This window comes from Podarcis muralis, chromosome 18 (assembly GCF_964188315.1).
Source record: "Podarcis muralis chromosome 18, rPodMur119.hap1.1, whole genome shotgun sequence".
Taxonomy (NCBI): domain Eukaryota; kingdom Metazoa; phylum Chordata; class Lepidosauria; order Squamata; family Lacertidae; genus Podarcis; species Podarcis muralis.
In genome coordinates, this window is record NC_135672.1 from 7,244,743 (window position 1) to 7,370,502 (window position 125,760).

The 125,760-nt window shown below is 47.5% G+C and overlaps 4 protein-coding genes, 1 long non-coding RNA gene and 2 pseudogenes across 7 annotated transcripts; 4 read left to right on the forward strand and 3 right to left on the reverse strand.

Moving 5' to 3' along the window:
* Nucleotides 1–9,854: 9,854 nt before the first annotated feature.
* LOC144326077 (uncharacterized) lies at nucleotides 9,855–12,203 on the forward strand. Its single transcript, XR_013391227.1, has 3 exons — nucleotides 9,855–9,964; nucleotides 11,538–11,829; nucleotides 12,114–12,203. It is a non-coding gene; the product is annotated as an uncharacterized LOC144326077 (long non-coding RNA).
* A 14,164-nt stretch (nucleotides 12,204–26,367) lies between these two features.
* LOC114588564 (uncharacterized) lies at nucleotides 26,368–40,134 on the forward strand. The gene is made up of 5 exons (XM_077921814.1): nucleotides 26,368–26,519; nucleotides 31,525–31,959; nucleotides 34,866–34,925; nucleotides 37,676–37,818; nucleotides 39,241–40,134. The coding sequence occupies exons 1-4, from the start codon at nucleotides 26,465–26,467 to the stop codon at nucleotides 37,798–37,800; spliced, it is 675 nt and encodes a 224-aa protein (XP_077777940.1). The 5' UTR covers nucleotides 26,368–26,464; the 3' UTR covers nucleotides 37,801–37,818; nucleotides 39,241–40,134.
* Nucleotides 40,135–41,449: 1,315 nt separating this feature from the next.
* Nucleotides 41,450–45,934, forward strand: LOC114588559 (potassium voltage-gated channel subfamily V member 2-like). Its single transcript, XM_028713948.2, has 2 exons — nucleotides 41,450–42,844; nucleotides 45,001–45,934. The coding sequence occupies exons 1-2, from the start codon at nucleotides 41,594–41,596 to the stop codon at nucleotides 45,529–45,531; spliced, it is 1,782 nt and encodes a 593-aa protein (XP_028569781.2). The 5' UTR covers nucleotides 41,450–41,593; the 3' UTR covers nucleotides 45,532–45,934.
* A 7,287-nt stretch (nucleotides 45,935–53,221) lies between these two features.
* Nucleotides 53,222–65,829, reverse strand: LOC114588566 (bone morphogenetic protein 2-like). The gene is made up of 5 exons (XM_077921921.1): nucleotides 64,868–65,829; nucleotides 59,461–59,603; nucleotides 57,334–57,456; nucleotides 55,898–56,073; nucleotides 53,222–53,702 (listed from the first exon to the last, which is right to left on the reverse strand). The coding sequence occupies exons 1-5, from the start codon at nucleotides 65,154–65,156 to the stop codon at nucleotides 53,243–53,245; spliced, it is 1,191 nt and encodes a 396-aa protein (XP_077778047.1). The 5' UTR covers nucleotides 65,157–65,829; the 3' UTR covers nucleotides 53,222–53,242.
* A 3,086-nt stretch (nucleotides 65,830–68,915) lies between these two features.
* Nucleotides 68,916–70,265, reverse strand: LOC144326103 (protein mago nashi homolog pseudogene; annotated as a pseudogene).
* Nucleotides 70,266–70,280: 15 nt separating this feature from the next.
* On the reverse strand, nucleotides 70,281–89,470 carry LOC114588562 (uncharacterized; annotated as a pseudogene). The gene is made up of 7 exons (XR_013391261.1): nucleotides 89,323–89,470; nucleotides 86,596–86,691; nucleotides 80,005–80,141; nucleotides 77,397–77,676; nucleotides 76,058–76,239; nucleotides 73,770–73,829; nucleotides 70,281–70,470 (listed from the first exon to the last, which is right to left on the reverse strand). The product of XR_013391261.1 is annotated as an uncharacterized LOC114588562 (transcript).
* An 11,603-nt stretch (nucleotides 89,471–101,073) lies between these two features.
* On the forward strand, nucleotides 101,074–116,730 carry LOC114588561 (protein-lysine 6-oxidase-like). Of its 2 annotated transcripts, XM_028713953.2 has the most exons (7): nucleotides 101,074–101,906; nucleotides 104,699–104,807; nucleotides 108,812–108,949; nucleotides 110,938–111,094; nucleotides 112,769–112,864; nucleotides 114,012–114,127; nucleotides 115,993–116,730. In XM_028713953.2, exons 1-7 carry the CDS (start codon nucleotides 101,156–101,158, stop codon nucleotides 115,997–115,999), a joined length of 1,374 nt encoding a protein of 457 aa, XP_028569786.2. In that variant the 5' UTR covers nucleotides 101,074–101,155; the 3' UTR covers nucleotides 116,000–116,730. The 2 variants fall into 2 exon arrangements, with proteins under 2 accessions (XP_028569786.2, XP_077778014.1); XM_077921888.1 differs by lacking the exons at nucleotides 101,074–101,906; nucleotides 104,699–104,807; nucleotides 108,812–108,949 and adding an exon at nucleotides 109,709–109,860.
* The last annotated feature ends 9,030 nt before the right edge of the window (nucleotides 116,731–125,760 follow it).

Here is a 125,760-nt window from a genome sequence, read left to right on the forward strand (position 1 = left end):
ACATCCTGGAAGAGAGTTGAAAGGATTGACCATAAGGAAGAAATCTCTAGGATTTCTTCAAAATGTAATCGAGTTCAGATCATCAGGGATGTAAGTGATGTTGCAGCCACTCTTTTTCTCTTCCCCAGATGCAGAACATTGCACCAAATGCTCAGAAGATCACCATTCAAACAAGGACAGAGATCAATGTGTCCCCAAGATTATCACCTTCCTGACTTATGGAGAACATTTAGGAATGTTTTTAGCTTCCGTTGCCCTCTTCTTATCTATAACAGCGGGCACTGTGTTGGGAATCTTCATTAAATACAAGGAAACTCCCATAGTCAAAGCCAACAACCGGGACCTTTCCTACATCCTCCTTGTCTCCCTCCTGATTTCCTTTTTGTCCTCCCTCCTCTTCATCGGGCGCCCAAGGAAAGAGACCTGCCTTCTCCGACAAACGGCCTTCAGCATCATCTTCTCAGGTGCTGTTTCTTCTGTCTTGGCAAAGACCATCACGGTGGTGCTGGCCTTCCTGGCCACAAAGCCCGGGAACGGGGTGAGGAGATGGCTGGGCAAGAGTCTGGCCAACTCCATTGTCATCTCCTGTTCTGGGGGGCAAGTTCTCATCTGCACCATCTGGCTGGGCTCTTCTCCCCCATTCCCAGAGTCTGACATGCGCTCCCAGGTGGAACAGATCATCCTGCAATGCAACGAAGGGTCTGTGACCATGTTTTACGTTGCCCTCGGCTACCTGGGCTTCTTGGCTGCCACCTGCTTCACGGTGGCTTTCCTAGCCAGGAAGCTGCCCGGCTCCTTCAACGAAGCCAAGCTGATCACCTTCAGCATGCTGGTCTTCTGCAGTGTTTGGGTGTCTTTTGTGCCCACCTACCTGAGCACCAAGGGCAAGTACATGGTGGCCGTGCAGATCTTCTCTATGTTGGCCTCCAGTGCTGGGCTTCTGGGCTGCATCTTCCTTCCCAAGTGCTACATGATTGTGCTGAGGCCTGATCTGAACACAAAGGAGCACCTGACAACCAGAAATTAAGGGAACATCTGATTCTTAAAACAGTCCATGTTCCCAATGCACAGAAGTGCCTAAAGGAAACACACCTGCTCATCCATGTTGCTCCTTCTCCACCTCTGAAAGAGATTATGTTCATTCTTAGCCCCGGTTTTATGTAGTCCTGTTCACATGAACCGTAAGATGGGAGGAACATCCTTGGTTCCTTACTTTGCCAAGGATTACAATAAGTCCTGGTGTACTGCCCTTAGTTTGTAAACTATTATCTTTTAATAATTTTAAAAAGATTTAAAAGGTTTTTGAGTCTGTTTGCTTTGTCATGACTACCTATTAAGCATATCAATTCTAATATTCCACAATACTGTTTGGTTATGCCAGTTCTATGTATTCACTTTTCTATGCTCCATTTCTCACATTTATGCGCTATCATTCATAAGCTCACTTCACATCATTTCATTCTCCTAAGCTTTGTAAATCAATAAACTGAGAAATTCATTTAAGACATCTTCCATAGTCTGTTGGTTTAATTTCTGTATTGTGTAAGCTCTGCTCCCTGTTCCAACGAGTAGCAACTGATCTTAGCCAAGCCTTGACTGGGATCCAATGAATTTTATTGCACTGGCCAGGGTTAGGGGCGGGCGAGGCAGCCGGGAAGAGAGGGGAGAGGGGACTGCTCACGAGAGTGGCAGGCCGCCTACGCCAATCTGGGCGAGTCATTGTGAAAGGAGGTGGGGCGAGTAGAGCTGGGGAAGGCAATGGGTCACGAAAGGCAGCAGTGGAAAGCGGGGAGAGGTGGGGCGGGGTGTAGTGGAGAGTGGTCACGCCCACTAGGCAAGGCAAAGCTGGGAGGAGCCTCTGGCTTGACTTATTTCATTATTATTACTAATATTAATTATAATGAAATATTAATTTGGGGGAAGGTATATTATATTATATAAATTATATTATATTATATTATATTATATTATATTATATTATATTATATTATATTATATTATATTATATTATATTATATTAATTATATTATATTATATTATATTATATTATATTATATTATATTATATTATATTATATTATATTATATTATATTATATTACATTATATTATATTATATTACATTGGGACGCGGGTGGCGCTGTGGGTTAAACCACTGAGCCTAGGGCTTGCTGATCAGAAGGTCGGCGGTTTGAATCCCCAAGACGGGGTGAGCTCCCATTGCTCGGTCCCTGCTCCTACCAACCTAGCAGTTCAAAAGCAAGTCAAAGTGCAAGTAGATACATAGGTACCGCTCCAGCGGGAAAGTAAATGGCGTTTCCGTGCGCTGCTCTGGTTCGCCAGAAGCGGCTTAGTCCTGCTGGCCACCAGGGACGCGGACTTATAAAAAATATTGGGGGGGCCCGGGAAAGCTCATGAATAATAAATAAGCTCATGAATATGCAAATAAAGTGGCGCCGCCTCCTCATGAGCGAATAGGGGAGAGCGTGCTGCGCCTATTAATCAGCTCCAAAGGAAATTGGGTGGAGCTTTTGCTCGGGAGGGAGGGCAGGAGGCATGCAGCCCGCCCCTCCCTGTGCATTTTGGGCTGGGGGAGGGGCGGCGATGGCGCTCTGCTGGAGGGGCCCCGGAGATTATTGGGGGGGCGGAGCCCCCCCAAACGAATTTTTGAGGGGGCTCGGGCCCCCTCAAGCCCCATGGAGTCGGCGCCTATGCTGGCCACATGACCCAGAAGCTGTACGCCGGCTCCCTCGGCCAATAAAGCTAGATGAGCGCCGCAACCTCAGAGTTGGCCACAACTGGACCTAATCGTCAGGGGTCCCTTTACCTTTAGCTATCATATTATATTATATTAATTACATATTACTGTATTTTCCCGTGTAGAACATGCCCCCGTGTATAAGACACCCCCTATTTTGGGGGACTCAATATTAAGAAAATGGGGGATCCAATTTTCCCCGTCTTATACACGGAAAAGTACGATGTATGTATGTTATTTATATTACATTACATTACATTACATTACATTACATTACATTACATTACATTATATTATATTATATTATATTATATTATTATACAGCGTGATTCATAATGAAGTACACAGTTTCAACACACTATAAAAAATATATAATATATCTCATGTTACCTGTGACAGGATTGTAGGGGAATGTTTAAAGTAGTTTCGAAACAGTCACAGATGTTCTATGTATGCACCGTTTGTCACACAACACACATCGCAATCTCAAATGCCGTTGCACAACAAACTCCGTTTTGCTCAATTCAAGAACACAAAACGCCTTCTCCACTGCAGACGCAGCCATTTCGCCTGACTAGTCACGTGACACGCGCACTATCACCTCCATCACTTTATGAGTACATCTACCTCACGGTTCGCAGCTGTTTTCCGTGTCGGCGCCGGTCTTACAGGATCTGGAAACTGTATATTTCATTATGAATCACCCTGTATTATATTATTTCGGTGTCCAATCACAGCATTACTAAAGGATTTTTCATTTCAATCAATCAAATCTTTATTACGGTAGTAGACCAGCATCAGTAGGGTGGGGTACAGTCATTTCCAATCTGTAAAACGTAAAGCTAAAAAATATTAAAACACAAAGTATACATAAAAGTCTAAAAGAAGCTAAAAGAGGGGTTTCGGAGCATTAAACGGATGTGGAAGAGCATAAAAGGTTAGTATATAAAAGACTCTGGCCCTCAATTTCCAGGGCACTCTGAGATGAGTGTTCATTAAATCTAGTGTAACAACAACAACAATTTATTTATACCCCACCATCTGGCTTGGTTTCCCCAGCCACTCAGGGTGGCTCCCAATAGAATATTAAAAACACGATAAATACATCAAACATTACAAACTTCCCTGAACAGGGCTACCTTCAGATGTCTTCTAAAAGTCAGGTAGTTGTTTACTTCCTTGACATCTGCTGGGAGGGCGTTCCACAGGGCGGGCGCCACCACCAAGAAGGCCCTCTGCCTGGTTCCCTCTTTGTGGCACAGGTCATCATCCGATGAATTGAGAGCGACATTTATTTCTGTGTTCATAATTAAAGAAAATGTGCATTTTAACAGTATTGCACATTGATTGTAATATTAAGAATGCACTTAAAATTACTACGCACAACAATGAATAAGTGATTGCAATGCACACAGAGCTAATCAGTACAAATATGTGTGAACAATGTTCTTAAAAACATTTGTTAACCAAGTCTAATGTTACTATCTTTCTTATTGTGATTATTGTTACTTTTATTGCTACTAATCCCAGTGGCTTACAAGACTGAGCTCTGTTCTGCCTTGGTCAGTCCCCACCTGGAATACTGTGTCCAGTTCTGGGCACCACAATTTAAGAAGGATGTTGACCCATGGGAAGAAACCCCTCATCCCCCAGAGAGATGCCGGCTCAGAGAGCCCCCTGAGCTTAGACTACGAAGCCTCTGAGGGCGTGCAGAGTGCAAATCCCCCCAGGGGCCCCTCTCTCTCCCGGGCCCACCTGGGGGCCCTGTCCCTGTCAGCCTCTCCGGCCTCTGAGGGCGTGCAGAGTGCAAATCCCCCCAGGGGCCCCTCTTTCTCCCAGGCCCACCTGGGGGCCCTGTCCCTGTCAGCCTCTCTGGCCTCTGAGGGCGTGCAGAGTGCAAATCCCCCCAGGGGCCCCTCACTCTCCTGGGCCCACTTGGGGGCCCTGCCCCTTCCAGCCTCTCTGGCCCTTGGGGGACTCTGGCCAGCTGGACGGGCTGCAGGCGCTGGTGTCCCTGGCGGACGAGGAGGGGCACTTGGCCGGGCCTTTCTCTGCCCTCGGAGGGGAAGGGGCCACCTTCAAAAGGCCCTGCGACTCCCGCCAGCCTCCGCCAGCACGGTCCACACTGGGGGGGGCAGACTTCCCAGCATGCACTGCCAGCTCCGTCAGGCCAATGGTCGATTCCCAGCCTCAATAAATTTGAAATTTGCTGGTTTTTCCAGTGTATAACCAAATAAATCAATCTCAAGGTGTCTTTTGTTCAGTTTCACTTATTAGCTTTATGGATAAATTAACCTCTATTAGGTTTCATTTCCCTCACGTCCTTCTTCCCAGCATGCTTTGCTGCCCCATCTTCTCACAGACAAATACCCTGCGTCCTGTAGTTGAAATTTACTCATTTTCCAATGTATAACTCAATAAATTAATCCCAAATTGTCTTTTGTTTGGTTTCACTTATTAGCTTTATTGGTAAATTACCCTTTATTAGGTTTCATTTCCCTCACATCCTTCTTCCCAGCATGCTTTGCTGCCCCTTCTTCTCACAAACAAGGATCCTGTTTCCTGTAATTGAAATTTACTGTTTTTCCAATGTATAACTAAATAAATAAGCCCCAATATGTCTTCTGTTAGGCTTCACTTATTAGCTTTATTGATAAATTATCCTTTGTTAGGTTTCATTTCATTTCCCTCACGTCCTTCTTCCCAGCATGCTTTGCTGCCCCTTCTTCTCACAAACAAGGATCCTGTTTCTTATCATTTTATTTTTCTCTTATTCTTCCATTTAAACTTGATGGAGGGGCAGAGCGATGGAGAAAGAGAGAAGGCTTTTCCTCACAGCCTTTCCCTCACCCTTCCCAGGCTGCCCTGCGCAGCCTTCCTCCTGGCCTGCTAAAAACTAAAAATAACCAATTATTATACTAATAAACCTGCATAACCAAGGAAGTCGCGAAGAGACCTCGTCCTTTTCCTCATTCCCTTGGAGGCACCTAGAACGGCTTCCATGTTTTCCCGACGTCCAGCGGCTCCTGCGCCCTGGACAACCGTCGCCAAAATGGCGTTGGCCACCCGCCAGTTGTTTTACTTGCAATTTAGAGCTCCCAAAATGCTTTAAATGCATGTTGTGGCTGTGATTTTTATAGTGCTTTTAATATTCTGTTGGGAGCTGCCCAGAGTGGCCAGGGAAACCAATATTTATTATTATTATTATTATTATTATTATTATTATTATTATTATTATTATCATTATTATCATTATTATCATTATTATCATTATTATCATTATTATCATTATTATTATTATTTCACCGCCTTGATTGCAATTAAACCTAAAGCAGACCCACTGAAATGCCATTATTAACTTGGTTTCGGGTTTACACCAACCATTCTTCTTTTCGCAGTTGAGACGTTATTTCTGACCATTCACTTTGTTCTGATTGGTACCTGATTGATAAACTCATTCTTTAACGTCATCTGAAAGTCTTGCTATTGGTTTATATATACAATGGTACCTTGAGTATATATACAGGTTTATATACACAGTGGTACTTTGGGTTAAGAACTTAATTCGTTCTGGAGGTTTGTTCTTAACCTGAAACTGTTCTTAACCTGAAGCACCACTTTAGCTAATGGGGCCTCCCACTGCTGCTGCGCCACCGGAGCATAATTTCTGTTCTCATCCTGAAACAAAGTTCTTAACCTGAACCACTATTTCTGGGTTAGCGGAGTCTGTAACCTGAAGCATCTGTAACCCGAGGTACCACTGTATGTATATAACTTCAGAACATTATTGCAAAGTTACAAGAAAGGAGATTCCAAACCAACATCAGGAAAAACTTTCTGATAACAATGATCCACCCAGATTCTTAGGAAGTTGAGGTAATATGAGTCTGTTTTATTATTTTAACTTTTTGTATGTTCTGAAGAAAGTTTGTAAACTTTTTATGATTGTTACATAAAGCGCTTTGGGAGTTATTGGCCTAACCCTGTGGTACGTGGATTTTATGCAAGAGATGAAATGAGTAAGTAAGAAAGAAGTAAATATTAATAAATAAATGGATAAAGAATAATAAAACTGCTAGAATGCTAGCCTGGTGCAACGGGCTTGGCGCCTCAATGTGCCTGCTCTTTCTTACATATATTGCCCCCACCTCACTGAACCACCCTTAAAACCAATGCTAACTATCCCAGAGTATTCTGTGGGGGACCTAGGTGTGGGGGATAACCAGTGAGCTGGAGTCTCAAGCAGATGTTTTTAAAATATCAATAAAGATTTATTTTAAAACCAGGTAGTATAATACAAGTGGAGAAACTTAGGTTACTTTAATAATAATACGCTACTTCAATTCATTTTCACAGGTTTCAGCTTTTTAGTTTGGTTCCTTTCTAAGGTGGTACTTTCCTTCAGTTAAAGGTAAAGGGACTCCTAACAGTTAAGTCCAGTCGCGGACGACTCTGGGGTTGCGGCACTCATCTCGCTTGGCCGAGGGAGCCAGCGTTTGTCTGCAGGTCACGTGGCCAGCATGTCTGGGTCATGTGGCCAGCATGACTAAGCCGCTTCTGGAAAACCAGAGCAGTGCATGGAAACGCCATTTACCTTCCCACTGGAGCAGTACCTATTTATCTACTTGCACTTTGACATGCTTTCAAACTGCTAGGTGGGCAGGAGCAGGGACCGAGCAACGGGAGCTCACCCCGTCGCGGGGATTTGAACCACCGACCTAGACAAGCCCTAGGCTCTGTGGTTTAGACCACAGCACCACCCGCGTCCCTCTTTTCCTTCAGTTACCCACCCCTTTAACAAATCCAGCTCCTGAGGGACTTTCAGTAACAGTCTTAAGGGTTCACCACACACACCCTTCCTTCACTGGGCTTGGGAAGTCTCTTCTTTCCTCAGAAGAGTCTCTCCCCTCCAGACGAGTTTGAGACCTAAGTAGACCTCAGCTCCTACTTCTGTTTCAGCCTCAGTCTCCCAGCAAGATCTGGTCCTATTACTCCCGCAGGACACTACACTCAGACACTACACTCAGTCCTTCACTGTACAGTGGAGTGGACGCTTTCTCCAGAACCAACTCTGCCTCCTCAACACTCTTTGTATTTCAACCTGACTCCTATCCTATCTCCCTACCTAACTCCCAACCTCCTTCCTCAACCAGCTCAACTCAACCAACCACACCACCCTCAACAGCCCAACTCCCTGTCTCCCTCCAACGCCCCTCTTTTTAAACTCTCCCTCCTGGAACCACAGCCAATCAGAGGCTGCCATTCTTTCACAATTTGATGGCAGCCGATAAAAGTAAAAAAGAAATACTTATGGAACCAACTTTTCCGTCACACCTGGCTTCTACACACACAATTGTTTACAAGTAGAGAAGTTTCTGCTCAAAGTCGAGGAGAAAGTTGGCTCCATGTGCAACAGAAGCTCTCCTCCCCCAGAACATGTTGAAGGGGAAGGGAGAGTCAAAAGTTCAGAGCAACCTTTCTCCCCTCAACCAACCCCAGAGAGCTTCCCTCTGTTGGAAAAGCCTTTCAAAGATGGGGTGGAAATTCACTTGAAGTGGCTTTGAAGCCACCAAGGAGCTACTTCCCTTCCAGGGGAGAACCAGAAGAGAGCGGCAGGAATCAAGCAGCCCAGACCCACCCAAGGTGGCCGGAGGGTGGGCTTGAGAAAACCCTCCCCATCACAGGCTCCACCAGTCTCTGTCTCTAGCAGCCTCAAAGAAACCAGATCCCACCACCATGTATCCCGTTCACAGTAATGAGGATTCTCAGCATTCTCCATTTATTCCTTCATATTTATTTACTTGTTGAATCTATATACCGCCCTATGCCTGGAGGCCTCAGGGCAGTTCAGAGAGCAAAATCAAAACATAAAACCACAATATATATAATCAAAATAAAAAACTACTACCCAATAACAGCCTCTGCCCTCCCCAAAAAACCCTACATTTTAAAAGGGCTTGGATGCTTGGGATAAGACGCTAGGACTTCTTCATCTGGCTGTTGTCCATCCCTGATTGTCCGACCTCTTCTTAAAACCCCCCAATGAATCATAGAATGGGAGACTTGGAAAGGGACCCCAAGGTCCTCTAGTCCAACCCTCTGCAATGCAGGAATCTCAGCTAAAGAATCCCAACAGATGGCCATCCAACCTCTGCTTCAAAACCTCCAAGGAAGGAGAGTCCATGGTCGGATCCAGCTCCTTCTTTGGTCCTTGGGAGCAAAGTTCAGGCCAAACTTCCAACTTCCAAACACACCCCTTGACTTCTGTGCACCATGTTTTTCTCCAGCTCTGCACCTGCTGCTTGAGCCAGTCAAGATTCCATAAAGTTATTGTGATGAAACTTATTCCACTTGGAATAATCAAAATTATAGTGATCTCTTTTCTATTTTCTATTTTCTTTTTGTGTAAAGTGTTTATTTCATTACAGAACAATATGTTTGTTTTGTGTATTTCTTAATGATTAGATAAAGATCGTAAAAAAACAATCCATCATTTTGTCCTCTGAGTTTAGACATTTCATCATATTCCATCAGTTTCATCAGAAGGGATCGGCTAGAATCAAGCCTGTTTTTCTCCAGCTCTGCACCTGCCGCTTGAGCCATTCAGGACTCCAGAAAGTTTGTGTGATGAAACCTATTCCACTTGGAATAATCAAAATTATAGTTATCTCATCTTCTGAAAGCTCAGGAGATATTTCTGGAGATTGCATGAGCCTCGGAAAGCAACATGACAATATTAATTGCGCTGTGTCTGGGAAAGAAAAAGTTGGTGCAGAGAATATTTCCTGTGCTGAAGACAGACTGAGTCAAGATGCAGAGCTGGCGATAGAGGGGTGTGCCTGCCTTGTGCTTCATAGCTCAGAAGATATAGATGAAAACCACCCAGATTGGGAAAGCCCACCCAGTCTGGCCTTGCAAGAGTCTTTGGGTTCTTCTGCTTTGCCTCCTAGGCAGATAAGAGGAGGAGGAGGCAGAGACAGAATGAGATCCCTGCTCCTTCTGTTGCAGCTCCTGCTGCTCATGATGCCCTTTGGAGTCTGCGGGAACCACAAGGCAAAATGCCCCTTGAATCTGGTCAGGGATCAAACGGATGCTCGCAATTACTACCGGCCTGGACACTTTCTCATCAGTGGGATCATATCTCCAACACGCTCATATAAGGAAACTCCATATGTCTTTTCTCAGACACCCTTGGCCAGGAATGAGGGGTATGTAAAATCATATGTGGGTGGGTTTCATGGTCCTCCAGTCCTTGTAATGGTTCCTATTTATCAAGGAAAGAGCCCCTTTCTCAGGGCTGGGGAGCCAAGGCTGTCCTCATGTTGCAGGTCTACCCTGCCCTGACTATTGGTCTTGCTGGCTGGGCTGATGGGAGCTGGGGGTCCACTAAAAGATTCCACCCAAACCTCTCCCATTTCCTTGTTCCCTGGGTCTTCCTTAGTGAAACACTCTCCTACCTTTGATTCTGTGTTGCTTTTAGTAGATTGCAAGGATGCCAATCAATCTGGTCAGGAGTCCAAAGGATGCACTGAATTTCCCCACCTGCAGGATGCCATGAAACTCAGGCAATTCAACCTTTGAGCTCTGGAAATTGCCTGAGTTTCATGGCTTCCTGCAGGTGGGGAAATTCAGTGCAAACTTTTGAATCCTGACCAGATTCATTGGCATTCTTGCATTCTTCTATTATATCCTTATACTGATATAATATTATAAATGACCATCAACAAACTGTCGTTAAAGAATGCTATAGTTTTAAAAATGGATTTTTTAAATCCTACAGATTAACGTTTGGTGGCTGAAGAGCAGGAAATATGTGCTTTAATTAAAATGATAAATAAAATAATATGAGTCAGAAGACTTCCTTGTTAGTGGAGTCTAAAATGTGAAAAGGAATTATTCCTTTTCTTCATACACACACAACTGGTCTCATTTCTAACTACTGCAACAGTTGACACAGTAGGTACCTGTTTCCTAAACCAGAGGGAGGCATGAAACTCAAGCAATTTCCAAGCAACTGAGATTCATTATTTTATGTTTATTCTATTTGGATCACAGTTCTCTTTATACAACACAACAGGACACCTACAGTTCAGAATGAAAAAATCTCTCTTGAAAATGGGTAGATTTTTATGGGAGAAGAGCAGGAATGATATGCTTCAAATAAAATGATTATATAAAATAATACAGACCAGGGGGTGTCCTCATTGGTGGAGTCACTGATGAAAAACATGTACAAAATTATAGGTTTTACCACACACTCAAACCTGAAAGCCACTAGACCTCATTTGTAACTAAAAGGGAACTGAGGTATTTGGTGCTTCCCCTCCTTCAATAAAATTGTCTCTTATCTACCTATAGTCCAGCCCCTTGAAAGAAGCCAAAGACTACTGCAGGAAAAGCAGCCTTTGCAGCAACTTCCCAGTATATCACACATTTTGAGGGGCGCCTTCATTTCTTACTCATAAAACCATAGTAGAATAGAATCATAGAGTTGTAGAGATGGAAGGGACCCGGAGGAATCTCACCTGAAGCATCCATGACACATGGTCACCTTCAGAGGGAGTCTGTTCCACTGTTGAACAGCTCTGTGTGCTGTTTGCATCAAAGCTCCGGTCATGGAGCAGAGATCTCCAAATTTTTGTTCTATGCTAGACAGGAAAAGGTTTGATATTAATGTAAAAGGATAAATAAATACTAATCTTTGTAGATCATATAATGTTTCCTCCCTCACATTAATATGAATATCAGATTCACTCTTTTTAAAGAATTCATTTATTGCAGGGAGGCAACTAGGTACTTCTGGCACGTGTTGTCTTTCCTGCTCACCACCCAAGAGATCAACCAGGATCTCAGGCTCTTACCCAACATCACCCTGGGCTATAACATCTATGAGAACCATTTCGATGCAAGGATGACTTCAGACGCCATGCTAGAGCTGCTTGCAGGCAGTGGATGCAATATTCCCAATTATCACTGTGGAGAACAGAATCACCTGCTGGCTGTTCTTGAAGGAGGCAATACTGTCATCTCAAGAGTGATTTCAGCCTTGTCAGGCATCTACAAAATCCCACAGGTAAGTAGTGGGAGAGCATGGAAGCACAGAGAATTTCAACTGCATGAAATTCTACTTTCCACAAGCAGGGATTTTTTTAAAATGGGAAAATCCTGAGCTACGGATCCAACATCCCTTATTCAAAACTGAGCCTTCACCAACTTGACACCTCCAGATGTTTCCGACTAAAACTCCCATCAGCCTCAGCCAGCAGAGATTTAGATAGATATCAGGCATTTCAGATAAGTAAATATATGTTATGCTGAAAGTAAAATAAATTGCTGATCTTTTGCTTTCCTTGCTAGATCAGTTATGGCTTCACTGCCCAGGTTCTCGAAGGTAAAACCCTGTTCCCTTTTGTCTACCGGATGACTCCCAAAGAGGAAAGTCAGTACCAGGGGATTGTTGAATTGCTCCTGCATTTTGGATGGACGTGGATTGGCCTCTGCACTCCAGACAATGACAGTGGAGAAAGATTTGAGAGCGCTGTGAAACCTCTGCTGCTCAGCAAAGGGATCTGCATTGCTTTATCAAAAAGAGTACCAGAAAATGATCCAGGTCAATTTATCAGGCCTGGGGAACCTTTTTTCCTATGGAGACAAGTTGGGGTCTTTGTTTCCTATATAACCAATGCACTGGTTATCATATTACTCATGGCAATACACGATATCTATGAGAAGGAAATAGGGGCGAAAGTCTGGATCACAACAGCTTTGCTAGAAATCAGAGCTGGCATTTACTTCCCTCCAGATTGCTTCCAGCACCTCCATGGTTCTCTGTCCTTTGCAATTCAGACCAGAATAAGGACCAGCAAAGGTGACAAATCGCAGACCAATCTTCTGGATTATTTGAATCAAGCATTTCAGTGTTCATATTCAACACATCAGTTGTCCGTGAAAGGAAGGATAAGATGCAGAGAGGAGGAGAAACTGCAGCTATTGCCCCAAGAGGAGCGTGAGAAAACCCTGTCTTTTGACAGCTATGGCAATTACATCAATGTTCAGGCTGTGGCTCAGGCCTTGCATGCTTCGCTTTCATCGAGATCCCAGAGGAGGCTGAGGGTGGAGGAAGGAGAGCAATGGGGACCCCAAAGGCTACAACCGTGGCAGGTATTTCCTTCCCCTTTTTGCAAACTGCAGTCCACACAGATGCTTACCTTCACTGGGGATAGACCTGCAAAATATCATAGTTACTATTAGTATTAGTAATAGTAGCATACCGCCCAACATTTCTCTGTTGAAAATAGAGACGGCCCATTCCATAATGATAATCTTACTGCTTATACCCAGGGCTTTTTTTCAGAGGGGAACTCGCTGGAACTCAGTTTTGACACCTCTCAGGTGGGTGCCATTGCCATTCTCAGAGGGAGGTGTTCATGGTGAGTTCTGGCACCTTCTTTTCTAGAATAATAGCACTGTTTATACATCTTCTTCAGTTGCCTCAGCACTCTGGGCAGCTCCCAAAATAAAGAAATTCATACTAAAATATTAAACATTTAAAAATTCCCGATATAGGATTGGACAGCTTGTAGGTTGGATAACTCCACATCCGCCAACATTTCTCAAACGAACATAGGGACATTCTAGGGAAAAGTGGGAAATTCCAGGATCAAATGAAAAACTGTCTCTAATTCAGGGACATCCCTGGAAAATTGGAGCAGTTGCAGGTTCTGTAGTAATAGAAATGGCTGAATAGGAATTCCAGTCTACATGAGATACACGCAGCCCTAAATCAGAAGAGGTTGAAGTGAGTAGGACTGAGATATCCATCTTGGCTTCCAGCTTTCTCAGTGCTGGTGCTTTCCCCTGTCATTCCAGCTTCACCCTTTCTTAAGAGAAATCCGGTGTCTGAATACTTCCAGAGGCAGGTTGTGCTTGGATGAGAACTGGGAGCTGCCAGCGGACTTTGATATTGTGAACTGGGTGATGTTTCCCAATAAGTCTCATGACATTGTGAAAATTGGGAATATAAGGAGAGAGACGTCTGCTGGCATAAAGTTCACCATTAACCCAGAAGCCATTGAGTGGCCCAAGAAATTCAACAAGGTAAGGGGAATCACAGAGAGGGGAGGCTAGGAGATCCTGAATATGTTTTTCCTTGAACAACTGCTGCAAAATGGCTATATCGGGTTGATCAATGATGTCTTGACCGTCCAATAACAGCTGCAACCGCCACTCCTTCTTTCAACAGCAGCTGAGATAGGAGGTAAATTTGGGGTGCTCAAAGAAAGGGTAGGGACCAGAGGTCCTCAGAGAAGACACCATCTATTTCCAAGCCAGACTGAGAATTTAAGAATTCTGGACAGAATCTTTAACCGAATGGACTACGTAGATAAGAAGAAAAGGGAAAACACCTAGGGAAAAGGGAAAATACCTAGTAAAAGTGAACTATTGGGTTTTTATACATGCAAAAGGATGGAAAGTAATTTATTTTAGAAATTATAATTACTAATTTATTGTGGATTTTTTAATTTGTGGAGTAAGCTCACTTGTAGATGTTGCAAATGTTAAACTATTGTACGTGCAGGAATTGAGAAGTGCACAGCTGTTGGTGAAGGATGAGAAGTCTTTTTTTAAAAAAAAACTATTGTAATGTAAGGTTAATGTTAAGGAATGGCATATGAACTAGAAATAACTAGGGAAATAGATCAGGGACAAGAGGAAACCTTGCATGCTTCAAGAACAGAGTGAGGGAAACCAATATTTGGAAAAGTCATATTAAATGTGTCTTAATTAGCGGTTGAGAGATCCTGAAATTTGGGGAAATCACATTTCAGACTCCATTGCCATTTTCTTTGAAGATTTTTTAAGCAGGGAAGCAGGTAAATGGAGAAGAGGAATCAGAGTTCTGTGGTGCAAACCTCAGTTGTCCTGAACGAATTATGAAGAACATGATATTCTGGTCACTCTAATTGTCAGTGGGGAGTTGAAAGGACCCTGATGAGGGGTCAAAGGCTGCAGTCCAGAGATCTGTTTGAACTCACTCTATGAGTGAATTACATACCCACAAATACTCCTAACTGTTCCTCTTTCTTGCACCTTCTTGTCTTTCTGGTTAGGCCGTGCCTCGTTCCAGGTGTACAGAAAGATGTCGACCTGGATATGCCAAGGTGGTTCTAGAAGGAAATCTCGTTTGCTGCTATGCTTGTGCTCGGTGTGCGGAAGGGGCCTTCTCCGCCCAGGAAGGTGGGTGACTCCAAGGGGGAAGCAATTTCTGGAGAGAGTAAACACAGGGCAGTAATCCAGTCTCACCCACTTTTTGTGAGATTTCTGCTGACATTGTGGAATGGAGCTCCTTCCTCAACTTCTTTAGGATTAATCGCCTTCATTACATCCTGGAAGAGAGTTGAAAGGAAAGATCATAAGGAAGAAATCTCTAGGATTTCTTCAAAACATAATAGAGTTCCTCAAAACGTAATAGAGCATAGATCATTAGGGATGTAAGTGATGCTGCAGCTACTCTTCTTCTCTTCCCCAGATGCAGAACATTGCACCAAATGCTCAGAAGATCACCATTCAAACAAGGACAGAGATCATTGTGTCCCCAAGATTATCATCTTCCTGGCTTATGAAGAATATTTGGGAATTGTTTTGGCTTCCATTGCCCTTTTCTTATCTATAACAGCAGGCATTGTGTTGGGAATCTTCATTAAATACAAGGAAACTCCCATAGTCAAAGCCAACAACCGGGACCTCTCCTACATCCTGCTCGTCTCCCTCCTGCTTTCCTTTCTGTCCCCCTTCCTCTTCATCGGGCGCCCAAGGAAAGAGACCTGCCTTCTCCGACAAACGGCCTTCAGCATCATCTTCTCTGTTGCTGTTTCTTCTGTCTTGGCAAAGACCATCACGGTGGTGCTGGCCTTCCTGTCCACAAAGCCCGGGAACAGGGTGAGGAGATGGCTGGGCAAGAGTCTGGCCAACTCCATTGTCATCTCCTGTTCTGGGGGGCAAGTTCTCATCTGCACCATATGGCTGGGCTCTTCTCCCCCATTCCCAGAGCCCGACATGCATTCCCAGGTGGAAGAGATCATCCTGCAATGCAACGAAGGGTCTGTGGCCATGTTTTATGTTGCCCTCGGCTACCTGGGCTTCTTGGCTGCCACCTGCTTCACGGTGGCTTTCCTAGCCAGGAAGCTGCCTGGCTCCTTCAACGAAGCCAAGCTGATCACCTTCAGCATGCTGGTCTTCTGCAGTGTTTGGGTGTCTTTTGTGCCCACCTACCTGAGCACCAAGGGCAAGTACATGGTGGCCGTGCAGATCTTCTCTATGTTGGCCTCCAGTGCTGGGCTTCTGGGCTGCATCTTCCTTCCCAAGTGCTACATTATTGTGCTGAGGCCTGATCTGAACACAAAGGAGCACCTGACAACCAGAAATTAAGGGGACATCTGATTCTTAAAATAGCCCATGTTCATGATGTCTAGAAGTGCATAAAGGAAACACAGCTACTCATCCATGTTGCTCCTTCTCCACCTCTGAAAGAGATTGTGTTCATTCTTAGCCCTGGTTTTGTGTAGTCCTGTTGACATGAACAGTAAGATGGGAGGAAATGTTTTGCTACCTTGCTTTGCCAAGAACTACAATGAGTCCTGGTCTACTGCCCTTAGTTTGTAAACTATTATCTTTTTAAAAAATTGTGTTTTGGGAACTTATATTTATCTCACAACAAGATAGGCTGGAGGGAGAGGAGTTAGGTTTTTGAGTCTGTTTGTTTTGTCATGACTACCTATTAACCATATCAATTGTAATATTCAACAATACTGTTTGGTTATGCCAGTTCTATGTATTCAATTTTCTATGCTCTATTTCCCGCATTTATGCGCTATCATTCATAAGCTCACTTCACATCATTTTGTTTTCCTAAGCTTTGTATATCAATAAATTGAGAAATTCATTTAAGACATCTTCCATAGTCTGTTGGTTTAATTTCTGTATTGTGTAAGCTCTGCTCCCTGTTCCAGAGAGTAGCAACGGACCTTAGCCAAGCCTTGACTGGAGTACAATGAATTTTATTGCGTTGACCAAGGTAAGGAATAGGGTTAGGGGCGGGCGAGGCAGCCGGGAAGAGAGGGGAGAGGGGACTCCGGCGCTCACGAGAGTGGCAGGCCGCCTACGCCAATCTGGGCGAGTCATTGTGAAAGGAGGTGGGGAGAGTAGAGCTGGGGAAGGCAATGGGTCACGAAAGGCAGCAGTGGAAAGCGGGGAGAGGTGGGGCGGGGTGTAGTGGAGAGTGGTCACGCCCACTAGGCAAGGCAAAGCTGGGAGGAGCCTCTGGCTTGACTTATTTCATTATTATTACTAATATTAATCATAATGAAATATTAATTTGTGTTTTTTTTTAATGATATTTATTAAAAGTTTAAGATTACAGGAAAAAAGTAGGGAAAAAAGAAAAGAGAAAAAGTGAACAATACAAATCAATACATTACGGTACATATATGAAAAAAAAAGAAAGAACAGAAAACACAATACATTAAAACAAAAACAAAAGCAAAAACAATTAAAAACACATCCAATTTTTCCATATCTTTATCTTTCATTAACTTGTTTCATCGACCTCCTCACACCTCCCTTTTTTGTATTCTAGTTATTAATTATTTCAGCAAATCCTTTCCATTTTTCACTATTTTCTGTCATTTAATTGTCTTAATTTATTTTAACCTTATCTTACCATAAAAAAACCCTAAAACTTATTTACACTTAACTCCTTATAACATTCCTACTAAAGCCATATAATTTCATTCCAACATTTTTCTAACACTCATTAATTTTACAATATTTCTCTGGATAAATTTTTAAACTTTCTTCCAATCTTCATCCACCGTCTCTTCCCCCTGGTCTCGGATTCTGTCAGTCCTTTCTATCAATTCCATATAGTCCATCAACCTGGTGATCTTCTGTCCGAGGCTCTTAACTCTTTTCCATGTCCCTTCTGCAGATCTTCTTCATATTTATACCTGCAATTTACTTTGTCTTCTGCTGATCTTATTCTTAATTTCCTTCCTTTGGCACTGAGGAGTAGATCTCGGGGAAACTCCAACCTAGCAATGTCTTTATTCCTTCTCCACAGGTCAGCCCATTCTCCATAGTCAGAACTAATATCCCAAAGATATTTCAGAGCATGTTTCAAAATCCCTCCAAAGTTAGAGGCCCCCACAACTCCAATCTCCCCCTGGCCCAAAACCAGGTCCCAAAAGCCAGAACATCCCTGCATAAGGGGATCTATCCAACTTTCCTTCTCCAATCCAAGTGGGACTCCATCTCTCCAAATCTGGCTTTCTCTAGATTCGATCATAAAAGACAACAGCTTATGTTCATCAGATTGCCTCTGCAAGGCTGAGACTCTCTCCACTTGAATTGCTTGAGGTTCAACAACAACCTCCTCCTTTATCTTCTCCACAGCTTGCCATGTCAAAACAGATTCCTGAATCAGTTCCTGAGCAGTTTCTGTATAAGTATTCACTTTTTGTCCCAAATCAGTCAAATTTTGTCCCAAATTGTCAATTTTAGTAATCATCACATTAGCTTCATTGATAAATTAGCCTTTATTAGGTTTCATTTCATTTCCCTCACGTCCTTCTTCCCAGCATGCTTTGCTGCCCCTTCTTCTCACAAACAAGGATCCTGTTTCTTATCATTTTATTTTTCTCTTATTCTTGCATTTAAACTTGATGGAGGGGCAGAGCGATGGAGAAAGAGAGAAGGCTTTTCCTCACAGCCTTTCCCTCACCCTTCCCAGGCTGCCCTGCGCAACCTTCCTCCTGGCCTGCTAATAAACTGATAATAACCAATTATTATACTAATAAACCCACATAACCAAGGAAGTCGCGAAGAGACCTCGTCCTTTTCCTCATTCCCTTGGAGGCACCTAGAACGGCTTCCATGTTTTCCCAACGTCCCACGGCTCCAGCTCCCTGGACAACTGTCGCCAAAATGGCGTTGGCCACCCACCACTTGTTTTACTTGCAATTTAGAGCTCCCAAAATGCTTTAAATGCATGTTGTGGCTGTGATTTTTATAGTGCTTTTAATATTCTGTTAGGAGTCGCCCAGAGTGGCCAGGGAAACCATTATTATTATTATTATTATTATTATTATTATTATTATTATTATCTCTTCACCTTGATTGGAATGAAACCTAAAGCAGACCCACTGAAATGCAATTATTAACTTGGTGTCGGGTTTACACCAACCATTCTTCTTTTCGTAGTTGAGACGTTATTTCTGAGCATTCACTTTGTTCTGATTGGTACCTGATTGATAAACTCATTCTTTAACGTCATCTGAATCTCTTGCTATTGGTTTATATATACAATGGTACCTTACATACGCTTCAGGTTACATACGCTTCAGGTTACAGACTCTGCTAACCCAGAAATAGTGCTTCAGGTTAAGAACTTTGCTTCAGGGTGAGAACAGAAATCGTGCTCCGGCGGCGCGGCGGCAGCAGGAGGTCCCATAGGCTAAAGTGGTGCTTCAGGTTAAGAACAGTTTCAGGTTAAGTATGGACCTCCGGAACGAATTAAATACTTAACCCGAGGTACCACTGTACTTGATTCGTTCTGGGGGTCCGTTCTTAACCTGAAACTGTTCTTAACCTGAAGCACCACTTTAGCTAATGGGGCCTCCCACTGCTGCTGCACAATTTCTGTTCTCATCCTGAAGCAAAGTTCTTAACCCGAGGTCCTATTTCTGGGTTAGAGGAGTCTGTAACCTGAAGCGTCTGTAACCCGAGGTAGCACTGCATGCATATAAATTCAGAACATTATTGTAAAGTTACAAGAAAGGAGATTACAAACCAACATCAAGAAAAACTTTCTGATAACAATGACTCCCGAATAAAACATAGAAGATGCAGAGAGAAGCCCCGATCAAAGGGGGCTCCGCCTTTTTAAAAGTTTCTCCAGGTTACCCCCAACACCTTGTTGGAAGCATCACACACATGCCATGAACATGTCACAGAACAGGTGTGGCATTGGGGTGAAAACTGATGCCGTGTCAATCAAAAATGTAAGACAAAAGGAATTACCTGTCATCTCAGACCCTCCAGACCAGGTCAAGTACCCCACCCTCTTTGTCTTTCTCGGCATTCCAATACAGTGGTACCTCAGGTTAAGTACTTAATTCGTTCCGGAGGTCTGTTCTTAACCTGAGTCTGTTCTTAACCTGAAGCACCACTTTAGCTCATGGGGCCTCCCGCTGCCGCCGCGCCGCCGGAGCCCGATTTCTGTTCTCATCCTGAAGCAAAGTTCTTAACCTGAAGCACTATTTCTGGGTTAGCAGAGTCTCTAACCTGAAGCATATGTAACCTGAGGTACCACTGTGTGTGTGTGTGTGTGTGTGTATACACACACACACATATATATATGAAATTAATAATAATAATAATAATACAGTGGTACCTCGGGTTAAGTACTTAATTCGTTCCAGAGGTCCGTTCTTAATCTGAGTCTGTTCTTAACCTGAAGCACCACTTTAGCTCATGGGGCCTCCTGCTGCCGCCGGAGCCCGATTTCTGTTCTTATCCTAAAGCAAAGTTCTTAACCTGAAGCACTATTTCTGGGTTAGCGGAGTCTGTAACCTGAAGCATCTGTAACCTGAAGCATATGTAACCTGAGGTACCACTGTACACTGAGACCGGGAGGACATGGTTTCCTGGATGGGTTTGTGTCCGACCCTCCAAAGTCAGGGTGGAGGGCTTGACCCTTATGCAATAGGGCAGGTGGGGACGTGACCATAAGCTTCAGAGATTAGGGCAATGCCAGGCCAACATCAAAAAAACGAAGATCATGGCCACTGGTCCCATCACCTCCTGGCAAATAGAAGGGGAAGAAATGGAGGCAGTGAGAGATTTTACTTTCTTGGGCTCCATGATCACTGCAGATGGTGACAGCAGCCACGAAATTAAAAGACGCCTGCTCCTTGGGAGAAAGGCGATGGCAAACCTGGACAGCATCTTAAAAAGCAGAGACATCACCTTGCCAACAAAGGTCCGTCTAGTTAAAGCTATGGTTTTCCCAGTAGTGATGTATGGAAGTGAGAGCTGGACCATAAAGAAGGCTGATCGCCGAAGAATGGATGCTTTTGAATTCTGGTGCTGGAGGAGACTCTTGAGAGTCCCATGGACTGCAAGAAGATCAAATGTATCCATTCTGAAGGAAATCAGCCCTGAGTGCTCACTGGAAGGACAGATCCTGAAGCTGAGGCTCCAAGACTTTGGCCACCTCATGAGAAGAGAAGACTCCCTGGAAAAGACCCTGGTGTTGGGAAAGATGGAGGGCACAAGGAGAAGGGGACGGAAGAGGACGAGATGGTTGGACAGTGTTCTCGAAGCTACCAGCATGAGTTTGACCAAACTGCGGGAGGCAGTGGAGGACAGGAGGGCCTGGCGTGCTCTGGTCCAGGGGGTCACGAAGAGGCGGACACGACTAAACGACTCAACAACAACAGGCTCGGCCCCAAGCCCCTCCTCGGATGGCCACCTTTTCCCTGAATAAAGCAGCCTTGGCAGGATCAAAACCCGTCACTGGAATGATTTATTGTGCATTCCTAAAGATTCCTACTACATCGAGAGTCGCTCAAATGCAGCCCGTTTGTGTCAATGGCTTCTTCGCCCTTCCCTGCTTTGGCAACTGCAGTACCAGCGCAGTCGTCGCTAGAGGGCGATGTTTCGCAACCTCTCCTGATCCCGCGCGTCTGATCGCCAAAGGAAAGAGGGCGCTGTCAGGAAGGGCGCTTGTTGATTGGTCAAGCACTTTATGAATGGGGGAAAGGGGGAAACGAAGGGGATCGCTGCACGCTACGCTGCCCGGCCTTGATCTCCAGACGTGCATGCCTGCAACACGTGCAAAGAGTCGGCGAACAAAACATAGGATCAAAATTCAGGGTCCGTCCTCCGTTCTTTTCTCCGCTTACAACCTCCCTGATTTCAGAATGGGGGGAGGGTCACATTTATAAGCCCCCCAATGGATCAGCAAGGGCATCGGGGCCCCCACCAATTTCAACCCAGAGGGGAGGGGAGGCCAGGAAGCAAGTCGCCCCCTCCCCTCAGCTGGAAGGGGCCTTTAAAATGGGGAGGGGCCAGAGTCACAGACTTTAAGCCCCCTAAGCTATTGGTCTGAAGCTCGAAATCAAAAAAACGAAGATCATGGCCACTGGTCCCATCACCTCCTGGCAAATAGAAGGGGAAGAAATGGAGGCAGTGAGAGATTTTACCTTCTTGGGCTCCATGATCACTGCAGATGGTGACAGCAGTCACGAAATTAAGAGACGCCTGCTTCTTAGCAGAAAAGCAATGACAAACCTAGACAGCATCTTAAAAAGCAGAGACATCACCTTGCCGACAAAGGTCCGTATAGTAAAAGCTATGGCTTTCCCAGTAGTGATGTATGGAAGTGAGAGCTGGACCATAAAGAAGGCAGATGGCCGAAGAATGGATGCTTTTGAATTCTGGTGCTGGAGGAGACTCTTGAGAGTCCCATGGACTGCAAGAAGATCAAACCTCTCCATTCTGAAGGAAATCAGCCCTGAGTGCTCACTGGAAGGACAGATCCTGATACTGAGGCTCCAATACTTTGGCCATCTCATGAGAAGAGAAGACTCCCTGGAAAAGACCCTGATGTTGGGAAAGATGGAGGGCACAAGGAGAAGGAGATGACAGAGGATGAATTTGACCCAACTGTGGGAGGCAGCGGAAGACAGGAGTGCCTGGCGTGCTCTGGTCCAGGGGGTCACGAAGAGTCAGACACAACTAAACGGCTAAACAACAAGAAAAAAATATGACAAAAAGGGGGGGGTGTACCAAGTCTAAGTCTAATTTAAAGGGTTCCTCACATAAAATACATTCTCAAGAGACTACACAATGAATTAAGATGTTGCAACGGAACTGACCTGCCACAAAGAGAATACAAAAGAAAGATTGTGAATACCACCAATTAAGCCATGTTTCACTGGGACCTGCCACTCCTATTTGACATATAAACGTAATCTGAATTTCTTGTAATCATTTACAGGGCTTCAGAGACTGGTTTGTAACCTTCAGCCAAGTATTCTGGGGTGTGTATTTTATTTTTTTACTGCTTTTGTTCCTGTCAGATTGTATTTTTTCCTATGAAATTCACATCATAATACAGCTATTGTGTTGGAAACAATGGTTAACTTAACAGGTAGAGTGATCTTGAGTACAAAAACAGAGGCGGCTTTGATCATAAGATTATTCCATTGTGTTTTTTTTTCACTCAATCAGTCCCGGAGTGGACTAACTGAAACCAGTGGCATTTAAGTCCAGTCATGTCCATTCCTTTCAGTCAGTCTGGTTCTGAGTGGGTCTGAAGTTGAATGCAACACCCAATAAACAAAACAATATTTCCCCCTGGTTCCATTTCGGAATGCCGTGACAGTGATCTACTTCTGTGTCAACACTCCCCACACACGCAAAGAAAAACCGAAAACCTGCCATCCTTCCCTGGTGGGTAAATCTTGTGTCTTCCAATATTTCGCGATGAGTATTCTTGCTGCTGTTGTTGCATACATAAAAAAGTTCTATCCTTCTTTAACACCAATTGGCCGACCAGATGAAGTTGATGGACTACATGGAATTGGCGGAAATGACTGGCAGAATCCGAGACCAGGGAGAAGAGTTGGTGGAAGAAGACTGGAAAAAGTTTAAAGACTATTTACAGAAATACTGTAAAATTAATGAATGTTAGAAAAATGTTGGAATGAAGTTATATGGCTTTAGTAGAAATGTTATAAGGAATTAAGTATAAATAGATTATTAGAGCATTAAAGGGAAAAATAAGTTAGAATGTGTTAAGACAATTATAGGGTAGAAAATAGAGGAAGATGGAAAGGAATTGCTGAAACAATTAATAGAAGCGGAATACAAAAAGGGAGGTGTGAGGAGGTCGTGGAAATTAGGGAAAGAAGGACAAAATATTGAAATTGGACTGTGTTTTAAATGGTTTTTGTTTTGTTTTGTTAGTTGTATCTTTTTTTTCTTTTTGTATTGTATTGCATTATTGTATGTTTTTTCTTTTTTGGTTTTTTTGTAGTGTTGTGTTCAATTTGTTGGAAAACTAATAAATATTATTATAAAAAAAGAAAAAGAAAAACCCAAAACCTGCGGGACGACCATCCGGTTGCACTTTTCCTTCACCTGCTTGCAGATAAACCATCCACGCCAGGCATAAGCAAACCCTGGCCCTCCAGATGTTTCGGACTACAATTCCCATCATCCCTAGCTAACAGGACCAGCAGTCAGGGATGATGGGAATTGTAGTCCCAAACGTCTGGAGGGCTGGAGTCTGCCTATGCCTGATCCAACCCACCGTGAACTCCTTGCAGGAAAAGTAGGGTTATAAATGCAATAATTAGTGAAATAAATTAAATAAATAATAATAATATTTTATTTATACCCCGCCCTCCCCAGCCAAGGCCAGGCTCAGGGCAGCTAACAACCAATAATAAAAACGAGTTGAATGAATACAACTTAAAAACAAGATTAAAATACAACATTACAACATTAAAACCATTAAAATGCAGCCTCATCACAGGAGGAGAAAGGAAAAAGAAAGATGGGGAGGGAATATATATATATATATATATATATATACGCAATAATCGATCAATCAAATCTATACATGCAATAAAATAAAATAAAATAAATCAATCAATAAATGGAATGCTAAAACAAATATCCGACAGCACGTGCAAACGAACCCGGAAGCGGCTCAATTGCCAACTGCCATCTTCCCATCATGGATCACTGTCCCCTTCATGGATCACTGTCCCCTTCATGGATCACTGCCCCTTGATGGATCACTGCCTTGCCGTGGCGAAGAGGGCTTGAAGAACTCAGAGAAGCTCTGAGCTATGCCGAGCAGGGAACCCAAGATGGACAGGTCATAGTGGAGAGTTTTGACCAAACGTGATCCACCTGGAGGAGGAACCGGCAAGCCACTCCAGTTTCCCTGCCAAGAAAACTCCATGGACAAAGGCAACAGGCATATAAAAGTTATGGAAGTGAGAGCTGGACCATCAAGAAGGCTGATCGCCGAAGAATGGATGCTTTTGAATTCTGGTGCTGAAGGAGACTCTTGAGAGTCCCATGGACTGCAAGAAGATCAAACCTCTCCATTCTGAAGGAAATCAGCCCTGAGCAGTGGCGTAGCGTGGGTTGTCAGCACCCGGGGCAAGGCAAGTAATTTGCGCCCCCTAACCCCTAACCAGCCGCCGCTGCCAGCTTCTTCTTGCTGCTGCCTGGGCCGGGGTATTTACGGTAAGGTAGCCACGGCGGCGGCGGCGGGTCCGTGTCAGGTGATCTGAGGCGAGTTGCCGCTGGCGCTGCCACCCAAACGACGCCGCTTGCCCGGAGGAGGGCAGAGAGGCGAGGAAAATGCAATATGGCCCAGCAGCTGCAACAGCAGCTGCAGCGGCGGGGCTGTGAGGAGGGGCTGCCTGGCGCGCCCTCCGCGGCCCTGATGCGCGGGGACCGCGGCGAGCGCTGAGAGCCGCTGCCAGCTCGTCGGTTCCGCGAGACATGGGGCTCTGCTACAGCCTGCACCCGAGGCTCTTCGGCGACTCCGGAGGCGGCGAGCACCCCCCCCCAGGTGTTGCGCCCGGTGCGGCCGGCCCCCCCTGCACCCCCCACGCTACGCCACTGGCCCTGAGTGCTGACTGGAAGGACAGATCCTGAAGCTGAGGCTCCAAGACTTTGGCCACCTCATGAGAAGAGAAGACTCCCTGGAAAAGACCCTGATGTTGGGAAAGATGGAGGGCACAAGGAGAAGGGGATGACAGAGGACGAGATGGTGGGACAGTGTTCTTGAAGCTACCAGCATGAGTTTGGCCAAACTGTGGGAGGCAGTGGAAGACAGGAGTGCCTGGCGTGCTCTGGTCCAGGGGGTCACAAAGAGTCGGACATGACTAAACAACTAAACAACAACAGCAGCTTCTTGGGAGAAAAGCAGTGACAAACCTAGACAGCATCTTAAAAAGCAAAGACATCACCTTGCCAACAAAGGTCCGTATAGTTAAAGCCGTGGTTTTCCCAGTAGTGATGTATGGAAGTGAGAGCTGGACCATAAAGAAGGCTGATCACCGAAGAATTGATGCTTTTGAATTCTGGTGCTGGAGGAGACTCTTGAGAGTCCCATGGACTGCAAGAAGATCAAACGCATCCATTCTGAAGGAAATCAGCCCTGAGTGCTCACTGGAAGGACAGATCCTGAAGCTGAGGCTCCAAGACTTTGGCCACCTCATGAGAAGAGAAGACTCCCTGGAAAAGACCCTGATGTTGGGAAAGATGGAGGGCACAAGGAGAAGGGGACGACGGAGGACGAGATGGTGGGACAGTGTTCTCGAAGCTACCAGCATGAGTTTGACCCAACTGCGGGAGGCAGTGGAAGACAGGAGGGCCTGGCGTGCTCTGGTCCAGGGGGTCACGACTAAACGACTAAACAACAACATCTCCCCATGGCATTGTCCCTGCCCGAAGGGGCTGACGGGAGATGTAGTTTTAGCCGCTCCCTCTGGGTCCGCCGCCCGCGTGCGCATGCGCGAGGAGGCGGAGCGAGCTGACCCGCCTGGGTGACGTCACGCCCCACGCGGTATTTCTCTCCCCCGGCGGACTCCAATGCAGGCGCAGAGGAGACTCTCGGCATGGAGCGGGCGCTGCTCTTCTCGCTGCTCCTCACAGCCGCCGCTATAGACGCAGGTGAGCACCACCCGCGCATGCGCGAGGAGCCCCTTTCTGGGCAGGAATGCCGGCACACGCGGGAGGGGGGGGGGATTCTCCACTCAGGTCCCGCCCACCTTCCACCGCCGGCGCCGATTGGCCAGGCGCGCCTCGGCTGTCGGAAAGGCGCCGATTGGACGCTCGCTTGAGCCCGCCCCTCTCCCTGTGACCTCGCCCTCTTATTGGTTGCGGGGTGGTGGGCGGGGCCTCTTGGGGGTTGCCATGGAGACGGGGCCTTTACCTTCAGGCTGAGGAGAGAAATAAACAAGAATAAAGCGTGTTTGTTATTAATACATTATAATTCTATAATTTTGAGCCACGTGTTATGTGTTTATACCCCGCCCTCCCTCCATGGGTGGGGTAACTTTTCCTGCTTCTGCCCCATTTTCCCCCCTCACAACAACCCTGTGAGGTAGGCCACATAATAATAATAATAATAATAATAATAATAATAATAATAATAATAATATTTTATTGTTGTTAGCCACCCTGAGCCCGGCTTCGGTTGGGGAGGGCAGGATATAAATAAAAAATTATTATTATTCTTATTATTATTATTATTGAGCTAGTAAAGCCCAAAAGGGCCACAATGGATGAATGGAGGACAGAACTCCCACCTTCAGGGGCCTAGCCAACTTAAGTTCTACCAAGAGGAGCACTTAATGGTCACATGCCGGTATTTTCCATTAATTTCAGCGAGAGTAGGAGTGAAGCTAGGTGCATCTCTAAAGCATTAACCATTAAGCTATACAGTGGTATCTCGGGTTACATACGCTTCAGGTTACAGACTCGGCTAACCCAGAAATAGTGCTTCAGGTTAAGAACTTTGCTTCAGAATAAGAACAGAAATTGGGCTCCAGCAGCACGGCAGCAGCGGGAGGCCCCATTAGCTAAAGTGGTGCTTCAGGTTAAGAACAGTTTCAGGTTAAGAACAGACCTCCGGAACGAATTAAGTACTTAACCCAAGGTACCACTGTACACGCAGTAATGGGGGACATATGCATCGTACATCTTATAGCATATGGCTTACCCCCCCCCCAAAAAAAATTACCCTGGGAACTGTAGTTCACCTTTGTTGAGGTACTGGGAATTGTAGTTCACCCATTTTGGAGGTGCTATAGATCCTGGGAGTGTTTGGGTTGAAGCTGCATGCTTCAAATGCTGTTTGAGGAAACTTGCAGCCGGTCTTTTTAATTTGTTGTTCAGTCGTTTAGTCGTGTCCGCCTCTTCGTGACCCCCTGGACCAGAGCACGCCAGGCACTCCTGTCCTCCACTACTTCCCGCAGTTTGGTCAAACTCATGCTGGTAACCTCGAAAACACTATCCAACCATCTCGTCCTCTGTCGCCCCCTTCTCCTTGTGCCCTCCATCTTTCCCAACATCAGGGTCTTTTCCAGGGAGTCTTCTCTTCTCACGAGGTGGCCAAAGTCTTGGAGCCTCAGCTTCAGGATCTGTCCTTCCAGTGAGCACTCGGGGCTGATTTCCTTCCGAATGGAGAGGTTTGATCTTCTTACAGTCCATGGGACTCTCAAGAGTCTCCTCCAGCACCAGAATTCAAAAGCATCCATTCTTTGGCGACCAGCCTTCTTTATGGTCCAGCTCTCACTTCCATACATCACTACTGGGAAAACCAGAGCTTTAACTATGCAGACCTTTGTTGGCAAGGTGGTGTCTCTGCTTTTTAAGATGCTGTCCAGGTTTGTCATTGCTTTTCTCCCAAGAAGCAGGCGTCTCTTAATTTCGTGACTGCTGTCACCATCTGCAGTGATCATGGAGCCCAAGAAAGTAAAATCTCTCACTGCCTCCATTTCTTCCCCTTCTATTTGCCAGGAGGTGATGGGCCCAGTGGCCATGATCTTCGTTTTTTTAATGTTGAGCTTCAGACCATATTATCCTTTGTGGCAAAGGGGCTTGAATAACTCAGAGAAGCTATGAGCCATGCCGTGCAGGGCCACCCAAGATGGACAGGTCATAGTGGAGAGTTTTGTCCAAACGTGATCCACCTGGAGCAGGAACCGGCAAGCCACTCCAGTATCCCTGCCAAGAAAACTCCATGGACAAAGACAACAGGCACACATCGATATTTTCCATTAATTTCAGTGAGAGTAGGACTGAAGCTAGATGCACCCCTAAGGCATTAACCATTAAGCTATACAGGTAGTAATTGGGCACATCAACATTGTACATCTTATAGCACATGGCTCCCCCTCCTCAATTTTTTTTTTACCCAGGGAACTGTAGTTCACCTTTCGAGGTACTGGGAATTATAGTTCACCCTTTTCGGAGGTGCTATAGATCCTGGGAGTCTTTGGGTTGAAGCTGCGTGCTTCAAATGCTGTCTGAGCAAACTTGCAGCCAGTCTTTTGAATTTAATGAATGCAATTATCCCTCATGGGAGAGGTCAAGGCCGAATAAACGATTCTTCTCTGTTCTTTGGCACAACTGATTAGGCTTAGCAAGAGCGACTTGGCTCAAGGTCACTCAGCAAGTTTCATGGCCGAGTGTTGATTTTTAAAAAAAATGTATTTGTATGAAAGATTTTCTTGATTTACAAAGGTATGTGCAATGTCTCTCGTATTTTCCCCCCACGTAACACATTTATTTTTACAAATCGGCTTCATTTGTTGAGACGTTAGGAAGAATAGGGGGAAAGAGGTGGAGGGGGGGAGCCAAGTGTAGATTTGAACCCAGGTCTTACGTCTCCTTAGGCTAGGTCCTATGTTACACCTGCTCAGCGCGGGTCCATTTTAACTGAAATTGTAACATTTGGAAGGGACCCCAAGGGTCATCTAGTCCAACCCCCTGCAGGAATCCATGTTAGTTATGTCTATCAGTGGGTCTACTCTGACTGGGAATTACTGGGTACAGCCCACCTGACAACACCCATCCCCACCCTCGGTGTATTCATACATACATAAGGGTGGGTCACTGCTTGCTTTAGGTCTCCTGACCCTTCCCTGCTCATTGGCCTCATTTACTGATATTTCTTGTCCTGCCCAAAAAAAAAATATTACTTGGCACTTAAACCACAACCTTGCTATTTCTTCATTCTTGTGATATTTCAGAGCTTATTTTTATTTCTGCGCAGCTAAAGCCCTCTATTCAAACCCAGTTCCAATAAAAATCCCACCTAGGGATACTGAATATATAACCTTTATTATGCTCAACCAAAAAACACCCCTGCTGCTCCTATTATGAACGAATGTGCAGCCAAAGTCCTCTGTTAAAATCCTGTTCCGATAAGAAAATTCCAAGAAGGGGTGTTGGAAAAAATAATCCTAATTGTACCCAGAAAAAACAACAACACCCCAACCCCACTGTGGTTGAAACTTTTGTCCAGTTCTAATAACATGTGATATTTTTTCTTTGCCCATAAAAATAAGCTGTGATTAGGAGTTCCAGAGAGTGGCAACATGAGAACAGTTCTACGAGTTCCCTATATGTTAGCCAACTGTCTTTCATATTATTTCTATGCATGGTTGATGACTCTATAGGCGATAGTCACCAGGGAGCTTTGGCTGTTACTATTGTTTTATTTCTTTCCCAAACTTCGAATAGGGACTTTCTCACCAAATGATTAGTAAAACCTCTATGTGCTTTTATTTTATCATGACCCAGGGCCTTTTCAGTGGTGGCTCCCCACTTGTGGAACGCTCTCCCCAGGCAGTCTTCCCTAGTGCCATCATTACATAACTTTAGGTTTTAAGCCAAAACATATCTTTTTTGCCAGGCCGTTGGCTCTTAATTATCTGTCGCCTCGATTAGGTGAAATATTGCCATTCTTTACCTTTTTTATTTTTCTTTGTGTGGGTGTTTCCCCCACTTTTATGCCAGCTTCAAGATACATTCATTTATATGTCATAAGGTAAAGGTACCCCTGCCCGTACGGGCCAGTCTTGCCAGACTCTAGGGTTGTGCGCTCATCTCACTCTATAGGCCGGGAGCCAGCGCTGTCCGCAGACACTTCCGGGTCACGTAGCCAGCGTGACAAGCTGCATCTGGCGAGCCAGAGCCGCACACGGAACGCCGTTTACCTTCCCGCTGGTAAGCGGTCCCTGTTTATCTACTTGCACCCGAAGGTGCTTTCAAACTGCTAGGTTGGCAGGCACTGGGACCGAACGACGGGAGCGCACCCCGCCGCGGGGATCCGAACCGCCGACCTTCTGATCGGCAAGTCCTAAGCTCTGCGGTTTAACCCACAGCGCCACCCGCGTCCCATTTTATATGTCATAAGTCGCCTCAAATTACTTTAGTGTGACCCATTTATTCATTTATTTAATTCATAAAAACTTGCACGACACTTGATAAGTTTTTTTCTTTAAAGGATTGCAAAAAAGGTAAGATCAGGAAGGATTTACAATATATTAAAACATAACAAGAAGCTTAAAATGCTGAAGCAGCTTGAAATGCACACCAGATTTTCTAAGTGGCTGAACTAAACAAGGGCGTTCTTAGCAGGCGCTGAGAAAAATGCAGTGATCTCAAGCAGGCTTTTGAGTGTTTGTAAATCCTGCCTAAGGGACGCGGGTGGCGCTGTAGGTTAAACCACAGAGGCTAGGACTTGCCGATCAGAAGATCGGCGGTTTGAATCCCCGCGACAGGGTGAGCTCCCGTTGCTCGGTCCCTGCTCCTGCCAACCTAGCAGTTCGAAAGCACGTCAAAATGCAAGTAGATAAATAGGTACCACTCCAGTGGGAAGGTAAACGGCGTTTCCGTGCGCTGCTCTGGTTCGCCAGAAGCGGCTTAGTCATGCTGGCCACATGACCCGGAAGCTGTACGCCGGCTCCCTCAGCCAGTAAAGCGAGATGAGAGCCGCAACCCCAGAGTCGGTCACGACTGGACCTAATGGACCTTTACCTTTTTAAATCCTGCCTCTTTCATAGCTGAGCTGCTGGAGTTGCTCCGATGTTCTTGACCATCCTTTTGGGTCTCCCAAATGACGCTCTTGTGTGTTTGTTTGTGTGTCTTTCCCTTCACAATTCAGAACGTTTCCTTTGCACCCTCGGGAGTTTCCGGTGCAAGGACGGCGGGCAGGTTCCGCTGTGCCAGCGGTGCGACGAGAAGCGGGACTGCAGCGACGGCAGCGACGAGAGAGGCTGTCAAGCCGCCAACGTCTCGTGCGGACCCCGCGGGAGGCGTTGCGGCAGCGACGGCCCTTGCCTGCCCTTGGAGAGGATCTGTGACGGCCACGGCGATTGCCCGGACAATTCCGACGAGTCCTTAGAGGCCTGCGGGCATCGGGTCGACATGACTTCGCCAGCCTGCCCGAAGGACGAGTTTCAATGCGAACCAGGGGCAGAGTGCTTCCCGCTGGCGTTTGTGTGCGACGGCCATTCTGATTGTCCGGACGAGAGGGATGAACGAGGCTGCCTTCTGGACTTCCCAACGGTTTCGGTAACGCCACCAGCTACCCAGACAGGTAAGCTGTGCAGTAATCTGATTTAGGGGGCAAACAGGTATCCTGGCAACCATCTCTACCGTAACCCCCTCCTTTAGCTGACTCAGAATGCCTTTGCTTCCTCCCCTTTGTCTCTGCTTGCTTCACGTTAAAAGGGTTTTTTAAAATATAAAGTTGTCCTTGACTCCCCCAACACCACCCCAAATTATTTGGAATGTAGGGGAAATATCGCTGTACAGTGGTACAGTGGTGCCTCGCAAGACGAAAAGAATCCGTTCCGCGATTCTCTTCGTCTAGCGGTTTTTTCATCTTGCAAAGCAAGCCCATTGACAGCTTAGCGGATTAGCGCTACAGCGGTCTAGCGGCTTTCAGCGATCAGCTGTTAAGCGGCTTATCAGCAGAACAGCTGATAAGCGGCTTAGCGCTTTAGGAAAAGGGGGGGGAGCGGAAAAAACACGCGGGGACTCGCAAGATTTTTTCGTCTTGCGAAGCAACCCCATAGGGAAATTCGTTTTGCGAAGCGCCTCCAAAACGGGAAACCCTTTCGTCTAGCGGGGCACCACTGTACCTTGGTTCTCGAACTTAATCCGTTCCTGGAGTCCGTTCAACTCCCGAAACCGTTTGAAAACCAAGGCGCGGCTTCCGATTGGCTGCAGGAGCTTCCTGTGCTTAATCGGAAGCCGCGTCAGACATTCAGCTTCCGAAAAATATTAGTATTGGCACCATAAAAGTGTCCTAAATAAGAAGCACCGTTGTGTTGTGGAGTCATCTTATTAAATATAAAGTTTGGTGAGGGAAGTACACTCTGCACATGGCCGTGCACTGAATTTCTGAGGCTCACAGTTCCTAATGATTATTATCGCTACGCATCATCAGGTTATTTTTAACCCCCAGGGCCTTTATTCCCCACCTGCACAGAAATTTATTTATCCGTGTTATTTATTTCACAAAATCTGTACACTGCTTGATTGTAAAAGAAAACATAAACCTCAAAGCGGTTTGCAGAGAAATAGAACCGTAAATCCAAGGAAAAGGTGCAATGCATTAAAACATAAAAAGGGACCCCTGACCATTAGGTCCAGTCGTGGCCGACTCTGGGATTGCAACGCTCATCTCGCTTTACTGGCCGAGGGAGCCGGCGTACAGCTTCCGGGTCATGTGGTCAGCAGGACTAAGCCGCTTCTGGCAAACCAGAGCAGCGCACAGAAACACCATTTACCTTCCCGCCACAGTGGTACCTATTTATCTACTTGCACTTCATGCTTTCGAACTGCTAGGTTGGCAGGAGCAGGGACCGAGCAACGGGAGCTCACCCCGTCGCGGGGATTTGAACCGCCGACCTTCTGATCGGCAAGTCCTAGGCTCTGTGGTTTAACCCACAGCGCCACCCGCGTCCCATTAAAACAGTTAAAATATGAAAACGGATTTCAATACAAAACCAGCTTTTTTCAAAGCTTGAAATGGAGTTTCCTGGAAGAAGCTGTGGCTGTCCGGCACCCTGAACCTGAATCGCTCCACGATGCAAAATGCTCTTGCACACCCTGCTTAGCCTTGTTTTACAGTTGGGTGCTATAAAACTGCAGCTTTTGTAGGGTCCAGTTATGCCGGTATTGCTGTTGCTGCTGTCGCTGCCAAATTTTGATGAGACCTTTCTTTGTCTGCGGTGCTCCTGGGTTGCCCGGGAGCCCTTTCCATTTATGCCTTGCCTCTGCCAAAAGGGAATGACCTCCGCACCTTCTTTCCTGGCACAATTCTCCCTGGAGTTTCAAGGAAAGTGGTGTGGGCAGCGCTGTCTTTAGCATACGTGCCGCCGGGGTGCAAAGATCCACCCAGCGCACCCAAATTTAGTTTAGCCCCCAAATTAACTTTTATTATGCTTAGGTCAGACACCACGCTTACGCCTTATCTCTTGTTTACGAAAGAAGGGAGGAAGAAGAAACAAACTTTTTTATTTGCTCATTTATTTACAATACAGAGGTACCTCGGGTTAAGTACTTAATTCGTTCCGGAGGTCCGTACTTAACCTGAAACTGTTCTTAACCTGAAGCACCACTTTAGCTAATGGGGCCTCCAGCTGCTGCCGCGCACCGGAGCATGATTTCTGTTCTCATCCTGAAGCAAAGTTCTTAACCCGAGGTACTATTTCTGGGTTAGTGGAGTCTGTAACCTGAAGCGTATGTAACCCGAGGTACCACTGTACACTTATACTTAAGTATACAACACCATTACCCTTAAACTTATAAGTATTGTTTAGGCACCTACTTAGGAGAAAATCACATGTGTCAAAGGGGCCGCTGGCCCGACTGCTACATGAAGTATAGCATAGCAGTTACAATACGTAACATAATATTTTGATGTAAGAGTTAATTTTGCGTGCACGGCGCTGTTGTGAATGACAAGCGCCGTCGTAGAGTCTGACATGCACCACCGTTGTGAATGACAAGCGCCACCACTGGCGCAGCGCGTCTTTGCTAAGTGGGCACACAAAGTCGAAAGTCCTTTAGTGAAACAGTAGGTATACATTTCGGTAATACCTAGGTGTGTATGTATTTTGTTTTTCTAGCTCATTCAAAATTATTTATTATTTCATAACAGGTAGATAGTTAAGGGGACGCGGGTGGTGCTGTGGGTTAAACCACAGAGCCTAGGACTTGCCAATCAGAAGGTCGGCGGTTCGAATCCCAGTGACGGGGTGAGCTCCCGTTGCTCGGTCCCTGCTCCTGCCAACCTAACAGTTCGAAAGCACGTCAAAGTGCAAGTAGATAAATAGGTACCACTGTATTAGAAGCTGGAGGGTCCTATTTGGGGCCTCGAAACCCACGTTTAAACCCTGTCTTGCAACATGAGACTCAAATCTTATTTTTAAAAAATTAACCTGCATATGGTGTGTGTTTTTTTCCCTTCCCCTTCTTGCCTGCCTTTCTAAGATGGCGTGCCTGTCCCTGGAAATGCGATGCCTGCGGATTTGGTGGTTCTTTCCATCATCGGTGAGTCATAATGGCAAAAGCAGTCTTCCATCTGCCTGGTGTTTAATAGTGTGCCATTTCTTTTCTTTTTTTGTTTTTGTTTTTTAAATAAAGTTTTTTATTGATACAACAAGAAAGAAAGAAAAAAAAAACACAAATACCAAATTACACACAAGAATAACCATAGACACATAATTTTCTTAGCAAACAATAAAACATCTGTTGGTCTTAACACTAAAGACCCAACCTCCCGTCTATTCCATATTTCAAATTCATATTACTTATTGCCAATACACACTTTTATCATAATTAAACTTATTAATAAGTCTAATTTCTTATATCTACCTTGCAGCTATTACTATTACTATTACCTCGAATGCTGCAACAGAATTTAAACTACTATATTTATTTTTCAGATATTCTTTTGAAAACCTCCCATTTTGAAACAAATTCCTGTTTTGATTTATTCTTTATTTTTTCTGATAAACCATCTAATTCGGCATATTCTGTCAGCTTTTGGATCCAATCTTGTATAGAGGGGATTTCATTACTCTTCCATTTTGCTGCGATCAAAAGCTGCCGCCGCCGCGTATAACAAGATACCCTTCCAATAGCGAGCCATTTCTTATTGAACCCTAAGCCGACCAGGCCATTTCAACCAAAACTACGCCCACTATCCTCACACCTGCAGGTTCCTGGCTGCTGCCGAAAACATGATTGAACCCTGCAGCCTCACCCTTCTTTCAACTTTCACCAATCCTGATCGATATTTGCCCTGCAGAGCCAAATACCGTATTTTCCCGTGTATAAGACGCCCCCATGTATAAGACTCCCTCCTATTTTGGGGGGGACTCCAAATTAAGAAAACACCCCTCAACGCTCCCCGTGTATAAAACGAGCCCCAATTTTAAACCTAACTTTTTGGTTAAAAAAGCCTAGTCCTATACACGGAAAAATACGGTAGGTTTCCCAGCCCTGCTCTGTGCCAAAGGTGGCTAACCATTTTTGACTTGGCGGGGCTGGTGTCATCTCCATCGTTTTATTTTATTTATTTTTTATTTTTTTAATTATAAATTTTATTAGTATTTTCCACACAACAACAACAACATGAAAAATAACAATACCTGTACACAAAACACAAAAACCGACATTAAAAAAAACCCCAACAAATCCATATCTTACGAGTTAATAATATAAACACTAAAGAGAAAAACAAACATTGACTTCCACCAATTCCACAGCACCTCCTTTACCTCTCATTGTGTCTTCCTGTTTTCCTGATCATCTCTATCCTAGCATCCAGATATAAATCCCTCTTTCTTATCCTTTCACTTCACAAGGTTATTCCAGAATCTGCCAGATTTCTGTCCTCGAACCTTGGCTTTTAAGGTATTCATTTAGGCACTCCCATTCCTTTTTCACTTCGCTTTTTGGTTTTTCTCTTATTATATCTGTCAGTTTGGCTAATTCTAAATGTTCTGTCATCTCCATCATTGACTAATCCTCTCGGGGCCGAATCGCTGGCACCCTGAATCTGCAGACACTCGTTTGCAAACGTACTGGTTGCACACCCACAGAGCGGAAACCGTGTGTCCTGTTTCAGGCAGGGAGAACAGCCATTTGAATATTTTATTTGCAATGATCTTTCCTGCACAGGAAGCCATACCGTGGCAGTGGTGATGCAGCTGCCTTTCTGGGGGCGGGGGGAGCTGTTAAAGGGAGTGGGGTACATCTGGTTGCTTTGCCCCGTCCTTACTGTTGCTGTGCACATCCACACACAGAAAACTGGGGTGGGGTGGGGGACAGTTGGTCCACCGGGGAAAGCTGTTGTTGGCCGCTGCTGCAGTTGCACCTCTACACAGGGCTACCTTTGAAGGTGACCCGGAAACTGCAATTAATCCAGAATGCGGCAGCTAGACTGGTGACTGGGAGTGAGACCACATAACACCGGTCCTGAGAGACCTACATTGACTCCCAGTACATTTCCGAGCACAATTCAAATCGTTGGTGCTGACCTTTAAAGCCCTAAACGGCCTGGGTCCAGTATACCTGAAGGAGCGTCTCCACCCCCATCGTTCTGCCCGGACGCTGAGGTCCAGCTCTGAGGGCCTTCTGGCGGTTCCCTCATTGCGAGAAGTGAGGTTACAGGGAACCAGGCAGAGGGCCTTCTCGGTAGTGGCACCCGCCCTGTGGAACGCCCTCCCACCAGATGTCAAAGAGAAAAACAACTACCAGATTTTTAAAAGACGTCTGAAGGCAGCCCTGTTTAGGGAAGCTTTGAATGTTTAATGGGTTATTGTATTTTAATATTCCATTGGAAGCCGCCCAGAGTGGGCCCAGAGTATAAATTATTATTATTATTACCGTGGTACCTCGGGTTACATACGCTTCAGGTTACAGACTCCGCTAACCCAGAAATAGTACCTTGGGTAAAGAACTTTGCTTCAGGATGGGAACAGAAATCGCGAGGCGGCAGCAGGAGGCCCCATTAGCTAAAGTGGTGCTTCAGGTTAAGAACAGTTTCAGGTTAAGAAAAGACCTCCGGAACGAATTAAGTACTTAACCCGAGGTACCACTGTAGTTCTAGGTTCTGCCAACCTAGCAGTTCGAAAGCACGTCAGAGTGCAAGTAGATAGATAGGTACTGCTCCGGCGGGAAGGTAAACGGCGTTTCCTGAGGTACCACTGTATTATTATTATTATTATTAATATTAATATTATTATTATCATTGTTGTTGTTATTGTTATCCCCCTCTCTTCTTCATTCCGTAGCGTTCCTGGCTGTTGTGGTTGCTGCTGTTTTTGCCTCCGCCTGGAGCCGTGCGAAAGCGAGACACCTGGCAAGCTTCAAGTGGGACCACGGTTCAGAGCAGCTGATCGCAAAACAGCAGCCTTGAGAGACTCCTTCCTTCGAGGTACACCTGAGTTACACATTTGACTCATTTTTTCCCCTTTCTCTTCACCTGCAGGCCTCCTGCTTCTTCCTAGAAGCCTCTTCCCAGCTCAGCCAGAAGAGCATGAGACTCTTAATCTCCGGGTCGTGGGTTGGAGCCCACGTTGGGCAACAGATTTTTGCATTCCTTGTGGCGCCTTCCAACTCTTCCATCCCACTGGCTGTCTTGGCTTCCTCTTTAGCCACGCACAACCTCGCCAGCGGGAGAAGCTGCGCGCGGCTTTGTTTTTAGCCACGGGGCTGGCACCGGGTGGAAGCTCGGGCTTCCCCCGACCCCAGCCCCCAGAATAGGCTGCTATCCGCAAGCCTTCAGAGCCCAGCGGGAACTCTGGCTTTATTGGCCGAGGGAGCCGGCATACAGCTTCTGGGTCATGTGGCCAGCAGGACTAAGCCGCTTCTGGCGAACCAGAGCAGGGCACGGAAACGGCATTTACCTTCCCGCTGGAGTGGTACCTATTTATCTACTTGCACTTTGACATGCTTTCGAACTGCTAGGTTGGCAGGAGCAGGGACCGAGCAACGGGAGCTCACCCCGTTGCGGGGATTCGAACCGCCAACCTTCTGATCAGCAAGTCCTAGGCTCTGTGGTTTAACCCACAGCGCCACCGGCATCCTAAACGTTTCCTACTCTGAACCGGGGAGCTTCACTCCCAAACAAATCCAGCTTCACTGGGCAATATATTGGTCATAATATAGACACAGAAGCGTGGCAACAATTGTGGAATACGGATATAAAATTTACAGCATGTTACAGTTTAAGAGAAAATTACCGTATTTTTCGCCCTATAGGACGCACTTTTTCCCCTCCAAAAATGAAGGGGAAATCTGGGTGCGTCCTATGGGGCGAATGCAGGCTTTCGCTGAAGCCTAGAGAGCGAGAGGGGTTAGTGCGCACCAGGCTTCAGCGAAAGTCTGCATTCCCTCCATAGGACTTACACACATTTCCCCTTCATTTTTGGAGGGGGAAAAGTGCGTCCTATAGAGCGAAAAATACGGTATACACAGATCGTATGCATCTAAACCAGTGGTTTGACTTTATTTGACTGGTCCATCGGTCAATTGATTGCATCTAAAAGGTAAAGGGACCCCTGACCATTAGGTCCAGTCGTGGCCGACTCTGGGGTTGCGGCGCTCATCTCGCTTTCTTGGCTGAGGGAGCCGGCGTACAGCTTCTGGGTCATGTGGCCAGAATGACTAAGCCACTTCTGGTGAACCAGAGCAGCGCATGGAAATGCTGTTGACCTTCCCGCCGGAGCGGTACCTATTTATCTACTTGCACTTTGACGTGCTTTTGAACTGCTATGGTAGATTTTCCCTCAATTAAGAAATGATTGGTGTTTCATGGATTCCGACTCTTACCAATAATTTCATTTATGATCTCCAGAGCTGGCCTGCCTTCGGAAGCGTGGCGTCTGATTCAACACATCCTCTGAGAAGAACGGTCAGCCTTTTAGTCCCTGCCGGGCTCACTTGCTGCTCACCTTTCAACAGGTGCCTTCAGTCGAGAACTTCAGGCGCACATCCGAGTTAGAAGGTCAATCACTTTCTCAAGGGAGACCTCCCTGTCGCTGGTCCTTGTCATCTCAAAACGTATTTATTTCTGCTCTCTGGCTCCTTGATCTTCCATGGCAAAGAGCTGCTGAGTTTAGCCACTGCAGCTATGAACAGAGGCTCAAAAGGGTACTGGAAAATGTGGGGCACGCATTAATAAAAACAGCATTATTATCCAGTAGGCTTTGGTGGAAATTGCATCAAATGCATATTTGAATTGCTGTTTTAGGTTGTTTTTCCTCTACACTGGGCCATTTGCCATTTGGCTAAAACCTTTCCTTACATTTTCCCCAGTACACTCGTCTTCTCTTTTCCCACCAACTGTGGCAAAAAACAGCGGAAGAAAATCGCCATGGCACATTCCTTTGCCATGCTAGTTTTGCACGCAGCAAGCATCCTTGTGTGGCAAAAACGTTTTTTTTTTTAATCATCCCAGGCTCAAGCTGTAATTTTCGGTGCTTTGTTCAGGTCACCTTGCCTCGTGCAAGCCCAGTGTTTTCCCTCGCACAAATCTCCATGGCTGCATCCCTGTCTTGTGAGAATCAGGCCAAAGAGGGGGGAGCCCAGTTTGCTGTCGGGGATAAAACTCCATAGGTTGTCCTAAAATGTCCCAAAAGGATCTTCTGAAATGTCCAGCTGGAACAACTCCGTTGCTTAAGCGTTTGACACAGAATCAACTCTGGAAACTTGTAAAGGATTAAAAAAAAACTTTTTGGAGAAAAAATAACTTGAGAGTTTTGGCTTTTATTCTCTTATTTCTCTATCCCCACCCTGCCAATACATTTTTTGATTTTTTTACACTTTAATACAAGAACTAAACTACATATAACTACAGTAACTTGCCCAGAGATTTATTATTAACTTTCATATGTAGGTACATAGTACACAAGGAAAACAGTGGCTGGGGAAACTCAGCCAGATGGACGGGGTATAAATAATAAATTATTATTATTATTATTTATTATTTCTGGTAGTCTCTCCACAGAGATTCTTTTTTTCCCTTCCATTCATTCGGTTTATTTGTATGCTGCTTTTTCACAATTCATGCCCAATCATGGTTCCCTTCCAACTCTATGGTACTGGAAGTCGCACATAACTATCGTGACTGGTTGGGCAGAACCCTGAAACCTGACAGCTGTCATACTGCTGCCCCTTCCTTGATTGATTGATTGATTGATTGATGGAAGGCAGGCAGCAGAAGCCTCTGTGCTGTTGAAGTACAACTCACATGAGCTCCAGCTAGCATGGCGAATGGCCAGGGAGAAGTTGCATCTAGAGCAGCGGTTCTCAACCTGTGGGTCCCCAGATGTTGTTGGACTACAACTCCCATCATCCCTGAGCTCTGGCCTTGCTAGCTAGGGGTGAGGGGAGTTGTAGTTCAACAACATCTGGGGACCCACAGGTTGAGAAAGGCTGATCTAGAGCATGGGTAGGCAAACTAAGTCCCGGGGGCCGGATCCAACCCAATCGCCTTCTAAATCCGGCCTGCGGACGGTCCGAGAATCAGCGTGTTTTTACGTGAGCAGAATGTGTCCTTTTATTTAAAATGCATCTCTGGGTTATTTCTGGGGCCTGCCTGGTGTTTTTACATGAGCAGAATGTGTCCTCTTATTTAAAATGCATCTCTGGGTTATTTGTGGGGCATAGGAATCTGCTCATATATTTTTTTCAAAATATAGTCCGGCCCCGCACAAGGTCTGTAGGACAGTGGACCGGCCCCCTGCAGAAAAAGTTTGCAGAGAACAAGAGGTTCTCCACACCTGGCTTTAAAGTCCAACAGGTTTGGGTGGGGGGGCGTGTTGTATGTACTGGACTTTTTCAAGGATCAAAAGCACTTAAAGGATAGAGTGCCCATCGTGGGAGATGGGAGCGTCCGATAAATCAAAGGAAGACCCGGCTTCCAAAAATAGCTTCTTAACTTGAAAGGTTAACCCCATAAGCTTATTAACGTTTTAAGAAGCTTGGACATAGCTTCTTCCAGATACACCCAGCATCTCTGTCGCAGAAGCAGCCGGGGGGGGGGGGGAGGAACGCTCAGGGGGTTAAGCCAGACTGTGCACACACCGTAGCTGTTCGGAGGCGTTTGACCCAAGCACTCGTTGAATGGGAGCAGGACCGGGGAGCCCCGGAACTGGGCTTCTCCTAGCAGCTAGGGGACCGCAGCCTGTAAGCACCACTCAACAGCGATGAGGAAGCCCATAAACAGGCGGTCCAGCCTTTCGGCCAACTTGAAAATCGGCGACTACAAGAAATGCTGCCTGACTCCCGAAGAGGAAGAAGTCTACATCCCCTTCGCTCAGGAGAGGCTGGTCAAGCAATGGGGGTCAATGCACAACGTGGCCGACAGGGCCCAGGAACGCCAGAGCATCCCTCCCCGCAGGAACCGCTACTTCCTGAACCTCAACGTGGGCGGGAAATGCTTCCAGATCGCGTGCAAAGTGGCCGCCAGGTACCCCGTCACCAGGATCGGCCAGCTGGCCGTCGCCACCGACCCCATGAAGAAGCTGCAGCTCTGCGACGACTACTCGGTCCCGAGGAACGAATACTTCTTTGACCGGGACCCCCTCATCTTCCACTACGTCTTCCACTTCTACCGCAGCGGCGTCATGTGGATCATGCAGGAACTCTGCCCGGCCAACTTTGTGGAGGAGATCGAGTACTGGGGGGTCCACATGAAGTACGCCCAAAGGTGCTGCCGTATCCTCTTTGAGGAGAAGCAGGACGAGATGGCCGAATACCTGAAGGTCCAACGGGAGCTGGAAGCGGAGCTGGAGCCGCTGGAGAGCGAGGTGAACTTCGAGGGCATGTTCCTGGGCACGTTCCGGAAGGCCATCTGGAACCTGGTGGAGAACCCGTTCTCCTCCATCCCGGCCAAGATCATCGCCATCATGTCCAGCGTCTGCGTGCTGGTCTCCATCGTGGGCATGACACTCAGCACGGTGGAGGAGATGCAGCACAAGACCAGCAAGAAGTGCATGGAGCGCGTGGAGACCGTCTGCGCCATCTTCTTCACCCTGGAGTACCTGATGAGGCTCATCTCCGCCTCCTCTTGCCAGCAGTTCCTGCGGGCGGCCTTCAGCGCCATCGACCTGGTCTCCATCCTCCCTTTCTACATCCAGCTCCTCTTCGAGAACCTGGGCGAGGGGGACACGGAGTACCACGAGGAGTTGCACAAGATGCGCAGCGTCGGGAAGCTGGGAAAGGTCCTCAAGCTCATCAAGCTCATGCGCATCTTCCGCATCCTCAAGCTGGCGCGCCACTCCACCGGCCTGCGGGCTTTCGGCTTCACCATCCGCCAGTGCTACCAGCAGGTCTGCTGCCTCCTCCTCTTCATCGCCATGGGCGTCTTCACGTTCTCGGCGCTGATGCACTCCGTCGAGCACGACGTCCCCGGCACCAACTTCACCAGCATCCCCAGCGCCTGGTGGTGGGCAGCAGTGAGTAGAGTGCCTCTGGTTACCTGCTCCACAGGTGGGGGAACCTCCATTCTTGCGGGGGGTTCCGGTTTGGCCGTTTCCCCCAAACTACGCCCCACTGCCAATCACTGGGTGGCGTCAGCCGATGGTCACGGGGTGTAACCCTGCTGGGTGCTGCTTCAAAGGTAGCCCCACGTAGAGCGCATTGCAGTAGTCCAAGCGGGAGATAACTAGAGCATGCACCACTCTGGCAAGACAGTCCGCAGGCAGGTAGGGTCTTAGCCTGCGTACCAGATGGAGCTGGTAGACAGCCGCCCTGGACACAGAACTGACCTGCGCCTCCCTGGACAGCTGTGAGTCCAAAATCACTCCCAGGCTGCGCACCTGGTCCTTCAGGGGCACAGTTACCCCATTCAGGACCAGGGAGTCCCCCACATCTGCCTGCCCCCTGTCCCCCCAAAATAGTACTTCTGTCTTGTCAGGATTCAACCTCAATCTATTAGCCGCCATCCATCCTCCAACCGCCTCCAGGCACTCACACAGGACCTTCACTGCCTTCACTGCTTCTGATTTAAAGGAGAGGCTAAAGGTCCCCGCCTCCCACCCACCCCCAGCCATCAGTCTCCTCCTCTCCAGGGTTCCCCCCCCCCCAATCAATCAGAGACTGTGCCTGCGTGCCTGTCTTTGCTCCTCTCACTTCATCCCTCTGCTGGTTCTGGGACACAAAGGAGGAGGGAGAGAGACCTGTGTCTTTTCACCAGGTTGACTCATCTCTGCTTCTTGGCCTCCCTCCTCCCCTGCTTTAGCTTCTGCCTCTGATTTTGGACTTATCTCTGTCGCAGACTCTTCCAGCTCACTAAGCCCTGTTGCCTCTTCAGATTCCAAACCTCCTCACAGTCTTCTCTGACCGCTCATTGCTGTCCCACCCCCAATCCCCAGGCTCTGAAACTTCTTCCCTTGTGGGATCCTCCCAGCATTCCTCTGCATCCTACCAATCCCTGACACTCTAAGCCTGTGGGTCACCTTTGACATGGGTCAATCAGGTGATGGATGAGTAGCCCTTGCTCTCCGGTCACAGCTCCCCCTGCTCCTGATTTAATCGTGTGGAATCAGACCATAAGCCCACCCAGCCTTGCCCCGGGCACAGGCAACACACGCTATGCCCCTGCCTCCTGCAGACCACAGCAATCTGCTTGGTGCTTAAGGGATGCTGAGCAAAATGGGTCTAGGGATGCAGGTGGCGCTGTGGTCTAAACCACTGAGCCTGTTGGGCTTGCCAATCAGAAGATCAACAGTTCGAGTCCACAAACAGAGTGAGCTCCCATTGCTCTGCTCCTGCCAACCTAGCAGTTCGAAAGCACGCCAGTGCAAGTAGATAAATAGGTACCACTGCGGCAGGAAGATAAATGGCGTTTCCGTGCGCTCTGGTTTCCGTCACGGTGTTCCATTGCTCCAGAAGTGGTTTAGCCCTGCTTGCCACATGACCAGGAAAGCTGTCTGCAGACAAACGCTGGCTCCCTTGCCCTGAAAGCGAGATGGGCGCCGCAACCCCAGGGGTCCTTTACCTTTACCTAGTGGTTTGGGCATAAAAAGGCTTAGCTCACTGGGTGCTTAGGGCACGAGATGGCAGGGAACAAACCAAGCTAATTTGGGTGCATTGTCTCATAGATTTGCAGGCTTGGAACAGATCCCCAAGGTTAAAGGTAAAGGGACCCCTGACGATTAGGTCCAGTCGTGACCGACTGGGGTTGCTGCGCTCATCTCACTTTACTGGCCGAGGGAGCCGGTGTACAGCTTCCGGATCATGTGGCCAGCATAACTAAGCTGCTTCTGGCGAACCAGAGCAGCGTATGGAAATGCCATTTACCTTCCCGCCACAGTGGTACCTATTTATCTACTTGCACTGGTGTGCTTTCGAACTGCTAGGTTGGCAGGAGCAGGGACTGAACAACGGGAGCTCGCTCTGTCGCAGGGACTCGAACCACCCACCTTCTGATCGGCAAGTCCTAGGCTCTGTGGTTTAACCCACAGCGCCACCCGCGTCCCCAAGGGTACCAGGAATCCGGGGACTTTCTGGCATGCTCTCGATGAGCCGCAAGGCAGGCGTGCATCTTCACTGCTTGCAAACGAGGCCCAATCCTGTTTCGGTTCTGTGTCATTCTCTTCCTCCTCTCTAGGTCAGCCTCTCTACGGTGGGCTACGGGGACACCGTTCCAGACACATTTCTGGGGCGCATGGTGGCTTTTGGCTGCATCTCCTTTGGCATCATCTTGAACGGCATGCCCATCTCCATCCTCTACAACAAGTTCTCCGACTACTACGCCAAGCTGAAGTCCCACGAGAACGAGACCACCCTGTCGCTCAAGCTCTCGCGGAAACTCAACCTCAAGGCCAGAGCCTGGAGGAAGTTCACCGAGTGCTGCTGCGCTGAGTACATCATCCCCGGCCAGCAAGCTTCGCATCAGGCCCATGCCCGCCACGGGTACCATCCCGTCCATCAGGGGCACCCCGTCACCCACCAGCCGGGGCACCCTCACCCCCAAATGCCCCATTCTCCCGTCCACTGCTCACACCACCTCGCTCCCCAACCGCAGGCTCACCATGCCCACCCAGAGGCTCTCAACACCCACCTTGCGCCACCGCCGGGGCGGCCCACCCCTCAGCCGTCACCGCGGCCGCCCTCCAATGCCAGGCGAGGGAGCCAGTAGAAGAAGCAGACAGAGAGAAGAAGAAGAAGAGTTTGGATTTGATATCCCGCTTTATCACTACCCGAAGGAGTCTCAAAGCGGCTCACATTCTCCTTTCCCTTCCTCCCCCACAACAAACACTCTGTGAGGTGAGTGGGGCTGAGAGACTTCAGAGAAGTGTGACTGGCCCAAGGTCACCCAGCAGCTGCAGGTGGAGGAGCGGGGAAGCGAACCCCGTTCACCAGATTACGAGTCTACCACTCTTAACCACTGCACCACACTGGCTTGGTGGGGTTTTGTGGTCTTTTTAGGAGGCTATGCTTCGTTTGCAAAGGGCCACATTTATTTTTTTTTATTAGAGCCAGTTTGGTGTAGTGGTTAAGAGCGGTGGACTCGTATTCTGGTGAACCGGGTTCGATTCCCTGCTCCTCCACCTGCAGCTGCTGGGTGACTTGGGCCAGTCATCCTTCTCTGAAGTCTCTCAGCCCCACTCACCTCACAGAGTGTTTGTTGTGGGGGAGGAAGGGAAAGGAGAATGTTAGCCGCTTTGAGACTCCTCCGGGTAGTGATAAACTGGAATATCAAATCCAAACTCCTCTTCTTCTTCTTATATACTGAGTTTATATACTGTCCTATACCCGGAGGTCTCACAGAATAGATCATAACATATACCATCAGAATAAAAACAACAACCCAATAACACAAATAATTCAAAATTATTGGGAAACGATTTATACCGAACTTTTAAAGTAAAGGTAAAGGGACCCCTGACCATTAGTTCCAGTCATGACCAACTCTGGGGTTGCGGCGCTCATCTCGCTTTATTGGCCGAGGGAGCCGGCGTACAGCTTTCGGGTCATGCGACCAGCATGACTAAGCCGCTTCTGGCGAACCAGAGCAGCGCACGGAAATGCCATTTACCTTCCCGCCGGAGTGGTACCTATTTATCTACTTGCACTTTGACGTGCTTTCAAACTGCTAGGTTGGCAGGAGCAGGGACCGAGCAACGGGAGCTCACCCCGTCACGGGGATTCGAACCGCCGACCTTCTGATCCTAGGGTCTGTGGTTTAACCCACAGTGCCACCCGTGTCGCCACCGAACTTTTAAAAAACATTAAAAAAATTGTTTGCTAAAAACCCAGAAGCTAGGGTTATTAACAACATAAGTTTCCAGCAGAGAAATTTGTTTCTATATGCTACAGCGGCCGGCCGCGTATTATTAGTGCAAAAATGGAAAACAGATAAAGTGCCAGCGAAGGAAGACTGGCATATTAAACAGTTAGAATATGCAGAGTTGGCAGGGGTGCCCTCTAGAAAAAGAAAGCAAAATGATGAAATATATTAAGAGGACTGGATGCTATTTATGGAACATATGGGAAAGTATTATAAGCAAACAATTTACCTAGCAGGATGGTAAAAATTTTCAGCAGAGTAAGAAATAAATAAAGTATATAAAAGCAGTTGCGATAGACGGGGTGAACTAAGAAAACACGAGGGGAAAATGGGGTTCAAAAGAACCATGGAAAGAGAGGACAGGAAGTCAAGGAATGTTTTCTGATTTTTTTTGTGTTAAATCTTTGAAAGGTTTTTCTTTGTTGCATCATTTTTTTGCTTATGCTTTGTTGATGTGGAAGGTTATCAGAAAAGCAAATAAATAAGAAATTTGAAAATAAAAATGTGCAGTGCAGATTAGCCGCTTGCTTGCTTGCCTATGGCCCTGGGTTTGCCTCTGCAATGGAATACGCTCACAGAACCCGAAAATAATTCCTCCAGACTCATAAGGAGGCACCCATACGTCACGCGTGAGTCCATCACAAACACTGAGGGTAAAGTAAAGGTAAAGGGACCCCTGACCATTAGGTCCAGTCTTGGTCGACTCTGGGGTTGCGGCGCTCATCTCGCTTTATTGGCCGAGGGAGCCGGCGTACAGCTTCCAGGTCATGTGGCCAGCAGGACTAAGCCGCTTCTGGCAACAAGAGCAGTGCACGGAAACGCCGTTTACCTTCCCGCTGGAGCGGTACCTATTTATCAACTTGCACTGGTGTGCTTTCAAACTGCTAGGTTGGCAGGAGCAGGGACCGAACAACGGGAGCTCACCCCGTCATTGCGGGGATTCGAACCGCCGACCTTCTGATCGGCAAGTCCTAGGCTCTGTGGTTTAACCCACAGCGCCACCCGCGTCCCATCTAACACTGAGAGAGCAGGTCCTAATTTTGCATGTTACGTTGCCTGGGTTTAAGCCACTCTCACTTTTTTAGGTCCTTGGGGACTAGAAGCTTGGATATAAAGCTGAGAGAGAGCATCGCAACAACTTAAGATGGATATGTAAACGGGTCTGGAGAAGAGAGGTATCTAGGGTGGGGGTTTTAACTTTCTAAAAATAAAATCAAGGATGAAAGACCTTTCACTTTTGTGTGCATGGGGACTCTGCCAACAGGACTTCAAACGGACACAGGGAGCTTACAGACCGCCACCCCAAAAAAGACGCCACAGCACGTTTTGTGCATGGGTCGTCATCCAAAAAATCGCCAGCACCCCTTGTTCCGCTGAGAAAGTCAGCCATGGCGGTTGAACCACAGCAAAGTGGCTGGATGATAAATGGGACTAAGGAGGAATGGATTTTCAGCTGGCAGCCGGACCCAGAGGCCCGTAGTCCAATGAAAAACGAATGGGCTGAGCTCAGGGACGGATTTAGGTTTGATGAGGCCCTAAGCTACCAAAGGTAATGGGGCCCTTTATATGTCCAGCTGTCCTTAGTCAACAACAAATTCTCACTGTTTTTGGTGTTGAATATATGCTATATGGTAATTTGTGGACCTAATAGGTATCTAAAACCATTTGCACATAACAATATACGTATTTTATCAAAGTAATTGTTGAACAGTTAAGAAGTATAAAGGTAAAGGGACCCCTGACTGTTAGGTCCAGTCGCGGACAACTCTGGGGTTGTGGCTCTCATCTCGCTTTACTGGCCAAGGGAGCCAGCGTACAGCTTCCGGGTCATGTGGCCAGCATGACTAAGCCGCTTCTGGCGAACCAGAGCAGTGCACGGAAACACCGTTTACCTTCCCGCTAGGTAAAGGTAAAGGTACCCCTGCCCGTACGGGCCAGTCTTGACAGACTCTAGGGTTGTGCGCCCATCTCACTCTATAGGCCGGGAGCCAGCGCTGTCCGGAGACACTTCTGGGTCACGTGGTACCTTCCCGCTGGAGCGGTACCTATTTATCAACTTGCACTGGTGTGCTTTCAAACTGCTAGGCTGGCAGGAGCAGGGACCGAGCAACGGGAGCTCACCCCGTCATTGCGCGGATTCGAACCGCCGAGCTTCTGATCGGCAAGTCCTAGGCTCTGTGGTTTAACCCACAGCGCCACCCGCGTCCCATGATGGGAATTGTAGTATGCACACAAAAAGCTGGGGACTCAAGTTTGGGAAACCCTGGAGTTAAAATGTAAATAGTGGCATTTCACACCTTTGGCAATTCTCTCTTGCAGGGGTCGTCCAGCCCCAAGACTCACCTCTGACCCCATTTCACCTAGTCACTTAATAGGCACATTGTTAGTTCTGGAAATGGCACTTTTCCAGATACGCACAGTGTGACCTTAGAATTGTCCCTAAATGCAAACCAACAAGGAACTTTTATGCCCTTCTGCATCCCAGAGTGCCACTGAAACAGACTAGAAAACCTGTGGAAAGCAGTGGCGTAGCGTGGGTTGTCAGCACCCGGGGCAAGGCAAGTAACCTTGCACCCGGGGCAAGGCAAATCCCCTAACCCGTGGATTTGCGCCCCCTAACCCGTGGATTTGCCCTAACCCCAGATGTTGCGCCCGGTGCGGCCAGCCCCCCCTGCACCCCCCACGCTACGCCACTGGTGGAAAGTGATTGGTCTCGATAATATCAACATTTTGGAACTTTCGCAGCGGCAAGCTAAAGTCTGCATCGGCTGAAAGAGGGAGCAAGCTGGAGCGAGCATGCTAATCTAGGATTAAATGATTAAATGTCTCGACAGGTCAGGGTTTCTGAGCCGTAGAGCCTGACTACAATGTGGCTGCCAGGATCTTTTAATTCCCAGGTGAAGGAGAAGAATCGGGGGAGTCACATCCTCTGGGTTCAATTCCAGGATCTTTTATGTCTCTCTTAAAATTGTTCATTTTTCCTCCTTTCCCTCCCCCCCCCCCCCGCCTATTAAAACTTTTTTCTGTTGCTGCTCCTGCTGTAAAGATTTCTTCTAAATTAAGCTTGTATTGTTGTGTAAGGTAAAGGTAAAGGGACCCCTGACCATTAGTTCCGGTCGTGACCCACTCTGGGGTTGCGGCGCTCATCTCGCTTTATTGGCTGAGGGAGCCGGCGTACAGCTTCCAGGTCATGTGGCCAGCAGGACTAAGCCGCTTCTGGCGAACCAGAGCAGCGCACAGAAACGCCGTTTACCTTCCCGCCGGAGCGGTACCTATTTATCTACTTGCATTTTGACGTGTTTTCGAACTGCTAGGTTGGCCGGAGCAGGGACCGAGCAACGGCAGCTCACCCTGTCATCGCGGGGATTCGAACCGCTGACCTTCTGATCGGCAAGTCCTAGGCTCTGTGGTTTAACCCACATCGCCACCCGCGTCCCTCTTCTAATATCTAAAGAGCATCTAATATCTAAAGGGCTTTTGCGTGAAAGACGGGGCAAGCTTGTTCTCTGGTGCTGCAGAGGGCCTACCCAAACCAATGGGTTCAAATTGTGAGAAAGGAGATTCTAGAGAACTTTCTGACCCTTCTCAGAAGGTGGCGGTCAGGTTTTCTTGAGCTGTGATCCTGCAATGCAGGGGGCTGGACTAGATGACCTGGGGTGACCCCACCCAACTTTACAATTCTCTGTTTCTAGTATTTTTTGGTTTGTTGCACTGTTTGAATTTATTTAGGTGAGCAAATAGGGCTCACCAAAAGTGCCGGGCAGACCATAAATCAGTCACGGGACACCAGCTGTTGAAATGACAATACACTACCCCTCAGTTTAGGGACGCGGGTGGCGCTGTGGGTTAAACCACAGAGCCTAGGACTTGCCGATCGGAAGGTTGGCGGTTCGAATCCCCGTGACGGGGTGAACTCCCGTTGCTCGGTCCCTGCTCCTGCCAACCTAGCAGTTCGAAAGCACGTCAAAGTGCAAGTAGATAAATAGGTACCAGTCTGGCGGGAAGGTAAACGGCATTTCCATGCGTTGCTCTGGTTCGCCAGAAGCGGCTTAGTCCTGCTGGCCACATGATCCAGAAGCTGTACGCCAGCTCCCTCGGCCAGTAAAGCGAGTTGAGCGGCACAACCCCAGAGTTGGCCACGACTGGACCTAATGGTCAGGGGTCCCTTTACCTTACCCCTCAGTTTGGATTTAGATCTTAATTTACCTTTGCAGTTTCACAAATCTTGGTGAATCACCTTCTCGCCTGTCTCAACCCCCACTTAAGACAAGAATACTATTTAGAGAAGAAGTCTAGTTTGGTCTTTAATAGGAAAACAGTACCACATGAATCAACACGCCAAAATAATAATGAAAGCCATAACAAAATATTTTACAAATATTTACAAGTGTCTCTGTACAGGGAGCATCCTGTATTTGTATCCAACCAAATCCTACTCAGAGTAGGACCTCAGAAAACGATGGGCTCTCTTCCATCGGTTGTCAACAAGCAGAGGTTGGGTGGCCATCTGTCAAGGATTCTTTAGCAGAGATTCCTGCGTGTCGGGGTCAGACTAGATGACCATGGGAACCCCTTCCAGTTCTATGATTCTAGACCCAGACCCATCTGGGTGTGACTCGCTTAATTCCATTGGCTTCAGCTGGTCTACTCTTTTGAGTCTGACGTAGCTGAAAACAACATCATCTGTACATATACACACACACAAACATATTTATATATTAACACTTTGGATATTTACAGTATAGTACATTCTGTATTGATCCTTTGGCCTGAGACCATGTTTTGCAACTAACTTCTTTTTGCTTTACACACACACACTCCTTCCTCACTTTCCCTCACCTCTCCCCAAAAAGGGAATTCCATTCAATGGCAGGTTTATGAATACGCAACACTCAATTTCAGAACGCTGGCTTTCCCTACAAGCCCGGGAGAATGGAGGTTGCATGCAAGGGTTGGCGACGGGGCCAAATCAGGCCTGGAGAACAGGCGTTTCTAATGGGGCCACCAATGGTGAGACACCGCCCATGCTGAGCAACATGAGGGATGTGATACATAAGGAGCAGTCAAGTACGACATTCCTTGTTTTCCTAGAGTGGCCATGCAGGGGAATGTTTGGTCCAGCCAGTCGAAAACTTCCTGTTTCCTCCTGGCTGGGACATACTTCCTTTGCATGTGACTAGAGGTGGGTGTGGCCTTACCTGCCCAGGTAACAAAAGGGCAACGCACACACCCTCTGTTTGATTCCTCCTTTTCCATCTTCCTTTCGTCTCCAGAACTGCAGTGACTGCCAGGATAAAACCCCCATATGGGGTAGATCCACACGTACGTATTTGTAACTAAGTCTGCCTTCAGGGATCCAACTGTGAAGTGAGGATGCGAGTAAACTTCTTTTGTATACTTTACACAAGATTGTGGCGTGTTTATTCTTTTAAGAGGGATATAAGGAAAGTTACCAGGAACCTAATACAGTGGATGCTTGGGTTGTGAACGTGATCCGTATGGGATGCACGTTCGCAACCCAAGTCTACGCATGCGCAGCTTGCGATTCGACACTTCTACGCATGCACAAAGTGCGATTTAGCGCATCTGCGCATGCGTGACCGCCAGAACCCAGAAGTAACTCGTTCCAGTACTTCCGGGTTTCGGCGGTCCATAACCTGAAAAAACGCAACCTGAAGCGTCTGTAACCCGAGGTATGACTGTATTGAGAGGCTTAAACAAGCCTGTAACCAGCTATCCCCTGTGCGTTTAAAAGGGGAATGTAAAACTCTGCTAGAGCGCAAAATATGGTCTGAAGCTCAGCATAAAAAAAAACTAAGATCATGGCCACTGGTCCCATCACCTCCTGGCAAATAGAAGGGGAAGGAATGGAGGCAGTGAGAGATTTTACTTTCTTGGGCTCCATGATCACTGCAGAGGGTGACAGCAGCCACGAAATTAAAAGACGCCTGCTCCTTGGGAGAAAAGCAATGACAAACCTAGACAGCATCTTAAAAAGCAGAGACATCACCTTGCCAACAAAGGTCCATATAGTAAAAGCTATGGTTTTCCCAGTAGTGATGTATGGAAGTGAGATCTGGACCATAAAGAAGGCTGATCACTAAAGAATGGATGCTTTTGAATTCTGGTGCTGGAGGAGACTCTTGAGAGTCCCATGGACTGAAGATCAAACCTCTCCATTCTGAAGGAAATCAGCCCTGAGTGTTCACTGGAAGGACAGATCCTGAAGCTGAGGCTCCAATACTTTGGCCACCTCATGAGAAGAGAAGACTCCCTGGAAAAGACCCTGATGTTGGGAAAGATGGAGGGCACAAGGAGAAGGGGACGACAGAGGACGAGATGGTGGGACAGTGTTCTCAAAGCGACCAGCATGAGTTTGACCAAACTGACAGGCAGTGGAAGACAGGAGTGCCTGACGTGCTCTGGTCCAGGGGGTCACAAAGAGGCGGACATGACTAAGCAACAACAACAACCCAAAAACTCTGCTAGACCAAGTTAAGAAGGATATTAATAAACAACATATCCTCTCCCGCATTCCCACACGATGGAGGCGTGTGGCTCAGTGGCAGCCGCAGCTCCCCGCCACCATATCATCGTACTGCTTAAGCACCACGTTTTCGTCGTCGTCGAAATACAACAGGTTGATGGAGAACAGCTTGTCCGGCACGCAACAGGGGCCACTGACTTCCTGACTCAGCTTCAGGGCGTTGATGATGGAGAGGACGGTGGCGTGGTTCGTGGGCCTCATGTTCTCCCCCAGCGGGAAGGGGCAGGAACCTTTGCAATGGTAGGCATTGTACCCCCGGGGGGAGATGATCCAGCCGGACCACCCGATTTCCTCAAAGTCCACAGAGAGCGGGAGCCTCTGGCAAGGCAGCTGGTTGTCCACTGAGCGAGGAGTCCGCGTGCCGTTGGATTTTGGGCCTGCCAGGTGTCCAGGAAGGGCCACGTTCTGATGCGACAATTCTAAGCAGGAGAGAACGAGATTGGAGTAATCATCATCATCATCATCATCATTTCTTATTCATACCCCGCCCATCTGGCTGGGTTTCCCCAGCCGCTCTGGGCGGCTCCCGACAGAAGATTAAAAGCACAATAGAACATCAAACATCAAAAACTTCCCCAAACAGGACTGCCTTCAGATGTCTTCTAAAAGTCAGGTAGTTGTTTATTTCCTTGACAACTGATGGGAGGGCGTTCCACAGGGATGGCGCCACCACCGAGAAGGCCCTCTGCCTGGTTTCCTGTAACTTCGCTTATCGCAGGGAGGGAACCGCCAGAAGGCCCTCAGAGCTGGACCTGTGTCCGGGCTGAACGATGGGGATGGAGACGCTCCTTCCAGGTATACTGGGCCAAGGCCATTTAGGGCTTTAAAGGTCAGCACCAACACTTTGAATTGTGCTTGGAAACGTACTGGGAGCCAATGCAGATCTCTCAGGACTGGCGTTATGTGGTCCCGGTGGCCAGTCCCAGTCACCAGTCTAGCTGCCGCATTCTGGATTAGTTGTAGTTTCCGGGTCACCTTCAAGGGTAGCCCTACATAGAGCGCATTGCAGTAGTCCAAGCGGGAGCTAACCAGAGCATGCACCACTTTGGCGAGACAGTCTGCGGGCAGGGAGGGACTCATCCTGCGTACCAGATGGAGCTGGTAGACAGCTGCCCTGGACACAGAACTGACCTGCGCCTCCATGGACAGCTGTGAGTAGCGTGAACAGCCAGTTGAGTAGATTAACGTTCGCTTATCTTTCCGAAAACGTTTATAGATGCCGCACTCTCGCAGTCATTTAAAAGTGCCACGTTGCAAAATAAAATTTAAAGTGTTGTCTTGAGAGACAATGGAGTGCACCTCCGAAGGTGAAACATCGAAATGACCTCCCTGGGGCACAAGAGTTTTGGCACCCGTTTGGCTGCAGAAATTGCTGGAAGGAGCTGTACAGTGGTACCTCGGGTTACATACGCTTCAGGTTACAGACTCTGCTAACCCAGAAATAGTGCTTCAGGTTAAGAACTTTGCTTCAGGATGAGAACAGAAATCGTGCTCCAGCGGCGCGGCAGCAGCGGGAGGCCCCATTAGCTAAAGTGGTGCTTCAGGTTAAGAACAGTTTCAGGTTAAGAACGGACCTCTGGAACGAATTAAGTACTTAACCTGAGGTACCACTGTACAACTGTCTTAGGGACTCTGCTCTGGATTTCTGAAGGCCTAGGGTTTACTTCTGAGCCTTTTCTTCTCGCAGCAGAGATTTAGGACCAGACCTTTCCTTCTATAGATCGGCGGTTCTCAACCTGTGGGTCCCCAGATGTTGTTGGACTACAACTCCCATCATCCCTGAGCTCTGGCCTTGCTAGCTAGGGGTGATGGGAGTTGTAGTTCAACCACATCTGGGGACCCACAGGTTGAGAAAGGCTGTTCTGGATTATCTACCTTCCCAGGTGGATGAACCCCACTTTCCCCTCCCTTCTCTCTACAGCACATGCAGAAAACTGCCTTCTTGGCCATCAGAGCCATTCTTGGGTGGTATGATGAAGAATTGCAGTCACAGGAATAAGGTGGATCCTAAAAATGGATATTTCAAGTGCCAAGGAGTGGGGAGGACATGAGGATACGATGGAAATTAGGCGCTGAAAGTTCATTATTCCTTGGACTATATGGAACTTGCTGAACTGACTCCGAGACCAGAGAGAAGAGACGGTGGAAGAAGATTGGAAGAAATTTAAGGAATATTTGGAAAAAAAATGTTAATATTTAAATATTAGAATAGCTTTGGAAGTGGATATAGGCTGTAGGGTTAGAAGTAGAAGATAGTGTATTTTAAAATAGTATTATCTGTAAGTAATAAAATGTGAAGATTTTTATGGTTAAAGCAAGTGCGATAAAAAAAATATGGGTGGAAATTATTATGTATGTAACTGCTAAAGATGAGGTAAAATGAAAATCAGATGGGGGGACGTGGGGAAGCCCACCTAACAATGTTTGGGGGGGGAGGACAAGACAAGAATTTGTTTGTATTGTTGGTTTTTCTGTTTGTGTTGTTTATTTGTGTTATAAAATGAATAAAAAAATTTTTGGAGAAAAAGAAAAAGTGCATTATTCCAAGTTCACTACAGATGCTACAGTCTTGTATGTCCCCTATTACAGCAATGTCCTTGATCCTGCCACACCGATAGACAAAAACATATCTTTCTTTACTCACCTAAGAAGGGGTTGGTGGGCAACAGGGCCCCCCGACGCCCGTCGTCGGTGAACAAAACCAGCATGGGCCTTTTGCTCTCGTGGTGATCTCTGCCCGACGCAAACTGCACGGCTCCATCGTCTAGGGGTGCCCCACCGAGGGACCGAACAGTGACCAACAACCCCTGGTTACTGCTCTCCTCGTCCATCCAGGAGCGGACCTGCAACGTCACATCAGACCGGTTAATGTTTTGCATGCAGAGCCGTGTGGCTCGAGAGAGCGAGCCAAGCCGCGCCCGGTGGCAGAGGTGTGGATAATTTTGGTTGTCCTTTTCTGAACTCTTTTCCAACTCTACACAGTCTCCTCTTTTGAGACCAGAACTGCACACAGTAGTACCCCAAATGTGTTACGCAAACATAAATTCACAGTTCTAGAAATACACATTGTGGGTTGTACCCAATATAGCACTAAGTCAGGCACAGACAAACTCGGCCCTCTAGCTGTTTTGGGACTACAACTCCCATCATCCACAGGACCAGTGGTCAGGGATGATGGGAATTGTAGTCCCAAAAAACATCTGGAGGGTCGAGTTTGCCTATGCCTGCACTAAATGCAAGGATATCTGCTTGTGGTGCTGTAATTTACAGGGGGCAAGGAGCCATGTTACGGATTGGTTACGGATCTGGAGTGGGGGGGGGGGGAGTAAACCGGATGGTATTTTGAATTGATTTTGTTATGTAAGCCTTTTTTTTCAGAAACCATATATATTAATGTTATGTCCCAGATACCTCGATATCTGTCTACCTTATCGGTTGCGTCGCATAGATTCGCTTTTGTTAGAGCCAGATTTAATGTGTTCCCCTCAAATGTGCTGAGCAATAGATTTTCTAACGGTAAAACCTCTGTTTTATGCGCATGTGACAACAAATCAATAGAATCCCTTTATCATATCTTGTTTAATTGTCCTTTATATATTGTTCCCCGATCAAGGATTCTGAGTTCAATCATTTTGGAAACTGTGGCTAAACCACCTGAATTACATCTAGCCTATCTACTCCAGGACATTGACTCTTATAGAACATTACAGGTTGCCAGATTCCTGAATTCAGTTCTTTCATATAAAAGACTTCATGGAATGCTGCATGACTATTAAAAATCTAGTAAACTCTATCCACCATCTTATATTCAAGGCCACAATATGGTACATCTAGAGATTGTATGTAATGTGAAGGAGAGTATGCGTTGAAATATTTTAGTTGATATTTTAGAATGTAAAATTTTATTTATTGATTGGTTTTTACCTTGTGGGCTTATAGCCGAATAAAGTATTATCTATCTATCTAATGTTATGTAGTTAGGCATTGTAGTATGAATGAACTTTGTTTTGTATTCTTTGTTTTATAGAATACATATAATAATGTTGTGTTACTAAGCAAATTTAATAAAACAGTATAAAAAGAAAAGAGACAAACAAACTCACCGCTTGCGTGATGGCGAAGACCTCCCAGCCGGTTCCCTGCAGGGCAAGGAGTTTAGCAGACAGCAGCTTCTTGCCTTCAGGGGTATCCATGCTGTCTTTGTCAAGGACCTGATAAATGCTCACCTGAAAGGATGGAGAGAGAGAGAAAGGTCAGCCAAAGGAACCAGGTCTTGCTCACACCAGCCCCAGAGTGCTCCAGTTTGTAAATGTCCCTTCGAATCGAGCCTGTTTAAGGAATTCACGTGAAATCCCACCCCCGAGGTGCGGCAGTGGGGAAAAGCACTCTGCACATGCTCTCTGGAAACATCATTTGTGACTTCTTTCAAAGCTCTGTGGGGCAGCAGGGGCAGCCCCCAGGGCTTGGAAAGAGAATTCGGATGTCAACAGTTGTTTAATAATAATAATAATAATAATAATAATAATAATAATAATAATAATATTTATACCCCGCCCTCCCCGGCCAGAGCCGGGCTCAGGGTAGCTAACACCAGTAAAATTACAGGGGGGGAAACCAATTTAAAAATACAGGTTAAAATGCAATTTAAAATGCAGCCTCATTTTAAAAGTAGCCCAAGGATCAAAACCGTAAGGGGAGGGAAACAGAAGGGTCAGACTGAGTCCAAACCAAAGGCCAGGCGCAACAGCTCCGTCTTGCAGGCCCTGCGGAAAGATGTCAAGTCCTGCAGGGCCCTGGTCTCTTGTGACAGAGCGTTCCACCAAGTCGGGGCCAGTACTGAAAAGGCCCTGGCCCTAGTTGAGACCAATCTAACCACCTTGCAACCTCCAAAATGTTGTCATTTGTGGACCTTAAGGTCCTCCGCGGGGCATGCCAGGAGAGGCAGTCCCGTAGGTACGAGGGTCCTAGGCCGTGAAGGGCTTTAAAGGTCAAAAGCAGCACCTTAAATCTGACCCTGTACTCCACCGGGAGCCAGTGCAGCTGGAAAAGCACTGGGTGAATATGCTCCCATGGCAAAGACCCCGTGAGGAGCCTCGCTGCTGCATTCTGCACCCGCTGGAGTTTCTGGGACAGCTTCAAGGGCAGCCCCGCATAGAGCGAATTACAGTAGTCAAGTCTGGAGGTGACCGTCGCATGGATCACTGTGGCCAGGTCCGGGCGGGAAAGGTAAGGGACCAAGTGCTTCCAGTTGGAAGCTTCCAGGCTCAAACCAGGTTTTTGGGGGGAGACAGGCAAGCAGTGGAGGACTGTGGGCGATAGTTCATTCAGTAGAGCATGAGGCTCTGTCACAGGGCCATGAGCCCCACATTGGGCAAAAGATTTCTGCATTTTAGCGGGGTCAGACTAGATGACCCGTGTGGTCCCTTCCAACTATGATTCCGTGATACGTTGTGCACAAGGAAGGCTATTTTATTTTATTTTATTTTATTTTATTTTAGAGGGGAGAACGGACTGCCTTCTTCTTATCATAATCAATAAACACGTCTGGAACATTTTTCTGCAAAGCTTTTCGGACCATAGATACCCCACTTCTCTTAGGCTGCCAGACCAATCAGCCTAAAAGAAATTTAAAAATAAATAAATAAAATTTTGGGCTTTCGTCATGTTTTTCAATTAATGTGTCTGCTCACTTGACAGGCGTTGATTATTAAAAGAGCAGACAACCTGACCTTTAATTTCAAGGGCTAAGTGTACCATGTTGAATTCTGCCAGAAAAATCCTTCAACCAAAACGAAACACCAAATAAGAATATCAGCGGTACCGTAGTAGAGGACAAAATTTAAACATGGAAAGTGCTGAAACAGTAAATCAGCAAAACAAAAATAAGTTTCCTGTTTATGCTCGGCTGCCGTGTAACTTCAGCTATTAACAGAAAACGAGACCAGGAGGGAAAATGTATGAAACAACTTTTTAAGCAAGCGCAAAGGTACTGTGAAAAATCATGAATATTGTCCAAGTTCCCTGCCAAAAATTGACAAGAGCACATTTTGAAGGGTTTGGGGTTTTTTTTTTACTAGATACTTGGAAGCTTCTAATGTTCAGCACACGAGGAAGACTTGACCATTATTGACCCAGCTTCTATGGGGAGTGCAATTCCCGGCAACTGGGTCTTCAGAAGTCAAGAGTGCCTCTGGGCATGGAAAGAGCGGAGCTCCCGGGGAAGGCTTTACCTGGCAGAAGTGCTGCCTTCTGGGAAGAGGTCCGTCTGTGGCCCTTGCCCTCAGCTTGAAGAGATGCAGTTCGGCTGTGAGGACCCTCTCGTTCTTTGCCACGCTGGACAGGATGAAGAGGAATCGCATCTGGTCACCGTGAGCTGGAGAAGGAGGAAGGGAAGGTTATTAAAAATGTCCTTTTGTCACTCTCAAGGCTCGTCCACCCTCAATTGCCATTTGTTCAGATTCAGTGCTACACAGTGACTTGCGATCTCGATCACACGCAGTCTGTAGTCCGCTGGCAGTAGGAGTACAATATGGGCATGTCTTTAAGTTAACACCTTACATTAAAAACCTGACAGTACACCAAACTATCGAAGGCTTTTCACCAAAGCCAGACTAAACGTCTTTCCTTCTGCAGTGTTGAGAGGAGTTCCAAACCAGGACAGACTTTGCTCATGTGCTCAAGACATCGATCCCATAAAACATTTTGTTGCACTGTGCGAAATATGAGCAAGCCAGGGCTCAACTGATACTACCCTTTGCTGGTACCTTTCCCGGGAAAATCAGAGGCTCACTATGTCAGGTTCCTATTGGAAGACTGGACAAATGCTAGAAAAGTGGCCAAGTTTTTATCGGTGGTTGCAAGAACCAATGATCCCTATATTCTGAACAAAATGCTTGTTTAACCTGGAGGTAGGCTGTATGATGGACCATAAAGAAGGCTGATCGCCGAAGAATTGATGCTTTTGAATTCTGGTGCTGGAGAAGACTCTTGAGAGTCCCATGGACTGAAAGAAGATCAAACCTCTCCATTCGGAAGGAAATCAGCCCTGAGTGCTCACTGGAATGACAGATCCTGAAGCTGAGGCTCCAATACTTTGGCCACCTCATGAGAAGAGAAGACTCCCTGGAAAAGACCCTGATGTTGGGAAAGATTGAGGGCACAAGGAGAAGGGGACAACAAAGGACGAGATGGTGGGACAGTGTTCTCAAAGCTACAAACATGAGTCTGACCAAACTGCGGGAGGCAGTGGAAGACAGGAGGGCCTGGCGTGCTCTGGTCCATGGGGTCACGAAGAGTCGGACACGACTAAACGACTAAACAACAACAAAAGGCTGTATGAATTGTGTATTGCTTTGTAACGATTTGTTGGGTCTCTGGACCGTAATAAAGATTGTTGTTGATGATGATTCAGTGCTAAAAGAGCAGGGGTAAACAGAGATGTTGGGAAAGTCATTTTTTTTCTGCAGCGCTTTCCGGCAAATAAAATAGCAGCCGCCAGAGGCTTAGCTGAGCAGGAACCGCTAATGTCACCCCGCAAACCTGCTTGTGTTGTGATGATCTGGGTTCGGATCCCGGCTCAGCTGCGAAATCCACCTTTCTCTCGGTGTAGCTCATAGGCAGGATTTCAGGGCTCAAAACCAGAAAAGGGAAGCAGTGGGTGTGTGAGAGAGAGAAACTGAATAAAGGATAGCTGGTAAATGCATCGAGGGCTTGGTCGAGATTCGAACTCGGCTCTCCTGAAGCCCCACCATTCCGAAGCGCAGGTTAACGCTTTGCAGATGGCACGGGAAGAAGGATTGCTCCAATCAGCCCTAGCGAATATCAAGACGGAATGGGTTTTCCCAAAGAAAGTGTATCGAGGGTCCCGATCCCAGGTCAAACAACAAAAGCCTGGTGGGTTCATTGTGCCAGCGCTTCTGTATGTTTGAGGCAGGGACCAAGCCTGCTTTAAGCCTTGAAAATGCCACTTGTGATAAAAGGCGAAAGATTTATACGATCTGAAGAGAAACCAGAGTATATTAAGAATAAAGGTAAAGGTACCCCTGCCCGTACGGGCCAGTCTTGACAGACTCTAGGGTTGTGCGCCCATCTCACTCTAGAGGCCGGGGGCCAGCGCTGTCCGGAGACACTTCCGGGTCACGTGGCCAGCGTGACAAAGCCGCATCTGGCGAGCCAGCGCAGCACACGGAAACGCCGTTTACCTTCCCGCTAGTAAGTGGTCCCTATTTATCTACTTGCACTCGGAGGTGCTTTCGAACTGCTAGGTTGGCAGGTGCTGGGACCGAGCAACGGGAGCGCACCCCGCCGCGGGGATTCGAACCGCCGACCTTTCGATCGGCAAGCCCTAGGCACTGAGGCTTTTACCCACAGCGCCACCCGCGTCCCTTTATATTAAGAATACCATATAGTAAAAGGCCAGAGGCATTCCTTTTAGGAATTTTAAATGACAATATTCCAAAAGACAAAACTAATTTTTTCTTACACGCGACGTCTGCAGCAAGAATCCTGGTGGCTAAGTACTGGAAAGGGAATCCGTTACCCACTAGGGGAGAGTGGCTATGTAAGCTCTCATAATACTTAGAATTAGCCAAATTGACAGATATAATAAGACAAAAACCAAAAAGTGAAGTGAAAAGTGCCTAAACGAATACCTCAAAAGTCAAGGTTCGAGGGCGGAAATCTGGCTGAGTCTGAAATAACCTTGTGAAGTGAAAGGATATGAAAGAAGGATTTATATCTAGATGTTAGGATAGAGATGATAAAGAAAACAGGAAGACAGGAAGACACAATGAGAGATAAAGGAGGTGCTGTGGGACCGGTGGAAGTCAATGTCTTGTTGTTTTAGTGTTTATAATATTAACTTGTAAGATATGGAGTTGGTTTTTTTGTTTGGTTTTTGTTGCTTTTTTTAGTTCTCGAACGTTGATTTGTGTGTGTTGTGTATTATTTTTTTATATCTTTCGTGTTGTTGTCGTTGTGTGGGAAATACTAATAAAATTTATTTTAAAAAAAGAAAAGAGAATGCCACTTGTGGGAAGCTACAGAGAAAACACACACAGCAGGATATGCCCAGATTTCTGCAAGGAAAATTGAGTAGGTTTAAACCAGGACTTGAATGCTGAGAATCTCCTTTCTTCCCAGATGCTATAGAAACATCCATGGCCACCTAACAGAGCCATGTGTCGCCTCCCACATTCCATGCTAAAAGGTGGTTTGCCCATGAGGGAAAAAAATATCCATGTTACGGCAATTCCTAATTTAGTCATTTTTGGTGGGATTGTCCGTTAGTTAATGAATTTTGGAAACAGATTGGTACAGAAATATTGGGAATTGTGGGTAGGAAGGTGGAAATATCTAAATTAATGGTTCTTATTAGCCTGAGGTAGCACCGAGTTAGAAACAAAAGAGGAATGTAAATGGGTAAATTTGATGGTAATTGCAGCCAGACAGGTTATAGCGAGTAATTGGAAAAAATGCAGAAGAGCTAGGGGTGAACCAATGGAGGAAAAAACTGAATAATATTATAATCTTAGAATATCTAACTGAGAAGATACATAAAATGAAAGGGTTTAAGGTCAGTGAGAAAGAGGAGGAATGGTTTGAGAAGATATTGAATTATTTGGGCAGGTTTGAACAATTTGGGGCAACTAAAATGTTAAAAGTTAAATAAACCTTGTGGAGGGAGGAGTGTTAAGGTATATAGAATTGTACATATGGTTGATTTGAATATGTTATTGTTAATTATGTATACCCAATGTATCAGCCGCCTGGGGGGTTTCACTGTTTGTGTTTTGGTTGTTGGTAAAAAATAAATAAATAAATAAATAAAAATTCCTAAATTAGGCTGACAAAAAGGTTACGGGAACAGTGTGCAAGCTTTCACGTTCTCCAGAACTCTTCACCTCACCTGAGGAAGAGCTCTGTGGGACTCAAAAGCTTGCAAGCTGATCATGTAAAATTTTTGGACGACCTGGTAAAGAAATGTCCTAATATGGAATTTTTTTGATGGGGCCAACACAACTACGTTTATTTTTTGTGTCACCTGGACATAACTTGAGTGCAGAAAGTGGACATTTAAAAGAGAGAGAGGTTCAACACTTATTTTGACGTTTACCTCACCCCCACTCCTAAAAATAAAGAGAAAATTGGTTGCATCTGATATTAGCCCTGTCAGAGCTGACCTGCTGAAATTATAACGGATACAAATTACTTCAGTGCATTAATTTTAAAAGGTTGACTCTGAGTAGATACAACCAGATATGTTTAGGGTGCGCGCTAAACGTGAAATATTTTGGAAAGCTAACACGTGCCAGAAGGCTGTTATTTTTGCTGCAACTGACTCGCAGTTCCCCCTCTGCAATCTAAAATGCATGTTCGCAATTGTAAGTGAATCACTGGTTCGCTAGTAAAACTGAATTACTGTGCTGCAAAATGATGCACGTCTAAAAAACTGTGTCCTCAACGTGAAAAGTTTGGAAAGCTCTGATCTGGTCCAAGTCCTTTGCAATGCAGGCATATGTAGCGTTCCCATATGGGCATCAAACCTGCAACCTTGCCATTTATCAGCGCCACACTCTAACCAAATGAGCTATCCTGGCTCCAAGGAATCATTTCCTGATCTGGATAAAATATAAAGATATTTACAGTAAGAAGGAAAGGCAGTTTGTGCATAAGAATACCACCATCTCTGCACAGCTGTGCTGAATTTTTACAAAACAGTGTGCAAGCTTTGGAGTCCTTCAGAAAAACTGAAGGAGAGGTTTGTGTGAAGATCAGATCCCAAAAGCCAACAAGGGACAGAACTACCTAAACTATATGGAAAATTATTCATGTATGCTACTACAGCGGCAAGAACGTTACTCACCCAAAAATGGAAAGAAACAGAGGTTTCAGCAAAAGAAGAATGGATACAAAAACTTATGGAATAAGCAGAAATGGTGAAACTTACTGGAAGAATTAGAAATCAAGACAACAAACTTTTTATAAAAGAATGGAAATGGGTTAGTGAATATTGACAGATAAATTGTAAACCGATAAGGACATTGGCAGGATTATTGTAATAACCTGCAGTTTCATAAGAGTACATATTTAAAAGTAGATGAATAATTGGGCAAATTAAGTTAATTTGGATATGCAGAAAAGATATTAAGAATAAATTTAAGGAACGGCAGAAAGAGGGGGGAGGAAGTTGAGTTTGGAAATGTTAAAGTGGTTGTAAAATTAATGGAATGTATAAACCTGAAAAGCAAAAATAAAATAAAATAACAGGCCAAATGCCTTCATCAAAAGGAAAGGTGTCAGATTTTAGGCCAGCTGTGGGGAACCTTTGCTTTTCCAGATGTTGCTCAGCTCCATCAGCTCCAACAGACCCGGCCAATGGGGCCGTGGGGGGTGATGGGAGTTGTAGTTCATCACGTCAAGAGGGTGCAAGGTTCCCCATGCCTGGGCATTAGATAGCCATCCTGAAGCCACTGCTTTTAGGGGTAGGGTGGGAGGGAAAGTTTGCAGCCCTTGGTGGGGTCCCTAACAACAACCGCCCATCACCTCCCTCCTGTAAACCTAGCCAAGAAAGCCTGCTTCGTGCCTCTGAGACCCTGGCACCCCTCTTGCCAATGCCCCCTCTGCGTCGCCACTTACTTCTGTCCAAAAAGCTGCGCACTGTATTGCCTTCCAAGATGTCCGGGTCCTTGGTGACTCCATCGTCATCGGCCACCGTGTTGTAGAGGTCCACCATGTACTGGGGAGGCCGGATGATGTGCTGGGGAGATTGAGGGGGGTCCCCAATGCCGAAGACCTCCAGCAGCCTCTTGAGGGCCTGGGCTCTTGTGCCCTCGGAGGCCCCTGCCTCCAGATGAGAGGAGGGTCTGCCAGGGAAGGCGGGCATCCATGCCAGGAGAAGTAAAAGCAGTTGCTGGGGATGGAACATGGCTGATTTCTCTCCCTCTAACTTCTCCTTCCATTTGGCTCCCCTACAAGGCTGCACTTATAACCCAGGCTGCTGCCCATCTCTTGGCCCCACAATGAGGTCCATGGATTAGGTCCCCCTGCTAATGGGCCACTCAGGAAGGGCTAATTGCGGTGCTAACAAGGTGCGAAGGAACACACAAGCCTTTTCTGGGGAGGGTTGTGGATTCTCTCCCTTTGACATCCCTTTCCAGATGGACCTGGCTTGGCAGGAAGGAGAAGGGAAGCCAGCTGCCAAAGTTTATTCAGTGGGCAAAGGCTGGGTTTGCTCTCCCTGGGAGGCTAACGAGTGTGTAATGGGGCCATTAAGGTGGGGATTAAGGCAGCCTTTCTGCAAGAAGGCAGGAGAGGAAAGGCTAATACACAAGCAAGAAAAATGAGAAGCCATGCAACCTTATTTCCCCGCAAAACAGAGCGTACATCATGGATTTGGATATAGAGGCACAGAGACACACAGAGGGACAGAGATGAAAACATGCTTGAAACCCAGCTGTCAATCCCATCAAAACACCACACACTATTACGTTATCCTGTAAAGTTGTATGAAAAGCCGAGAGATCAATACTTAAATTGCTTGCCACCCTCAGTAACATCAACAAAATCAGGTATTTGCTGTCTTGCTTGGCCAAACCAGCCATGCCTCAAGGCTGAAACCTTCCAACTCAGGAAAACCTCAGGAGTCCACCCTTACGCTTAGTAATAATAATAATAATAATAATAATAATTTATTTGTACCCCGCCCATCTGGCTGGGTTTCCCCAGCAACTCTGGGCGGCTTCCATAGAGACCAAAAATACACTAAAATATCACACATTAAAAACTTCCCTGAACAGGGCTGCCTTAAGATGACTTCTGAATGTCAGGTAGTCGTTTATCACTTTGACATCTGGTGGGAGGGCGTTCCACAGGGCGGGCGCCACCACCGAGAAGGCCCTCTGCCTGGTTCCCTGTAGCTTTGCTTCTCACAATGAGGGAACCGCCAGAAGGCCCTCGGAGCTGGATCTCAGGCAGAACGATTGGGGTGGAGGCGCTCCCAGAGATAAGAGATAAGAACCACCTGACTTATTATAAGGATTTATTTTTTAAAAAAAATGCTTCTGAGATTGTGCACTCACTGCTTTCCTTTTCTTCCTTTCTTGTTTTTTGGCTATAGAATCATAGAGTTGGAATAGACCACAAGGGCCATTGAGTCCAACCCCCTGCCAAGCAGGAAACACCATCAGAGCACTCCTGACATATGGTTGTCAAGCCTCTGCTTAAAGACCTCCAAAGAAGGAGACTCCACCACACTCCTTGGCAGCAAATTCCACTGTCAAACAGCTCTTACTGTCAGGAAGTTCTTCCTAATGTTTAGGTGGAATCTTCTTTCTTGTAGTTTGGATCCATTGCTCCGTGTCCGCTTCTCTGGAGCAGCAGAAAACAACCTTTCTCCCTCCTCTATGTGACATCCTTTTATAGATTTGAACATGGCTATCATATCACCCCTTAACCTCCTCTTCTCCAGGCTAAACATGCCCAGCTCCCTTAGCCGTTCCTCATAAGGCATCGTTTCCAGGCCTTTGACCATTTTGGTTGCCCTCCTCTGGACACGTTCCAGTTTGTCAGTGTCCTTCTTGAACTGTGGTGCCCGGAACTGGACACAGTACTCCAGGTGAGGTCTGACCAGAGCAGAATACAGTGGCACTATTACTTCCCTTGATCTAGATGCTATACTCCTATTGATGCAGCCCATATATTGATGCTATAACCTGCATTTGGCTGAGCAATACAGTTTTGTATGCGCAAAACATTATTCCCATGATTGTTGCGTTATTATAGGAGCAGAGGAAGCTAGCCTCGCCACACCCAGCTCAGTATCCTTTACTTTCTGCAGATATCCTAGACCTCATGGTCCTGAATCAACGGCTAAAGATTCTGTGTGTCCACCCAGGCCCAAGATTGCCTGTGTGGACTGACAGAGACTCGCCAGCGTTGCAGGCAGAAATTTATCCCAGTCCTGCATCCAAACTGCGCATCTAAAATACATTTGCAGCAGTCCTCTCGTACAAGAGACGGAATGGAATGTTAGCTGATTATTGATAGTTATAAGAATTTTCTATAATGACATCAGATATTGATTTTAGTGTAGTGCCTAAAATTTTTTAATCTTAATCTTAATCTTAAACTTTTCTTATGAATGGCTAATATCTGTCCTTGTGAGTTGAGAACTGTGTTATACTACTTGTGGCTTGTACGAGTCCGCTGTTTTATTTTATTTGATTTGTTGTGTTGTGTTGTGTTTCATGATGGGCGTAAAGCCGAATAAACATTTTGATTTTGACCTCCCCGGGGTGCAAGCCTAGGCAGTGAGCATGGTGGTCTTGGGCTGCTCAGACAACAAGACCCCCCCCCTTTCTCGGCCTCGCTGGTGGGGTCCACAGGAAACCAGAGCAAGATGTTTGGCCCCAGCTTGGCTGCAGGAGTTGCTGGTACAAGGTGCCATACAAACCGCTCCAGATTTGTGTAGGGTTCACTCCTGAGCCTTTTCTTCTCCCAAAAATGTACCACAAGGCAGCGGAGGTTTAGTATCAGAGTTTTTCTTTTCCTAGATGGGCTCCGTATAGTTAAAGCTATGGTTTTCCCCAGTAGGGATGTATGGAAGTGAGAGCTGGACCATAAAGAAGTCTGAAAAAAACAACTGTTGGTTTTTTTTTAACACAATTAGGGTTTTATTTTTAGCACTCCCATGGGTATGTGTTTTGTCCATGTGTCTTCTACCATCATTCCAGGGAGAGCCCTGCCTTGTTTTGCAAATACCAGCCTGCAGAAGTGGCAAATTGTGTTCACACAAGATGAGCCCCCCAAAAAGACCTAGCTTCAGAGAAATTATGTCCACAGCCAGAATCTGTCAGTCAAGGTTATCCTTAGCTGAAAGCACACATGGCCAATGAAATAAGAGAGCAGCTCAAATCTTTAGAAGGTTCTGCTCGTGATTAGACCAACTTGGGAATGGGCTCCTGCTAGGGAAACACACACCAGCTTGTTCACACATAAGGTTCTGGAAGGTAAATTAAGCAAATATGAAAATGTACTTGGGTAAGTTAAAGGTAAAGGGACCCCTGACCATTAGGTCCAGTCGTGACCGACTCTGGGGTTGCGGCGCTCATCTCGCTTTATTGGCCGAGGGAGCCGGCGTACAGCTTCCGGGTCATGTGGCCAGCAGGACTAAGCCGCTTCTGGCGAACCAGAAACCACACGGAAACGCTGTTTACCTTCCCACCGGAGCGGTACCTATTTATCTACTTGCACTTTGAGGTGCTTTTGAACTGCTAGGTTGGCAGGAGCAGGGACCGGGCAATGGGAGCTCACCCCGTCGTGGGGATTCAAACCGCTGACCTTCTGATCGGCAAGTCCTAGGCTCTGTGGTTTAACCCACAGCGCCACTCTTTTATCACTTGAGCTGTTGTGGTTTTTGCAACCAATCGCTCTTCCCAGGGAACTGTAGTTCTAGGAGAGAAAGAGGGATCGTCAAACGACCGTCAGCCCTTGTAACAAACCATAAAGTTCCCAGCATTCTGGTGTGTGTTTGAAGCGGCATTTAACTGCTTTAATTGCATGGTGCAGATGTGACCCTCTCTCTAATAATATGGGACACTTTCGACACTTCTGGGTTAAGCCAGAGTTCAGTCCTGTATCCCGGCTGCGACATTTTCAAATGACCACTCTTTGCAACATTGGCATGTTCTTGTTTTTAAAAGGGGGGAAAAGCTGTTTAGCATTTATTAAATTCTCTCTGTAAAAAGTCTGACACACATAAAACCAATGAGAGATAAGGAATGGAAAGTGACCCCACTGAAAGAAACTTGACAGTACAAATTTAAATCCATGCAATTTAAATTGGCTTAATCCTGAAGTGTAATCCAATGAGACTGAAGACGAGAAACTTGAGGTCCTGACAAGGCGGTAAAACACTCTGAGACCTTCTGGATCCTTGGACTGATTTACATCAATAAGAGAACCAATTTTTGATGCGGTGAAAGAGATGTGTTCACCACCAGTTACAATTCCAAGCTCTTGCCGGCCAACTCTGTCAGGATGCGGCCATAAGACATCATCTTCTTTCGTGATTTCACTGTTATCGATTATCCTCTTCAGTTCTTCCATCACACTTTTGTGTACTTAGGATCCTTTTGCCTGTTGTCTTTGTCCATTGTAGTCATATATAGTCATATTGTAGTTCAAGCTCTGGTTTTCCCAGTAGTGATGTATGGAAGTGAGAGCTGGACCATAAAGAAGGCTGATCACTCTCAAGAATCTGGTGCTGGAGGAGACTCTTGAGAGTCCCATGGACTGCAAGAAGATCAAACCCCTCCATTCTGAAGGAAATCAGCCCTGAGTGCTCACTGGAAGGACAGATCCTCAAGCTGAGGCTCCAGTACTTTGGCCACCTCATAAGAAGAGAAGACTCCCTGGAAAAGACCCTGATGTTGGGAAAGATGGAGGGCACAAGGAGAAGGGGACGACAGAGGACGAGATGGTGGGACAGTGTTCTCGAAGCTACCAGCATGAGTTTGATCAAACTGTGGGAGGCAGTGGAAGACAGGAGTGCCTGGCGTGCTCTGGTCCAGGGGGTCACGAAGAGTCGGACACGACTAAATGACTAAACAACAACAATGGTTAAAGAGTACAAAACATGGACCCAGTTATACCAGAGGAAAGTTATTAAAGTATTAAAATGCCCTGGGTCACTATTTCAGGCATATTTGATCATAGGTTGAGGGGGGGGGGGCGTCCTTTGTCATGTCCCTCCTTGCTTAGAGGGGAAATAAAGTCGACCAAACAGGTCCTAAAACATCCTTTTTCCTTTGGTCCCAGCAGGACAATATCCCAAACAGGAAGCTTGGCCCCGTCTAAACCTCTCCCCAAAATGTGCAATGTTCATTCTAGCTACTTATAAGTAGGTGCACTATCGAGTCTTGAAGGCTGAAATAACTGAAATCCCCCCCCCCCAAAAAAATACCGCCCATTTATTCATGTATTCGCCACCTCTTGACAAACCACATCTGGGGGAGACGTTGGCTAGCGGAATCATCCTCCCTTTGACTTGCTAAATTAAACCTCGTCTTTTGCGCGGCGCCAGACCCTTTAAGACCCCGCATTTGCAAGCTCGGACGGCAAAGACAGTGCGCAGCTCCCCGCTTCGGCTCCGGAAGGTATGTGTCTCGTATTGGTGAGGGTTGCAGGAGCTGGAGATGTCTGCGCGCCAGATAAGGCACTTGCCTCGGTTTTGAGGGTCCCTGTGTTGAGAAACAAAGCAGTTGGACGTGAGAGCCAATTTCAGGCTAGGGCGTCCTATTAAACCAACCTGGCTGCTTCCAGGTGTTGTAAGGCTAAGGTAAAGGTAAAGGTACCCCTGCCCGTACGGGCCAGTCGTGTCCGACTCTAGGGTTGTGCGCTCATCTCACTTAAGAGGCCGGGAGCCAGCGCTGTCCGGAGACACTTCCGGGTCACGTGGCCAGCGTGACGAAGCTGCTCTGGCGAGCCAGCACCAGCGCAGCACACGGAAACGCCGTTTACCTTTCCCGCTATAAAGCGGTACCTATTTATCTACTTGCACTTAGGGGTGCTTTCGAACTGCTAGGTGGGCAGGAGCTGGGACCGAAAGATGGGAGCTCACCCCGCCGCGGGGATTCGAACCGCCGACCATGCGATCGGCAAGTCCTAGGCACTGAGGTTTTACCCACAGCGCCACCCGTGTCCCGATGTAAGGTTGTAAGGCTACCCCTCTACAAATGTAATCTGGTTAAGGAATATTGGCAAAAGATTATAAAGGTAATTTCTGGATTATTTCAAATAAACATAGAAGTTAATAGGGATTTGTTATTTTCGGGAATACTGGGAAATAAAGTAAAAAGTAATAAGCAAGGGTTGTACAAGATTATGATTCTAGCTGGAATGGCAGTTATTGCTTTGGGGTGGAAAGAAAAGGCCAAATGAAATATGGAAAAATGGAAGGATTATGTTTTTGAATACATACAATCAGAAATATTTGCACAGATAGTGGCAGAGGATAGATGGGAAAATAAATGCCAAAGAATCACAAATAAATGGGCATTTTACAGGGACTGGATAGGAAGAGGGGAAGCCAAGCCTAACATACAAGCTCGAATGAACAGACTGTGTACATGGATAAAGATATGAAGAAGGAAGGCCTGACCGGGTGGGTGGGTGGGTTGGAGTGGGGGGGGGGGAGGTAAACCGGATGGTATTTTGAATGGATTTTGTTATGTAAACCCTTTTTCAGAAACCAGATATATTAATGCTATGTAGGTAGGCATTGCGGGACGCGGGTGGCGCTGTGGGTTAAAGCCTCAGCGCCTAGGACTTGTCGATTGAAAGGTCGGCGGTTCAAATCCCCGCGGCAGGGTGTGCTCCTGTCGTTTGGTCCCAGCGCCTGCCAACCTAGCAGTTCGAAAGCACCCCCGGGTGCAAGTAGATAAATAGGGACTGCTTACCAGCGGGAAGGTAAATGGTGTTTCCGTGTGCTGCGCTGGCTCGCCAGATGCAGCTTGTCACGCTGGCCACATGACCCGGAAGTGTCTTCGGACAGCGCTGGCCCCCGGCCTATAGAGTGAGATGAGCGTCTCCACCCCCATCGTTCAGCATAGGGCACATCTGGTGGGAGGGCGTTCCACAGGGAGGGCGCCACTACCTAGAAGGGCCTCTGCCTGGTTCCCTGTAGCTTTGCTTCTCGCAATGAGGGAACCGCCAGAAGGCCCTCGGTGCTGGACCTCAGTGTCCGGGCAGAACGATGGGGGTGGAGACGCTCCTTCAGGTATACTGGACCGAGGCCGTTTAGGGCTTTAAAGGTCAACACCAACACTTTGAATTGTGCTCGGAAACGTACTGGGAGCCAATGTAGGTCTTTCAGGACTGGTGTTATGTGGTCCCGGCAGCCACTCCCCGTCACCAGTCTAGCTGCCGCATTCTGGATTAGTTGTAGTTTCCGGGTCACCTTCAAAGGTAGCCCCACATGGAGCGCATTGCATTAGTCCAAGCAGGAGATAACTAGAGCATGCACCACTCTGGCGAGACAGTCCGCGGGCAGGGAGGGTCTCATCCTGCGTACCAGGTGGAGCCGGTAGACAGCCGCCCTGAACACAGAACTGACCTGCGCCTCCATGGACAGCTGTGAGTCCAAAATGGCTCCCAGGCTGCGCACCTGGTCCTTCAGGGGCACAGTTACCCCATTCAGGACCAGGGAGTCTTCCACCCCCGCCCGCCCCCTGTCTCCCCAAAACAGTACTTCTGTCTTGTCAGGATTCAACCTCAATCCATTAGGGATATGGACACTGCTGCATTTTGGGGGGTGTTAACTACGGACCCTGTGCTTCATGTATCAATTACTTGGCTTACGGAACACTGCAAAAAATAAATAAATATGGGAGTGTGTTTTGCTGCAAAACGGCTGCAAAACTTTGGGACGGGTTTAGAGGGGATCCTAAATGTTAGTTCATAATCCCAGGCAAGCACAGGTGCCCTTTCCACAGCAAAAAGACGGATACTGATGAACTGGAAAAATAAAATACTGGAATAAAAAATACTGGAATAAAAAACCTGGGGGGGGGGAAATGCGGCTCCCTTCTACAATTGGATTGAAGACTTTTTGCCAACTCGCAACATGCATAACAACTTGCATATAACCGCAGAGTTGCCATGGACAAATAATTCTACGATATCTGGAACCCATTCTTACAAATACTGTAATAGGTTAAGATCTGGTGAGGTACAATTAAAACCTTGTAAAGTATATATAGTTTTGGGAGTCCGTCCCCCCTTTATTTTCCTTTCCACACGGGTTCCGTTTCTCTTTTCCTCTCTCTTTTATTTACGACTCACCATGTTTAGTGCGCATATAATTATGATCTCTTTCAGCTTCTGCCTTCTGGAAGAAGGTACAGGGTTATAAAGACTAGGACCAGCCGCCTGAGAAACAGTTTCTATCCAAATGCGATTTTGGTTTTAAACGCAGTGTAAGGTAGCCTCTGTGGGAGTATATTGTATTCAATTATGGGGTATCAGAGTTTTTAGGGGGTTAACCAGGCTGGGATAGCTGGCTTGTTAGTTTTTGAATGTCTGATGTAGATTTTTTCCAGTTTTGTTGTTCTGTATGGGACAACGACAATAAAGATTATCGTATCTGTATAATTACATATAAACCTTTGGCACAGGTTTGGAGGGGTTCCCAATGTTGGGGTCCCTAGTTCATAATCCCCAGCAAGCCCTAGTGTGGATGAGCCCAGCATTTAGGGGGGGCGTGTACTGAATGAATGATGCACTTTACACCTCTAGAAACCTCCCTTGGGGAATCTCTTTCTCCCAGTCTGTCGCTGAGCCCAATCCACAGAAATTAACAGGAACAATCTATTTGGATTCTGCTCTCAGGTGTTGCCATTGTGTGTGTGTGATCTCCTGTGCTCGCACACCTTCCCCTTAGAGCAGTTTGTGGGCATTGCATTTAGAACTGCAATTGTCAGGGTTTTTTGGGATGTGCAGTTAGCACCTGCGCTCACACCTTTGGGGCAGCTGTGCTTACCTTAGCAGGCAGGGACTTCCAGGGTCACATTGCCCTAAGCATCTTCCTGACATCAATTTCCTGGAAGATTTGAAACACAAAAGGAGAAGGGGAAATCACTTGCCGGCCTCCCACTGTCTTTGCCAGGGTGGTGGGAATTCAAAAGGATATGTGTCATTCACAAATACACCTCCTAGGACCACCCACCCCCAGCATGGAAGAAGGAAAACACAGCTTGGCTTTGCAACAGGAAAACGGGGGGGGGGGGGGCACATTTAGCTAAACATCATTCCCAGAGGAGTTATTATTTTGGAGTTTGATCGCTGCAGAAAACAGCACACAGAAAATGAGAGTCTTTAAAAGCTGAGCACATAACACCAAACTGGGAGGGGTAGCTCAGAAGATAAAATCCAGATACAAGCTGACATCATCATCATCATCATCCTCATCCTCATCATCTATTAGGGACACGGGTGGCGCTGTGGGTTAAACCACAGAGCCTAGGACTTGCCGATCAGAAGGTCCGCGGTTGACCCTGTTTTATACCTCATATAGTTTTCTTTCAACATATAACATGCTGTATGGATGTGGATGGCGCTGTGGTCTAAACCACAGAGCCTAGAAGGTTGGCGGTTCGAATCCCCACGACGGGGTGAGCTCCCGTTGCTCAGTCCCTGCTCCTGCCAACCTAGCAGTTCGAAAGCACGTCAAAGTGCAAGTAGATAAATAGGTACCACTCTGGCGGGAAGGTAAACGGTGTTTCCGTGCGCTGCTCTGGTTCGCCAGAAGTGGCTTAGTCCTGCTGGCCACATGACCCAGAAGCTGTACGCCGGCTCCCTCGGCCAGTCAAGCGAGATGAGCGCCGCAACCCCAGAGTCGGCCACGACTGGACCTAATGGTCAGGGGTCTCTTTACCTTTACCTTTAATAATTTATTATTTATACCTCGCCCATCTGGCTGAGTTTCCCCAGCCACTCTGGGCAGCTTCCAATCAAGTGTTAAAAACAATACAGCATTAAATATTAAAAACTTCCCTAAACAGGGCTGCCTTCAGATGTCTTTTAAAAAGAAGGATTGGGAGATTGGGCCCAGGCTAACAAAATGAATTTCAACAGGGACAAATGTAAGGTCCTTAGAAATAAACAGAGGCACAATAATAGGATGTGAGGGGCTGGGGGAATCTGGCTTGACAGCAGGACGTGCAAAAATGATCTAGGGCTTTTAGTCGACCATGAGCTTAATGTGAGCCAACAGCGAGATGCGGCAGCAAAAAAAGGCGAATGAAATTCTAGGCTAGCATAGCGTCCAAATCGAGGGAAGGAATAGTATCCCGCTCTATTCTGGGCTCCCCGGTTTAAGAGGGATATGGACAAACTGGAAGGTGTGCAGAGGAGGGAAACCAAGATGATCAAGGGTCTGGAAAGCAAGCCTTATGAGGAACGGTTGAAGGAGCTGGGTATGTTTAGCCTGGAAAACAGTAGACTGAGAGGAAATATTGTCAGATGTGCGTGCAGGAGCCAGGCCCTGTGACCAGTAGGGCTTCGCAGGACTGGGGCCTTCCTAAGTTTGTTCTGGAGAGGCAAGGGGTGGCCGCACAGGTGAGGCCGATTGGTAACTCACAACACCTGCTGGCAAGAGCCAGGAAGGGATATAAGGCCAGCATTTTCCCTTCGGCTCTTTGCCACAGCAACACGTTCCCTGCCTTGCTGCGTTTGGCTCCTTGACTCCTTGCTTCTTGATCCTCAGACCCCTGACTTCGTGACTCCTTGCTTCTTCATCCTGAAACCCCTGACTTTGTGACTCCTCGCTTCTTGACCCTTGGACCCTTGGCTTCTTGACTCCCAGCTCTCTGACCCTTGGACTCTTGGCTTCCTAACTCTTAGCTTCTGGACTCCTGTTCCTGCTCCCACCCCGCCATCTTGCCCCCAGTCCCAACGTCCCCAGCCGGGACTTCGATCGCCCGTGAACCGGACCATGACAGATATGATAGCCATCTCCAAATATCTTAAGGGCTGTTCTTTTGCCTTGGTGAAACCACACCTGGAATACTGTGTCCAATTCTGGGCACCACAATTTAAGAAGGATGGTGACAAGCTGGAACATGTGCAGAGGAGGGCAACCAAGATGATCAAGGGACTGGAAAGCAAGCCTGATGAGGAACAGTTGAGGGAGTTGGATAGGCTTAGCCTAGAGAAGAGGAGACTTGCTTTCCATTATCATGTTGGTTGGCCGGGGCGGATGGGAGTTGGAGTCCACCCTATGAACGTGAGTGGGCTTTGCAACGGAAGCAGGAAGAAGAAGCATCACACCTTAATCAGCTCCAGTTTTTCTCCCGCAGAGTTGAGCACCACCTCGTAGTAGTATTCCATGTGGGAGACCCGGTAACAGGGCTCCCTCAGCCGGCAGCTCCCCACGATCTGAACCGAACGGTGCCCATTTGGGGTCTTTATCAGAATGGAGTCGAAATCCATGGGCAAGCAGAAAAGCCCCTCTGAAAAGAGATCCGAGACGGAAATAATAATAATAATAATAATTATTATTATTATTATTATTATTATTATTATTATTTTATTTTATACCCGCCCATCTGGGCAGCTTTCAACAAAATATTAAAATACAGTAATGCATCAAACATTAAAAGCTTCGGGTAGCATTCTATTCATGTTGCAAACGGGCCTCCGGAACGGATCCTGTTTGCAACCAGAGGTACCACTGTAATAATAATTTATAATAACAACTTATTATTTATACCCCGCCCATCTGGCTTGGTCTCCCCAGCCTCTCTGGGCGGCCTCCAACAAGACACTAAAATACAATAACCTATTAAACATTAAAAGCTTCCCTAAACAGGGCTGCCTTCAGATGTCTTCTAAAAGTCAGAGAGTTGTTTATTTTCTTCACATCTGGTGGGAGGGCGTTCCACAGGGTGGGGGCCACCACCAAGAAGGCCTTCTGCATGGTTCCCTGTAACTTCACTTCTCGCAGGGAGGGAACCGCTAGAAGGCCCTTGGCGCTGGACCTCAGTGTCCGGGCAGAACGATGGGGGTGGAGATGCTCCTTCACGTATACTGGGCCGTTTAGGGCTTTCAAGGTCAGCACCAACACTTTGAATTGTGCTCGGAAACGTACTGGGAACCAATGTAGGTCTTCCAGGACCAGTGTTATATGGTCTCGACGGCCGCCCCCAGTCACCCGTCTAGCTGCCGCATTCTGCATTAGTTGTCATTTCCGGATCACCTCCATCTCCACCCCTCCATCCCTCACTGCGAGAGGTGAGGTTACAGGCAACCAGGCAGAGGGCCTTCTCGGTCGTGGCACCCATCCTGTGGAACACCCTCCCAGCAGATGTCAAGGAAATAAACAACTATCTGACTTTTAGAAGACATCTGAAGGCAGCCCTGTTTAGGGAAGCTTTTAATGTCTGGTGTTTTATTGTGCTTTTAATTCTGTTGGGAGCTGCCCAGAGTAGCTGGGGAAACCCAGCCAGATGGGCGGGGTATTAATAATAATAATAATAATAATAATAATAATAATATCTTGTTGTTATTATTGTTAAGCCCTGTTGGTTTCCCCTGCAGATGACATCCTTGCTCCTGCTCTGAAAAAAGTCCCGGAGCTCCAATCCACAACACCTCTGCCTCGCATTACCTCCGGGATGTTCTGGATTGGAACACCTGCCGATGTCCAAGGTTTGTTCCAGAGGGGAGTCTGGGAAGAAGGTTTTCAGGGACGGCAGCCGGAGACATTCGGATGGGCTAGCATTGCACTGGCAGCCCTCAATCACCTCCACCTGTCGAACGCCTTCCAGAAGCAAGAGCTCTTGTACCCGGACACTGCTGGGCTCGCAGCGGTAATTCGCTGGGCAGGAATGCTGCAACCTGGTGGAGGGTTCGGATCCTGCGAGAGAGCTGGGGAACCTCTCCTGTAGCTGGAAGGAAGAGCAAGAAGAAGAAAGCAGGGAAAGCTAAGTTTTTCGGGTATTATATACAATTTACAGCATGGGAGAAGTTATGGAATTGGGATTTGAAATTGACAGCATGTTATAAAGGTAAAGGGACCGCTGGCCATTAGGTCCAGTCGTGGCCGACTCTGGGGTTGCGGTGCTCATCTCGCTTTATTGGCCGAGGGAGCCGGCATACAGCTTCCAGGTCATGTGGCCAGCAGGACTAAGCTGCTTCTGGCGAACCAGAGCAGCACACAGAAACACCATTTACTTTCCCGCCGGAGTGGTACCTATTTATCTACTTGCACTGGCGTGCTTTCGAACTGCTAGGTTGGCAGGAGCAGGGACCGAGCAACGGGAACTCACCCCTTCGCGGGGATTCGAACCACCAACTTTCTAGGCTCTGTGGTTTAGACCACAGCGCCACCCACATCCCCACACAGCATGTTATACGTTGAAAGAAAACTATATGAGGTATAAAACAGGGTCAAATATATGTTGGAAATGTAAGGAAAAAGAAGGCACCTTTTATTATATGTGGTGGACGTGTATGGTAGTAAAAGAATTTTGGGAAATGATATATAATGAACTGAAAAAAAATGTTTAAAATAACTTTGCTTAAAAACCTGAAGTCTTTCTTTTAGGAATTCCAGGTGCCGAAATACCAATGGAGCAGAAAAGATTATTTGTGTATGTGACCACGGCTGTGCGGATGTTATTGGCCCAGAGATGGAAAGAAGATAAAAGTCATTACCAGGGAAGAATGGCAGACCAAGTTGATGGATTATGCCGAAATGGCTAAAATGACTGGAAGAATCAGAAATCGGGAAGACCAAAATTTTAATGAGGAATAGGGGAAATTTATAGTTTACCTTAAAAACCATTGTAAACAGTTAAAATCGTTAATAGGATTGGAATAACACTTGTAATTTGAATTTTGGATATAATGGAGATGTAAAAGATTTGGAATGGGACGCGGGTGGTGCTGTGGGTTAAACCACAACCACAGAGCCCAGGACTTGCCTATCAGAAGGTCGGCGGTTTGAATCCCCGCGACGGGGTGAGCTCCCATTGCTCGGTCCCTGCTCCTGCCCACCTAGCAGTTCGAAAGCACGTCAAAGTGCAAGTAGATAATTAGGTACGGCTCTGGCCGGAAGGTAAACGGCGTTTCTGTGCGCTGCTCTGGTTTGCCAGAAGCGGCTTAGTCCTGCTGGCCACATGACCCGGAAGCTGTACGCCGGCTCCCTCGGCCAATACAGTGAGATGAGCGCCGCAACCCCAGAGTCGGCCACGACTGGACCTAATGGTCAGGAATCCCTTTACCTTTACCTAAAAGATTTGGATTGTATTATAAAAGACGCAGGAGGAAATGACTAAAGAGTAGGACCCACAAAGGAGACAAGGAAAGTCCGGGAGATTCTATGGAACCTTGTTTTTATGTTGCATGTTGGATATGTGATTGTAAAACTTTAATTTGAGAAACCAAATAAATAAATGTATTTAAAGGAGAAGGAGAAGAAGGAGAAGAAGAAGAAAGTGGGAGGTGCTGGACATCTTCCAAAGATATCCCGCAAGGTTTAGGGTCAGAGTTTTTCTTCTCCTACAGTAGTTGGACCATAAAGAAGGCTGATTGCCGAAGAATTGATGCTTTTGAATTCTGGTGCTGGAAGAGACTCTTGAGAGTCCCATGGACTGCAAGAAACCACTCCAAGGAAATTAGCCCTGAGTGCTCACTGGAAGGACAGATCCTGAAGCTGAGGCTCCAAGACTTTGGCCACCTCATGAGAAGAGAAGACTCCCTGGAAAAGACCCTGATGTTGGGAAAGATGGAGGGCGCAAGGAGAAGGGGACGACAGAGGACGAGATGGTGGGACAGTGTTCTCGAAGCTACCAGCATGAGTTTGACCAAAGTGCGGGAGGCAGTGGAAGACAGGAGTGCCTGGTATGCTCTGGTCCAGGGGGTCACAAAGAGGCGGACACGACTAAACGACTAAACAACAACAGTAGTTGGGCTCCCTTCCACCTGCCCTAGCTCCCTTCCAAGAAACTAGAGTTCCCAGGGTTCTTTGGGGTGCTTCAAACGTACTGCATTTACACAGCTGCCGAATGCCAGCGATGGTCAAGCCCCTGCCCTGATATTTTCCTTTAGTTTCTTTTCGCGAACAACCGAGCACCAGGTGGTGTCAGAGCTGCCTGCGGAGTTTTCCACTAAGGAGGAGGAAAATGTCAGCCAGGGCTCTGGTCGTTAAGTCGTCCAAACAGACCAGTGTCCACTGGCTTATTGTGCTCTTAAAACAAAAACAGACGCCGTACCTTTTTGGTTTTGAGGAAGTCCAGCATGGAGGATTGGCGGGAGATGCCGGCGAAACCTGATGCGCTCTTTCTTCGGGTACCACCACAGTGCGCCTGGCAGAGGCCCAGGTCGATGCTCACCTGGCTGCCAGAGAGATCTGCGTAGAAAAACAAGGGAAAGGATGTTTGAAGAAGAAGAATACAGTGGTACTTCAGGTTAAGTGCTTAATTTGTTCTGGAGGTCTGTTCTTAATCTGAAACTGTTCTTAACCTGAGGTACCACTTTAGCTAATGGGGCCTCCCGCTGCTGCATGATTTCTGTTCTCATCCTGAAGCAAAGTTCTTAACCCGAGGTAATATTTCTGGGTTAGCGGAGTCTGTAACCTGAAGCGTATGTAACCCGAGGTACCACTGTACAGTCATACCTCAGGTTGAAGTAGCTTCGGGATGAGTATCTTCAGGTTGCACGCTGCAACGACCCGGAAGTAACAAAGCAGTTTACTTCCAGGTTTCGCCGCTCACGCATGGGCGGGCGGTCAAAATGACGTCACACGCATGCGCAGAAACGGCGAATCAATGTGCAACCTGTGTACAATGAAATTAACCAAGCCTCACTCCCCCCCAAACACTCAATCTCATTGCACTCTGTGCGCTTGTCACACAACACACCAACCCTGAAAGTCAGTTGCGCTATATTATTTTCCGTTCAGCACCCTAACAGCCCACCCTAACAGAAGGACAAGGTTTTAAAAAAATGGCGTACAACACATAAAAAATAGTTATTAAAACAAACAAGCAAAAAACATCCAGACATTTAGCCTAAGACCAGTTTGCCATCACTATTTACCATTCCTTTCACTGTCTTAGCTGTGTTAATAGGGTGTGAGACCAGTACCAGGTATTAGATTAGCAAATCAGTGGGAGACCATAATCTGCAGTGTCAAATAGACAAAAGGATCAGATGGGGTGGGGTGGGGCGGCAGGGGCCTGGGGAGTAGATATGACCTTGCAAGCACATCTCTGAATAAAGGTTTTCTTGCTTGCAAGGCTGCCCTTTAAGTTTATTATGAAGGAAGCGAATGCCCCAAAATGCCAGCTAAGGAATGTACAGTTTTCTTCCTCCTGGGTTGTTTTTTTTTTTTTTTTGGCACAAATCTGACCAAGTGATTAAGGTTGGGGGGGTGGGGAGAGAAGCAATTCAGGGCAGCACTATAAAAAACGGTGTTCTGAAATGCCGTGAATTATGTGGCTTTGCTTTCTGCTGAAAATGTGGATTTTTTAAAAAGAGCTTGCAACTGCTGGAGCAAGGCCACCACATGTTAGCACAGAAAATAAACTGTGCTGGAGTCTCTAGGTGGTTTCTGTGTGTGTGTCTAGGAAATAGGCAAGTCACTTGATCTGGTTGTACCTCCTCTGAAGGATCTGGTGTGTAGCTTGGGGTGTGGGCGTTTTTTCGTAGAATCATAAACTTGTAGAGTTGGAAGGGACCCGAGGGTCATCTAGTCCAACCCCCCTGCACATTGAAACACTTTACTGTCACTTGTACAATTTGTATACAGCGAGACTACACCAGCACCCCCCACTCAGCTCTCTTAGTCTTAATTCCCCTCATTTACTGACACACACCCACCAAACCCGAAAATCAGTTTCCCTGTTGTTTTGCTTTGTTTGTTTTTTTGACCGACTCTGGGGTTGCGGCGCTCATCTCGCTTTACTGGCCGAGGGAGCCGGCGTCCAGCTTCCGGGTCATGTGGCCAGCAGGACTAAGCCGCTTCTGGCGAACCAGAGCAGCGCATGGAAACGCCGTTTACCTTCCCGCCGGAGCGGTATCTATCTATCTACTTTCACTCTGACGTGCTTTCGAACTGCTAGGTTGGCAGAACCTAGAACTACAGTGGTATCTCGGGTTAAGTGCTTAATTTGTTCTGGAGGTCCGTTCTTAACCTGAAACTGTTCTTAACCTGAAGCACCGCTTTAGCTAATGGGGCCTCCTGTTGCTGCCACGCCACCGGAGCACGATTTCTTTTCTCATCCTGAAGCAAGGTTCTTATCCCGAGGTACTATTTCTGGGTTAGCGGAGTCTGTAACCTGAAGCGTATGTAACCCGAGGTACCACTGTACTCTATTCTGAACTTAAAAATGGAAAGTGTAATGCTGGTGGTCAACAAAAGAGGTTTAAAGACTGTCTCAAGGCAAATCTTTAAAAATGTAGTCTGAACACTGACAACTGGGAAACACTGGCCTGTGAGCGCTCCAGTTTCAGAACAACCTTTACCAAAGGTGTCATGGGCTTTGAAGACACTCGAACTCAGGACAAAAGGGAGAAACGTGCTAAGAGGAAGGCACGCTTGGCAAAAGCACACTGTGATCAACTCCTGTCCGGAAACCTATGTCCTCACTGTGGAAGGACGTGTGGATCCAGAACTGGCCTCCATAGTCACTTACGGATTCACTGTTAAAACCGTGTTCATGGAAGACAATCTTACTCGGCTACGAGGGATCGCCAAAGAAATAGTAGTTAAATCTTGGCTGCTGCGAGACAGAGGTACAAAGGCTGCCCTTAGCCTTTGGGCTAGCTCCATCTTCTGGTGGCAAAGAAACACAACATAAAGCAGTGATGGCCAAACTTGGCCCTCCAGCTGTTTTGGGACTACAGTTCCCATCATCCCTGACCACTGGTCCTGTTAGCTAGGGATGGTGGGAGTTGTAGTCCCAAAACATCTGGAGGGCCACGTTTGGACATCGCTGGCATAAAGGAATGACAGCCCATCCCTGATAAACTCCGAACTGGTTGAAACTTCCCAGCCAGCAACAAATGACAGGTACAGTGGTACCTCGGGTTACAGATGCTTCAGGTTACAGACTCCGCTAACCCAGAAATAGTATCTCGGGTTCAGAACTTTGCTTCAGGATGAGAACAGAGATTGTATGGCGGCAGCGGGAGGCCCCATTAGCTAAACTGGTACCCCAGGTTAAGAACAGTTTCAGGTTAAGAACGGACCTCCAGAACGAATTAAGTACGTAACCAGAGGTACCACTGTTCTCGATGCCATCCTGGCGGGGGGGGGGGACAATTGAGGTACTGCAGGGTTCAGTCTTGGGCCCCTGTTGTCCGACGTATTTACAAACAAGCTGGATGAAGGAATTGAAAGGATTCATAGTATTGGTGCTGACCTTTAAAGCCCTAAACAGCCTCGGTCCAGTATACCTGAAGGAGCGTCTCCATCTCCATCGTTCTACCCAGACACTGAGGTCCAGTGCTGAGGGCCTTCTGGCGGTTCCCTCACTGCGAGAAGCCAAGTTACAGTGAACCAGGCATAGGGCCTTCTTGGTGGTGGCACCCGACCTATGGAACACCCTCCCACCAGGTGTCAAAGAGAAAAACAACTACCAGACTTTTTGAAGACATCTGAAGGCAGCCCTGTTTAGGGAAGCTTTTAATGTTTGATAGGTTATTGTATTTTATAGTGTTCTGTTGGAAGCTGCCCAGAGTGGCTGGGGAAACCCAGCCAGATGGGCAGGGTATAAATAAATTGTTGTTGTTGTTGTTGTTGTTGTAAAGGTAAAGGTACCCCTGCCTGTACGGGCCAGTCTTGACAGACTCTGGGGTTGTGCACCCATCTCACTCAAGAGGCCGGGGGCCAGCGCTGTCCGGAGACACTTCCGGGTCACGTGGCCAGCGTGACAAAGCTGCATCTGGCGAGCCAGAGCCGCACACGGAAACGCCGTTTACCTTCCCGCTAGTAAGCGGTCCCTATTTATCTACTTGCACCCGGGGGTGCTTTCGAACTGCTAGGTTGGCAGGCGCTGGGACCGAGCAACGGGAGCGCACCCCGCCGCAGGGATTCGAACCGCCGACCTTTCGATCGGCAAGCCCAAGGCACTGAGGCTTTTACCCACAGCGCCACCCGCGCCCCCCTATTATTATTATTATGCTGCACATCAAATCCACAAGTGACACCAAACTGGGAGGGGTAGCTAATGCCGCAGAAGACAGAATCTTCAGGATTCAAGATGACCTTAACATGTCAAAGACGGTCCATTATCCGACTGTCGACTCAGGACCCTAAACTGTGATTTTATATTTAATTTCCATTTTCTTCCGTGTATATTACAATGTTCTCTTGTTGCTATGGCCGTTGGCTGAGGCGAATAAAGTTTCTATTGACTGATTAACGGATCGGAGACCTCTGCGCAGGCTGGCAAAATGAATTTCAGCAGGGACAAATGTAAGGTCTTGCACTTAGGCAGGAAGAACAAAAAGTACAAATATAGGATGAAGGAAATGCAAAGATTGCTCCCCGCCTCAAAACCCCCACAAACAAACCCAAAGAGTCTGAATTCACACCTGATTCTTAAGAAGACCTGGAGGGCTTGGTGTTTTTCCTCCTTTGTTTTTTGCATTTCTGACATCTGCAATGCAGATGTCAAAGCAACAGCTGGGACCTCTCACCTTTATACAGGAAATGTTTCTATAGGTTCTGGATAAGGAAGATCGAAGCCTTAAAAATGTCAAGATTTGGACTTTATTATTATTAAGAGAAAGGTTGTTTTCTGCTGCTCCAGAGAAGCGGACACGGAGCAATGGATCCAAACTATAAGAAAGAAGATTCCACCTAAACATTAGGAAGAACTTCCTGACAGTAAGAGCTGTTCGACAGTGGAATTTGCTGCCAAGGAGTGTGGTGGAGTCTCCTTCTTTGGAGGTCTTTAAGCAGAGGCTTGACAACCATATGTCAGGAGTGCTCTGATGGTGTTTCCTGCTTGGCAGGGGGTTGGACTCGATGGCCCTTGTGGTCTCTTCCAACTCTAGGATTCTATGATTCTATTATAATTTTAAAAATGAAAATTCTTCCCAGCACTCTATGGGCCTCTGCATTTGATCACTCTTTTGCTCTTCTTCCATTTATTCTAAACGAAAATACTGTACCGGAACAGAGAAGCAAACAGAATATCACACATATTTAAAGCGCGGGAGTGTAAGAGATGCGACTGAAATATTACACGTGCCATCGTTCAAGGCCGCAATCCTATGCGCACTTACCTTTGAGTAAGTCCCAGAGAAATCGGTGGGGCTTACTCCCGAGTAGAAATGTATAAGTTTGCTCTGAGACGTAAGCTTCCCCTGACTAGAGGACTACAGGTGGGGGGGGGCGGGGGAGCCTGCTATAAAGCAAAAAAAAAAAAAAGTGGGGGAGGTTTATATATGTGGAAAACAGTTTATATACAGATCGTATGCATCTAAACCAGTGGTTTGACTTTATTTGACTGGTCCATCGATCAATTGATTGCATCTAAAAGGTAAAGGGACCCCTGACCATTAGGTCCAGTCGTGGCCAACTCTGGGGTTGCGGCGCTCATCTCGCTTTATTGGCCGAGGGAGCCGGCATACAGCTTCCGGATCATGTGGCCAGCAGGACTAAGCCGCTTCTGGCAGACCAGAGCAGCACACGGAAACGCCGTTTACCTTCCCGCTGGAGCGGTACCTATTCATCTATTTGCACTTTTGACGTGCTTTCGAACTGCTAGGTTGGCAGGAGCAGGGACTGAGCAACGGGAGCTCACCCTGTCATGGGGATTCGAACCGCTGACCTTCTGATTGGAAAGTCCTAGGCTCTGTGGTTTAACCCACAGCGCCACCCATGTCCCTTGATTGCATCTACAACATGCCAAATTTTCCTCTATGGAGCTCAACATGGTTTATATGGTTCTCCGCCTTCTTCGTTAATTCCCACAACCCTGTGAGGGGGGGTTAGGCGTAGAGCGAGTGATTGGCCCAAGCTTAAGGGCAGAGCGGGAATTCGAACCCACCTCCACATTCAACTACTGTACCACATCGGTTCGCCCAGCCGTTAAAAGTGACGTTAAAGGATGTCACATAGAGGAGGGAGAAAGGTTGTTTTCTGCGGCTCCAGAGAAGCGGACATGGAGCAATGGATCCAAACTACAAGAAAGAAGATTCCACCTAAACATTAGGAAGAACTTCCTGACAGTAAGAGCTGTTCGACAGTGGAATTTGCTGCCAAGGAGTGTGGTGGAGTCTCCTTCTTTGGAGGTCTTTAAGCAGAGGCTTGACAACCATATGTCAGGAGTGCTCTGATGGTGTTTCCTGCTTGGCAGGGGGTTAGACTTGATGGCCCTTGTGGTCTCTTCCAACTCTATGATTCTATGATTCATGAATCGTTGCATTTGTAAATTTGTAATAATTAACATTTGATGGGCAATATATTTTCCTGCACCATGCCTGTTCTGTTTTTTTCCCTCCCCATATTTTTAATGTTGGCATTCATTCATTCATCCATTTTTTTAGAAAGGGGAGACTTCCATTTTTCTCCCAAGGCTGTTTCCTTGGTTGCCACCACCTCAAAGCCTTTCAATGTTCTTTAAAGCCGGAGATCAAATCCACGCTATGCATTTAAAGCACACAGTCTCCTTCCCCTGAATTTTTTTTGGGAACTGTAGTTTCGCTAGGCGCAGACTATAGCTCCCCGGATTCGCGTCCTTCAAAGTGTACGGGGTGAAAAGTGGGATATGAAAGTTTAAAACGAAACAAGCAGAGGGAACCAGAAGACAGAGCAGCTGGAAGAGAACCTGGCTTTCCAGACGACTCACCATGTCCAATGTAGACAGACCGCACTCGCCTTTTGCAACATCCGTGCTTGGCAAATAGATTCCTTCCTTCGTGGAGCTCGCTGGTGGCTCTCATGCCTGGAGTTAAAAGTCACAACACTCGGTTTGCGCCAGCTTAACACCCGGGAAAACCTTTGCAGCCCTTCTCAACCTGTGGGTCCCCAGATGTTGTTGGACTACAACTCCCATCATCCCTAGCTAGCAAGGCCAGAGCTCAGGGATGATGGGAGTTGTAGTCCAATAACATCTGGGGACCCACAGGTTGAGAACAGCTGCTTAAGGGAAACTAAAGGAATGGCTCAGTCGGCAGAGCACGGCAGAGACTTAATCCCAAGGCTGTGGGTTTGAGCACCAAGTTGGGCAAAAAATGGGGGCGGACTATAGAACCCTTATGATCCCTGCCAACTTCCAACCCTTGTGATCCCTTCCATACAGGACCAGATTTAGTTTTGATGAGGCCCTAAGCTACTGAAGGTAATAAAGGTAAAGGGACCCTGACCGTTAGTCGTGACCGACTCTGGGGTTGCGGTGCTCATCTCGCTTTATTGGCCAAGGGAGCCGGCGTACAGCTTCCGGGTCATGTGGCCAGCATGACTAAACCGCTTCTGGCGAATCAGAGCAGTGCTCACCCCGTCGCGATTCAAACCACCAACCTTCTGATCGGCAAGTCCTAGGCTTTGTGGTTTAACCCACCGCGCCACCCACGTCCCTACTGAAGGTAAAGGTAAAGGGACCCCTGACCATTAGGTCCAGTCGTGGTCGACTCTGGGGTTGCGGCGCTCATCTCGCTTGACTGGCCGAGGCAGCCAGCGTACAGCTTCCGGGTCATGTGGCCAGCATGACTAAGCCGCTTCTGGCGAACCAGAGCAGTGCACGGAAACGCCGTTTACCTTCCCGCCAGAGCGGTACCTTTTTATCTACTTGCACTTTGACGTGCTTTCGAACTGCTAGGTTGGCAGCAGCAGGGACCGAGCAACGGGAGCTCACCCCGTCGCGGGGATTCAAACCACCAACCTTCTGATTGGCAAGTTCTAGGCTCTCTGGTTTAACCCACAGCGCCACCCACGTCCCTACTGAAGGTAATGGGGCCCTTTATATGTCCAGCTGTCCTTTGTCAACAACAAATTGTTGCTGTTTTTTGGTTTGAATATATGCTCTATGACAATTTGTGGACCTCATAAGAATCTAAAGCCATTTACACATGTTGCCATGCAACCAGTCCCTGTACATTTCCTAAATATAAGATAATAAACAAATAAAACAAAACCTACATACAGCAACAGTGTTTTGTGTTTTGTAGGCTCCTATGATGTAAGTAAAGGGCCCCGCCTGCTAGCCTGCTCCCTAAAATATCACTGGTTTGTTCCCTTCTATATATAGGGTGCCTACAGTCTGCTATTTATAATTATTAGCAGTTTGCATCATATATTTACACCTATTATTATTTCATGTTCTAGCAAGTTTCTAGAGACTAGATTATGAGCCTTTGTAAACTGTGTTTCTAAAGGAACTTTTGTTATTGCCAAATGCCAATGTGTTTGCATTATTAAGTCTGTTATAAATTTAAAAAAAAAACATTTTAAGTTTGAGCTTAACAATTATTTCACTGTTCATATACTTCTTAATTGTATTTCGCTATTCATATACAGTGGTACCTCAGCTTACATACGCTTCAGGTTACAGACTTCCCTAATCCAGAAATAGTGCTTCAGGTTATGAACTTTGTTTTAGGATGAGAACAGAAACCGGGCTCCGGCGGCGCGGGAGGCCCCATTAGCTAAAGTGGTGCTTCAGGTTAAGAACAGTTTCAGGTTAAGTACGGACCTCCGGAACGAATTAAGTACTTAACCCAAGGTACCACTGTACTTCATACTTGTATTTCAGTTCAACAAGGACTTTGGTAAAATACGTATTTTGTTATGTGCAAATGGCTTTAGATCCCTATTAGGTCTATAAATTACCATATAGCAGTGGTGGCCAAACTCAGCCCTCCAGATGTTTTGGGACTACACCTCCCATCATCCCTAGCTAACAGGACCAGTGGTCAGGGATGATGGGAATTGTAGTCCCAAAACATCTGGAGGGCCAAGTTTGGCCACCACTGCCATATAGCTTTTATTCAACACACACACAAAAACAGTGACAATTTGTTGTTGACAAAGGACAGCTGGACATATTTGTTGTTGTTGTTGTTGTTGTTGAGTCGTTTAGTCATGCCCAACTCTTCGTTACCCCCTGGACCAGAGCACGCCAGGCACTCCTGTCTTCCACTGCCTCCCGCAGTTTGGTCAGACTCATTTTTGTAGCTTCGAGAACACTGTCCCACCATCTCTGTCGTCCCCTTCTCCTTCTGCCCTCCATCTTTCCCAACATCAGGGTCTTTTCCAGGGAGTCTTCTCTTCTCATGAGGTGGCCAAAGTCTTGGAGCCTCAGCTTCAGGATCTGCCCTTCCAGTGAGCACTCGGGGCTGATTTCCTTAAGAATGGAGAGGTTGGATCTTCTTGCAGTCCATGGGACTCTCAAGAGTCTCCTCCAGGACCAGAATTCAACAGCATCAGTTCTTCGGCAATCAGCCTTCTTAAAGGGCCCCATTACCTTCAGTAGCTTAGGGCTTCATCAAACCTAAATGTAGCCCTATGCATGCATCACTTGCGAAGGCATCTCCCTGAACCCAGCACACCCCAAAAGGAAGGAGGAAAGAAGACTTACTGAGAGAGCTGGAGAGACAAACGAACCAGGAGAGAAATAGCATCCTTCTGGGCTGGGAGATTCTCTGCTACAGGGACCTCTGTCTTCTGGGTCAAGCGGAGGCGGCTGCCAAGAGAGGGCGAAAGGGGGCTTGGGACATAGCAGGAAAGTGTTATCTCTGGAGTCAGCACCTCTGAGGCACCTGAGACGGGATGGAGACACGTCTGGAGGGAAGATCAAAGGAGGAAAGGGCAATCTACCTCTCCAGGAGCCCCTCACTTGAAAACTCATTAAATTCTCAAGTCCCTGGAGGGATGCTTTCAAGTAGCAGATGGTTTGAAAGGGGATAAAGCAGGCATGTCCAAAGTCTGCTTTGGGGGCCTAATCCGGCTCCTGTGGTAGTACATGTTGTGGGGTAAAATTGTCAAAAAAGCTCAACAACTTCATTTTTTTAATTGAGTTTTCCATATTTAGTTACATTTCATTACATGAATCTAATCCAGAATGCGGCAGCTAGACTGGTGACTGGGGGAGGCCGCCGAGACCACATAACACTGGTCTTGAAAGACCTACATTGGCTCCCAGTACGTTTCCGAGCACAATTCAAAGTGTTGGTGCTGACCTTGAAAGCCCTAAATGGTCTCAGCCCAGTATACCTGAAGGAGCATCTCCACCCCCATCGTTCTGCCTGGACGCTGAGGTCCAGCGCTGAGGGCCTTCTGGCGGTTCCCTCATTGCGAGAAACAAAGCTGCAGGGAACCAGGCAGAGGGCCTTCTCGGTAGTGGCGCCCGCCCTGTGGAACTCCCTCCCATCAGATGTCAAAGCGATAAACAACTACCTGACATTCAGAAGACATCTTAAGACATCTTCAGGGAAGTTTTTAATGTGTGATTTTACTGTATTTTTGGTTTCTGTGGAAGCCGCCCAGAGAGGCTGGGGAAACCCAGCCAGATGGGCAGGGTACAAATAATAAATTATTATTATTATTATAATCTAAAACATAAAGCATTGCTCAGACAGAGCACCGACTTCCTTCCCTCCCTCTTTCCGACTTCCAAACATCTATTAATAAATTTTCGCATTTCCATAACCGTTTTTTTTACTTTAAATCTTCTTTTTTTATAAAAAATACTTCCTTAAATGTGAATCGGTTCCTTATTTTCACATTACAAAGCATTTCAATTCAAACCTACAAACGTTTAAAATTTTCTTTCGTATAAAATATAAATCTGGACGGTGTGGACAGAGGAAACCGACCCCCCCCGCCCCGCTCTCATAGAAATTGTGAGCTTCATTAACCGTGAACCCCAAAATATGTGATCCCCTTTGCATGTTTTGCAGCGTCCCACATTCGAGTAATAGCTACATCAAACAGGTTCATAGTTAACACCCCGAAATCCAGCTTTGTCCAATTCACTCCAAACCGGCACCAAATTTGGGGAAAAGTTTTACAGCGAAAAAAAACCCATTTTGCAGCACCCCACAAACAGACCCTCAAACCTGGGGGGTGACGAGGTCACCCAAACACCAACACCATCCAATTCACTTCAAACTGGCACGGGTTTTTTTCCTGAAAAACAAAACGAAACTTCTGCCAAAGTTTGGCATTGCATCACACCAGATCACCAGAAACTATTTGGATCTCATCGTTTTAGAGCTGCCTGCAGGGAAGGTTTTTACAGATCTGAGATTTTATGTCACACCCTCTGTGCTTTTGCACAAGGCCATTTTAAGAAATTGCCTGAGGATATTGTTCCTTAGGGGGACGCGGGTGGCGCTGTGGGTTAAACCACAGAGCCTAGGACTTGCCGATCAGAAGGTCGGTGGTTCAAATCCCCGCGACGGGGTGAGCTTCCATTGCTCGGTCCGTGCTCCTGCCAACCTAGCAGTTTGAAAGCACGCCAGTGCAAGTAGATAAATAGGTACCACTCTGGCGGGAAGGTAAACGGCGTTTCTGTGCGCTGCTCTGGTTCGCCAGAAGCGGCTTAGTCCTGCTGGCCACATGTCCTGGAAGCTGTACGCCGGCTCCCTTGGCCAATAAAGCGAGATGAGCGCCGCAACCCCACTGCAACATTTGAAGGTCCCATGCATCCAGCTCCTATGCAACGTGGAAGTTATGGTGGAGAAGTAGACCGTGGCAGTAGATGCAATTCTGATTGCAATCTAGGGACAAGCAGTTTTGAATTCTGCCAGAAGAGGGCAACCCAGAAAGGCTTTCTCCCTTGCAAGATTTTGACAGGGAGGCTTCCTGGTGTTGCTCTGCTTAAGGGCAGGTATTAAAATTCGACAGTGCTGCAAAACTGCATGCAGAACTAAACCCCAGGGCAGGCACACCAATGAGGCAAGGTGAGCGGGCTGCCTAGGGAGGGAGGATGCAGAAAGGTCGTGTTTGAGGAGACGCAAGACTCCCTTCCACTGTCCGAAAAGCTCTTACAGATGTTTAGTCGGGATCTGCTTTCTTGTAACTTGAATAATAATATTTTTTTTTAAAAAAAATACAGTGGTGCCTCGCAAGACAAAATTAATTCGTTCCGCGAGTTTTGTCGTCTTGCGATTTTTTTCGTCTTGCGAAGCACGGTGTCGGTAAAGTTTTGGAAAAGCTTCAAAAATCACCAAAGTCTTCAAAAACCTCAAAAAAGGCTACCACGCCGCGTTCTATGAGTCGCTCCTCGAAGTCAAGTCGCAACCGTATTAACGGTGTTAAGAAAAAGGAAACAAACTTGCAAGACGTTTCCGTCTTGCGAAGCAAGCCCATAGGGAAAATCATCTTGCGAAGCAGCTCAAAAAACAAAAAACCCTTTCGTCTTGCGAGTTTTTTGTCTTGCGAGGCATTCGTCTTGCGAGGTACCACTGTGATTTTTATTAGTATTTTCCACACAACAACACGAGAAATATCGAAAAATAACAATACACAGCACACAAAAACCAACATTCGAAAACTAAAGAAAGGAACAACTAAAAACAACAACAACAAAACGCAACAAATAAATATCTTGCAATACTATAAACACTAAAACAACAAGAAGACATTGACTTCCACCAGTCCCGCAGCACCTCCTTTATCTCTCATTGTGTCTTCCTGTCTTCTTTATCATCTCTATCCTAACATCCAGATATAAATCCTTCTTTCATATCCTTTCACTTCACACGGTTATTCCAGACTCAGCCAGATTTCTGTCCTCGAACCTTGACTTTTGAGGTATTCCTTTAGGCACTCCCATTCTTTTTTTACTTCACTTTTTGGTTTTTGTCTTATTATGTCTGTCAATTTGGCTAATTCTAAGTATTCTGTAAGCTTACATAACCACTAATAGTATTAAAATTTTATTTATATCCCGCCCTCCCAAGCCGAAACCGGGCTCAGAGCAGCTAACAACAATAAAAGTAACACAACATTCTAAAATCAATTCATTTTAGAAATCAGTTCAAAATCAAATTAATGGCAAATTAATTGAAGCCATCAGTACGGTAATAATAATAATAATAATAATAATAATAATAATAATAATAATAAATTATTATTAATATCCTGCCAATCTCCCACTCTGCATGGCTCCCAACAGAATATTAAAAACATGATAAAATATCCAACTTTAAAAACTCCCCTAAACAGGGCTTCCTTCAGATGTCTTCTAAAAGTCAGATAGTCATTTATCTCCTTGACATCTGCTGGGAGGGCGTTCCACAGGATGGGTGCCACCACCAAGAAGGCCCTCTGTCTGGTTCCCTGTAGCTTTGCTTCTCGCAATGAGGGAACCGCCAGAAGGCCCTCGGAGCTGGATCTCAGTGTCCAGACAGAACGATGGAGGTGGAGACTTGAACTGTTCGCCAGAGAAAAGCCAGGGAAGTCCCCAAATAGGAGTTCCATCACAGAAGGAGAAAGGAAAAAGGAAAGAGGGGGACTTCTCCGAAGTTTGCCCTCTGGCGTTTTGCTGGAGGGTGTGACCAGGGATGCTCTTGCCAACAGGTGCTGCTATTCTTAGCCTGGATGGTCAGGTGAGGCTTTTGGGGTTATTTCAGGAGTCCCCCGTCCAGGAAGGAGCAGCCGGCTGGCCTCAAAAGGGCCTCTCCCACCTCAACCACCTTCTCTCAGAGATGCTCTGACCCACCCACTGCTTTTTGAAGCCTTTATGAAAAGCGCCTCTGTGTTGGGAAACACCTTGAGGGAAGAAACAGCGCCTGGGTAAACAAAGCCTCGAAAAGTCCTGAAGTCTTCCTTTCTGCCAGAAACAGATGCATCTTGTAGTTCTCAGCCAGCCAGTGGTTTTGGTAGACAAGTGGACATCACCCCCCCCCCAAATGCCCATTTTGGCTTAAGAGAGGACTCTTCTCCCCACTCCCAGACCCTGTGGTCGGCTAGACAGCCAAACACACACACACACACACATACCCAGGACAGGACAAGAAGAAGATGAAGAGTTTGGATTTGATATCCCACTTTATCACTACCCGAAGGAGTCTCAAAGCGGCTAACATTCTCCTTTCCCTTCCTGCCCCACAACAAACACTCTGTGGGGTGAGTGGGGCTGAGAGACTTCAAAGAAGTGTGACTGGCCCAAGGTCACCCAGCAGCTGCATGTGGAGGAGCGGGGAAGCGAACCCGGTTCACCAGATTACAAGTCTACCGCTCTTAACCACTACACCACACTGGGCCAGTTGAGAGCACCCAGTTTCACTCTACAGTGGTACCCCGGGTTACAGACACTTCAGGTTACAGACTCCGTTAACCCAGAAATAGGACCTCGGGTTAAGAACTTTGCTTCAGGATGAGAACAGAAATCGCGCGGTGGCAGCAGGAGGAGGCCCCATTAGCTAAAGTGGTGCTTCAGGTTACAGACAGTTTCAGGTTAAGAACGGACCTCCAGAACAAATTAAGTTCTTAACCCAAGGTACCACTGTACATTGGAAGTGGCATTGTACCACTTTAACGGCCCTGCCTTCGCCAGAAGAAGAAGAAGAAGAAGAAGAAGAAGAAGAAGAAGAAGAAGAAGAATTTATTATTTGTACCCCACCCATGTGGCTGGGTTTCCCCAGCCATTCTCAGAGGCTTCCAACCAAATATTAAAAATGCAATAAAACGTCAAACATTTTATTGCTTCCCTAAACAGGGCTGCCTTCAGATGTCTTCTGAATGTCAGGTAGTTGTTTATCGCTTTGATATCTGATGGGAGGGCGTTCCACAGGGCGGGCGCCACCACCAAGAAGGCCCTCTGCCTGGTTCCCTGTAACTTTGCTTCTCGCAGGGAGGGAACCATCAGAAGGCCCTCGGCGCTGGATCTCAGTGTCCGGGCTGAACGATGGGGGTGGAGACGCTCCTTCAGGTCTACTGGGCTGAGGCCGTTTAGGGCTTTCAAGGTCAGCACCAACACTTTGAATTGTGCTCGGAAACATACTAGGAGCCAGTGTAGGTCTTTCAGGTCTGGTGTTATGTGGTCTCAGCGGCCGCTCCCAGTCACCAGTCTAGCTGCCGGAAGGAACAAAATATAGTCTTTGTTGGAATATTTTAATATGTCTTACTGGAAATCTGTAAAAAACACCTGTGTCAGTAATGAAACTGAACCATTTGAAAGCTCTGAGGTGTGCAGGAGTGTCTAAATAAGGAGGACACAGAAAAGAATAATAATTACTTTTTAAAATATGGAAATGATTGGTTGGGAAGGGAAAGGGAGGGAAGGAAGGAAGGAAGGAAGGAAGGGCATTGGACTAGGAAGGACAAGAAGAAAACATTTAAAGGTGCACCAATCTTAATCCCACTTTTCGAGACAACAAACAAACTGAAGCACACCCATCCTTCGAAATCTGCACTTGACTTTTCCAAATTTTGCACCGTTATTCCTCCAGCCAAGTAATGTGTTTAAAAAAAAGGTATATACTGGGGTGGCATGTGCTGCAAGAAAAGGATATTATTTGGTGATAATAACATTCAAAATGCATTATATGTGTGGAAATTCTTTGCCCCCCCCAAAAAAGAAAAAAAAGGTTATATGGGGAAGAACTGCATGCTTCAGTTAACTAAGACAATTACGGGTTTTCCCGCTGCTAACCTTCTTCCCAACAATCACTGGAATGCTTTTAACAATATTATTAAAGTCACACGATGTTCATCTTAAGTCCTTCTGAGGGTGTATCGGGGTGTCTAGACTTATTGAAGCGCAAACAGCAGCAATGCCAGCAAAACATTGGAGTGGAACAACCATTTCACCAATGGATGCTAGACAATGCACAAAAGGGACATTTAGGCTTAAAAGCAAACAGCAAGGCAGTGCTTTTTCTTCTGCGACTGAGATAGTCAGGAATCTTACAGAGGTGGATTTAGGGGAGTACAATACATAATGGAAGTTTATATATATTATTTTTACTAAATTTTCTGTTTTACAATTTAAAGTACTCATTTCTACATCCTTAAGGTATCGATGACTTCCCTTCTTCTCTTTCCATGGTTCATTTTTCATATCCATAAATCCCTGCATATTTTACAAAAGCTATACCATTCTGTATTCCATTACTGCATCCATCAAAACTTATTTACACTGCTGAATTTATCATAATGCTGCCAGCATTTTCAGCTGTACACAGTTATTTCCCATATATTAAAAAAATGTTTTCCAATCTTCTCCAATTATGTTCTTCTTCTTCTCTCATTCTATATGTTAAATCTGCCAGCTGCACATATTCTGTCAAGTTGCCATTCTTCTTTATTTGGGACCTCGCTCATTTTCCATTTTTGAGCTAACAAAACACGGGCCGCAGTAGTAGCACACATAAATAACCTTTTTTGACACCTGGGAATTTCCGTCTGAATTATTCCCAACAGAAAGGACTCTGGGTTTTTTGGGAAAGTACTTTTAAACATTTTTTTTTCAATTCAGTATGGATCATTTTACCCTTTTACAGGTCCACCACATATGAAAGTAAGTTCCCTCTGCCTCTTTGCATCTCCAGCATTTATCTTATTCAGTTTTATATATCTTAGCAAGCCTATAAAGGGACCCCTGACCATTAGGTCCAGTCGTGGCCGACTCTGGGGTTGCGGCGCTCATCTCGCTTTATTGGCCGAGGGAGCCGGCGTACAGCTTCTGGGTCATGTGGCCAGCATGACTAAGCCGCCTCTGGCAAACCAGAGCAGCGCATGGAAACACCATTTACCTTCCCACTGGAGCGGTACCTATTTATCTACTTGCACTGGTGTGCTTTCGAACTGCTAGGTTGGCAGGAGCAGGGACCGAGCAATGGGAGCTCACCCTGTTGCGGTGATTCGAACCGCCGACCTTCTGATTGGCAAGTCCTAGGCTCTGTGGTTTAACCCACAGCGCCACGCGCATCCCCTTAGCAAGCCAACTTGGCATTAAATACCATCTGTAAATCATTTTCAAGTAGTTCTCCTTTGAAGAATAACACGCTGTGAACTTCAAGTCACTTTTCCTCTGGGAAAAACTTTGGAAAAACGATGCATAATGGAAGTTGAGAGGCAGAGTACCACCGAATTTTGGCGCTGCTGAAATCGGAGACCCCGGGGACCGCCGCTGACTGTTCCATAACAAAGGCATCATAATTCCCTAGATTTCAGTGTAATTGGAACAGGTGCAACTCTTTGCGTTTCTTCTTGGGCCCCGAGAAGCCAGACTTCCTTACACAAGCAGTGAAACATGAAATATTTAGCCTGATAGAACCAACCTGCTTAAGTCTCATGAACGCATGGAGGGGTTAATACTGTCCTATCTCCTCTCACCCAGGCTAAACATAGAATCATAGAGTTGGAAGAGACCACAAGGGCCATCGAGTCCAACCCCCTGCCAAGCAGGAAACACCATCAGAGCACTCCTGACATATGGTTGTCAAGCCTCTGCTTAAAGACCTCCAAAGAAGGAGACTCCACCACACTCCTTGGCAGCAAATCCCACTGTTGAACAGCTCTTACTGTCAGGAAGTTCTTCCTAATGTTTAGGTGGAATCTTCTTTCTTGTAGTTTGGATCCATTGCTCCGTGTCCACTTCTCTGGAGCAGCATCCCCAGCTCCTTCAACCGTTCCTCATCAGGCTTGGTTTCGAGACCCTTGATCAGGGCAGTCTTAAGCATATGCGGCGCTGGGGTGCAAAAATCCCCCCCCCATTGCCCAGAGTTGTTGACTTTGGGGGGGCAGTGCGCTCTGGGCCAGCTGTTGAGGTTCGCAGGCAGGGCAGAGCAGGGCACGAGGCGGCGGCGATAGGCCAGGCATCTTGTCGGGTGGGCAGCTAGTAGTTAGTAGAGAATATATAATAGAACAACGGCATCACTCAAACCATACGAACAAGCCAATCAAAGTTCATATGTAGGAATGAATTTTATTATTACGGTCACAGACCAGTTCCGGCTCACTTACAATATCAGGAAAATCATAAAACACAACAGGAATACATGGAATTCCAATTGGGTATAGCAGAGACATTGGGACACGGGTGGCGCTGTGGGTAAAAGCCTCAGCGCCTAGGGCTTGCTGATCGAAAGGTCGGCGGTTCGAATCCCCGCGGCGGGGTGCGCTCCCGTTGTTCAGTCCCAGCGCCTGCCAACCTAGCAGTTCGAAAGCACTCCCGGGTGCAAGTAGATAAATAGGGACAGCTTACTAGCGGGAAGGTAAACGGCGTTTCCGTGTGCTCGCCAGAGCAGCGATGTCACGCTGGCCACATGACCCGGAAGTGTCTTCGGACAGCGCTGGCCCCCGGCCTCTTGAGTGAGATGGGCGCACAACCCTAGAGTCTGTCAAGACTGGCCCGTACGGGCAGGGGTACCTTTACCTTTACCTTATAGCAGAGACAATTCAGATATAGCGGCAGTTAAAAATATATATTAAATCTTGATCACTAAAATATAACCTAGAATTGTCAAAGTTCATACATACACTATTACAGGGGGTCTGATTATCTCATGCTCTCATGTACTATTTCAGACATGTGGTTCATAGACTTATGTATGTGTTTGCCTTGTAAATTATATGAAAATTTATTTGATATTTGAGGCCTTGGCATTCTTAGAACAAGCCTGAAGGACCAGCCCCATAACCCTGTATCAGGACCCCCACCACCCCACAAACGCATGTGTGTTCCTTTTCAATCACTCCCTTCCACACAAAGGAGGTTTCTTCCGGACACAATGTCAAGCCACAAACGTCTCCGCTTCCTGGCCTTCACACCATCAACAAATTTAAGTTTGTCCGGCGACACCAAATATTAGCCCGGGGCGTGCGTTCCTGCGTCAACTCACTGGGCTCCTTGTGCACGGCACATTCTTTCGGGAGGAATTGGTGGGGAGCGTGGCGAACAGGGGCAAAAATAATAATAATACGGAGGGGAGTGATGAGCTGTTTCCTTGAGGGGCTCTGGCCAAATATTGACTGGAGTCTTTATTTAGCCGGAGTCCAGAAAGCAGCAATTTGGCTCCACTTCCTCGTCAGAGTTTGCCAACATTTTTCCACCGGGAGACGACACTGGCAATGGAAAGGAAATTTACCAGGCCGTGACCCTGCTTGAATGCCAGGGCTTGGCACATTAAATAAGTTGGAGTTCTTGTTATTAAATATACCAAGAAAAAAGCCCACCAAGAACTCAGGCCAATGTAAGTTTCAATAGTGGGAGTGGTCGCTACTCACATGTCAGTAGTAAATAGTAACAAAAACTAATCCATTCAAAAGTATGTATTCTCACAAGAATTACAAACTCAAGTAGAGATTACAAGAGAAAAAGAGAAAATCTTTGCAACGAATTATTGTGTTATTGTGTTATACATATCTTTATGAGTTTGAGTCTGTAATCTCTGTTAGATTTTCTCTTTTTCACTGGACAATAACGCACAGAAAAGCTCAAGGTACACTTTGATCTATGGGGGACGCGGGTGGCGCTGTGGGTTAAACCACAGAGCCTAGGACTTGCCGATCAGAAGGTCGGCGGTTCGAATCCCCGAGACGGGGTGAGCTCCCGTTGCTCAGTCCCTGCTCCTGCCAACCTAGCAGTTTGAAAGCACGTCAAAGTGGAAGTGGATAAATAGGTACCACTCCAGCGGGAAGGTAAACGGCGTTTCCGTGCGCTGCTCTGGTTCACCAGAAGCGGTTTAGTCCTGCTGGCCACATGACCTGTACGCCACATGAGCTGTACGCCGGCTCCCTCGGCCAGTAAAGTGAGATGAGTGCCGCAACCCCAGAGTCGGTCACGACTGGACCTAATGGTCAGGGGTCCCTTTACTTTACACTTTGATCTCCCTGAGAAACGTAGAAAATAACAGGATATATTTATCCAAAAGTCTTCAAACTTACACAACCCTTTAACTGATGAAGGTGAATACATCGAAACAGGGCCCTGATCCATAACTGGCTTCTGACTTCTGCTCTGTGATTGAAACTGAGTCTCCATCTGCGAGCTGATAAATTATAAGGATCAACGTTATTGTCGAGTAACGAAAAGAAAGAAACTCACCTACAGGTGGTACCTAACACCAAGGAAACTAGCGCTAATACACCCAGGAACCTCACCAAAATGCTGGAGAGGGTGCACCTCCACAGGCACATACCTCCACATGTGGTGGGAGTGTCCCAAAATCCAACTATTCTGGACAACAGCCATACAAGAAATATGTAAAATAACTAAGCAAGCAATAGACATCACCCCAGAATTGGCCCTACTAAACATCTTCCAAGACAACAATGCCCATTTACACCACAAAGAACTCATAACCCACCTGCTCTCAGCAGCCAGAAACACCATAACCAGACACTGGAGGGACTTGTCAGGAGTAAGCATGGACCAGTGGTACCAAATAGTATGGGAAACAGCCCTACTAGAAAAATTAACTAATAAACTGAAACTGACACGGGGACAAACAGAAGAAGACACCTTCTCCCCTTTATGGCTCCCCTTTATCACATACACAGCCCAACAGGACAATGACAATAATCCACCAACAGCATACAAATCAATATGGCTAACCTGATCCAAAACACCCACCCACCTCACACACGAAAACAAAGATCACCACAGCATGTCACAAGCAAATAATCACACCCTAGGCCAAGGGTCTGCAACCTTTAAGACAAAAAGAGCCACTTGGACCCGTTTCCGAAGAAAAAAACACCTGGGAGCCGCAAAACCATTGCGGCATTTAAAACAAATATAACACTGTATATATTGTTTCTTACCTTAATGCTATATATACAGGATCGTAACGCACGCACCGCCCCATGCGACGTCACAGCCAGTACAGCGCCCGCCACAGTGGGGAGTGTTGGGGCGCACAATGCGCCTCCTCCCCTCGCCAGTATCCGCCCCGGAGCCGCGGCAAAGGTGTAAAAGAGCCACATGTGGCTCCGGAGCCGCAGGTTTCAGACCCCTGCCCTAGGCCAACCCCAACCTCTCTCACCACCAAAGGAACACAAGTGAACAACACAAGCAACGCTGACCCCAAACTCTACATACATTAAACATAATAGAAACACCGCCACCCCACCCCACCCCTATCCATCTTCCCTCTCTCCACCCCCCTTTCTTTTTTCTTTCTTTTTTCTTCTCCCCCTAATGCCTCAACAAATGAAACGGATTTGTAAAAATGTTACATGGGAAAAAAAAAACGAGCCACTACACTTCTGTAAAACAAGAAAATCCTTAATAAAATATTTTTTAAAAAAGTTGTTGTCGAGTGAAATGGAGGAGGAGGCGGCGAGCCCGAGGGGAGGGCGCTGTCCATGGTGCGCCTCCCTCCGCTCCTCCGGTTGGACGGCTGCCTGGGAAAAGTGGGTGGGGAGCCGTCGGGTGGGGCGGTGGCTGGCCCCTCCACCTTCTCCCCGCAGCCCCGGGTGCCCATTCCTGGCTTGGCTGGCTCGGTGCGCTCGCCATGGCCGCGGAAGGGCGCCCCTCGACGGCGCTGTCGTGCCTGCTGCTCCTGCCAATGTTGTTGCTGCTGCTGGCGGCGCGCCCCGACGGCGCGGCCGGCCAGCATCCCTGGAGGCAGCAGATCCGCTGGGAGAGCGGAGGGAGGCTCTTCAGCCTCTTCAACAGCGCCGCCCGCCTGCGGCCGCCCCGTCGGGGTCCCGCCGGCGACCACCAGCAGCCCCAGAGCCTCTACCTCAGCATCGCCGCGCGCCCCCACGGCGGAGCGCTCCGGACCCCGCCGGCTCCCGGGCGCGTCCCGCGGGCCGGACCCGTCGCCCTCCAGGCCACCCGGGGCTTCCCCGGTTGGGGGGAAGAAGGCTCCGGGATGGGGGTCCGCGCCGTCGAGGCCAGCCGGGGAGATGCGCCCGTCAGCGCGGACAGGGGTCCCCGAGGGCGCAATGACTCGGCTCCCGGGACCCCTTCTCCAAGCCGGCTGCAGGAGCAGCAGCAGGTCACCCCCGGGGCTGATCGAGGGAGCGGCCCGGCTGGTAGCTGGCCTCCGATGGGGGGCAACGAGATTCAGGGGGACCCCGTCCCCGAGGAAGAGGGTTTCCAGACGCCCCCCAGCGCCTCGACCAGGGACGACCCGCGGAACCCCTTCCAGCGGTGGAACAGCATCTTCTACGAAGTCTACCCCGGCGCCAGGCAGCGCCCTTCGACGGCAAGCACCCCCAACCGGAGGCCGGGCTATGGGACCCGATTCTTTCATCATGGTGAGCTGGTTGGGGTGTATTAGGGGTGATGGGGCAAAGAACCCTAAATATTAAGAGTTGTAGAGTTGGACCATTTAGTCCAGCAGGAATCTTTCGCCCAAATTGGGATTTGAACTCAGAACCCTGAGGTTAAGTGTCTCAGGCTGACTATGGCCTGGGAGGGGGGCGCTGGTGTGGGGGGCAGAGAGGAGTGAGAGAGCACCTGCTTTGCCCAAGGAAGTTCCCTAAAGGAATCTCCAGGTAGGGCTGGGAGATGCTGCCTGCCTGGGAAACTAGAGAGTTGCTCTAGATGTTGCCAGTCAGTGCAGACAACACTAGGCGAAGTGGACTGAAGTGCTGGCACAGCTGCCTGCACATCTGGGATCTGAGCTGATTGTACGTACGTGCCACTGCTGTTTTATATTTATCACTTTTCATTGCTTTTTTAAAAAACAATTGTTTTAGATATATATATAACTGTTTTACATATGCCATCGTGTTGTAAACTGCTTTCGGATGTGAGTTTGTAAATCTTTAGGGAACTGGCTGCTTTTAATGAAATGGCTGGCACTTTTCTTGTAATTATCTGATTTTCCATGTCTCAGCCCTTCAGATATTTATGGGTGTTATATATTGTTTGTAGGGATGGCCAACTCCCAAGAGAGTGGCCAGCGATCTACCCCCTGTTTTGGGGTTCAAAGTTGATGAACTTTTTTTAGGAAGGAGGAAGGCCCGTTTTGGGGGGTTCAGCGAAAAGTTGTTTAGCTTTTTTTAGGGGAGACAAAGTGGTTGAGTTCCTTTGGTTGGAGCCAATAATCTGCCAGTGATCTGCCACAGATGTTCAGTGATCTACCGGTAGATCGTGATCTACCTGTTGGACATGCCTGGATGGGACTGGTTTTAATGGTTGTAGCTTGCAGGATTTTCTCTTGTAGAGTAACACATACCATGGACAATACAGATTGATATAAAAGTTGGCGTATGGAAGAATATGCAGTTGTAAATGTTCAAAATGAGACTCCATGGAAGGGGGTGGAGGGGAAGTCCCGAGATTTGGAGGAATCTCTGCATATGGATATAAATGTAAAGGGTAAAGGGACCCCTGACCATTAGGTCTAGTCATGGCCGACTCTGGGGTTGCGGCACTCATCTCGCTTTACTGGCCGAGGGAGCCAGCGTACAGCTTCTGGGTCATGTGGCCAGCATGACTAAGCCGCTTCTGGCGAACCAGAGCAGCGCACAGAAACGCCGTTTACCTTCCCGCCGGAGTGGTACCTATTTATCTACTTGCACTTTGATGTGCTTTCGAACTGCTAGGTTGGCAGGAGCAGGGACCGAGCAACGGGAGCTCACCCCGGCACGGGGATTTGAACCACCAACCTTCTGATCAGCAAGTCCTAGGCTCTGTGGTTTAACCCACAGAGCCACCCGCATATGGATATATATTTGGATTATTATAACTTTGTATTTGTAAAGACAAATAAAAATGTTTGCAAGAAAAAAAGTTAATGGTTGTAGATGATAGATAGATAGATAGATAGATAGATAGATAGATAGATAGATAGATAGATAGATGGATAGATGATAGGTAGATAGCTCTTCGTTGTTGTAACCTGCCCTGGGACTTTATGGTAAAGGGCAACAAATCTAACTTGTTTAGACGGCTTCAAATTACAAGAAAGGAGACTAAAATACCAGGAACAACTTTCTGATGGTTAAGAGTTGTTTGGCAGTGGAACGGTCTCCCTCAGGAGGTTGTGGACTCACCCTCCTTGTAAGTTTTTAAGCAGGGCTGCTTTCGCTGAGATTCCTGCACCCCCAGGGAAGTTCGCCTGGCGCCTTCCTTATACACCTTTAGGCACCAGGCAAAAACATTCCTTTTTAACCAGGCCTTTGGTTGATCTTATTGACATCCAGCACCCTTTTAGAATGTGGCTTTTGGAGGGTGGGGTTATTGGGTTACTGCTCTTTGATTGATTTTATATGTTGTGGTCTTGTTGTAAACTGCCCTGAGACCTCTGGGTATAGAATCATAGAATCATAGAGTTGGAAGAGACCACAAGGGCCATCGAGTCCAACCCCCTGCCAAGCAGGAAACACCATCAGAGCACTCCTGACATATGGTTGTCAAGCCTCTGCTTAAAGACCTCCAAAGAAGGAGACTCCACCACACTCCTTGGCAGCAAATTCCACTGTCAAACAGCTCTTACTGTCAGGAAGTTCTTCCTAATGTTTAGGTGGAATCTTCTTTCTTGTAGTTTGGATCCATTGCTCCGTGTCCGCTTCTCTGGAGCAGCAGAAAACAACCTTTCTCCCTCCTCTATATGACCTCCTTTCATATATTTGAACATGGCTATCATATCACCCCTTAACCTCCTCTTCTCCAGGCTAAACATGCCCAGCTCCCTTAGCCGTTGCTCATAAGGCATCGTTTCCAGGCCTTTGACCATTTTGGTTGCCCTCCTCTGGACACGTTCCAGTTTGTCAGTGTCCTTCTTGAACTGTGGTGCCCAGAACTGGACACAGTACTCCAGGTGAGGTCTGACCAGAGCAGAATACAGTGGCACTATTACTTCCCTTGATCTAGATGCTATACTCCTATTGATGCAGCCCAGAATTGCATTGGCTTTTTTAGCTGCCGCGTCACATAGGGCGGTGTATGTTGAATTTTTATTATTATTATTATTATTATTATTATTATTATTATTATTATTTTACTGCCAACACTCAACAGATCCCAAATCTGAGCTGCTTGCTCTGCTTAGGGGGCGAATGAGTCTTCTTGACCTTCCTGTTCCACTCCTCCCTCCTAGGGCTCCCGGATTTGATTCCCGATCCGTACTTCATCGAAGCAGGCACCTACATCCAACGGGTCCAGCTGTACGCCTTGAAATGCGCTGCGGAGGAGAATTGCCTGGCAAGGTAGAGAGGGACGTACCTTCGCATTTACGTCTTGGGTGCACGTTGGGTGAAGGCAGTGCGGTTGCATGGTGCAATTATTATTATTATTTCAAAAATGGGCAAAGGACCATTGCAAAGGGGGGGGGGTTGTTTGCAAGGGATATAGCACAAAAGGGCCTTCTCCTCTCATGGTGCAATCCAGACCAGGAGAGCCAGTGTCTGTTTTCATCTTGCGGGTTTACGATTCCTTGCACGTTGTTTCCCCCAGTGGAATTCCCTCAGAAGGTGGAAGATTTTCCATCCTTGGAGGTTTTTTTTAGCAGAGGCTTTCTGGCCATCTGGTCGACGGGTGGCGCTGTGGGTTAAACCACAGAGCCTTGGGCTTGCCGACCAGAAGGTCGGCAGTTCAAATCCCCATGACGGGGTGAGCTCCCGTTGCTCGGTCCCTGCTCCTGCCAACCTAGCAGTTCGAAACCACGTCAAAGTGCAAGTAGATAAATAGGTACCGCTCCGGCGGGAAGGTAAACGGTGTTTCCGTGCGCTGCTCTGGTTCGCCAGAAGCGGCTTAGTCATGCTGGCCACATGACCCAGAAGCTGTACGCCAGCTCCCTCGGCCAATAAAGCGAGATGAGCACCGCAACCCCAGAGTCAGCCACGACTGGACCTAATGGTCAGGGGTCCCTTTACCTTTATCTGGCCATCTGCAACTGATGCTTCAGTTGAGATGCCATCATTTCAGGGGGTTGGGCCCTCAATGTCCCGTCCAACTCTATAATTCTATGATTTCTATTTCAGTTCCCTAGTTGTTTTGAGTTGAGTCAGTGTCCAAACACAAGCAGGCTTCATCCCCCTTGAGGGCAAAGTTGTCCAAAGTGCATTCAACACAATTTTCACAGGGGTATGATGACCCCCTCTTTCCATATGAACCTACCCAGATCCTGAGATCATCTTCTGAGACCCTTCTACATGTGCCTCCTCCTCGAGAGGTCCAGAGGGTGGCAACACGAGAACGGGGCCTTCTCTGCAGTGGCTCCCCATCTGTGGAATGCTCTCCCTCAGGGAAGTTCGCCTGGCGCCTTCATTACACACCTTTAGACTAAGCCAAGCGAAAACATTCCTTTTTAACCAGGCCTTTGGTTTTTGATTGACATCCTTTTAAAATGTGAGGTTTGGGGTAGTTGTTTTTATTTTGATTGAATATTTTGTGGTTTTATATTTTGATTTTGTTCTGTGAACCGCCCTGAGACCGCTGAGTCAAGGGGGGTATATAAATTCAATTATTGATAGTAATAATAATAAAAAGAAAGAACCTTGGCTAGTCCAGGGATGCCAGGATTTAACAATGGTTCGTGCAATCCCAGTTCCCCACCACCAGCTTGTTTCTGGGGGTGTAAAGGTAAAGGGACCCCTGACCATTAGGTCCAGTCGTGGCCAACTCTGGGGTTGCAGTGCTCATCTCGCTTTATTGGCCGAGGGAGCCGGCGTACAGCTTCCGGGTCATGTGGCCAGCAGGACTAAGCCGCTTCTGGCGAACCAGAGCAGCGCCCGGAAACGCCGTTTACCTTCCCGCTGGAGTGGTACCTATTTATCTACTTGCACTTTGGCGTGCTTTTGAACTGCTAGGTTGGCAGGAGCAGGGACCGAGCAACGGGAGCTCAGCCCATCGTGGGAATTCGAACCGCCGCTGCAGGGCTGTTGCATTGCCGTTGGGCAAGGAAGGCAGCGTGAGGGTTAAGGCGCCTGTAGCCATTCGGCAGCACCCTGGAACAGCAAACGGTCCTTTTCTGCTTATTGATTCTAGCTGGAAAAATGCAAAAAAAAAAAAAAAATATTGGTGGGGAGGGTAGAATGAAATGACTCCGTTTCCTGTAAACACCCAAACAAACAAAGCTGTTCTCCCAGGACAGGAGATGCCAAAGGGTCAAGGCTTTGCTTGTTTGCTCACTCAGTCCATGAATGGCCTCTTCTTTCCCTCCTCACCTTCCCTCGCCCTCCTGAATAGACTCCAAAAATAGCTCTCTTTAGAGCTCTCGAAGCTTTGTTATGCTAGCGCAAGAATACTCCCCCTGCCAGCTGTGGAGAATTCCCAACCAGTGGAAAAGTTTCCAGTCTGGCATCCGAATTCCTGTCTGCATCGGGGAAGGGCATAGCTCAGAAGGAGAGCACCTCCCTTGCATGTAAAAAGTCTTGGCTGCCGGCCAGAGTCGACAGCACTGACCTAGATGGACCACTAGCACCAGGATAGCTCAGTGGGTTAGAGCAGGCATAGGCAAACTCGGCCCTCCAGATTTTTTGGGGACTCCAACTCCCATCATCCCTGACCCCTGGTCCTGTTAGCTAGGGATGATGGGAGTTGTAGTCCCAAAACATCTGGAGGGCCGAGTTTGCCTATGCCTGGGTTAGAGGAATGTGCCGATAACGCCATGGTTGCAGGTTCGATCCCCGTATGGGCAACTCTGGCTATGGGGTTGGACCAGGTGATTCTCTGGGTCCCTTCCAACTCACCTTTGCACCTGCCTTATGGGGGGGGCATTTGCAGGCTTAACCTGGGCCAGAGGGCTGCCTTTACCTTCTAGGAGGCCACATGCTTGTGGGGGGCGGGGCCTGTGGCAAAAAAGGGTGGGGCAACGAATGCAAAATTCACATCTGTACAGTAGGACGATCGCTAGGCGAACTCCTTGCCCGTCTCGCTAACCTGCAGCCGGAAAAGAAGTGGCTTAGAGTTCGTGGACACACCCCAGCCAGAAAGAACTACCGTATTTTTTGCTCCATAACACTCACTTTTTTCCTCCTAGAAAGTAAGGGGAAATGTCTGTGCGTGTTATGGAGCGAATGCCTACTGATGGCAGGGGGATCTGCTGCAGTCGTGAGCAGAGGATCCATGGTTCCCCTTCCTTCCCTCCTCCGTGGCTCGCTTTGAAACAGCAAAGCGGGAGAAGAGCCACTGAGTGGGGAGAAGAGAGGGACAGAGAGCCTGGTTACAAAGCACGGATCCACATGAATCCTCAGGATTTTTGCACTGGGTCACCCCAAATTCACCATCAGATCACATAGCATGTCCATGGCTACAGCTTGCACCAAAAAAATCACGCACCCACTGTTGCCTGGGGCCGCAGTGGTGCAAAAACATGGTTACAAAGCATGGATCCACATGGATCCTCAGGATTTTTGCATTGGGCTACCCCAAACTCACCGTCAGATCACATGTCTGTGGCCACAGCATGAACCACAAAAATAATACATCCACTGTTTCGTTTTTGAATATTTTTTTTTCTTGTTTTCCTCCTCTAAAAACTATGTGCGTGTTATGGTCGGGTGTGTGTTATAGAGCGAAAAATACGGTAGATCCCTTTACCTTTTAAAGGTGCCAATTGGACTTGAGGGGTTTCTTTAAGCCGACTGACATCCGCAGACACGGAAGTGGAGTTCTCCGGGGATGTTTTTAATATTGCTCTTCCGGGAAGTTGGCTTTCATTGCCTTCACTTCCGGTCAGTACCTGTTTCAGCAGCTCCCTGCCCAAATCCCGTAAGACATGGGTTCTGCTTTTGGAGGGGACAACAACCCGCAAAGAGCCATCTGTTGGGACAGGATAAAAGGTAAAGGTAAAAGGACCCCTGGTCATTAGGTCCAGTCGTGGCCGACTCTGGGGTTGCGGCGCTCATCTCACTTTACTGGCCGAGGGAGCCGGTGTACAGCTTCCGGGTCATAGGGCCAGCATGACTAAGCCGCTTCTGGCGAACCAGAGCAGCGCACGGAAACGCCGTATACCTTCCCGCCAGAGTGGTACCTATTGATCTACTTGCACTTTGACGTGCTTTCAAACTGCTAGGTGGGCAGGAGCAGGGACCGAGCAACGGGAGCTCATCCCGTCGCAGGGATTCGAACCGCCGACCTTCTGATCAGCAAGTCCTAGGCTATGTGGTTTAACCCACAGCGCCACGCGCGTCCCTTGTTGGGACAGGATACTGGCATCCAACTTGGCTCCTCCATCATCCATGGCCTCTTCTCCCTCTCTTTCCCACAGATCTGCCTACCAGCCAGGGCTGAGCAACATCAGCTACCGGGTCCTCCTTCGCTTCCCACAGAGGGTGAAGAACCAAGGCACAGCCGACTTCCTCCCGGTCAAACCATACCACGCTTGGGAGTGGCACAGCTGCCACAAGTGAGTAAGGCAAGCCAAGCCAAGGTGCTCAGCTGGGGCCGAACTCTCTCTTCTGCATTTCTGTCCCCAGTAGACATCCAAAAGGGATGTTGAAAAGTAGGACCCCAACAGCTATCCCCACTCGCGTTTCCCAGGGACTGCATGCCCTCCATGTAGGATGCAATGTAAGCAGTCAAGCACAACACTTCCTGTTTGCCCAGAGTGGACACACAGGGGGATGTTGGTCCAGCCAGGAGGACTTCCTGTCACACCTGGTCTGGAGCATCCTCCCCCTGCGTGTGACCAGGTAGATGGGTGTGACCCTGGGAGACCCCATAAAAGGGCTGGTCACTCAGCCTCTTCTTCTTCCTCCTTCCTCCTTCCTCCTCTCCTTCCTCCCCTCTCTCCTCTCTCCTCTCCTTTTCTTCCTCTTCTCCTTCTATCTTTTCTTCTCCTATCTTTTCTTCCCCTTCTCCTTCTCCTCTCTCCTTATCTTCCCCTTCCCCTTCCCCTTCCCCTTCCCCTCTCTCCTCCTCCTCTCTCCTCATCTTCCTCCTCTCTCCTCATCTTCCTCCTCTCTCCTCATCTTCCCCCTCTCTCCTCATCTTCCTCCTCTCTCCTCATCTTCCCCCTCTCTCCTCCTCCTCCTCCTCCTCCTCCTCCTCCTCTCCTTATCTTCCCCTTCCCCTTCCCCTTCCCCTTCCACTTCCCCTTCTCCTCTCTTCCTTTCTTCCTCTTCTTCCCCTTCCCCTCCCCCTTCCCCTCCCTTTCTCCTTCTCCTCTTTTTCTTCGCTTTATTCCATCTTGATGTTATTTTGCTGTCTGCTGGCTCTCAGCCAGCAGCACATGGGCTCAGTCCCTCTATGGGATGAACCCACACTCTCTCCTGTAGCTACAAGCTAAAGCCTTCAGGATCATACCGCGAACTGAATGTAAGTAAACTTCTTATTACTTTTCAGAGAGGACTGTTGCGTCTTTATTCTTTTTAAGATGGAACAAAGGGGATTTACCAGGAACAAATCCAACCTGGACAAGCCAGACTGGATTGCTTAATTTAACAGATTCTAACAAATCTACCAACTAGTTTCCTGCAATATACAAGGGAATGTACTCTGCTACCAGCTCACTAGTGTGAGTCAGGAAGGATAATATTTAATCAATATATCCTGTCCTGCTATCCACGACATTCCCATACTCCAAGTGTCCCGATTTTCCAGAAATGCTTGTAAACCGATAAGAACATTGGCAGAATTATTGTAATAACCTGCAGTTTTATATTGTTGGAGTAGATGAATAAATGAGCAAAATAAGTTAATTTAGAATATGCATTCAGGTGGGTAGCCGTGTTGGTCGGACGCAGTCGAAATAAATTTAAAAATTAAAAAAATTGTCCAGTAGCACCTTAAAAAGGTAAAGGTACCCCTGCCCGTACGGGCCAGTCTTGACAGACTCTAGGGTTGCGCGCTCATCTCACTTAAGAGGCCAGGGGCCAGCGCTGTCCGGAGACACTTCCGGGTCACGTGGCCAGCGTGACATCGCTGCTCTGGCGAGCCAGAGCCGCACACGGAAACGCCGTTTACCTTCCCGCCGGTAAGCGGTCCCTATTTATCTACTTGCACCCGGGGGTGCTTTCGAACTGCTAGGTTGACAGGCGCTGGGATCGAGCAACGGGAGTGCTCCCTGCCGCGGGGATTCGAACCGCCCACCTTTCGATCGGCAAGCCCTAGGCGCTGAGGCTTTTACCCACAGTGCCACCCGCGTCCCTAGTAGCACCTTAGAGACCAACTAATATGTAGAAGATGCTTAAAACAAATTTAAGGAACCGCAGAAAGAGGAGGAAGGAAGTCACGTTTTGAAATGTTCGAATGATTGTAAAATCAGTGAAATGAATAAACCTGAGAAGTATTTTTAAAAATTTAAAACAAAAAACAAGAGAGTGGAAAAAGCTTTCATTTATCACTGCAGATTAAAAATAATGTTAATAAGGAACTTGGACCTTTGTCTTTTAGCCATTATCACAGCATGGAAGCCTTTAGTAACTATGACCTTCTGGATGCAGTCACCCACAAGAAGGTGGCAGAAGGACACAAGGCCAGCTTCTGCCTGGAGGATACGACATGCGACGCCGGAGTCCGGCGACGATACGCTTGCACGGCTCACACTCAGGTGAGGGGAGAAGAGACGCAGGGACAGCAGGGTTGGCCCCCCCCCCCTTTTTACCAGCCTCTGCCTTTGTTCTGGAGGGGACACTGCATGCCTTTCCCTGCCAGTTCCCCTGTTGATCCACAGACAGGGCAGTTTTCTCCTTGCCAGTCTTGGTGTTGACCTTTAAAGCCCTAAACAGCTTCAGTCCACTATATATGAAGGAGCGTCTCCACCCCCATCGTTCTGCCCAGACACTGAGTTCCAGCGCCGAGGGCCTTCTGGAGATTACCTCCCTGCGAGAAGCCAAGTTACAGGGAACCAGGCAGAGGGCCTTCTCGGTGGTGGCACCCGCCCTGTGGAACGCCCTCCCAGCAGATGTCAAAGAGAACAACTACTACCAGACTTTTAGATGACATCTGAAGGCAGCCCTGTTTAGGGAAGCTTTTAATGTTGAACAGACTACTGTGTTTTAATACTTTGTTGGAAGCCGCCCAGAGTGGCTGGGGAAACCCAGCCAGATGGGCAGGGTATAAATAATAAATTATGATGATTATTATTATTAGCCACTTAAATCAAAGCTGGCAATCAAAGCTAAAGCTATGCAATATTAGAAACACCAGGGCAAGGCAGCAATATTTTATTTATCACAGGTTTTTATGACCATTTCCACCTTGAGCTCATGGGGGGGAGATGAATGTGATAAATAACAAACTTTAGTGGCAGCTCTTAAAATTACGGAGACAAAAGGAGCTAGCCGGCTTCGTAGAAAGGGGTGCTGGTTGGAGAAGGCTGTGCAAACTATGTTCTGAGAAGTATTCTGTCCGAAAGAAATACTCAGAGCAATGTGATGTTGTCTTCCTTTAATTTTTTTTTAAATTTTATTAAGTATAAATTAGAAAACATATATATATTTACAACAAAAGAAAATACAAAAGGGAAAAAAATACATATAAGCAAGGAAAAGAATTAGAGAATATTTTGTTTCTATTCAGTTATTTATACCTCTATAAAATGCTATTCACAATAAAGGAGTGAAATGAAAGATAAGCTATCAGAAAAAAGAAGAAAAGAACCAAGAAAAAATAAAGTAAAAGAGAAAGATCATATGTGAAATTTTTTAAAAGTAGATAAGTATTCACTATACACAGGGACGCGGGTGGCGCTGTGGGTAAAAGCCTCAATGCCTAGGGCTTGCCGATCGAAAGGTCGGCGGTTCGAATCCCCGCGGCGGGGTGCGCTCCCGCTGCTCGGTCCCAGCGCCTGCCAACCTAGCAGTTCGAAAGCACCCCTAAGTGCAAGTAGATAAATAGGGACCGCTTTTTAGCGGGAAGGTAAACGGCGTTTCCGTGTGCGGCTCTGGCTCGCCAGAGCAGCAATGTCACGCTGGCCACGTGACCCGGAAGTGTCTCCGGACAGCGCTGGCCCCCGGCCTCTTAAGTGAGATGAGCGCACAACCCCAGAGTCTGTCAAGACTGGCCCGTATGGGCAGGGGTACCTTTACCTTACCTTTATTCACTATACATAGCTGTTTCCCATCTATATTTATATTCAATTGTATAATTTCATCTTGTCCTTATCTACCTTAAATAAAGTGGTGGTTTTTTTAAAAAAAGACTTCCACCGTTTGCCTCACGGGTTTTTAATAACCCGTTCGTCAGATCCTCTGTTCTTCATGTGATGTTGTCTTCCATTCAGGGCCTGGGTCCTGGCTGCTACGACACATACGATGCTCACATTGACTGCCAGTGGATCGACATTACAGACGTCCCCCCTGGGAATTATATCCTCAAGGTATGGTTGGCTGCAAACCTCAAACTGGCAGGGAAATGGGCATGGGCATGAGGCGTCATCCAGGAACACAGGGGCATTTTGCCTTGCCAGTGTAACGGACGCGGGTGGCGCTGTGGTCTAAACCACTGAGCCTCTTGGGCTTGCGGATCGGAAGGTCGATGGTTCGAATCTCCGCAATGGAGTGAGCTCCCGTTGCTCGGTCCCTGCTCCTGCCAACCTTGCAGTTAGAAAGCACGCCTGTGCAAGTAGATAAATAGGTACCGCTGCAGCAGGAAGGTAAACGGCATTTCTGTGTGCTGCTTTGGTTTGCCAGAAGCAGCTTAGTCATGCTGGCCACAGGACCTGGAAGCTGTACGCTGGCTCCCTTGGCCAATAAAGCAAGATGAGCGCTGCAACCCCAGAGTCATCTGCGACTGGACCGAACGGTCAGGGGTCCCTTTACCTTTTAAGGAGGATAAAGCTCTCAACAGAAACCACAAGAGAGAAGGACGTGGCTCTTGTGAGGGGTAGGCAACCTAAGGCCCGTGGGCCGGATGCGGCCCAATCGCCTTCTCAATCTCACAGGTTCATGCAGTTAATGATAATAATAATAGATGGGATGCGGGTGGTGCTGTGGTCTAAACCACTGAGCCTCTTGGGCTTGCCAATCAGAAGGTCAGCGGTTCGAATCCCTGCGACGGGGTGAGCTCATGTTACTCTATCCCAGCTCCTGCCAACCTAGCACTTTGAAAGCACACCAGTGCAAGTAGATAAATAGGTAACACTGCGGCGGGAAGGTAAACGGCGTTTCCGTGCACTCTGGTTTCCGTCACGGTGTCCCATTGCGCCAGAAGCGGTTTAGTCCTGCTGGCCACATGACTCAGAAAGATGTCTGTAGACAAACGCCGGCTCCCTCGGCCTGAAAGCGAGATGAGCGCCACAAACCCATAGTCGCCTTTGACTGGACTTAAGCATCCAGCGGTCCCTTTACCTTTATTTTATATTTGAGAGCCTAGAATTCTTGTAACAAGTCTTTCCTGGTGAAGAAGAAGAGGAAAAACAAGCCTTATTATGATCTGAGCTTGCAACAGTTAAGGACACCGCCTGATTTTAGGAGAGGAAACAGTGGGGTGGAACTTGACTGTATTGTTCTCATCCCATTTTCAAGGTGACCGTCAATCCGGACTTCTTGGTGCCCGAGTCAGACTTCACAAACAATGCTGCCAGGTGTGATGTAATATACACAGGGACGCATGCCACCGCAAGGAACTGCAAGATCACCAGGTACCGCGAGGGAAGAGTGATTTGTAGCGGTCGATGGGGCCCTCTAGAGTCATCCAGTCCAACCCCCCTCAGAGCAGGGACAGTTTCCCTGCCTCCGTTAGGTGAAAAGAGAGGGCAGTAATGATGTCGTCAGCACATCGTCAAGAGTATTTTTCTCTCCAGGCAGCCATGTCTTTCTACAAAAAGAACAACAAACCCCTGTGTTGCAAACTTAACAACAAACAATACAAGCAACACGAAGACCAGTATACTAGATAGCACTGCAATTCTTATTGCATAATATACATGATTTAGTACAACAAAAACAAAATGTGTACACTTGTAAATTCTCTAATATATTTAAAATCATTAGCAAGAACCCATTAAGTTAAGAAACTATGTTTTTTTTTTCTTTTTTAAAGAGATGAATGACTATTTTAATGAACAAAAATGAACACAATGTTAGAGGTTTTTGTGAAGTAACAAGTTGGATATCACGCATGTGGGTGAAAGGAGTCACACCGCTACTTGGGTATAAGGGAAGGTGGTTGCAGGGTTAGATGTGGGGAGTTTGCAGAAATAATATACAGTGGTGCCTCGCAAGACGAAATTAATCCGTTCCGTGAGGCTCTTCTTATAGCGGTTTTTTCGTCTTGCGAAGCAAGCCAATTGACAGCTTAGCGGATTAGCGCTATTAGTGGTTTAGCGGCTTTTAGCGGCTTATCAGCTTAGCTGATCAGCTGATAAGCGGCTTAGCTGCTTAGAAAAGGGGGGGGGGGAACCCGCAGGAACTCGCAAGACATTTTCGTCTTGCGAAGGAAGCCCATAGGGAAATTCGTTTTACAAAGCGCCTCCAAAACGGAAAACCCTTTCGTCTAGCGGGTTTTCCGTCTTGCGAGGCGTTCGTCTTGCGGGGCACCACTGTATTCGTGTTATGTACAATGTTGAAGGAGTATGGCAATCAACATGTAATGTGAATTAATTGAAAATAAAAAAATTGGCAGGGACGCGGGTGGCGCTGTGGGTAAAACCTCAGTGCCTAGGACTTGCCGATCGCATGGTCGGCGGTTCGAATCCCCGCGGTGGGGTGAGCTCCCGTCTTTCGGTCCCAGCTCCTGCCCACCTAGCAGTTCGAAAGCACGTCAAAGTGCAAGTAGATAAATAGGTACTGCTTTCTAGCGGGAAGGTAAACTGCGTTTCCGTGTGCTGCGCTGGTGCTGGCTCGCCAAAGCAGCTTTGTCACGCTGGCCACGTGACCCGGAAGTGTCTCCGGACAGCGCTGGCCCCTGGCCTCTTAAGTGAGATGAGCGCGCAACCCTAGAGTCGGACATGACTGGCCCGTATGGGCAGGGGCACCTTTACCTTTACCTTTTTAATAAAAAAATTATTAAAGGGGGGGAATAAACTGAGCCGTAGAAAAGCAAAATAAAATAAAATAAAATCGTTAGCAGGATTGGAATATCACTTGTAGTTTAATGGTGAATTTTGGACACAGTGGAGATATAAAAGATTTGGATGATCATAAAAGATGCAGGAGGAAATGATTAGGGAAGCTTTTAATGTTTAATAGGTTTTGTATTTTAATAGTCTGTTGGAAGCCGCCCAGAGTGGCTGGGGAAACCCAGCCAGATGGGCGGGGTATAAATAAATTTATTATTATTATTATTATTATTATTATTATTATTATTATTATTAACAGCAGGACCCACAAAGGGGAGGCGGAAAGTCCTTGGAATCTTGTTTTCATGTTGTATATTCGATATATGACTGTAAAGTTTTAATCTGAAAAGCCAAATAAATATTTTTTTCTAAAGAAAAGTAAAAACACGTTCGTGAATTGATGTTATGACTCAACTGCGATTTCTTTCCTTTCCCACCCTCTGCAGCAACTAAACGGCGACCCGATCGCAGTGGAGCGAGACTGCTTCGAACCCCTTAAATGCTTCAAACCATCTCTGCAACCCCGCAACCGAAGGAGATTCTGTGGCTCAAGACGCGTTTTAAAATTTGCCCAGCCCTCGCTTCCTATCCTGTCCCAGCTGCCGCCAGTTTTAAGTATTAGGCATTCGCTTTTAGGGAGACTGCTGATATATTGACACTAGCCTAGGGCTTGCCGATCAGAAGGTCGGCGGTTCGAATCCCCACACCGGAGTGAGCTCCCGTTGCTCGGTTCCTGCTCCTGCCAACCTAGCAGTTCGAAAGCACGTCAAAGTGCAAGTAGATAAATAGGTACCGCTCTGGCGGGAAGGTAAACGGCGTTTCCATGCGCTGCTCTGGTTCGCCAGAAGCGGCTTAGTCCTGCTGGCCACATGACCCAGAATCTGTACGCCGGCTCCCTCGGCCAATAAAGCAAGATGAGCACTGCAACCCCAGAGTCGGCCACGACTGGACCTAATGGTCAGGGGTCCCGTTACCTTTACCTTACCCTTACCCAGAGAGAGAGTATAGAAGAGGAGGGAGCTGCCTGAACCCACCCACCCACCTCCCCTTTCCCAAGGCAGAGAAAGCCCACATTGCACAGAATGGTACCCAACGATAAAGAAATTTACACTAGGTCATTTTCTAGGTCCCAGCTCTACAGTTCTGCGGCTCTGAGAAAAACCACCAGCATCCTCCAGGGGTCAGCAAACATTTTCAGCAGGGGGCCAGTCCACTGTCCCTCAGACCTTGTGGGGGGGGCGGACTATATTTGGGGGGGGGGATGAATGAATTCCTATGCCCCACAAATAACCCAGAGATGCATTTTAAATAAAAGGACACTCATGTAAAAACACTCTGATTCCTGGACCGCCGGTGGGCCAGATTTAGAAGGCGATTGGGCTGGATCCGGCCCCCGGGCCTTAGTTTGCCTACCCATGAATTCTAAGCCTTTCCCTGCCATAAATTTGAGGTGCTTGTGTTATTTCAATGGTGCAGCAGGATTGATGCCAGCATAGAGAGTGCAGCAGCCGTGTGCCCCAAATAAGCAAACTTGCAACTGCCACGCCACCAGCCATCTAGGGATGGAATTAGAAACTACGCAAGAGGCACATCTCGGAGCAACGTCCGGACGGAAGCACAGCTCTCCTTCGAAAACCACGCTCCTCTAAGCTTTGTGGCGCGGCCTTCCAAGCAAACGATACGTACAAAAATTTACCTGTTCGGAAGAAATGTGCATCGGTTAGGCGAGGCGGCGTACAAAGATGTATCCGGAGAAATTGGCACTCAAAAGTTGTCAGATTCCCACGAGGAGTTTGTTTGTTTTCCCCTTCAGTGAAAATTGCAGCAGAAATGTGGAGGACTGGTTTTATGATTGCAAAAATTAGAAGTCTAAGCCAGGGGTCAGCAAGCTTTTTCAGCAGGGGGCCGGTCCACTGTCCCTCAGACCTTGTGGGGGGCCGGACTATAGTTTGAAGAAAAAAATATGAACAAATTCCTATGCCCCACAAATCACCCAGAGGTGCATTTTAAATAAAAGCACACATTCTACTCATGTAAAAACAAATGCTGATTCCCGGACCGTCTGCGGGCCGGATTGAGAAGGTGATTGGGCCGGATCTGGCCCCCGGGCCTTAGTTTGCCTACCCATGGCCTAAGAGAACCAAAACTGACTGATTCATTCATCCCTAGTGCCAAATGTCCTTTGGCCCAGCAGAAGGAAGACCTCACATTTTCCCAGCTTCACCAGCTCGCCTCCATCGCTCGTTTATCCAGCTTCACAACACTCTTTCCTTTTTCGCCTCTCCCCTTGGCAAAACGCAAATGTTAAGCTTGATGCAAAGGGGCGAGGGCACTGTCCGTGGGGGGGCTTCTGTGCAAAGTGGATTGATGGTGCTTTAATACTTAAAAACAACAACTAGGGGCTGGAGCCCCACTTGCTCTGTAGCCAACCCCTCTGACCTTCCCGTTAATCCCGCTAGAGCTTCGCCTTACTGCCCCACGCAACTACGAAAATCGCTTTTCACCTCCCCAGCCCTATCCCAGAACAGTGGCAGACTTTGGACTTTCAAATTTCAGTAGACGCACCCAAAAAGTGAAAACCCAGACATGAGGGTTGTTGTGCTTTTGTTTTCCTTTTACAAAACCTCAACAACAAAATTGGAAGTTTTTGAGCTACTTTTAAGCAGATTCGCCAAGATCTAGACTGCCGTATTCCCGCGCTGCCCAACCAACCAAGTCCCAAGTACTTGCCTGAAGGCAGAGTCCGTATCCTGTCCAGTCCTTAGGTCAGAAGTATCTCAGTTCATGTAGTCAGTTGTTCCGGGGGTCCAGAAAGCCGGGGGTCCAAGGTTGCAAGAAGCAAGAAGCACCAAGGTCCGGCCAGGAACGAGGAATGTTGTTTCCAGCAACTGAGTGAAGCCGGAAACCCTGCTTAAGAAAGCTGGAGCCAGCTGGTTCACATCAGGAGCAAGAAGGCTGATTGGCAGCAGGTGGAGTCACTCTGCCTTCTCCCCCTTCAGGCTGCTGTTCAACAGGTGAAGCTGACTCCTGGCAGCCCTGGTTGTACGTCAACAGTGTGAGCAAACACTCGCCTAAACCTGCCTCTGCTCTGAAACCACATCTATTTTGCAGCTCCAATTTCCACCCCTCGTTTTGCCTTCGCCGCCCTGTCTATGCTTCCTCCTTTCCTTGGGCGCAACGCCCCCTTGCACACACACACCCCCCCGGGCCACCTCTTGCACTGCCCTCCACCCACACGTTGCAACTGCGAAGCACCCTCTCACCTTCCGCCCAGTTATGGCCAGGGACTGGCTGGGTGATGAGTGGGGGGGGGTACTAGTTGGGGAACCCCCAGGGGAACCCCCAGAGGAGGAGGAGGAAGGCTCAGAGCCCGGTGGGTTGGTGGTGGGGCACCGAGGAGAGGTCAGAGGGGAAAGACAGGGAGGAGGGATTGGATGCTGAAGGGGCAACAGGATCGAGTGAGCAGGGAGATTCGGTGACAGGGAGCAGTTCAGACTTGGAGACTGAAGTGGAGGGGGGACATGGAGGGGAAGAGGAATCCCAGGAGGTTGTCTCTCCTACCACAACAAGCTTTCCTCTCTTCCCCTGCCCGCCCCCTGTCTCCAAGGACACACGGGCTGGTGCGTAGAGGCGAACGTAGAGCAGGGGGCCCCAAAGCAGTAGGAGGCTGCTTGGGAGACATCTGGCAGTGGAGTCCTAGAATCATAGAATCATAGAGTTGGAAGAGACCACAAGGGCCATCGAGTCCAACCCCCTGCCAAGCAGGAAACACCATCAGAGCACTCCTGACATATGGTTGTCAAGCCTCTGCTTAAAGACCTCCAAAGAAGGAGACTCCACCACACTCCTTGGCAGCAAATTCCACTGTCGAACAGCTCTTACTGTCAGGAAGTTCTTCCTAATGTTTAGGTGGAATCTTCTTTCTTGTAGTTTGGATCCATTGCTCCGTGTCCGCTTCTCTGGAGCAACAGAAAACAACCTTTCTCCCTCCTCTATATGACATCCTTTTATATATTTGAACATGGCTATCATATCACCCCTTAACCTCCTCTTCTCTAGGCTAAACATGCCCAGCTCCCTTAGCCGTTCCTCATAAGGCATCGTTTCCAGGCCTTTGACCATTTTGGTTGCCCTCCTCTGGACACGTTCCAGTTTGTCAGTGTCCTTCTTGAACTGTGGTGTCCAGAACTGGACACAGTACTCCAGGTGAGGTCTGACCAGAGCAGAATACAGTGGCACTATTACTTCCCTTGATCTAGATGCTATATTCCTGCTGCCGCATCACACTGTTGGCTCATGTCAAGTTTGTGGTCAACCAAGACTCCTAGATCCTTTTCACATTAAGAGTCGTCTTAATGGAGGTAGAGGGAGGGAACCACCATTTCCTGGTGTCAGGATGCTGCCAGCGGCTCGCAGCTGGTTGCTCGGGAATTATGAAGACGAGGAAAAGTTTCTTACCATCCTTTTTTATTTCAGTCTTTCCAGAGAGAGGCTATAGAACCCAGCCTCTAGGATAATGGTGTTGTCCCACATGAATCTCCACCACCCGTCTCTCCCACTTCCTCATTTGTCACTTCTACGGGTGCTGCTACGTGCCCTCTGTCTTTGAGCTCTTTGCTCTCCTACTTTCAAGGCTCGCCTGGTTCTGGGAGAGCTTTCTAATGCTTTCTAATGATCACGGCAGATGGTGAGAGCAGCCACGAAATTAAGAGACGCCTGCTTCTTGGGAGAAAAGAGGTGACAAACCTAGACAGCATCTCAAAAAGCAGAGACATCACCTTGCCAACAAAGGTCCATCTAGTTCAAGCTACGGTTTTCCCAGTAGTGATGTATGGAAGTGAGAGCTGGACCATAAAGAAGGCTGATCGCTGAAGAATGGATGCTTTTGAATTCTGGTGCTGGAGGAGACTCTTGAGAGTCCCATGGACTGCAAGAAGATCAAACCTCTCCATTCTGAAGGAAATCAGCCCTGAGTGCTCACTGGAAGGACAGATCCTGAAGCTGAGGCTCCAAGACTTTGGCCACCTCATGAGAAGAGAAGACTCTCTGGAAAAGACCCTGATGTTGGGAAAGATTGAGGGCACAAGGAGAAGGGGACGACAGAGGACGAGATGGTGGGACAGTGTTCTCGAAGCTACCAGCATGAGTTTGACCAAACTGTGGGAAGCAGTGGAAGACAGGAGTGCCTGGCGTGCTCTGGTCCAGGGGTCATGAAGAGGCGGACACGACTAAACAACTAAACCACAACAACGACAGCTGGGTGTTGTTTTTCTGGCTCCCCCATGATTTCCCAGCTTTTCCCCTCGCCTGCCTCTGAGCTGTGACCTCCCTCAAACCCCCGTTGTAAATCTATCCTGTCTTCCTCTTCCTCCTCTCTGGAAGGGGCAGGATGGGGGCAGGCGGTCTCCACCATTCCTCCTCTGCCCAGTCCCTGAAACCAGGCAACTGCCCTATAGCGGAAAGACCTGCTAGAAGTGTGCTGAGCTGTTTTCTTGAACAAAGAATCAGTTGCGCTGACAGGCTCTGCTTCTTGTGTCTCAACCTGCATCCGACCCCAGCCTTGACAATTATGGAGCCATCGTCTGCACCTGTTCTCTCAACCCCATTCCCATGCCAACTTGCTCTCTCCATTTTTGCAACAACAACAAAAAACAACCTTCGCACCCCATTTTCTCCTTGACCCCTCCTTGCTTTTCTCAACTCTCCCTTGAACCCAGATCACAACCCATTTCCACTCCTTTCCCCCTCTCCTGTTGCACAGCTACAGGACTGTATCTTTAAACTGAATAGACTCTAAAGAGCCTGGCTGTCAGTTAGCTTGTTCTGTTAGAGAAGGTTAAGTTCATTGATGGATGTTGTACATAAATGGGTGTTCGCTTGTTAATAAAACGTCTCTTCGAAATTGCTGCACTCAGTCTGAAACTTTATGTTGAAGACCAGACATGGTTGTTGTTGTTTAGTTGCTTAGTCGTGTCCGCCTCTTTGTGACCCCCTGGACCAGAGCACGCCAGGCTCTCCTGTCTTCCACTGCCTCCCGCAGTTGGGTCAAACTCATGCGGGTAGCTTCGAGAACACTCTCCCACCATCTCGTCCTCTGTCGTCCCCTTCTCCTTGTGCCCTCCATCTTTCCCAGCATCAGGGTCTTTTCCAGGGAGTCTTCTCTTCTCATGAGGTGGCCAAAGTCTTGGAGCCTCAGCTTCAGGAGCTGTCCTTCCAGTGAGAACTCAGGGCTAATTTCCTTCAGAATGGAGAGGTTGGATCTTCTTGCAGTCCATGGGACTCTCAAGAGTCTCCTCCGACACCATGATTGGTACCAGACATGGTACCAGGAGTGAAATACGCTGTGGGAAAGTAACATGGGATAGTTGAGGGCTCCACATCCTTTATCTCTCTTACATAAGACAGCTGAGGAGTGGAAGAGGAAGAAGTTTAAAACAGACAATTTTTGTCCTTTCGGTGTTTCTCCCTTTTTGACACATTCAAATAAGAGCAGAGGTTTGAGTAAACCAGAGGTGGAAAGACACCTAGGACTTGCTGATCAGGTCGGCGTTTCGAATCCCCGCGACGGGGTGAGCTCCCGTTGCTCGGTCCCTGCTCCTGCCCACCTAGCAATTCAAAAGCACGCCAGTGCAAGTAGATAAATAGGTACCACTCCGGCGGGAAGGTAAACGGCGTTTTTGTGTGCTGCTCTGGTTCGCCAGAAGCGGCTTAGTCCTGCTGGCCACATGACCCGGAAGCTGTATGCCGGCTCCCTCAGCCAATAAAGCGAGATGAGCGCCACAACCCCAGAGTCGGCCACGACTGGACCTAACAGTCAGGGGTCCCTTTACCTTTTACAGCCCTCAGCCTGTCACCTGCTGTGTTATGTACTAAGCTTGGATGCTACAACAATAGGCAGGTAGGACCGTAGAATGCAACAACTGGTTGGCCTGCAGGAGAAGACCAATCAGGCTCCAGGAGGGAAGCAGAATCAGCCAATCAGACGGGACTCATTGTATAAATACAGTGGTACCTCTCTTTGCGAATGGGATCCCTTCCAGAGGCCCATTCGCAACATGAAAAGAGCGTCTGCGCACACGTGGGTTGCGATTCGCCGCTTCTGCGCATGCGCATGACGTCATTTTTGCGCTTCTGCGCATGCTTGAGCGGCGGAACCCGGAAGTAAATCTTTCCAGTACTTCCGGGTCGCCGCGGGACGTAACCTGAAAGAACGTAACATGAAGTGGACGTAACATGAGGTATGACTGTAATGTATATAAAAGCCTGAGGTTTTTTGGTGGGGGGAATTCAATCGCTGTTTTACAAGCTGCAATAAAGAGCATGAAATCACTGCAGGACTCCGAGTATATTTCATGCTGCCTCAGAGATCCCCCTTGGCGGTTAATAGACCAGCCTCCCTGTGCCCTGGCTCGCACTCTTTTCATCAGCCAGGCGTAATCGTGTTTGGTTACTGTCTGGAACGGCAGCCCACCACAAACCTCAGCTTTTGCAGGTGAATTTCTCCCGACCAAGAATGGTAAACATTTCCCCTTAGCTGCTCTTCTTCCCTCAGCCCACAGATCCACCCAAACCACAGTCATCTGGGCTCCCTCCTGGTGGAGAACAGAGCCCTTGAACTTCCCCAAACCTTCTCCTTCACCCACCCGAGGGCCAAAACCGCCATTATGGCAGCCACAAATATGACATCTGCCCATCCCAGTGTCCCAGGCTGCAACACACCCCAAAAGCCCATCTTTTTTGTGGTGTGGTGAGCATGCCAGTGGCACACCTGTCTGGACCACCAATTGCTCACATAAGAAGTGCATGTCGGACGGCAGGCATGGAATGTTTGCACATTTCCAGAGGCTGAAGTCACAGCTGCTTCTCCCCTAGAAACCTGGCCAGATGTGCATCTTTTAACTTGGGAAAGGATGGGCAAGCCAAGCATTTGGTTGTTTGGGGTAGGGGGCAAGAGAAGTAATTCCCTCTCATAATTAACTGTCTGCTAAGGGGACGCGGGTGGCGCTGTGGTCTAAACCACAGAGCCTAGGGCTTGCCGATCGGAAGGTCGGCGGTTCGAATCCCCACGATGGAGTCAGCTCCCGTTGCTCGGTCCCTGCTCCTGCCAACCTAGCAGTTTGAAAGCACGTCAAAGTGCAAGTAGATAAATAGGTACCACTCCGGCGGGAAAGTAAACGGCGTATCCGTACGCTGCTCTGGTTTACCACTTAGTCACGCTGGCCACATGACCTGGAAGCTATACGCTGGCTCCCTCGGCCAGTAAAGTCAGGGGTCCCTTTACCTTTTTTTAAGAGAAGCAGTTGGGGGGGGGATTGGTAATGGAAAGGCAGAGGGAAGTCAAAGAATTCTGGAAATGCTAAATGATGAGATGGAAGATTTGTTTGAATTTAAATTTGTTATGTAAAAATATAAAGGTAAAGGTAAAGGTACCCCTGCCCGTACGGGCCAGTCATGTCCGACTCTAGGGTTGCGTGCTCATCTCACTCTAGAGGCCGTGAGCCGGCGCCGTCCAAAGACACTTCTGGGTCACAGGGCCAGCGTGATGAAGCTGCAGCTGGCAAGCCAGCACCAGCGCAGCACACGGAAACGCAGTTTACCTTCCCGCTATAAAGCGGTACCTATTTATCTATTTGCACTTAAGAGTGCTTTCGAACTGCTAGGTGGGCAGGAGCTGGGACCGAACGACGGGAGCTCACCCCGCCGCGGGGATTCGAACCGCCGACCATACGATCAGCAAGTCCTAGGCACTGAGGTTTTACCCACAGCGCCACCCACGTCCCTTCATAAAAATATATTAAGAAGGAAAAGATCGGCCTTGCCTTTGGAACCCGGGTGCTCTCTTATTCTAAGCCCAAAGGAGGCCTCACATCCATCTCTCTGCCCTGAAAGTGGTCAATCTGCCGCAAGAGAACAGAGGGGACTTCAGAGGCTGCCAAGCTTCTAACACCAGCATGAGAGACAACGGGACAAGAACTTGCAAAGGGGTGAAAACGCACATAGCGACTATAGGCGAGACTTGAGTCGGTGGTGCAACAAGGTGTGCCTTGCGTCAGGCTTTTGCACAGCTGCCACTCTGGCCAGGGGCAAGACCTCTCCCACTGGATTCACGCCAAGGGCAGAGAGCCATTGACGTACATTGCACAATTCTGTTTTTCCCCCATAGGAGAGCGTAACTGACGGCACAGAAACAAAGTTGACTCATATGTGGCTGAGCATTCCACATTGCGTCAAGGTCAATGCCGGATTTACGCATAAGCTAAACAAGCTAGAGCTTAGGGCCCCAGTCTCTTGGGGGCACCAAAATTTTTAAAAGGAAAATAAAACTGGATGTACATTTCCAAAAAAGGGAAAGGTAAAGGGACCTCTGACCATTAGGTCCAGTCGTGGACGACTCTGGGGTTGCGGCACTCATCTCGCTTCATTGGCCGAGGGAGCCGGCGTACAGCTTCCGGGTCATGTGGCCAGCATGACTAAGCTGCTTCTGGCGAACCAGAGCAGCGCGCGGAAACGCTGTTTACCTTCCTGCCAGAGCGGTACCTATTTATCTACTTGCATTTTGACATGCTTTCGAACTGCTAGGTTGGCAGGAGCAGGGACCGAGCAACGGGAGCTCACCCCATTGCGGGGATTCGAACCGCCAACCTTCTGATCAGCAAGCCCTAGGCTCTGTGGTTTAACCCACAGCGCCACCCACATCCCACATTTCCAAAATATAAGATAAAAAAACAAATAAGATAAAATAAAACCTACATCAACAGTGCTTTGTGCTGTGTAGGCTCCAATTTGTTATGTGCAAATGGCTTTAGATACCTCCAAGATCCATAAATTACCATACAGCATATATTCAACACACAAAAACAGCGACAATTTGTTGTTGACAGAGGACAGCTGGGCATATAAAGGGCCCCATTACCTTCAGTAGCTCAGGGCCTCATCAAACCTAAATCTGGCCCTGATCCAGGTGTTTCTAACTGCTGGCCCAAGGCTTCACCTGAAATTTTTGCAACCACAGCTTTCTGCTATGACCATTGTATGCCTGGGAAATTGGCCTTTTCAGGTTTTTTTGTTTCGCTTTTGGTCATTTTTTAAAAAAAATATTTAGTTTTTCAGATTTTAAAAATTGTCAGACCATTATCAAACAGCCAACATAGAGAATTCTGAAGAATCTCATGAACTTCCCTCCTCCCCTCTGTGGGTCTATAAGGACCTTTTCC

Coding starts and splice junctions, on each gene's coding strand:
- LOC114588559 (XM_028713948.2), top strand. CDS start 41,594: ATGAGGAAGCCCATAAACAGGCGGTCCAGCCTTTCGGCCAACTTGAAA. Junction 42,845..45,000: donor GCGCCTGGTGGTGGGCAGCA/GTGAGTAGAGTG, acceptor CCTCCTCTCTAG/GTCAGCCTCTCTACGGTGGG.
- LOC114588564 (XM_077921814.1), top strand. CDS start 26,465: ATGGAGCGGGCGCTGCTCTTCTCGCTGCTCCTCACAGCCGCCGCTATA. Junction 26,520..31,524: donor AGCCGCCGCTATAGACGCAG/GTGAGCACCACC, acceptor TTCACAATTCAG/AACGTTTCCTTTGCACCCTC. Junction 31,960..34,865: donor GCCACCAGCTACCCAGACAG/GTAAGCTGTGCA, acceptor TGCCTTTCTAAG/ATGGCGTGCCTGTCCCTGGA.
- LOC114588566 (XM_077921921.1), bottom strand. CDS start 65,156: ATGTTCCATCCCCAGCAACTGCTTTTACTTCTCCTGGCATGGATGCCC. Junction 57,457..59,460: donor GAAGGCAGCACTTCTGCCAG/GTAAAGCCTTCC, acceptor CCATCCTTTCAG/GTGAGCATTTATCAGGTCCT. Junction 56,074..57,333: donor TCTTCGCCATCACGCAAGCG/GTGAGTTTGTTT, acceptor GTGACGTTGCAG/GTCCGCTCCTGGATGGACGA.
- LOC114588561 (XM_028713953.2), top strand. CDS start 101,156: ATGGCCGCGGAAGGGCGCCCCTCGACGGCGCTGTCGTGCCTGCTGCTC. Junction 101,907..104,698: donor GACCCGATTCTTTCATCATG/GTGAGCTGGTTG, acceptor CCTCCCTCCTAG/GGCTCCCGGATTTGATTCCC. Junction 112,865..114,011: donor CTGGGAATTATATCCTCAAG/GTATGGTTGGCT, acceptor CCCATTTTCAAG/GTGACCGTCAATCCGGACTT.